General features: G+C 36.7%; 6 protein-coding genes and 2 long non-coding RNA genes across 9 annotated transcripts; 2 read left to right on the forward strand and 6 right to left on the reverse strand.

Annotated features, from left to right (window-relative positions):
- The first annotated feature begins 12,953 nt into the window (after positions 1-12,953).
- LOC131928517 (uncharacterized) lies at positions 12,954-14,709 on the forward strand. The gene is made up of 2 exons (XR_009383789.1): positions 12,954-13,030; positions 14,500-14,709. It is a non-coding gene; the product is annotated as an uncharacterized LOC131928517 (long non-coding RNA).
- A 6,342-nt stretch (positions 14,710-21,051) lies between these two features.
- On the reverse strand, positions 21,052-28,948 carry LOC131928514 (uncharacterized). Its single transcript, XM_059284580.1, has 6 exons — positions 28,685-28,948; positions 28,103-28,191; positions 27,681-27,876; positions 23,365-23,583; positions 21,878-21,949; positions 21,052-21,293 (listed from the first exon to the last, which is right to left on the reverse strand). Exons 1-6 carry the CDS (start codon positions 28,776-28,778, stop codon positions 21,052-21,054), a joined length of 912 nt encoding a protein of 303 aa, XP_059140563.1. The 5' UTR covers positions 28,779-28,948.
- On the reverse strand, positions 28,948-31,974 carry LOC131928510 (uncharacterized). The gene is made up of 4 exons (XR_009383787.1): positions 31,901-31,974; positions 30,563-30,611; positions 29,698-29,776; positions 28,948-29,035 (listed from the first exon to the last, which is right to left on the reverse strand). It is a non-coding gene; the product is annotated as an uncharacterized LOC131928510 (long non-coding RNA).
- Positions 31,975-34,024: 2,050 nt separating this feature from the next.
- Positions 34,025-38,922, reverse strand: LOC131928515 (uncharacterized). Its single transcript, XM_059284581.1, has 6 exons — positions 38,575-38,922; positions 37,473-37,589; positions 36,456-36,587; positions 35,615-35,645; positions 35,395-35,432; positions 34,025-34,551 (listed from the first exon to the last, which is right to left on the reverse strand). The coding sequence occupies exons 1-6, from the start codon at positions 38,795-38,797 to the stop codon at positions 34,025-34,027; spliced, it is 1,068 nt and encodes a 355-aa protein (XP_059140564.1). The 5' UTR covers positions 38,798-38,922.
- Positions 38,923-40,343: 1,421 nt separating this feature from the next.
- Positions 40,344-44,820, reverse strand: LOC131928516 (uncharacterized). Its single transcript, XM_059284582.1, has 3 exons — positions 44,543-44,820; positions 43,777-43,979; positions 40,344-40,583 (listed from the first exon to the last, which is right to left on the reverse strand). The coding sequence occupies exons 1-3, from the start codon at positions 44,577-44,579 to the stop codon at positions 40,344-40,346; spliced, it is 480 nt and encodes a 159-aa protein (XP_059140565.1). The 5' UTR covers positions 44,580-44,820.
- Positions 44,821-50,115: 5,295 nt separating this feature from the next.
- On the reverse strand, positions 50,116-75,272 carry LOC131928519 (uncharacterized). Its single transcript, XM_059284584.1, has 12 exons — positions 75,191-75,272; positions 73,756-73,809; positions 73,097-73,199; positions 69,809-72,302; positions 62,379-63,163; positions 61,055-61,177; positions 60,551-60,649; positions 59,683-59,943; positions 55,070-55,258; positions 53,914-54,072; positions 53,059-53,193; positions 50,116-51,735 (listed from the first exon to the last, which is right to left on the reverse strand). Exons 4-12 carry the CDS (start codon positions 72,243-72,245, stop codon positions 51,433-51,435), a joined length of 4,491 nt encoding a protein of 1,496 aa, XP_059140567.1. The 5' UTR covers positions 72,246-72,302; positions 73,097-73,199; positions 73,756-73,809; positions 75,191-75,272; the 3' UTR covers positions 50,116-51,432.
- A 13,272-nt stretch (positions 75,273-88,544) lies between these two features.
- Positions 88,545-101,678, forward strand: LOC131928523 (trichohyalin). The gene is made up of 9 exons (XM_059284589.1): positions 88,545-88,902; positions 92,669-92,832; positions 94,358-94,572; positions 98,191-98,293; positions 99,414-99,506; positions 100,015-100,074; positions 100,398-100,457; positions 100,819-100,926; positions 101,346-101,678. The coding sequence occupies exons 1-9, from the start codon at positions 88,893-88,895 to the stop codon at positions 101,646-101,648; spliced, it is 1,116 nt and encodes a 371-aa protein (XP_059140572.1). The 5' UTR covers positions 88,545-88,892; the 3' UTR covers positions 101,649-101,678.
- Positions 101,679-103,060: 1,382 nt separating this feature from the next.
- LOC131928512 (serine-rich adhesin for platelets) lies at positions 103,061-120,712 on the reverse strand. 2 transcript variants are annotated; one of them, XM_059284577.1, is made up of 10 exons: positions 120,664-120,712; positions 118,775-119,302; positions 118,367-118,463; positions 117,943-118,026; positions 117,379-117,512; positions 116,102-116,938; positions 114,995-115,600; positions 114,106-114,402; positions 113,476-113,775; positions 103,061-113,166 (listed from the first exon to the last, which is right to left on the reverse strand). In XM_059284577.1, exons 2-10 carry the CDS (start codon positions 118,940-118,942, stop codon positions 107,089-107,091), a joined length of 8,601 nt encoding a protein of 2,866 aa, XP_059140560.1. In that variant the 5' UTR covers positions 118,943-119,302; positions 120,664-120,712; the 3' UTR covers positions 103,061-107,088. The 2 variants fall into 2 exon arrangements, with proteins under 2 accessions (XP_059140560.1, XP_059140559.1); XM_059284576.1 differs by having other exon boundaries at positions 120,556-120,691.
- Between the last annotated feature and the right edge of the window lie 4,110 nt (positions 120,713-124,822).

The raw sequence follows: 124,822 nt of genomic DNA on the forward strand, positions 1-124,822 counted from the left end.
ATCCTAATATATAAAAGGCCATGTGCGCTCTTCTCTCTCTCTGTCCGCAAAATATTTTCGCCGGACATCACATCAGAATCTTCAGCGATATATCGAGAACTTGATACGGACTTTTGTTGAAAATAATATGTTAGATGTTTTAAATGTATAACCACAATTTTATTTAAAGAAGAAAAATAAAAAATAAAAGCGTATTCGAATGTAGAAAAACAATTTTATTTATGTAACCGGAAAAGTGTTTATACTTGGGACAAGAACGCATTTAACAATGACGTGGCTTATTGTTTACACTAAAAAAAGAGCACGAAACTGATGACGTCATCTTCCGAGTTTAGAATAAAAAGAAATGGAACTATTTCATTCAAATATGATTTAGAGCTATGTACGCTATGAAATGTATACAGTACGATTTTCTCGGCCTAAACTTTAAAAAATTATTTCATCTATCTGGATTCTAGATCTAGAGATTCTAGATCTAGAGATTCTAGATCATCTAGATCTAGAAATTCTAGATCTAGATGAGCTAGATCTACGGAAAAACTAGACTTACACAGATGTAGACCCTACCTAGATCTAGAATCTATTCAAATAATAAATTTCTATACTAAAGTATTTTAGGCCTTAATTACTTTATTGAAATCTTTGTTTATCTATGCAATTTGCTAATCTCTATAATATATAAAGCTAAGTTGTCGGGTGCCCGATAGGCACTTCCCGGCGCCGCAGGCGCTTCAAATTTAGCAGGATCTTGCCTTGGGGCGACAGAACACGGGGGCTGGTTGGCCGAAAAGTCTACGATGAGGGGGTCAAAACTGACCTCGACTGACCGGCGCCTTATATGGGCGAATTAATTAGGCATTCAAATTCTCAATGCTATCGAAAACCTAAGCGAAGCTGGGCAGCATGCCTAGTTATTACATAAAAGCTTGTTATTTAAACGTTTTTTTATGATATTTTTTTAGTACTTTACATGTTTTTATTTACAATAGAGTTACGTGACTAAAAACCATTGCGCGCTTATTAAAGGCGGTGACGCGCTTTTGAGTGTTGAGTAGTTGGATAGAACTGCCTACTAATTTGGTCAAAATTTTAATTAATTCATAAAAAATTAATTAGGCATCCAATAAAGTCAAAATTGATGTCAGATTGAATAGTCTTCAAGTCGCGACCCACGTGCCAACTTTAACAAATCTGTCAGTTAGGAATGACCGAAATTCCGTTCGAGCGTTTTGATCTATGACGACAGAATGTCGACAGACAGACAGACATTCGATAGACAGAGGAAGAAAAGCTTGTAATGATAATGTAAGGTGTAGGCTTTGATAAAAACAAATTACTTTACAAAACAAATTAGTACACTATTTTTTATTTGTTAATATACCTATATACCGATCTTATTTTCTGTATTGAAAAATCACCTTTATTCATGGATTTGCAACATAAATGTTATTTATATAGTTTTTATTGTCGTCTTTTTTATAAAACTATTATGTTACCATTACATTTTTTTTATAAAAAACGTTTTAATAACAAACTTTTATGTAATAATGCACTAAAAAGTAAAAAATAATTTATACCCTTCTATTAAATTACTATAAAGAAAAGCGTGGGCCACTTTAGTATCTATTGGATACCTTTACTAATATTTAGGAAGAGACCCACGCTTTTCTTTATAGTAATTTAAATAGTAGTGTATAATATATTTTCTACTTTTTAGTGTATCCTAATATATAAAAGGCCATGTGCGCTCTTCTCTCTCTCTGTCCGCAAAATATTTTCGCCGGACATCACATCAGAATCTTCAGCGATATATCGAGAACTTGATACGGACTTTTGTTGAAAATAATATGTTAGATGTTTTAAATGTATAACCACAATTTTATTTAAAGAAGAAAAATAAAAAATAAAAGCGTATTCGAATGTAGAAAAACAATTTTATTTATGTAACCGGAAAAGTGTTTATACTTGGGACAAGAACGCATTTAACAATGACGTCGCTTATTGTTTACACTAAAAAAAAGAGCACGAAACTGATGACGTCATCTTCCGAGTTTAGAATAAAAAGAAATGGAACTATTTCATTCAAATATGATTTAGAGCTATGTACGCTATGAAATGTATACAGTACGATTTTCTCGGCCTAAACTTTAAAAAATTATTTCATCTATCTGGATTCTAGATCTAGAGATTCTAGATCTAGAGATTCTAGATCATCTAGATCTAGAAATTCTAGATCTAGATGAGCTAGATCTACGGAAAAACTAGACTTACACAGATGTAGACCCTACCTAGATCTAGAATCTATTCAAATAATAAATTTCTATACTAAAGTATTTTAGGCCTTAATTACTTTATTGAAATCTTTGTTTATCTATGCAATTTGCTAATCTCTATAATATATAAAGCTAAGTTGTCGGGTGCCCGATAGGCACTTCCCGGCGCCGCAGGCGCTTCAAATTTAGCAGGATCTTGCCTTGGGGCGACAGAACACGGGGGCTGGTTGGCCGAAAAGTCTACGATGAGGGGGTCAAAACTGACCTCGACTGACCGGCGCCTTATATGGGCGAATTAATTAGGCATTCAAATTCTCAATGCTATCGAAAACCTAAGCGAAGCTGGGCAGCATGCCTAGTTATTACATAAAAGCTTGTTATTTAAACGTTTTTTTATGATATTTTTTTAGTACTTTACATGTTTTTATTTACAATAGAGTTACGTGACTAAAAACCATTGCGCGCTTATTAAAGGCGGTGACGCGCTTTTGAGTGTTGAGTAGTTGGATAGAACTGCCTACTAATTTGGTCAAAATTTTAATTAATTCATAAAAAATTAATTAGGCATCCAATAAAGTCAAAATTGATGTCAGATTGAATAGTCTTCAAGTCGCGACCCACGTGCCAACTTTAACAAATCTGTCAGTTAGGAATGACCGAAATTCCGTTCGAGCGTTTTGATCTATGACGACAGAATGTCGACAGACAGACAGACATTCGATAGACAGAGGAAGAAAAGCTTGTAATGATAATGTAAGGTGTAGGCTTTGATAAAAACAAATTACTTTACAAAACAAATTAGTACACTATTTTTTATTTGTTAATATACCTATATACCGATCTTATTTTCTGTATTGAAAAATCACCTTTATTCATGGATTTGCAACATAAATGTTATTTATATAGTTTTTATTGTCGTCTTTTTTATAAAACTATTATGTTACCATTACATTTTTTTTATAAAAAACGTTTTAATAACAAACTTTTATGTAATAATGCACTAAAAAGTAAAAAATAATTTATACCCTTCTATTAAATTACTATAAAGAAAAGCGTGGGCCACTTTAGTATCTATTGGATACCTTTACTAATATTTAGGAAGAGACCCACGCTTTTCTTTATAGTAATTTAAATAGTAGTGTATAATATATTTTCTACTTTTTAGTGTATCCTAATATATAAAAGGCCATGTGCGCTCTTCTCTCTCTCTGTCCGCAAAATATTTTCGCCGGACATCACATCAGAATCTTCAGCGATATATCGAGAACTTGATACGGACTTTTGTTGAAAATAATATGTTAGATGTTTTAAATGTATAACCACAATTTTATTTAAAGAAGAAAAATAAAAAATAAAAGCGTATTCGAATGTAGAAAAACAATTTTATTTATGTAACCGGAAAAGTGTTTATACTTGGGACAAGAACGCATTTAACAATGACGTCGCTTATTGTTTACACTAAAAAAAGAGCACGAAACTGATGACGTCATCTTCCGAGTTTAGAATAAAAAGAAATGGAACTATTTCATTCAAATATGATTTAGAGCTATGTACGCTATGAAATGTATACAGTACGATTTTCTCGGCCTAAACTTTAAAAAATTATTTCATCTATCTGGATTCTAGATCTAGAGATTCTAGATCTAGAGATTCTAGATCATCTAGATCTAGAAATTCTAGATCTAGATGAGCTAGATCTACGGAAAAACTAGACTTACACAGATGTAGACCCTACCTAGATCTAGAATCTATTCAAATAATAAATTTCTATACTAAAGTATTTTAGGCCTTAATTACTTTATTGAAATCTTTGTTTATCTATGCAATTTGCTAATCTCTATAATATATAAAGCTAAGTTGTCGGGTGCCCGATAGGCACTTCCCGGCGCCGCAGGCGCTTCAAATTTAGCAGGATCTTGCCTTGGGGCGACAGAACACGGGGGCTGGTTGGCCGAAAAGTCTACGATGAGGGGGTCAAAACTGACCTCGACTGACCGGCGCCTTATATGGGCGAATTAATTAGGCATTCAAATTCTCAATGCTATCGAAAACCTAAGCGAAGCTGGGCAGCATGCCTAGTTATTACATAAAAGCTTGTTATTTAAACGTTTTTTTATGATATTTTTTTAGTACTTTACATGTTTTTATTTACAATAGAGTTACGTGACTAAAAACCATTGCGCGCTTATTAAAGGCGGTGACGCGCTTTTGAGTGTTGAGTAGTTGGATAGAACTGCCTACTAATTTGGTCAAAATTTTAATTAATTCATAAAAAATTAATTAGGCATCCAATTAAGTCAAATTTAATGTCATAATGAATTGTCTACATGTCTTGACCCACGTTTTAACTACGAACCGTATCTGTCAGTTAGAAGTGCCAGTAATTTTGTTCGGGCGTTTCTATCTAGACAGACAGACTGACGACAGACTGACGACTGACGACAGAGGCAGTGAGTTAAATAAAAGCTTATAAAAAAAACCTATAAAAGTTCCAACAAAATAAAAAATAGTTTATTTACCTCCCACAATCGCTACAATAAATAGCTTTTAACGTCACTGAGAGCTTTCCTAAAAAAAGAAAACGAAGAGAGAAACACAACTCAAAGACAACTTAGCAAATTCATAATTTTAAATATTTGTATTATGTGTCTCACAAAGTATGGGTGCTATCGTTATTTGCTGTATTTGGTTCGTGCTGAAATTATAACTGCTTTTTTTTCAATTTAAAAAGTGAGTGTGTCAGTGTGGTCGGGTTGGTTAAATTCATGGTTGCTAAACCGAAAAGTTTCGAGTTCGAACCCCCGGGGCAGATAAGGTTCGATAGCTGGGGCAGCAATTGTTCTAGGAGAGACAACTCCAAAACTAAACAACTACTGCATTGTAGTTTGTTCTTGGATGGAAAAAGGCTATTGAGGCGAATAAATAAAAACGCAAAGTTGTTATATTCAAGTATTGTAGTAAATCAAGTCCAATAGTACTATTAAGAAAGTAGAAAAAGATATAAAAAAGTAAATATATCTTGACTCCGTCATATGAAGGGATGGTGTAAAGTAAAGTTTCTCTTTCAAACCTGACGGTCTATGGGGCAAGTGAAGTAGAGTTCACTTGTTTCTGTGACCTCGGCATATGAAGAGATAGTGTGGTCAACACTATGCCCATCCGCCTTTACTTTCCCTAACGTGAGTTAGGTACCCATCAGAGTTGGGTGGACTCAGGGACGGTCTACTGACTTGAACCCGGATTCGAACTCGAGACTAACGGGTTAGCAGTCCAGCTCTCTACCGCTAGACCACTCCACTCCTTCCCATCATCAAGGGATGGTGTAGGCAGCACTATACCTATCTGCCTTTACTTTCCCAAATATGAGTCAGGTACCCATCAGAGCTGGATTGACTCAGGGATGTCCTAGAGCGATCATTGTGGAACGAGATCGGAACTCGAGACCTTCGAAACAGTTTTTTGGTATAAGATTAATTTTCACTGAAGTACATCAATGGTTCTAAATATGTTTGCGCAAACAAACTTGTTCGTAATTAAAATGTGTACAAACTATTATGATTGCGTACACGAAAATCAATGACATCAATAACAAAAGGATAAATTTACCCCCACCCCCCACCCCGCGGGTCATCCCCCCCCCCCCCCCGCTTGGGTATTGTCCCTCCCCACCCTTTCCCCGTGTTACCAGGACATAAACTTTCACTTTTGGTTTAATTTGGAGCCAGTCCAACCCTTGATGTCTGCGTGTCACTATCTGTTTAATTACTCTTACTTCACGCCCATTTTTTTTTTAAACTTTCGGATAGGAACGCCAGTTTTATCCACACCCCTTGATATTGGCACCGCTACATAAAAATTAAAATCTGCTCACCTTTTCTTAATTTATAAACTCGGATCAACGTGATCACAATAACCACAAAAACAATAAGGATGGTAACACCAAGAACGATGGCTAACGTGTTGTCCTCTTTTGGAGCTGTTATAAAATACGAACACAATCTGATTAGACAAGCATATTAGTTTTTTTTATTGAACCGACACTTACTAGTCATGGCTGCTTAATACATTAGTAAGTCTAGATATCCTGATATATAAATTAGTCATAACTGATGTAATACAGCGTATTCTAAACAGTGTATCTTTCAGACTTTCAGACTTTTGTCTCCGCTGGAGGAGGCACTCTAAATTTTCAGGGGGGGGGGGGCAGTAGACTTTTTTCGGGGGGAGGGGGGCTGATACTGTTAAAAGTATATATTTTCTATATAAATTTCATTTCGTTCGGGGGAGGGGGGGGGGGGGCGAGAGACTTTCTTCGGGAGGGGGGGGGGGGGCTCCGCCCCCTCTAAGAGATGCCTGGAAGAAACTCTGATTCTAAATAGTACTTCACCAAACGGCTTTGGTAAAATTCTGAAATTCAAATGTTTAAACACAAAATAAATTATTAAATTATTAGTATTTATTATATCTGATGTATGTATAATGAAGAACGTACCTGTGCAGTTTGGATTTGTAATACTCTCTGGACTGTTGTTCTTAAAAACATTCACCGCGTAACAAGATACGGCTGGGGAAAAAATAAACCGGGAGTGATCTCCCCTAAACTTTCTGGAATATTTTTATATAAAATAACAGGGGATGGGAACTCGGGCTATAGACATGATTTTTAATCCATTTTAAATACTTAAAGTTTTAAAAATAGAATACAATCTCGTAGACAAAAGAATTGCACACCAAGTGAACGCTAAATAAAAAAGTGCATAATAGTGCGCAATATTATTAGTACTTTAAAAATTTACATTAGTTTTTTGAGAAATCGGAAGTAGCGTAGATTACTACTTCCGTTCAACGGAAATGACTCAAAATTTAACAGAAGGTAGAGAATTAGATCTTTTACTTACATGTGAAATTTCGTTTATCTATCTGAAATAGTACTCAAGTTATAGGCTTTTGAAAATTTCAAAGTAGGAAAAGTACCACTTCCGGTTATCGGAAATCGCTCAAAAGTTGATACGGATCTACGATTTTGATAAAATACTTATATATGAAATTTCATCAACCAAGCTGTAACGGTACTCAAGTTATCGTGTTTACACACAGACAGACAGATAGACAGACAGACAGACAGACAGACAGACACACAGACAGACACACAGAGAGACACACAGACAAACGGACAAGATTGCAAAATTATGTTTTTCAGTATCAGTGAGATGTAAAACGTCGAGATTTGTAAAAATCTCGAAACGTTCTCGATTTTTTTTTTGCACGATTACAATACTTTCTCTATACTTCGTATATACGAGAAAGTAAAAACATAAAACGCGGTACTGGTAATAAATTACTGTAAAAACTTGAAATTCAATTTTTTAAAATTCTTCTATAAAACAATAATTAAAACGTAATATTTTTTATTGACAGGAATTAAATGTATACTATTTTTAGGAATTACAATATTCTTTGTTTAAAATCAGATAATATATTTGTAAAAAATAAATACTTGATACAATAAATATGTGTAAAATGATCTCTTTTATTTATTGATTAAAATTTGTTTTAGGATATATTTTCTTAATCCTCGGACCAATGGCTTAACGAGTATGTTTTTTTTTATTTAGGCATAAATAGATAGTCTAAGAAGGGGGGGGGGGGGGAGGGGTGAAGACTAATTATAACCCTGGCCTATGGAGAGTGGAACTTATAGTTGTAGAACTCACACGTAATCTCACGACATCGAGAGAATGAGATAACGGAAGTTCTGGCATCAGGGTGAGACACGGTGAGGTTCTGGACGGACGTGGTGTCGTTGTTGATGGTCCAGTGGAGGTCGGCGGGCGCCAGGCTGGGGTCATCACGGTGACAGGTACAGGTGAGTGACCCCCCTGTCCCCTCGCTACAGCTGAGGTTGGTTTTCGGCGGACCTGCGGGAAGGACGTGGGTAAATTTTTACTGAAAGGGACGGTAACTCCAATGTTGTTTGTGCTTATTCAAGTAGTTTTGTGTTGATGACTAAAAAAACTTCTAAATTCGTGGCATTACAAGTGACTGACTGCCCTTTTACTAATAAGTGGTGATCCGTCGTTATATTGTTGTTGTTATTATGTCTTTCTAAATCAATACTAGATCTACATTGTACAATTGTTTTTTTTTTCTTTTTAAATATACCATTTAAAGCAAGAAAATTAAAATTAATTTTTAAATTTACAATTTTTATTAAGCACACACACACACACACACACACACACACACACACACACACTCTCTCTCTTTCTCTCTCTCTCTCTCTCTCTCTCTCTCTCTCAAGTAGTCTCAAACACGCCATTACGAGTACAATGAATCACTTATTTAAAAAAAAAAAACACACATACTGTACGTAATAGTGTGTACAATAGTGGAAAGGGACGCAATTTTCGCAAGACTAATTTGGTCGTCGTTAAAGTCTGGGCTCAGCTTCACGGTGATTATAGATTCGTTGGAGAAGAGCTCTCCTCGTTCGATGAACAGGTTACACGTGGTTGTGTAGTAGGTGTCTCCACTGAACACTTCTTGATTGAAGCACGTGCCAGATCGATTTGTGACGTTGTTCAATGTTGCTGACATCTAGAAATTATATATATATATATATATATATATATATATATATATATATATATATATATGTATATATATATATATATATATATATATATAACCTATACCTTACCCCCTCTTTGGTGGGGGGGGGTTACACCAAGAGGTGCCGCACCGGGTGACACCCGACCTAGCGACGCCTCTGAGAAGGATTTCTAGATACACAAACCCAACCAGAATGGCAATGTTTGACCTCTACTTAAAAACCGTAAATTAAAATTATTTACCAAGAGTGGAAAGTGGTTTTTCTATTAACTAGCGAGAGACAATTCTTGTGTAGAGGAATTTTATGTCATTTTTATTTTTAAAACGTTAACACTTGTTAGTACCTCATCACTAAAAGTCTATTATTTTGTAATCTGATAATTTTATAAAATATCATATTTAAGTTAAGCCGCCACAAAAAAATGCATGACTACACAGGTAAAGTCTTTGTAGATTAAGGAAAATACGTGAATATGATTTAATATAAATATAATGTATTACTAATACGAGAAATTTTAGAAAACTAATATAAACAAACAAAGCATATTTTGAATAAAAACTCCTACTATACCTTAGCTTTCGGATACGTCCTTGAAGAGTGTAAGGAAATATTTAATCCATAATATGACAATGTAGTACCAACGCTTATATTTTCAGGTGGCACTGAAAAATGAGCTCAGTTTGTACATTTAATATATATATATATATATATATATATATATATATATATATATATATATATATATATATATATATATATATATATATATATATATATATATATATATATATATATATATATATTTGATTAAATTTATATATAATTTACGTTCTTTGTTCTTAACTGTAATGTCGGATGGGATTTTCCGCCTACACCATTAAATGTGGCGTATCAACATGTTACGCACCAAATGGCTCACGCCGACTACAGCCTGTTTTTATTTCTGGATTTACTTCCCATTGTACATCCAAGAACAAACTACAAGGCAGCAGTTGTTTGATTTTGGAGTTGTCTCACCTAAGTAACAGGCTGTCCTCAGCTACTGAGTCTCAACTGCCCGAGAGGTTCGAACTCGGCCCGTTGTTTTTTAACCACGAGATTTACCGGCCCGAATCCTAAGAACTTCTAATTACATTCCGCATTATTTGTTGCGTATGCCAAAAGAAATAAAATTAATTCTTTGAATTAAAGTATTTTGGATTTATTTCTAAAAATATTTCAGGAAATCACCATTTGGCATCATATAAGAGTGTAGTTTAAAAGTAACATATTAGGTTATTTAAGTTAATATTTATGTGTATATCCACCCAAGCAAAGTACAGTGTTTAACACTTACATCAAACTTTCGATAAACTTAAAAACTTCAGTCACCAGAAAAAGCAGGTACAATTTAATAAAAAGAGATAAGAAAAACAACGCCAAATAGCAGTAGAAAAAAAACTCATACCATAAGTTTTCAAAGTAAAGTAGAAATATGTGGTTCGTTTCACTGCGTAGTGAGATCCAAAAGTAAATGTTCCCGCTGAATCTCTCGATATATTCATGAAATTTAGGTTAATAAATAGCTTGTTGTTTTCTACTTCACCTTGTGATTCAACCCAATTAATTTTATCGTAAGTGGTGCAATCCACGGTGCCATTGCCCTCAGGTAAATTGACTTGAATAATAAAAACCTCGTTGTGATACCATGCACATGTGTCAGCAATGGGTTTATCCAACGTGTGGTTCCAATGGAAAGGTTTGCCTTCTTCGGCAAATATAACGTTACTCGCCAGTGTTCCTAGCAAATGAAAAACATCAACTTCAGAACAATAAACAATAAGTAAAACAAAAAATAATTCGTCTTTTGGCTAAATAAATGTTAAGTACCACAAACTTAAATAATAAATAGGTCCCACCGCTAAGCATAAATGTAATGAATTTAAACAAGCGAAAAATATTTGATTGAGAAGACTTTTTTTTTAAATTTTAATTTAAAAGCTGTGTTTATTAAATTATATCTTTAAAAAATAATCACGAACCTCTAAACATTAGCAGAAGACAAGCCAGTAGGCTTGTCAACACCACCACGCTCAATGGGGTTGCATTTATTTTTGCCATCTTGACCTTTGGTGTTTCCTGAATATTCTTTCATTTGTATTGTAAAAGGCTAAAGAAAAGACCCCGGGTAAGGAGTTCAGGGCTGGTGGTTAGAGATGTGTAGCAGGCCATGAGTGCCAATAGCTGGAGCAGTGCTTATAGCTGACCAGCTAGTTTATTTTTCTAAAGTAAACAAATATAAAAAAAAAACTTTTTAAAATAAGCTTTAAAAATGCATAAAAATATGTTCTAATTAATAGGCTTTTGTGTAATAATTTAACAAAAAGAGAAAATAAATGGTTTTTTTTTAAAGATTTAACAATACACGTCTATTTAAACTACTGCAAAGAAAGCGTGAGTGGCTTCTTAAATCTTAGTCAAGTTATTACATTACAATACATATTAAAATGACCCACACTTTTCTTTACAGTTATTTAAATAGTAGTATATTATTATACATTTTAAGGAAAATCATTTATTTTCTTCTTTTTAGTGTATTATTACATAAAAGCTTGATATTGAAACGTTTTTATGCATTTTTTAAATTTAGGTGCATTTAAATAAAAACATACAATTATACTTTTTTTAAAAAATGAGATACGTCAAAAATATTGGCTTTAAAACCCGATCACTAGCTTACGACCTCTTTAAGATGGTTACCTTCCCCCTGCTTATTTTACTAGGTATAAGGTATACTCTCAAGGTAAAGTAAAAGTAAAGTTCGCCTTCCACACTTGACAGTCCAAGTGGGGCAAGTGAAGTAGAGTTTACCTGTTTCTGTGACCTCGGCATATGAAGGGGTAGCGTGGTCAGCACTATGCCCAGCCGCCTTTACTTTCCCTAACTTGAGTTAAGTACCCATCAGAGTTGGGTGGCCTCAGGGACTGTCTACTGACTTAAACCTGGATTGGAACTCGAGACTTACGGGTTAGCAGTCCAGCTCTCTACCGCTAGGCCACTACGTCCCCTGTACTCTCAATGTGCACCTGTTTAATTCCAATATAAAATCGTAGACTTGGGGGCTGCTAGAGATACCACCATTGATAAAGTACAGACCTTTATGAACAGCTTACTCAGACAAATACACAGGATCCGCTTACACGACACCATCAGCAATGTAAACATATGAACAACTGACTGCTGATGAAGAAATCAATAAAAATATGGTGTTGGATTGGGCACACACTGCGCAGACATCGATCCAGTATTACAAGACAGGCATTGAGATTTGGATCCCGCAAGGTAAGCGCAAACGAAGTCGACCAAGAAACACCTGTTGACGTGAGAAAGATGGACTACACTTGGAGTCAGGTTGAGAAGATGACGCGGGACAGAGGAGTCTGGAGATCTTAGGTAAAGGGTGTGGATGATGATGATGATATAATATAATCTAGCTAATGAGTCTATTTATCATAGTTACCACACCATTGTAAACGGGAAGGATCTCTCTGTAAAGGTGTCATAAAATTTTCAGCGATTTTAATTTTTTTTTAAACAAACGAATATAACTTACCTTTCTTACGACATATAGATTGATTAATTATTCTCTTTAATATTCTGATAAAATTATCGTTTTATGAAAAGAAACGGACGGATTTTAATGTTTGTACTACACTATTAGTTATTGACATTCTAAAGCCGCACGCCACCCCCCTTTCCCCCCATACTTGAACAACATAACAGAAAAATACAAAACTTTTATTATTAGTAACATGAAATACCGGGAATACCCTATCCTTACATCTTACATTACAGATTATTTTTAGATTGTTGTTGGAGAGCGTCGAAAAAGTATTTGCTTTAAAATTAAACGGAATATTCGGAGAGGATAGGCCTTTGCATTTTTTTTTCAGCAAGGACTTATTTTATTTTCACAAAATGTGTGTGGCAAACGAACTACCTTCCGACCATTCGGCCCGTGGCTAGACTGCAAGAATAACTGCACAGGGAGGAAAAAAAAAACTAATATTTTCTCTCTACTGCGCATGCGTACATCGGGCTTAGATCTATGTTTTACCCAGACACCCCGGTTCTGCATACGCCATTTTGAACATTGTTAACTAAGGTTATTATTTATTTAATGAAATATTCAGAATACTAGGTTGCTGTCTAAAAATTAGTGCAGATTATCTGTTTGTTTTCAAATTTCTGTTGTTGTTTTTTTTTTAAGATTCAAAAAGTTATACAGTTTTGGTGTTGTAAAAATAGAATTTATAACAAGCTAATGTTTCCTTTAATTTGGTGTAAGCCTACTTCTTAAGTTCATCAGGCTATGGGCGCTTCTAAAAAAATTGGATGTTTTATTAGTCGGTTTATTGGGTACTAGTCAAAGAAAAATTGTAGAGTATCAAAATTATAGTTAGGGTACAAGCTGGAGCAGGAGAGGAGTTTTGTCAGTCATGCTTAAGGTTTGGTTCAGAGTTAGAATTAGATTTCCATAATAGCAACACATTAATCTTAAATAAGCCCTTCTGAGGGCTTCTGACTTTTCAATATTTATATTACAATCTAGTTTTTATAATTTATATCCGTATTAATCCATATTAATCCAAGATACAATCCAAAATTATTGCTCACGGTATTATTACTTAAAGACTAAATCCATTTCGTAACCAATTAGTGGATCATGCACATTTACCCCCCCCCCCCCTCCCTACCCCAACACACAGACAAAATTCTAGTGACCTTACGCGTATATAACGTTTCCATTTTCCTCATTTCATCACCAATCGTATTATGTTACAAACTTTGTGGTGGGGCTAACATAACTGCTATTTAAAAAAAAATCTAAAATAATAATGCGATACAAAAATCTAGATCTTTTCATTTGAATTACTAAAAAATATTTGACAACTTTTTAAAGACATCATCTGATTTCATAATTTAAAAATTATAAAACGTACCTGTTCAATGCACATTACGATAGTGGTTAGTAGGAATGAAAATAAACCAGAAACGAGTTACCTACTTCGATATCGAACAGCAAGAATAGCTCAGTCCACGCAATGACAGCGGGAATTCCCATGTGAAACATCTCAAATAGGCCTATGGCTTTGCACGGCGAACGTTTATAATACCGCGTTTACACTTGCGACATGTGTACCATACATGTCTATAAAAAAAACTTCGCTATATGGCTTAAGATAATAGGGGAGCCTACTCACTTATTGCGAAGTTTTTTTTTCTAGACATGTATAGTATACATGTCGCAAGTGTAAACGCGGTATAATAAACGCAAAGTTACATTTTTAAAACACGAATATGGATTTTCTAGTTTAAATCTTTAGCTAGCAACAAGCCGACAAAAAAGCATAGTTATTATTGCATTTTCAAAGTAATCGATACCATAGGTGTTGCTTAGTTATAGCTTTAACTGTAAATGGTATTTATTACATCTGCGTTTCTATAATTACCTATTATAAATACTTTACTCTTGTTTCTTATTAATCTACCAAATGTAATAAGAACGGTTTTTGTAATATACATTTTTATAAATGAATGTATTTAATATTAAACGTAATTTTCATTTCACAGTTCGTCATTTGTCTGAAAACCGCAGAGAGAGGAGGAAACGGCGCCGATGAAATATAACGTGAAACTGGATGTCTGCTGGAAATATTGCCAATAATTTTACACAGAAAGGTTTAACGTATTTTACTCAAAATTCTATGTACGATTCATTTTCTACGAATTGATCTGAAATTGCTGTAAAATTGATAAATAAAGCACTCATTTATTTTTTAACTCAAGAAAATGTGTGTCTAATTTACCTGTTTTGTCATTTTTTATCCACCCATTCATTAGAATTCAGAAAGGTAAAATTGATTTGTCGTACACTAGGAATCTGCGTGGTCGAAAGGTAAAGTGCACGACTGCTAACCAGAAATTCTCGAGTTCGGATCCCCCTACCCCAATCCTTTATTAGTAATATTAAAGCAATCCTGTATTGATTTATATATTCCATGGCGGACCATGATCAGTTGACCTGTTTCTATAACCTCGTCATATGAAGAGATAGTGTGGTCACCACTAATCCCAGCCGCCAGGGACGTCAGTTAATCACAAGTCTAGACCGACATCCATACCTAACACCTTTGGGCTAGCAGTCGAGCGCTCTACCACGCCCCTTTACGACATTGATAATGTCCATCTTTCAGTATTGTCGATTTATATGAAAACTTTTTGCGACATCTTACTACTCTCATTCAGAAATCGTTTTGTAAAAAAAAAAACATCGTAGTATATATTTTTTTCAAAATTAAGATAGCCACGCGACCTATTGCTTGAATATAATGGAAATAACATTTTATGAACAGTAACAAATCAGAAAATATATCTAAATTTGGTTATTAAAAGCAGGAAGATGTTTATTTTCTAAAAAATGAATACTTACATTTGTTTAATGCAGTTTTGAACAAAAGCAGTTCAAATATTTGGGTATATCAATGTAATATTTTTGCCCACAGACTTATCAGTGTGAACGAATACTTAAACAAAATAGAAACTGTCCATTATCCAAGTAGGGCCTACATCACAAATAGAACAGCTCACTGACCGATATCCACATCTATATCCATAAATGAAGTTCCTCACTGTAAATTATCTATTTGAATATCCATTTTAAACATACTAACCGGTCATTACTCACACAAATATCCACTTAAACATCTACTTTTAGTGGTATACACTAATTTACAAAACACATGTATGAAAAAGAATTTCATATACTAAACAAAAAAAAAAACCAAATAAATAGATTAACACTATAATAATGTATTTCGATCACACAATTTTATTTAAAATTATTTTAAAAAAAACGACTTAAAAAGACTATGTTCAGCCTAATGCAAAAGATACCACTACAGGCAAAAGATTGTTAAAGGTAAATAAAATCCTAACTTCAAGAACAGATGCGAATTAAAATGGGTCTTGATAAATAATGTCAAAAATACAACAGGAGCATTAATACACTAAGTTAAAAATAGAAACCTTAAGGTTTATTTATAAGTCTATTTATAGACCGGCCTATCAATGTGTTGTGATGACAATTCAAAACTTTGATAACTTGTACATGTAGCTATAATTAAACGGATGGTATATTTTAATTGATTAAATATTTCAAAGTAAGCATTAAAGCTATTTTTTACATGAACTATATTTTTAAATTTATTTTATTTCATTGTACACAATGTATTAATGTCCGCATTTAAAGATAAATATTTTTTTAAAAATGCGAATTGTTTTAGAATCACTGAACTAACAAGCTGTTTGATATGGTTGCTTGTAGATGTTTTGTTTGGTGTTGTATATTATTACACATGAATGTTGTAAAACTGTGCTTATCCAGTAATGTGGTTAAAATCAATACTACTTACTGCAATGTAAGCTTAGATAACATTAAAAAAAATAATTAAAAACGGTTTACAATCGTTTACATTTAACAGTAGCTTTAAAAACATTCCACTGTCAATTTCTAATTGAGTATAAAATACACTTTCATTAATTAATTAATCCCAAAATCAAAACGATAATGTATTAGTCTATTAATCTTCTGATAAATTAAGTGTAAGAAATTAACAACACGACTACACAATTTAAAACATGAAATCGGTTAGCAATGTTTACATTGTCACGAATTTCCAACTTTTCTATGTTATTACATTACACATAGAAAATGAAATTTTATCTTAAAGCTTAAATTTGAAAAATCTCAAACTCCGTATCATCAGCAAGTTCAGTCAAGTAGAACGCAACAAGGTTGTCCTCTTCCAGGATCTGGGTGCTGCCGTGGGCACGTAACAGGACACCATAGAGTTTGTGCTCGTCCTCGCTGATCCCGAAATCTCGTAAATACTGGATTTTTATCTGAGATAAACGTGTAATTTAACATGTAGGTACAAACGTGATATGCTGATTTAGGTGAAACGGAAGGTGGCTATTCAGTACAAAACATTACATAAAACCTCTGTTACACATTTGAAAAATGCAAAATCAGAACATGTTTACTAGCAAAAACTAACATACATAGCTAATTCCAATAGTAAAGTAAAGAAAAAATCCTCTTTAGATCCATTGGGTAGATGAAATAGAGATCATATGTTTCTGGACTTCAGCATATGAAGGGATAGTGTGGTCAGCACTTTGCCCATGAGCCTTTTTTTCACTAACGTGAGTTAGGTACCCATCAGAGCTGGGAGGACTCTGGGACGTTCTATTGATTTGGACCTGGATTCGAACTCGAGACTTTCGAGTTAGCAGCTTAGCGCTGTACCGCTTATGCCACGCCGTGCCATATTTCCAATAAAACAGCTTGTTTATCATTGACTTGCATTTCACTATATAATACATTCCTATATTCTTACTCTTTCGACAACGCGGCATTCGTCAGTCAACACACCTAATTCTGTGTCGTAAAAATACACACATACATACACACACAACACAGAAACCACGTCTTATAAGTGGGTAGGTCTCATCGAGTAATGTAGGTCTCACCCACACGACATAGAGTAATGTAGGTCTCACCCACACGACATAGAGTAATGTAGGTCTCACCCACACGACATAGAGTAATGTAGGTCTCACCCACACGACATAGAGTAATGTAGGTCTCACCGACACGACATAGAGTAATGTAGGTCTCACCGACACGACATAGAGTAATGTAGGTCTCACCCACACGACATAGAGTAATGTAGGTCTCACCCACACGACATAGAGTAATGTAGGTCTCACCCACACGACATAGAGTAATGTAGGTCTCACCCACACGACATAGAGTAATGTAGGTCTCACCCACACGACATAAAGTAATATAGGTCTCACCCACACGACATAGAGTAATGTAGGTCTCACCGACACGACATAGAGTAATGTAGGTCTCACCGACACGACATAGAGTAATGTAGGTCTCACCGACACGACATAGAGTAATGTAGGTCTCACCGAAACGACATAGAGTAATGTAGGTCTCACCCACACGACATAGAGTAATGTAGGTCTCACCCACACGACATAGAGTAATGTAGGTCTCACCTCCCTGATAGTTCTCCTTACACCAACTTCAACATTTAACCTCTTCGAGCCGTTAGGTAGACGGATCAACTTGATTTCAACAGCTGAACACTCAGCCTCTGAGATATGACACAGGGTTAAAAATATGTGAATTTAACACTTAGACACACGTTTAGTACATTGTGTGTGTTTTTTTGTGTTATATCTAATTGTATCTACTTGTATATAATTGTATATAATTGTATATAATTATGTAAAGATAACTCGCTAGGCAATTTTAAAAGATGTTGCTTATTTTATTCAGTAATTTTCACAAACGCGATTAGATTTATCAAACACTTCTTTGAAAATAGTGTTAACTATCATAAAACACTGTAAAATAACTATCATACCGTCATACTAAATAAAATGATATTTTAGTAAGAAAGATCACTATTTAAACATGTTAAATTTATTGTCCATTACCGTAATTCACTTCATCGCTATCATCATCCATTGCAATCTTGTCAATCGGAAAATTTCCTTTTATGATTGCGGGAAAACCCAAAATAAAAAAGTTCCTTTCGGAATTTCCCATAACATTTAACAACAGACATTTAAATGGTGATTTCATGAAAAAAAATTCCCGTTTTTTTTTCATCTGTTTGTCTTGACTGTCTGCCTACTTGTTTCGTCTGTTTTTATGTCTGTCCGTCCGTCAGTCTGTGCAGGACAATTAAACTACAGTACTTATCCTAAAATGGCAAAACTGGGCTAAATCAACAAAAGTATAATACCAACCTTGGCAGTCATTATTTGTTCGGATATTACATTAATGCGGAATGAATTAAATATCAGGAATCCATATTCATCTGATTTTTTAGATTTTTATGGTGAGTAAATTACAAAATTCGCAAATAAAATCTATTACATTTATACATATAATTTTTACTTTACGCCAGCGATTCTTTCAAACAGCTAAAAAAATAGCAAATAAATGTGTTTTATATATGATTCAATTTTTAAAAATCAGTTCAACAAAAACCCGTTCCATATGTTACTTGGACAGTTGTCCAAATTATAAGACAAATACTCTCATTATGTGACGGGCAGAGATAAAGATATTATATATATATATATATATATATATATATATATATATATATATATATATATATATATATATATATATATATATATATATAATCTAATATATATATATATAATCTAATATATATATATAATCTAATCTAATATATATATATATATATATATATATATATATATATATATATATATAATCTAATATATATATATATATATATATATATATATATATATATATATATATATATATATATATCATAATCCAATCCATACGCTTAGAATTAACTATTGGGTCCTCAGTGCAAGTCTGGCTAAACCCAGACTGGTTACTCCTAACCTTAGTCTAACACACACAAAAAAAGATAATCAACTAAACGTAAATTTTAATGTACAAAAAAAAATAGAACCAGTAATTAAACGTACAGCACAATTGGAATACATTATTAACAAACTAAACATAAGGCATAAATAAACAAACACATTCCTCAACGAAGGGAGACCAATAAATATTTAGACTGAATAAATCTAATAACACACTAATTTTAAAGACACTAAAACTCTGGGATTGAAAACAAATCTAAGACTTAACCCAGCATCACTAAAACCAAACTAGTAAGCTAAACTAACAAAACAGAGTGGGGAAACCCACAAAAAAATTGAACAAAGCATAAAAATAATAATAATACATTTTGCAAAATGTAGGAAAAATACCCTAAAGACAGCACCACGGATTCAGAAACTTACATAAAAACTAATCACACCTCAATTTTAAATCACATATCAACACACACCACATGTGTATCTGACCTGCCGATATCTACAACCTCGTTTTGGTCGAAAGAAAATAAACGAGAAATATCGACAGTCACTTACACAACTTAAACAACGCAAAACATACCAGATGCGTCGCGAGGTGGAGGTGGGGGGTGCGGACCGCACCAGGTGACACCATTTTGGTGTAGGGGGGGGGACAACAAGACAAAAAATGCAAGATATTTAGAAAAAAATATTTTTTGCCATTTCACTGAATGATTAATTACAGTTTGTTAAGTACAAATTTATGATTCCGACAAGTGAGGAGGGCATGACACCAGAGGCGTAGCGACGGAGGGGGGGGGGCTCATTTTAGCTGCTTTTTAAAATTATAAATATAAAAAAATATATGGGGGCGCCAAATTGAAAGTTTTTCCTCGGGCGTCGGGAGGGTTCGCTACGCCTGTGCTTGACCCTTTGACACAAACAAGCAAACCATAGAGAAATCAAGGTTACACCCAGCTGTATTAACATACGACTAAACATAAACATCATGAGTATTAAATTTAAACACTTTAAGGCTTTTACCGGGAGAGGGTGTGAAAACAACTGCAAAATTTACAGTGAAAAACAGAAAACGGGGGTGACACCGGGAGGTACTGCGTGACACATGACCTAGCGACGCCACTGAAACACACAGATCCAAATAAAAGAATATACAACTACCTCCGACACAAGGAGCCAACAAGACACAGCGCAGGGTGAAAATAAAAAGTTGAGATTCCCTCGTTATCGGTTTAAATACTCGTAAACCGGAAGTCTACAACTTTAATTGAGTAAGCTAAGCATTGGTGTAAGCTCTTAAGTAATGCCCATGTCGTATATACATTCGATACAATGTACCTCGTTTATGATCTAAGTTATAGTCTTATCTACATTTTTAAGTCTTTAAGCGATTGTATTTTATTTACACCTGTATTAAACTATAGTAAAAATCAATTAAGAGATTCGTTATGTAGATATATAATATATGGCTGAGAAAACTTAAGCGTATCCTAATTAAAAAATAATATACAATAACATGTTTAAAAACCCTAATGAAAAGCAAGGGTTACTATATTATGTATACATAAAACAATATAAGATGTACAAGATTATAAAAATGTCTAAGAAAGAGTAAATAAAAATGTGAGGTTCAAGGTAGCAACGTAGCACTCCATGTGAAAAAAAAAACTAGCTAGTGTTGACTCCCCTCCGGCAGAACGATTTTGACACACATTTATATGTGGTGACTTTGTTGCAAGAGAAAACCACCACAATGACAAAGAACAAAACGACTACAGCGCATAGCGAAACACCAAAGACGGTTCTACGCCATTTGCTTGCTGCTTTGCGTTCTCTGGCCGTCAGATGTTCCGATGTGATATTATTTTCACTCATTGGCTCCAACTCTCTTATTGTGGTAGCTAATAGTACTGATAAAAAAGTAGAATTTCAATAAGAATAATGATAAAAATGGTTGTTTAATGTATGAAACACAATGGTATAAGCAAATTTTATATATATATATATATATATATATATATATATATATATATATATATATATATATATATATATATATATATATATCCTGTCCATATCAATACACACACATATGTGTGTAATATATATATATATATATATATATATATATATATATATATATATATATATATATATATATATATATTATATATATATGTGTGTGTGTGTGTGTGTGTGTGTGTTTGTGTTTGTGTGAGAGTGTGTGTTACGGGAGATTAAAAGTGCTTAATTCTTAATCTACGAACTAATAATTAAGGAACCCAATAGAGTGGCGTAGTGAAAGAGATAAACCGGTTTAGAAACAAGAAATGATATCTGACACCTAAATGCGCTATGGACCGAGCAGTCTTCAAATGTTGCTTTTATTTCTGGAATAGTCCTTGCAGCTTAACGTGAAACTTTACTTGGTCCACCCTATTAAAACCGCTTATCCTTAGTAAACTTACTGCTCTCAAATTTAAAACGTACGTACCTTTCTCGTCAAGTGTATACACCTCGACTCCACTTTTCCAACCAAAGACGTTACTAACCTGACAAGATATTTCTGGGGGGAAAAAATAAAGCATGCCTTATAATTTGGACAATTTTCACTTTCTTGTATATACGAAGTATAGAGAAAGTCTTGTAATCGTGCAAAAAAAAATCGATTTTTTCAAATCTCGACGTTTAACACCTCACTGATACGGAAAAACATAATTTTGCAATCTTGCCCATATGTCTGTGTGTCTGTCTGTCTGTCTGTCTGTCTGTCTCTGTGTGTAAACACGATAACGTGAGTACCGTTACAGCTAGGTTGATGAAATTTCATATATTAGTATTTTATCAAAATCGTAGATTGAGCGATTTCCGATAACTGGAAGTGGTACTTTTTCTACTTTGAATTTTTTTAAAGCCTATAACTTGAGTACTATTTCAGATAGATAAATGAAATTTCACATGTAAGTAAAAGATCTAATTCTCTACCATATGTCGAATTTTGAGTAATTTCCATTGACCTGAACTACTAATTTACGCTACTTTCGATTTATCAAAAAAACGCATGTAAATTTATTGAGTACTAATAATATTGCGCACTATTATGAACATCTTTATTTGCGTTCGCTTGGTGCGCAATTCTTTTTTCTATGAGATTCTATTCTATTTTAAAAAGTTTAAGTATTTAAAATGGATTAAAAATCATAACTATATCCCGAGTTCCCATTCTCTGTTGTTTTATATAAGAATATTCGAGAAAGTTTAGGGGAGATCACTCCCGGTTTATTTTAAAAAGCATGTTTTTGAATTTTGGTTCCGGTGATTAAGTCCATCGAGAGACCATGAGATAACCCAGCTCTAATGGGTACCCGATTTTTAGTCGTGTACGTCAAAGGTTTGTAAAATGATGATCATCTTAATGACATACGCCAAAGTCAACGAAAAGAACTAACTCAAAATCGTTTTACCAATTCCAAATTTAAAGGTCAATATGAGGTAAATACACAACACAGTATTGTGTTGTGCATACCACTGGTATACACGCAGTGTTTCTTCCAGACTTTTTTTCCGGGAGGCACTTAACATTTCCGGGGGCGGAGGGGGGAGGGGTCGGACACTGTTAAAAGTATATATTTTCTACATAACTTCCATTTCGTTCGGGGGGTATACTTTTTCGGGAAGGGGGGGGGGGTGTGACGGATTTAATACATGTCTAGACGTTGGGACCCATGAAGGGAAACAAAATCGTTTTTAAATTCGTTTGAAACAATCAGATTATGATATTTTTTCTTACAGTTTTCTCCAAGAAGGGGGGGGGGCTTGAAAATTTTGAGAGGGGTGCTCTTAAATTTCCAGTGGGGGTGGAAGGTGTCGGACACCTGTTTAAGTATATATTCTCTAAATATTTCTTTTCTTTTTCTTTGGTTGCGCCCTCCCCCCTCCCCGAAGAGATGCCGTAAAGAACCTCCTCTGAAGCGAGTGTACCTTGTAGGCCGAATGAAAGCGATAAGTCCAGCGTGAAGACGGAGTTATGACTTCCCTGACTTATGTCCAATCCGGGCTGGCTGTGTTGTATCAGGTTGTTGACTCGCCAGGTGAACTCGCTTGTGACGTCACTGGAGTCTGTTCTAGCGCACGTGCATACAATACGACCAGGTGTGTTGTTCGAAGTTGAGCACGCTATTTTGTTGACCTGTGGGTTCTCTAGAGAAAGTTAATATGTGTGTTCACAGTTAGGTTTAGAGTACATTGAGTAAACTACGTATAATACATGTTTTGACACATGGTTAGTAAGATGTTAATAATAGATGTAAAATTGAATTTGTATTGGTTTGGTGATGTTTGTTTCATTGTTTGTTTAAATTTAAGTGAAGATTTTAGTAAAGTATTGTGTTTTAAAATATTACTCGGAGTTTTTAATAATAATACTTTTTTAGTTAAGACAAATTATGTTTTGCGGTAGAATTGGCTTAATTAGCATTATCAGTGGCGTAGCCAGGATCGTCTCATGGGGGGGGTTCCAATTTTTTTCCAGCATTTTATATATATATATATAGACGCAATAACAGTACTAGAACACAGCAAACAGATAAAAGTACTTATAACATTACTTACCTATAATCGTAGTTCAAGTCTTCTTGGACTCTTGGCTAATTCATCAAGAACCTCATCCGCTAAAATTTCAATTTGTCGGTGAATATTTAATAATGCCAATCCATTTAGTCTATCCTCGCAAGTAGTATTTCGCAAGTACGTTTTTAGCCGTCTGAGAGTGGAAAAAGAGCGTTCGCTAACGGCAGTTGTTACAGGCAATGTTACAAATATTTGCAGTAGTTTGTGTACTGTTGGAAATATTTTTACGTCACACATTAAAAAAGCTTGATGAGCGTTTTGCGGTACATTTCCACTTGTAATAATGTGGCGCCACCACAGTTTCAGTTCTCCAATGCTTTCATCGATGACACTGCTGTTAATCAAACTTTCATATTTTTGCATAAGTATTATGGCATTCTTTTCCTGTTCTTTGGTAAAACCCGAGTCATTGGGTAAAAGACACATAAAACCTCTCAAAACAGATTTATGTTTTAGCAATCTGTCTCCTATTTGACATATAACCGAATCAAGGAAAGGAATAAATACAGCTATTCTGTAATACTCTTCAGGCGTATTTGCCATAACATTGCAGCGTTGAATTTGTTTTCCAGCTCGACGTGGAATAAGTATATCTATGTCGAAGTCCTCACAAATGTCTTTGACTTCATTAAATACGGTAGTAAATTCTGATTCAGCATCCTTCCGCATATTCACTAGTAGGCTACTTGAATCTTCTGTAAATTTTAGAGCCGCAGATAGATCAAAGTTTTCTGTTTGGAGTATTCTGCTGACAGGAAGTGTTATTGCAAAGATTTTTGAGATAACTCTAAGAGAAACTTGAAACTCAAGACTCCTAATTGCTCCTAAAAGTTGAACCGCTGTTGAAGAAGTTGTTGTATCGTGCCAGGATGACATAATTTCCAGTGCATCAACAGTTGCTTTTTGAAGCTGTATAAAAACGTTGACAGACTCATGACGCTCAATCCATCTGGTTGCGCACAATCGTTTAAGTCGAGATGCTGATGCTTTAGGTGTTAATTTCTCTATTGAATTTGCAAGCAAAGATTGTCGTTTTGGTGTGTTAAAAAAGTTGTATGTACTATTAAGAATTCCCATACAGTTTCTCACAGCTGGTAGTTCGCAGGCATCAGAAAGTGCTAGGTTTAGACTGTGAGATGCGCAATGCACGTAAATAGCCAAATCAAATTTCTCAGCAACATATTGTTGCGTCCCATGAAGTCGACCACTCATTGCAGCGGCTCCATCATATCCTTGACCTATCATAAAATTACCGTCTATGTGTAAATTTGCTAGAGTGTCCATTAAAACATTTGCAAGTCCTTTGCCTGTTAGATCAGTTACACCTACAAACTGTAGGAAATCCTCCCTTATTTTCTTTATGTCGTTATCATAGTAGCGAACACACAACGAAAATTGCTCCATACCAGCTATATCACTAGTTTCATCGGCTAAGACAGAAAACAATTTAACAGAAGTAATTTTCGCAACAATCTTTTGAACAATTAATTTATTGCACACATTTATCACTTCATTCTGAATGGTGGGACTTAAGTATCTTGCATTTTTTGAAGAATTTTCTAGATGATGTTTAAGTGTTTCGTCTCCACCCATGGCTTTGTATCTTAAAAGAGCTCGAAAATTTCCATCATTTTCGTCAGGATCCTCCAACTGAAAATTTCCGAAATCCCTGTGCCCCCTAAGTGCAAGACCTTGTCGGCCGCAAAAAATTATAGTTTCTATTATGGGCGCTAACCTTAAACGATTTTCTAGAATTTGTTGACTTACTGATGAGTTCAAGGCGATGTTAATAGGTTCTATTTTTTTCTCCATAACCGATTTACGATTTTGGGAAAGTAAAATTGCTCTTTTATGATATTCACATTGCTGGTGCTCATTAAACTTGTCTGTTGCCTTTTTCCAGTTTGAAAATGGAATTTGTGATAACTTACCTAAAGGCTGACTACCTACACCACCATAATTCAAACTAAACAAAACACAATATTTGCAAAATGCGCCATCAAGTAATTTGGAATAAGTCAACCAGTTCCACCTAAGTAGCCACGAATATTGAAACTTTAAATTTCTTTGTCCGCTTGCTGGAAATTTAAAAAGTTCTTCGGGACGCCAGATGTTTTCTAATAAACACAACCGTGTATCATCTGTAATAACTCCTTTGATAAAATTGCCGATATCATTTGCATAAGAAACAGTCAAAGGTGCTTAATTTATGGAAATTTCTTGATGTAATGTAGTTTGAGAGTCAATAGTACCATCTTCATTTTTATCATTTTCAGTTTTATTTTTCTTTGTAAAGAAATCAGTTAATAAAGTAGTTTTAAATTTCCTTTTTCCATCCGACATCATTAAAATGAATTTAAATTGCTTTAATTATCAAAAAGATACACATTAAAACACGACTATGCGAATAAGAAAATAAATAATTATTGGTCTTTCTTTTCTGACCGTCTAAAAATGACTACTGTAGGTTCCTGGCTCTACATCTATATTTAACCACCTACGCAGTTTTTATATCTACCAACACTAAGTTTTGTGTCAACAATTGTGGGTCCAGCCCACGCTTTCCTGCCAGATGTGCATCCGGTAGTAATTGAAACGTACCCATATTCAAACCCCCCTCACCCCCCCCCCCCCTGTCACACCCTTTAACTGATAACCTTGTGTCCTCTGCCATCTTTATCATTTTCAGTTTACTTATCTTTTTAAAAATTAAATAGTTTTCAGTTTCCCTGTTTCATCCGCCATTAGTGAAATGAATTTCAAATGTTTTGAAGTAGTAAAAACATACACATTATAGAACCTCAATGCGAATAATAATCAATTCCTTTTTTTTTTTTTTTTTTAAATTTCTAGGCGCTTTCCGGTTGCACTACAATCATATTAGACAACAAAGGCCTACCCACGTAGCCCACCCCTCCCCATTCGACACTCCTTAACTGATCTAACCTTGGCCAACTTTCCCTTGGCCTACTGCGTTCCAGATTATTATACTTAACTTTAGCACGATAATAAAATTCATAACTAAATTCTACAGGCAATTCTCATCACAATGATATACATTGTTGTTCTAGAGGCTGCCAGGTTAAGTGTTTAGTGTTTAAGCCCTAAATAATATCGACACAAGTCAATAGCTGTAGCTTAACGTGAAAAGGTAGTCATATTGGGGGTACATGGGGGGGGTTATAACCCCCCCTAACCCCCCCCCCCTGCCTACGCCACTGAGCATTATAGTAAAATTGGAATTACTATCAGTATATAGCGAAGTTTAGTTCGCAATGCATGCTTAATTATCAGGCCGATAAATCTTTTTTCTCCATCAAAATACTTGTCGTAAATGTTACCTTTCGGCATCACTAAGCTGAAGTTTTTAAAAAAAAACTATCAACTTAATAAAAACCCAATATTTATATCTGAGAAAATCTCTTCCAAGGCCAAATGCAGACTTTTCAAAAGTAATGTCCTTAGCGAGTGCTAGAAAGTAACAACCGTCACCAGCAGATCACCGGAAAATTGTCTAACACCGACAAAAGTGGAGTGAGCTTTCTGTGGCGGCGCTTTTTGTCGTAGGCACAAAAATTAAAAGCTGATGATTAGATATATAATTGTGAAGCTCCGTTTGAAAACTCTCTGTGTTAGAAATCTGAACCTACACTAAAAATGAACCATACCTAAAACAAAAGAATGTTCTATTTCATAACTCAGCGTGGCGCTTGAGTTCCTCAGGCGTATGAACAAGTAGATCACAAGGCTGTTGCTTCCGAAAGGTAAATCTTTTTTGGGGACCAGTAAGTGACAAAGATTACCATGACGGGTGTGATTTAGGAACAAATATTTGCTGCTAGATGGTCCAAAACACACAGACATCTGACAAAAAAAATTTGTACAAGAAATAAAATATGCCAGATAATTTATTCTTCAATTGTAAATGTATATTATATATTTATATATATATACATATATATATATATATATAGTTTTTTTTGTAAAAAATAAATACATTTGTTCTTCGTTTTCTATTAAACTCGATTAATTTAGAAACTACCAAAGTCTACGATAATTCAAACTGATTCAAAGCTAGAAAAAAAAGTACCTTTAGTGAATGTATTAATCTTGGATAAGTACAGGTAATGTTCAGTCCATCGATTGCCCAGTTCAGACTACAAGTTGGATCAACTGGCTCTATATTATATACATATATACATATATATATATATATATATATATATATATATATATATATATATATATATATATATATATATATATATATATATATGTATGTATTTAGTTATTTATTTATTTATTTATTTATTTATGTGGCAATAAGCTGTATGGGGAGGGAGGTTGATCCATTGTACAACATATATATACAAATAAAGTGGTGCTGCACACTGAATATTTGAAAGAGGCAATTTGTAATAAGCTATTCCTAAAGCGAGGGCCTATTACAATTACGATATCTGTATGCATAAAGATATATACATACATAGTGCATACATAAAATACATACAACTATTTTTTAAAATCAGACATGAGAAAACGTGTTTTTCCTAGCTCTCAAGCCATGGGGGATGGACTAGTGGGAGAGATCTACAGTTGAACTCTACTTCCCTTGCCCCACACTTTACTATCTTGCAAGCAAACTACTAACTCAATCAGATAGCTAACCTACCATTCACTTGAATCTCCTGAGAGAAGTAGACACGTTGTTTGGGATTGGCTTTGTGCGTGATCAGTCTCCAGCTACCCCTCACGGTTTCGAACATGGGTCTAGTCACGTTAATCAAAAGTAAAGTGAACCGCAGCTTCCTGTTGCTCAATTTTTCAACCCAAGCCCTGAGCCACGTCTTGTCCTCTTGGGCGTTTAAGCAGTACAGAGACTCGATGTTACAGTCAGCGAAGGTGTCTTTATAATTATAACTGTCTCTCACCCACCAAAGATTCTGTTCGCCTTCCGGGATATTATCCGTAAAGCTTAACTCGTAGTTCCAGTTGTCTCTGTTCAAAAACTTTTTGAACGTTCCTGTAACAAGTCAGAATATTACATCAAACAATAGCATTTATGTATGGTCGTCCATCAATTACGTCACACACCCATAGAAGAAAGAGGGGGGGGGGAGTAATTTTATGACAACTTAAGGTTGCATTTTTTAAAGGTTGCATTTTTCAAAGTAATGTTAGAAACTTGAAAATTTCAGCAGTTATTTCACGTTTTTTTTTTTTTTAAAAAAAAACACTGTGTTTGTAAATTGGAATTATTAAATATATTCAAAGATGACCGAGCTCAGAAAATATATTTTTAAACGAAAATGTTTTTAGAAACAACTATTACTGACATTTTGAGGGGAGTGAGGTGTATTTTACGGTCCAGAGGCGTAGCGTGGAGAGGGGCGGGGTACATAAATCCCCGGGCGCCGACCCCAAGGGGCGCAAAGTGGGTTGGAAAAAAATTAAAAGCTCATTTTAGCTGCAGTTTTGCATTATAAATATAAAAAATATATGGGGGGGGGGGCGCAAATTGAATGTTTGTCTCCGGGGGGGGGGGAGCCAAATTGAAAATTTGTACCGTGAAGGGTCGCTACGCCTCTGATTTTACCTATCGTGAGTGAGGCACAAAACAGACCAGGGACGTTCTGTTGACATGAACATATGTGTTTAAAATAGGTATTCAAAATAAGGTCCAACCTTTGCATTGTGCCAGCGATGTCATCCATATGAAAAGATATGATGCATATATGTATGATACACATATGTATGTGGAACCCTGTTAATAAGAAAAAATAATAATTCATTTAGCACGTACTGTACATATTCTCTGGCGCAGTACAATCTAGATATTGTCAGATTTGCACAACTTAACAATATAAACATGAGGAAAAAAATCAAAATGTCTTTTTGTATGGATCTTATTCAAAAAACTGTATAGGTTTTAAGAGTATCCTAAACCTTTATTATACTTAAATGTAACGATAGAATCTAACTCGTAAGAATATTTGTTTTAGTGATCTCTGAGTCTTGGAAGACAGTCTGCAGCATAATGCTTTGTTAGCGTCCCCACCACCGTAGGCATTTTATCTGCCTTGTCTCTATTTCTTTAACAATGTGTTTTGAGATCAAGGAATATCTCGATATTCTTGCAGTGGGCTTTTTGAACATATCACATTACAGCGGCGTAGTCAGGGGGGGGGGGGGGGGGGGGGGGTGTTAGGGGGGTTATAACCCCTCCCATGGACCCCTACCCCTATATATATATATATATATATATATATATATATATATATATATATATATATATATATATATCCTATATATATATCCTCTCTCTCTCTATATATATATATATATAATTATATATATATATATATATATATATATATATATATATATATATATATATATATATATATATATATATATATATATATATATGATTTTATACATAAGGAAAAATGTTTGAACCCCTCCCATGACCACTTCCTGGCTACGCCACTGTCACCCTAATTACAGGAACATCTAACCAATACTAATTAATAAGCCAGTGTATACTTACCATAGTCAACTGCTTCCGAAATAGACATATCAAATTGAGGGTTTGGCTTCTGTATCAAACAATAGCGAAAAAAGTAGCCAAGTATTAGACCAAAAAAAAAAAGAAGTGTTTATTCTCTAAAATCTAAAACAAAAGATAAGAGAGTTAACTTTGTCTAGACTGGTTTTCGTATAAGCTGGTAAAATGTGATCATATTGGGCTACTGTTTATTTAATTATTTTTTTTAATTTGCCTTTTGGGGATTTTTTTAAAAGTAATGATTTGGGTATTTGGCACCTATCATTTTTACCCCCCCCCCCCTCCTCCCGAAGAAAGTCTACAGTATAACTAATACTTTTGCCAGTGTCCGCTCCCCACCCCCTGGAAAAAAAGGCTCAAAGAAACATTGATAGTGAAATAAGACCACTTCGCCAACATTTTTACAACTACAAAACCTAAATTAAATCACGACAGTCGAGAAATTAAAAAAAAACGTCTATTGTAGTTTTCGAGCCTTGCGATTTATAACGATTACGATTGAACACTATTTTTCAGAGGCGCAACGACTCTTCCAGACGCCCGCGGACAAACCTTCAATTTGGCGACCCCCATCGGGAGCAAATTTTCAATTTGCACCCCCCCCCCCCTCAAACTTTCGATTTGCACCCCCCCCTCAAACTTTTGATGTGCACCCCCCCCCCCCTCAAACTGTTTATAATGCAGCTAAAATGACATTTTAATTTGTTTTTACAACCTATTTTGGCGCACCCCTAAGGTCGGCGCCCGGGGACATATGTACCCCCCTGCCCTCCCCCCCCCCCCCCACTCCCCCATCGCTACGCCTCTGCTATTTTTAAAACAGAATTCTATGATATGATACTTTTCGATTACGTGTCACTCTTGTGCTATTTTTAGACCAACTTAGACCAGTTGGGCAATCAACACATAAACACAGCAAAATACTTAAAATACCTAGATCTATCATAAATAAAGTGAAGCATACGTATAATCAAACAATTTCTTTACAATTAGGCCTACTTTGTTCAGCTAAATTATCTTCCTTCAGTACTATTGTTTCCTTGATAGACTTGCAAGCACATTTAAAAGATTTATTTTGTTTCATCGATTCAAATTAAAGTCTAATTATTGTCATATTTTAATGCTTCTCGTAATTAAATGTTTTCATATAAAAAACGAAAGGTTTATTGATGGAATTACAACATTCCAAACAAACGTTTCTTTTAGAATTATGCCTAATTATTTTAATTTAAAGTCTATTCCTGTGTTATTTGTTATACAGGGTAAAAATCATTTGTTACATATTGTAACTCACCAAATGAACACGGTGAAAATACTTACTCATAATGAAATTTCAACTTAGGCAAAAGTAGATGTTTTTATTACTAGGAACACACAAAAACGGTAGATCTCCATTACAGCCGTGGTAGTGAGTAACGGGAATTCCCGATTGCTTACGTCATTTGCGGATTTATACGTAAGGCGTCGATAGATTTTTGAATATTTGTGTGTATGTTATTTGAACGTAAACGTGAGAATATAAATCTAAGTTAGAATACAAACCATAAGTGAACAGTGTTTATTTCAGGTTAATTTTCTCTGGAGTGGTGAGTGTGTGGGGGGGGGGGGGGGGGGGGCGGGGGGGGGGGGGGCGGGAGGCTTGTCACTTTCGGAAAAGGGGAAGAAGGGGGGGGTGACTAAATTTTCCTAGAAGACACTGGTAAAACTATATATTTTTATATAAAAACGAGCCGGCCCGCGGCATAACATACGCCGCTATTTAGTTGTTTCTAATTTTCAATAATTCATAATTTGTGAATTCGACATGTACCAACGCTGACACTGAAAAATATTTCTTTAAAACACTATAAGTAGCTCGTTAAGGACCATAACCCCCCCCCCTTCCTTCCCCCCCCCCTCCCCCCCCCCCCCCCCCCTACGTTTAAAATCGTTGGCTCTGCTTGTAAACATTTAGAGTGAACACAGCTCACTAAAACCATGTAGGGGTGGGGAGGTAGGGAGAGCGTTTGCAGCTTGTTTTCTAACTGCTCGAAGAGGAGAATTATATATATAGATCATGTTTTCGTTGGGGGTGGTGGCGGTAATCCTGCTGTTTTCGTTGACTCCTCCCCACGGTGACCTTTTAGCCTCAAATATATGCAATGAGTGAGATCGATGTTTGTAGCCAGTCTTTGGAGGTCTTATACGTGGGGGTGCAGTCAATACTTACTTAAGTGAGGGGGGTCGTCCATAACTGACGTCACACTCGTACAGTAGCGTAGCCAGGATCGTCTCATGGCGGGGGTGGGGGGGGGGGGGGGTCAAATTTTTACCCGGGGACAAACTTTCGATTTACACCCCACCCCCCCCCCTCATACTTTATATATATACCGAGGGGTCTATGGGGGAGGGGTCCGTAATTTTGTGACGGTGTGTGATGAAGGGGAGGGGGGAGGGAGGGTTAGATGGTGTGATGTCACACTTTTGCATTATAAAAATGCAATCTTAGAAAACGAATTTTAGCCGTTATTACGCGTTTTAGAAAACGGTTTTAATAAATTCTAATAGGAATTGATCAAAATACTCTATATTGACAGAGTTCTGACAAAATGTTTGGAAAAATATTGGTGTTTTAAGAAAAATTCACAAGCAATTTTGAGGGGGGGTGGGGGTTGGAGGCTGAGGTGTGACGTCATTTGGGGGGAGGTGGCTTTTTGTGACGACGTGTGACGAGGGGCTTTCCACTTGCGCATTTTTTTCTGGGAACCTTTTTACTTTCTCGTATAAACGAAGTATAGAGAAAGTCTTGTAATCGTACAAAAACAATCGAGATTTTTGCAAATCTCGACGTTTTACACCTCACTGAGTCGGAAAAAACATAGTTTTGCAATCTTGTCCGCATGTCTGTGTGTCTGTGTGTGTGTGTCTGTAAACACGATAATTTGAGAACCGTTACAGCTAGGTTAATGAAATTTCAAATATAAGTATTATATCAAAATCGTAGCTGCGTAACAACTTTGTAGCGATTTCCAATAACCGGAAGTGGAACTTTTTCTACTTTCAATTTTTCAAAAGCCTATAACTTGAGTACTATTTCAGATAGATAAATTAAATTTCACAAGTAAATACTAATACTCTGCCTTCTATCAAATTTTGAGTAATTTCTGTTGACCGAAAGTAGTAATTTTCGATATTTCCGATTTCTCAAAAACGCTTATGAATATATAAAGTACTACTAATATTCCTGACTATTATACTCATTCTGTTTGCCATTCACTTGGTGCGCAATTCTTTCTTCTACGAGATTCTATTCTATTTCTATTTTTAAAAGTTTAAGTAATTAAAAATCATGTCTATATCCCGAGTTGCCATCCCCCGCCCGTAGTGTTATATAAGAATATTCGAGAAAGATTAGTGGAAATCACTTCCACTTTATTTTAATACGTTAATGAGAGAAAAAAAGGTCTAGTCTATGAAAAGCGGGACTGTGACGTCAATAGGTGTGATGTAACCGTTCTCTGAGTCAACACTTTCTCCTGTGTCACCTTGACCTTTTGACCTCTGCACCTCTCCTGTGTGCACGATGACTTTACTATAGTGCTGGATCGAGGCGTCCTCCGCCATATTGGTGGAGCTTAGTGGATCGTGCTCATCCACAATCGAATGTGGATTGTATACATCGGTGATGGCAGCGCTGGGTGGATCTGATTGGAGATCGATAGGTATAAGATATTCATCGATCTGAAGCTCCAGAGGCGTGTGTCTGGGTGGGGCCTGTGCCCCGCATGGCCAGGGCGCCGGGGGGTAACCCCCGCTTCGCCTCGTCGATAGATAGGTCAGACTTTCTCTCGCTGTTTCAGATAATTCTCGAAAGTTCTCTTCCACGCTGAGGTCTGGGGGTTGGTTCTGGTACCCGAAGTCGTCTGGGATGACGTCATAGATGTTGACTTCGTCGTCAGGTGGGTTCAACGGTCTTAATGGTAAACATTTGTCTAGGGAAAAAATGTGAAATGTGATCTAGAGCTTAACCTTATATATTTTTAAGAACAAAAGTAATGAAAAAAATTGTTATTTGCCGTTAAAAAATGCTTAAAGAGAGTTGTGGAAAGAAACTTTGTGACGTATTTTTAGAGAGAGTTTGCCTATTGTGGCGAATATTGGTAGCTTTTAAAAAGTTGTCTTTCGTAGCGCGACGTTAAAATTTAGTGATCTACTTTATGGCAACAATATTCTATGGGCGAAAATAGCCTCTCAACAATTAAATCGTTCGCCGAAAAGTATTAGAAAGTTGGTTTAGAGTGAAGAAAGGATTCAGGGGAGATCAACAACAAGCTATCCTAGCATTAGGATTAGGTGTATATCTACTGATCCCTTGCAAATGACGTCACTGAACAGTCACTATGTAAACAACCGCCATTGCGGTGAACACGGTATACGTTCAAAATGGTGGTCTGCTTTGAAATGCTGTTCTACTTGAAGAGAAAGTTCTAGAGCAACTTCTTTATTTCGATTGCGAAAAGTTGTAATAAACCAAGGTGAAAGAGCCCGACAGTTAGGAACGTATGGCCTAGCGATAGAGTACTAGACTGCTAATCCGAAAGTCTCAAGTTCGAATCCGGGCTCAAGCCAGTAGAACTTCCCTGAGTCCACCCAACTCTGATGGGTACCTAACTAACTTTAAGAAAAGTAAAAACGACTGGGCATAGTGCTGACCACACTATTCCTTCATATGCCGAGGTCACGGAAACAGGTGAACTCTCCTTCACTTACCCAATAGACTGTCAGATTCGAAAAGGGACCGTTACTAACCTCTGTGAACAGTGAATTAAACTTACCACCAAACTCCGAGATTTTAGCCGTATTGCTGACGTTACTGAAAAACAAAACAGTAGCTGTATACTCTACTTGTATTTAAAAGACACACACTATAGTACTACTTAATGTTTTATTTATTTTTTATTTTTATTGACCTTAATGTCTTCCCTCGTCCCTTCAACCAACCTTAAATTAAATATAATTTTAATTAGAAAATAAAAACATTTTATTCTGACCTACCGTCTGTCGTAGACACCAAGTCTCAGTCTAACTGGTAGAGAAAAAAAAACACGGAGAGATAGAAGAGGAAAAATAAATATTAATAAAGTCAGCAGTTAGAAAATGTTTTGCATCCATTTAAAAAAAGAGATGACTAACACCTAGCATGATCCTGTATAGATAACCTACAGCTAAGCGATTGTTAGGAGAAATGTAGAATTAAAATATCCAAGTTTAAATACATATGTAATAATGCAAGTCAACCCCCCCCCCCCCCCACCCCCCTAACCCCTTACATAATCTATTCTTTATTTATTCCATTATTACTATCATTGATTGATACAGGTTGTTTTTCCCAAACAAAAATTCGGAAATTTCCGATTCTCTAAAAAAAATCTAAAAAAATAAAATGCGTCTATTTCTAAACAACATTCAGTGATGGCATTTCAGCTTAATGATCTTGAATTGCTTTTACTAGAGTAAATTTTAAAAAAAAAAATAAACCTCAGATAAAAACTCCATAATTGCTTTTCACCATAGTTTAAATAAAATACTTTAAAAGAAGATAACATTCAAATATAGTTTATTATTTTAATACTAGGGGAAATAAACCTTTTTTTTCTAAATTATTTATAACATCCTCTTTATTTAACCAGTAGTGAAATTAACTCGATATTTTATTTTTGAAAAGTGAAAAATTCCGTGTACATTTTTTAGACATCAATTTTTACTAAATAAATATTTACTTTACACTATTAATAGACGGAAAAGATGTTGAGCGTTACGTAAAGTTTAGTCATTTGTTTAACTATTACAAAAGTAGTCATTTGTTTAACTGTTACAAAAGTAGTCATTGTTTTACCTCGACAGCAGTAAGCCACGGTTGTGATGAGAAACAGAAGGACAAAAGTTGCTGTAGTTACTGACAGACCAACGATGAAGTTGTTTTTCTGGTCGTCTATCCACATGTCTGTTACGTAACGTGTTGTATTCACTGTGTTAATATTGGATCGTTTTTTTTATTACATAGGTTAAAAGTAGTAGGGCTGGTAAGTAGGTCACCAACTACTTCTACGGCTCAATAAAACCTGCATGAGCCATAGAACTGGTTGGTGACCTACTTACTAGCCCTATTAAAAATGTCTAACTATTTACATTTGAAGTATGTAAAATAATATGACTTTTTTTTTTCCAAACAATACACATGTGTATTCTTAAACGGTTCACTCGAAAGCCTTTAGTTGTAGAGCTACACTTAACCTTACCCTAACTCTAACTCTGAACATTATCTTAACCTAAGTTAGTCCCTATGATAGCTAGACTGCTAGCCCGAGAGTCTCGAGTTCAAATCCGGGTTGAAATCAGTTTAACTTCTCTGAGTCCACCCAGCTCTTATGGATACCTTACGTTAGTGAAACAAAGGCGGCTGGGCATAGTGCTGACCGCACAATCCCTTCATATGCCAAGGTCTCTGAGGCAGATAAACTCTATTTCATGTACCCCATGTGTCTTGCGCCCGAAGGACAAATGCCGATGATAATGAAGTTAGTCCCTAGTGCTATCCCGTACCCTGGACCTTGATCCTCATTCGAATTCGGACGTGTCCCTATCACTAAGCTTTACTCTAATAATCCCACAACCATAACTGTATTTAAGTACATACATACAAATATAGAAATTTGGGTATGCAGTCATGTGTTTGTAAGTGTAACAGCGTGTGTTATTAAGTGTCAGCGTGTATGTAAGCGGGTGCGTGTGTGTAAGTGTGTGCATGCGTGTGTACATGTGTGTGTCTGTGTGTGTATGAGTGTGTTTGTGTGTATGTGTATGTGTGTGTGTGTCTGTATGTGTGTGTAATAATAATAATATCCGTTTTGACCTGCTATCTCCGTCGTGTTGAGCACACTACTGCGGTCAGCTGAGATGAGATCTACATAGTCAGTGACCCGTGTCCATGTGACCTGGGCGGTGGCTGAGGTTAACTCAGACCCGTCTTCTGAAAACATGGACTGGGTTAGTATTTCGTGTGAGTAAATATCTAAGCTATTATTTTCATGTGAGTAAATATCTAAGCTATTTAGTCATACACTCTACGTTATGTATGACGAGGTAGTCGGATGGTAGAGCACACGAACTGCTAACCAGGCTTGAAGACGTCCCTGAGTACATCCAGCTCTAATGGGTACCTGACTCACGTTAGGGAGAGTAAAGAAGGTAGGGTAGACAACTGGAGAGGGAATACAGTGGTATGCGACATATTGGGTAGACAACTGGAGAGACAATACAGGGGTATGTGACATATAGGGTAGACAATCATTATATCCTTTCAAATGCCTATTTCACAGAAATACGTGAATTCTACTTCACCTGCCTCAAGTACTTTAAGGACAAAATTTGTTACTTTTTTATTACTCTATTACTTTAAGTCTTGTATTATTAGGAAGTAAAGTACAGTTTCTTTAATTTGACTGCAACAGAAGTAGAGTACACCTGTTTATATAACACATGAAAGGTGATAAAATTTAGAGTTCAGTACAATTGCTCTCCAAATTTACGAACTGTTATTTTTAAAGACAACGTTTTTTATAAGAGTTCGAGCTCGTTTTTTATTCAGTTTTAAATAATTTTGTCTTGATATTTGTGTAACGTGTCGGACGGAATGACCAAGGCGGTAGAGCACTATGCTGCTAACCCGAAAGTCTTAAGTTTGAATCCGGGTCCAAATCAGTTAAACGTCCCTGAGTCCACCCAGCTCTGATGGGTATCTAACTCATGTTTGGGAAAATAAAGGCGGCTGGGCAAAGTGCTAACCACACCTTATACCGAGGTCAAGAAACATGAACTCTAGTTCTTATGCCCAACGGATCGCTAGGTCCTTAGAGGATTCTTTACTTTTTTTCTTTTTTTTTTGTGTAATGTAAAATTATGATTTTCAAAAAGTGTTTTTTTAAAGAAAAAAAAAACACATAATTTTATCAAACCTTTTTGTTGTAATGCTATGACGTAAGTGTTTGATCTCACTTCAGACCCGCAAACATCAAACCGTAAAGTGAGGTTCACCGTGTTTCGAACCCCGGCCTCCGTCAGGTTGTACACAACACACGAGTCGCCCTTCACTAGCGTCTCGGCCACCTCCAAAGCGGCCGTGCAAGGGGAGGGTAACTCCGAACAACAAAATTTAATTTCTTCCTTGTTGTCTCCCATGTGAACTACGCTTGAATTAGACGCCAGTGCGAATACGCTTTCTTGAAAAATAACACTAGTTATATCTGAAAAGTACTCATCCAGTTAATGATTAGCGCACTTAGTTTATTTATAAATCATTAGCGGTTTTCATATAAAAAGATTTTATAGATTTTTCCATAATTGAGTATATTTTAGGCTTATATTTATCAGAGTTTCTTCCAGGCATTCCCCCCCCCCCGAAGAAAGTCTACCGCCCCCCCCCCCCCGCTCCCCGACCGAAATGGAATTTATATAGAAAAATATACTTTTACCAGTGTCCCCCCCCCCCCCCCCCCCGGAGAATGTTGACCGCCCCCACCGAAAATATCAAGTGCCCCTACCCCCGGAGAAAAAAGTCTAGAAGAAACACTGATATTTATAACTCATTACTATGTTATTAAAACACTATGTCTAAATAGTGTATTTAAGAAACAAGTTAATTAAAAAAGTCTAGTGACATTTATGCGCAATTTCCTTATGTTATCTAAAAATAGCTCTGACGTATAATGCTGGGATGCGTTCAAGCTAGAAGAACAATCGGTTTGTAGGTGTTTTTGTAATTTTAAAATTTGTGACCAAACGAGAGGATATTTTTGAAAACTTTCTTCGGCAATATTGCTCTAAATTATGGCAGGAATCGATTGGTACATGTTTCAAGTCGCTAAGTGGTCTGGTTGACGAGATATGGGCCAAAAACTGCTTTTTTTCGAGGTTTTTTGGCTTTTCCGGGAAATACATGAAAGAAACCCGGAATTTTTATGGCCTATGCTCATTCTTGTAACTTGCTTAACATAATTGCTTTTGGAACTAGTCATCGATATTGCTTCGTTGAGGAGGAGATACGACTTAAAGCCCGGACACACATTCATCCATACATTCATCCATCCATCCATCCATCCAGAAATGACGCGTTAATAAACGCAATTCTCCAGAATGGAAATTGCGCTAAAAACTGTATACCGAGTTTACTTTTTCCATAAAACGGTCTTTTTGTCAGTACAACGGAGAGTTGTCTTAGCTATTACCCGAATCGTGTATTAAGAGTGATCTCCCCTTAAAGCAATCCATCTTAGTGATCTCCCCTTAAAGCAATCCATCTTAGTGATCTCCCCTTAAAGCAATCCATCTTATTGATCTCCCCTTAAAGCAATCAATCTTAGTGATCTCCCCTTAAAGCAATCCATCTTAGTGATCTCCCCTTAAAGCAATCCATCTTAGTGATCTCCCTTTTAAGCAATCTATCTGGCGTCCATGTTGAAAAAAAATACACAAAAAAAAAACGGAGTGGGACGGAGTGGTATAGAGCTAGACTGCTAACCCGTAAGTCTCGAGTTCGAATCCGGGTTCAAGTCAGTAGACCGTCCCTGAGTCCACCCAACTCTGATGGGTACCTAACTCACGTTAGGGAAAGTAAAGGCGGCTGGGCATAGTGCTGACCACACTATCTCTTCATAAGCCGAGGTCACAGAAACAAGTGAACGCTTCTTCACTTGCCCCATAGACCGACAGGTTTGAAAGGGAAACTTTACGTACACAAAAAATGGTATTTCCAATTACCGGAAACTTTGGGAAAATGCTGAATCCCGCTGTACATCCTAGACAGGTTGGAGTGTACGAGGTAAGCTTGCAAGCCCGAGTGGCTGTAGGATGAGAGCGCCGTGATGTTGACGATGATGTGGTGGATGCCGTCGTCGTCTGTGGTGTTGCAGTAGCAGATGATGCGGTGTGTTCGGTTGCAGCCTTTGGTCAGGTTGACTGCACATAACTGGAGAGGGGATACAGTGGTATGTGATATTCAGGGTAGACAAATTGAGAGGTAATACAGGGGTATGTGGCATATAGGGTAGACTAATGGAGAGGGAATACAGGGGTATGTGACATATAGGGTAGACAACTGGAGAGGGAATACAGGGGTATGTGACATATAGGGTAGACAAACGGAGAGGGAATACAGGGGTATGTGACATATAGGGTAGACAACTGGAGAGGGAATACAGGGGTATGTGACATATAGGGTAGACAACTGGAGAGGGAATACAGGGGTATGTGACATATAGGGTAGACAACTGGAGAGGGAATACAGGGGTATGTGACATATAGGGTAGACAACTGGAGAGGGAATACAGGGGTATGTGACATATAGGGTAGACAAACGGAGAGGGAATACAGGGGTATGTGACATATAGGGTAGACAACTGGAGAGGGAATACAGGGGTATGTGACATATAGGGTAGACAACTGGAGAGGCAAAACAGGGGTATGTGACATAAAGGGTAGACAACTGGAGAGACAATACAGGGGTATGTGACATATAGGGTAGACAACTGGAGAGGCAAAACAGGGGTATGTGACATATAGGGTAGACAACTGGAGAGGCAAAACAGGGGTATGTGACATAAAGGGTAGACAACTGGAGAGACAATACAGGGGTATGTGACATATAGGGTAGACAACTGGAGAGGCAAAACAGGGGTATGTGACATAAAGGGTAGACAACTGGAGAGGGAATACAGGGGTATGTGACATAAAGGGTAGACAACTGGAGAGGGAATACAGGGGTATGTGGCATATAGGGTAGACTAATGGAGAGGGAACACAGTGGTATGGCACATACAGGGTAGACAACTAGAGAGGGAACACAGTGGTATGGCACATACAGGGTACACATATTTGAAGGGAATACAGTGGTATGTCACATACAAGCTACACATATTTACAGGCAACACAGTTGTATGTCACATACCAGACAGCTGGAGAGGGAGTATGGGGTATGTGACATACAGGGTACACATATTTACAGGCAACACAGTTGTATGTAACATACGGGGCAACATATTTGTATGAGACATACGAAGCACAGAAATTTACAGGCAATACAGTTGTATGTGACATACAATAAACACGAATGGAGAGGCGGCATAATTGTATGTGACATACAAGGTATACGAGTGATGAGGTAATACAGCTGTATGTGACATACATAGCACATACATTTAGAAGCAAAACAGTTTTATGTGACATAAGAAAACACGAATGGAAAGGTAATACAATTCGACATAAAATGTAGACCAATACTTGTAATACAGCTGTATGTGACATACAAAGCACACGCATTTAGAGGCAACCGTTTTATGTGACATACAAGGCACACAAAATTAGAGGCGATATATTTTACATTACATATAGAGTACATATATTTAGAGTAAAAATAATTCTTAGTCGCATTCACAACACAAGTAACACATTTTAAATTAAAGTGAATCTATTAAAACATGGGTTGAAAACATCGGGCAATCAGAGAAGAATAGATACAAGTTTGAATCACGTTATTTTTTTTTTAAAAAGTAGCCATAGTTTAAAAAATTCACGCAGTAGGCTATTGATAAAGGGGGGGGGGGGGGGGGGTGTAGTGTGAACAACAGCTAGCAAAAGTGAGTAGTCATTCAGACGTGACATTAACTCACTAAAACTAGCAGACATCTAGTTTCAAATATTATTTCAAGCTTTTCTCAAATACTTTCGCTAAATGACTTTTGGCGACGAAACTTCTATCACAACCAACACAACTCTCTCACTCCAACTCAGCCACTTTAAAAAGTCTGTCTAATCGTACAAATTATTCACAAACTTTAATTACCATAGTTATCGTAATTTAAAATCTTTTTCAAAACATCCGGCTCTTTCTTCAAGGTCACTGGAGTGGTTTTTTCTCGAGTGCTTTAACTCATGAATTAAACCCACCCTCAAAACACTTGTTGTCTATTTTACATCGGCCTCTATATCGGTCTCTGCAGCGCCCTCTATACCATGATACACTCGAGTGATACAACGTTAAATTTATGAAAAGTTCAATTCGAAGTGGGAATCTAGAGTATGTGGTGTCTCGAAAGTACGGAGTCTCGTTTTCTCATTGTTATTATTTTTGTTTTTTTTGTTGTTGTTTTTTGTGGCCCCTGTGAAGCATAGGGCTGCATCCACACCTCTCAACCAGACTCGGTTTTAGGGCAGCTCTTTTTATTTGTCCCTACGTAAGCCCTACACCCTTGCCTCTTCTTCTACGGCCTTTCTCCAGGATTTCCTTGGCCGTCCTACTTTCCTCTTCCCCTGGAGATTTCAGTCTAACGCTTCCTTTCTCGATATCATCCTCTTTCCTTTTCAGTGTATGCCCTATCCATCTCCATTCACGGGCTTTGATGTCACTGTCTATCGGCTGTTGCTTTGGGATTTGCCACAGGTTTTCCTTTAAAATCTCATATCATCTTATCTTAAGGATCTGCCGTGAACATCTAGTCGTGAACATCTAGCCGTGACCATCTCGCCGTGACCATCTAGCCGTGACCGTCTAGTCGTGACCGTCTAGTCGTGACCGTCTAGTCGTGACCGTCTAGCCGTGACCGTCTAGCCGTGACCGTCTAGCCGTGACCGTCTAGCCGTGACCGTCTAGCCGTGACCGTCTAGCCGTGACCATCTAGCCGTGACCGTCTAGTCGTGACCATCTCGCCGTGACCGTCTAGCCGTGACCGTCTAGCCGTGACCGTCTAGCCGTGACCATCTCGTCGTGAACAACTGTAGCCTGGCCCGTGGTGGGGATAAAAATACTTTTTACCATTGTGTTATTTGTTGATCTCCTTAGAAATACCAGCCGTTAATATTGCCGATTGAACATCATAATGTATCTTACTATACAGTTGCTTATTTGGCATTGTCCATTTATGACGTTACATAACTAACCAATTTTGCCCCCATATCGACAAACATTTTCAGAATGAGCCAGATACCCTCCCACCCTATTTCTTCTATCGAGCAGTAGGGGTGTTCCGAATCTCCCCCCCCCCCCCCGATATATTAAATATTTGCCTGAAAGAAACACTGTTATGGACTAAAAAAATTCTCACACACAATTTTAACCATGCGTTGAACTCGCAGTAAAAAAATTTAAAATAAACCAATGTATTTACGTAAGTAAAATTTTGGTCGCGGTCGTCGGTCGAGTGAAATCGGACGGTCCGACTCCAATCGTCCGACAGGTGAGTGAAGTTCACCAGCGCCGTGAACACCATTTTGTCCTCGCCGTGACGTAATCCATCCCTGCACGCTGATTGGCTGTAGGCCCGGTCGTATGGTAGTAACACGACATTCTGTCCAATCACATCGGCTGTGACTAAAAGTAAATTTGAAAAAGATTTTAAATGGTAGGAAAATGAGAAAAAAAAACGCATTTGCTTTATTTAATAAAAGCATTAAGCATTGGTCATTCGATAAATCCCCTATACATTTTGGTAACCAATGCCTTTTTGGTGCATTTAAAAGCTTATTGTTAGAAATGATTTTTTAAAAATATTAACCACTTTTTAGTAGTACGTGAAAAAAAAAGCAGTTTGCCTTCGATGGCAAACTGAAGGAGTGAATCTTGTTGTCTCCACTTTTATTATTGAATTTAGTAATTTTTAATTAAATTTCAATAACCAGTCTAATATCTAATTAAATTTTTAAAAATAGATATTCTTGCATTGTTATCGAAGACGAATGTACCTGGAAAGTTTAAAATGTACATTAAAAGTGGGTCAAAATTAAGTAACAGGATTTGCCACAAACCCACAAATTTCAAACAAACAAACAAACAAACAGATTATGTGAACTAAATAAAAGCTTATAACTTTAAAATGCATCATCTTTTTGTAAATTAATTATTTTAAACTGCTTAAAATTTAAAAACAAACTTACCGAATAAAGATGAACAGATAATAACAATCATCGTCATTTTCCTTGGTTTGTTTTTAATTTAATTAAAATTTGAAGTTTTATTAAAAATATTTTTAAAATATTTACATACAGTTGATTTTATTGCACCGATAGACTAACATATTAATATCATGTATGTCTCTTGATCTCCTCAATCATGTGAGCTTTAATACTTCTTTTCCTTGAAATATCCGTGATTGATTTTTAAGTAAATCTTTTCAAATCCCCGAATTTCCGCATATTCAAATAATATGCTACTGGTGCCGGAAATGTAGTCTTTGCTCAGAAGAAGTGTAAATATATCTAACTGTTATTTAAACGAAAACACTGAATAGCATTGAGATTTTTCCGCCACGTGAAACGATTTATCATGCCTTCATTTTTTAAGAAAATTGATGATTTTTTTTTTTTTTAGAAAAGCATTAAGCACACGTTTTCCTCACCCCAACGCTTTTGAAGTATCCGGGTTTTTTTTTTTTTACCAGATGTTGAGATATATTTGAAATAAGGTGAAAGAAAAAAAAAACCAAGCTAATTTTAAAACCAATTGACGTTTACACTATGGCTAAGCTAAAATGTGTTTGGTTCAAAGGTCAACTCCGTGTTGAAGAGTCTACATAATGGTGTTGATTAATTGAAAAATTGTGGGGGAATTTTTTATTCCAGTATTCGATAATAAGGTGTTAAAAATGGGTGTTAGGTTACTGGTTTGTTAAATAAAATACACACATGGATTGTTAATGTCAATCTCAACTCTATCCCTAACGCCAAACCCTATAGTTCTACCATAAGCTTAACCCTAATTTCTAACCATAAAACTAGTCGAGTTTAAAATACTATTAACAACCTAGCACTCTTATTTTTGGAAGAGTCTATTGTCTGACATCGGTATCATTAATCATCCAAAAAGTGTTCAATGAAATGAGTGACTGTCTTCCTCTTTAAAAAAAGATAGCAATATTTTATTAATAATATTAATTGAACTAGGTCAAGGTTAAGTAGTGTAATCAGTTTTACTTTCAATTTGCAACAAAATTTGAATACAAAAGCACAATAACCGCTACAATTCAGTTTAAAACATTATTTTTAAAAATATTTTAAAATGTGACGTCACACTTTAAAATCACCCCCTCATCCTCCCTCCCCACTTCCCGTCGTCTACCTCATCACATAGAACAGGGGTCTCCAAACTTTTCAGTCCGAGGGCCGCATTAACTATCACATATCAGTTCGGGGGCCAGTTTCTTCCAGGCATGTCTTTGATTTTTCTGGGCAAAGTTCATCAGCCATCACCAACAAACGTTTTTTCCGTGGACAAAAAGATCTTCGCGGGCCGCATGAGAGGACCTCGCAGGCCGTAGTTTGGAGACCCCTGACATAGAAGACTGAACACCCAGGACGGTGACGTCATTTTACAACACACGTTAGAAAACTACTTACTTTTTAAAAAGCAAGTAACTTGACATACGTTAAAACTCCTACGAAACAACAATTTTTTCAACCAATTAACCAAAGCTCTGTATGTCAGTATGTCCGTAAAGTTTGTAGCTAATCCACCTGATCCACCACGTAGATGTCAACTCTAGCTCTTCTGCCTCGCCTCTCCTCTTTACAAGTTTCTTAAGATCACACAACAAACATGAGATACAAACTTCACTATAAACGAAAAATCCTGTTATAAGAATACACATGTACAATTTCGCTGTTTTAAAATCAAACACAAAGCACAACTGTCCATTGTTTTTATTCATTTAACTAAAAACACTTTACGAGAAATAAAATTCAAACATTTTTCACGATGTAAAAGGGAAAAAAAAACACTAATCGCGAAGTTTAATTGATTATAGATTTCGCACGAGTTACAAAAAAAATAAACCGGGAGTGATCTCCCCTAAACTTTCTCGAATATTCTTATATAAAACAACAGGGGATGGGAACTCGGGCTATAGACATGATTTTTAATTAATTTTAAAGACTTAAAGTTTTAAAAATAGAATAAAATCTCGTAGACAAAATAATTGCACACCAAGTGAACGCCAAGTAAAAAAGTGCATAATAGTGCGCAATATTATTAGTACTTTAAAAATTTACATTAGGTTTTTGAGAAATCGGAAGTAGCGTAAATTACTACTTCCGTTCAACGGAAATTACTCAAAATTTGAGAGAAGGTAGAGAATTAGATCTTTTACTTACGTGTGAAATTTCATTTATCTAACTGAAATAGTACTCAAGTTATAGGCTTTTGAAAAATTCAAAGTAGAAAAAGTACCACTTCCGGTTATCGGAAATCGCTCAAAAGTTGATACGGATCTAAGATTTTGATAAAATACTTATATATGAAATTTCATCAACCTAGCTGTAACGGTACTCAAGTTATCGTGTTTACACACGGACACACACACACACAGACACACAGACATACGGACAGAATTGCAAAGCCCAGTTTTTCAGACTGGATTACGCATAAAACCTCTTAATTTTGATAAATCTGGATTGATAATTTTTGCCCGATTAAAATAAGTCCTCTATACTTCGGATGTGATGAAGGACTGAGGTGTAATACGGTGAAAAGTGTTAAAATTTCAAGTGATTTTTGTGCACGATTACAATACTTTCTCTATACTTCGTATATACGAGAAAGTAAAAACAGCACTTGACAAGGATGAGACAATCCATCCAGAACTCGGTACATTTTAAATTTTAAATGATTCTATAATGAACTCATTCAACAGACTAGACCAAGGTACTGTCAGTATCTAGCTGAGGAAAAAATGCTACTTCTTTTAACACAGTGATGTTCTGCTTGTAATTAAGAATACAATCTAATCTATTTTCGGTGAAATGTAAACGGACATTACCGCTTTTTACTTTCTCCTGAGTCGGAAAAACATAAGTTTGCAATCTTGTCCGTATGTCTGTGTGCATGTGTGTGTGTGTCTGTGTGTCTGTGTGTCTGTAAACACGATAACTTGAGTACAGTTACAGCTAGATCGATGAAATTTCATATATAAGTATTATATTAAAATCGTAGATCCGTATCAACTTTTGAGCGATTTCCGATAACCAGAAGTGGAACTTTTTCTACTTTCAATTTTTCAAAAGCCTATAACTTAAACACTATTTCAGATAGATAAATGAAATTTCACAAGTAAGTAAAAGATCTAATTCTCTACCTTCATTCAAATTTTGAGTAACTTCCGTTGATCGGAAGTAGTAATTTATGTTATTTCCGATTTCTCAAAAAAACGCATATGAATTTATAAAGTACTAATAATATTCCGCACTATTCTGCACATTTTATTAAGCGTTCACTTGGTGTGCAATTATTTTTTCTACGAGATTTCATTCTATTAAAAAGTTTAAGTATTTAAAATAGATTAAAAATTATGTCTATATCCCGAGTTGCCATCCCCTATTGTTTCATATAAGAATATTCGAGAAAGTTTAGGGGAGATCACTCCCGGTTTATTTTAAGCATGTTTTCACTATAAGTTTGTGACGAGTCGTGTGTGTGTGGGGGGGGGGGGGGGTACACTTGAAATTTTCCGGGAAGGGGGGGATGTTATTTTTGGGCCTCTCGGCTTGTGACGACTGATACAGATTTACAATAGTAATACTTCTTACTTACATGTAGCCTACTTTCATTCATTTAAGATGGTTTTCTTATAGATAGATCGAATACAAAACGTCTAATTAGATTTTTTTTTTAAACCTGTAAATGCAAATGTGTAATTAAATGATGATTCAAGGGATTTTTTTCCATCGGCGTGGTGGGCTGAGGGGGTTTGGGATTTTAAGTAAAGCTGAAATAAATTTGGGATTTTTTAAAAAAATTATACATATTTTAAGCAACCGGAATGTTATGTAGATTACAATGAGGTACATCAAATCAAGCATTCTTCCCTTTTAAACATCAGTTTCTAGATCTATATCAAGCCTCAAACATTTTTTAAAATTTTATTTCAAACAATAAAATAATATTTAACGAGTCCTGCCAGGCTTATGCAGTATGGCTCATTGCTGATCACACAATACTAACACGAAAATAGCTTAATTCAGTTCACGTCTCTAAAAATTAATGGGGCCTATGTTATGCAATCAAAGATATTTTTAATTAAATTAAAACAAAATAATACTTTTAAATTCTTAGAAATGTAAACAAACATTTAAGAATAATTTTAGTATTTACATAAGGTAAATATTTAACCCTTATTGTCTTCTTTACTACTGTATTTATCATTATGTGAATGAATTTTTGAAAACTAAACTTATTTCCCTTGGTTTTTTTTTTGTTTTTATATAGGGGAAGTAACTAGCACAACTAAATATTTCCATGACTAATTTTTTTTTGAAACAACTCATTGTGTATGAACTTATTAGACATTAGTGTGACTAAATATTACTTGCATTACTTGCGAGCGAAAGCAAATGAAAATTAGTAAAACTTATTGTCAAAAGGATGTTTTGTCCATTTAAAATAACTTAATAAAATGGGGTACAAGTGACCTTAAACAAAAACTGACTTTTTTTAAGAGGGGGAGGGGGGGGGGGGAGTGACACACTACAGTTACTGCATCAAGAAAAACTTGACCTAGAGACACCACTGAGCAGGTTGCTGGTACAAAACACTGCCTTGTATTTTCTTTAGTCTAACTTTTTTTCATAGTTCAGTTTATCCAATGAATCTCTGATTATGCACACACTAATAAAAACCAACTGACACTCATACAAATAAAGCACCAATAAACACAGTGATTAAAATAAAATATGAGTTTATTGATATGTATATTAACCAACAACTTGGCAATGCTGTAAAACAGTATGTATATATATATATATATCACAGTTCTGTTTAGAGTCCAATACAAAAAAATGTAATTTTATCTGAAAAATTATGTGAACAAAAATAAAAATTGCATTTGGAATATTTCTTTTATAGGTGAAAGGTGAAAATAAAATGTAAAACATCTTGTGTTTGCTTCTAGCAGTTTACAATACATCCAGTAATTTTGTGGATATCATGAACAACCAATCACAAAAGGCCTTTTTAATTATTAACAAATCAGAACACAACCATGCAAAAAAACAACCAATCACAACGTAGAGGTGTAAATGATCAACCAATCGCAAGCATGGTCATGTAAATGACTGACCAACCACAGACAATGCGTGTGAGAAACCAACCAATTAAAATGTATAACACAAATGATGTTTGGTCAAATGTATAAAACAAATGATGATTGGTCGTTTAAAAAAATGTCGTAACAGAAGTTTAAAAAGATGTATACGTCATATAAAAAGTTAAAACATACACCATACATACTTTCATATGTAATACATCTGACACTTTTTAATGTAATTGTATATATATATATATAATTGTATATATATATATATAATTGTATATATATATATATATATATATATATATATATATATATATATATATATATATATATATATATATATATATATATATATATATATATATATATATATATATATATATATATATATATATATATATATATACATATGAGAGAAATCTTCCCAGTGTAATTTATAAGAATATGGTAACATTTGAATGTAAAGAACAATTGTAATTTACCCTTGTAAAATTTACACCAAGTCTTAGAAAGTCATTTAGTCACATAGATGAGAATTATCATTTAAACATTTCCCAAAATGCAAATAAAATATTTTTCTTTAATAAAAAGTAATAAAATTTGTTTAGAAAGAAGATTTCTGAGAAATGACAAGGTTTTTAAATTTGTAAATTTTTTTATTCAAAGTTTATTGTAATTTTTTACACAATAATTATGTTTCGTTTTAGTGGTCTACCTTATATTATAAAAAAGGTCGTTTTTTTTTTTGGCTAATAAATGAAGTTTAATAGACCAGATTTCAAAATAAGAATTATTTTTTTTATGGTAAAAGCATGTTACGTAATGCATGTATATATTCAATGGATTCTCTTTTCTACATTACAATTATTATCTTTTGTATTTTAGTCAGATGGAATGGAATGTTTTTATTTATATGTTCTGGGATGGCGTGGTTCAGAGGTAGAGTAAACCGAATGATTTGAGTTCTATTTCTGGACTCAAAACTGAAATAGTAATTGATAACAAATATTTATAGTCAGAATACAGAAATGGTAGGTATATACAGGCACCCATTCTACAGTAATTCACTACAGAGAAACACATCACACAGATAGCCAGGTACCCACAACAGAAACCCACTTCATGTACCCACTACACATACCCACTCTACAGGTACCCACAAAAAAACCAATTTAAGTTCCCACAGGAAAGTAAGCCACTCAATATCAAGATTAAATTATTTTAAAATTATTACTCCTGGTGTATATAGCTCTATGTATATGATATGTCATTTATATACGTATAACAAAACAGGCAAACAGCATTCAAGAAAACATCCACAGCCAGTCATAATAAAAACATAAATGACTAAAAATGTAAAATAGCTTGTATATACAGAACATGCATACATATTTGTAAAAATGAAATGTTTTTCTAAAAATGTTTCTAAAATATTTCTAAACAGAATTTTTAAAAATTGATTTCTAATAAAAATAAACTATTACAAAAAAAATTATTAATAATTTGATTTTAAAAAGCTGATTGTGCAATTTGTCTAAATTAAAAAAAAAAAAAAAAACTAAAAATGTTTTTTTAAAAACTAAAACATGAATCAAGAAAAATTATTTTGTGAAACAAACCTAGAGTAAAGCAAAGTAACACAAAAATAAGGCAGAGCAACTTTGTCAAACTTTTGACATTCTAGTTACTGTCCTTGAGCTATTTTTAAAGCAATCCATGACCCACTACTCCACGACCTAGCTTAACTCAATAGTATTTCTCTCCCTTTGGCAAACTGGCTGTGGTGTTTCTCCTTATCAAAGCCTCATTTTGCTTGTCCTCCTCGTAACGCTGGCGCAGTTTCTCAATGTCCAGCACGTCCATTTCTTTCTGCTTTGTGGGCTGGCGTGGGCTGGGGGTGGTGTTTTTGAGCCCGGGGGTCATGTTCTCGTCCACCTTCCTGTGGTGTTTAGCTATGGGTGATCTCTCGGACGCCAGCTCGTAGTTGTTGTATTCACTAGGCTGGGGCTTCACCGTGGGTTTAGGCACAGACTTCGCATACTCCACAGCCTAAGGGGTGGGGGGGGGTGGGGGGGGTGGAGGGGGGGGGGGAATATTTTGTTTTAATAATGATACTGTAGCAAAAGAACATAATCGTACAATTTTTCTTAACTTAAAATTAAATATTTAAAGAGTTTAAGACATGTTTAAAAAATTTAAATAACCATTATAATAAAAAATCTTCCTGAAAAAAAATTAGTGTTTTAGTTAGCATTAAAACAACATATAATGTAATGATGTGGTTACAAAATTCATCATCATGATCTTTTATGCCTAAGACACATGGGGGTAAATGACCTCAAGAGATAGTGTGGTCAGCACTATAACAAGTAAACTTTGTTTTCCTGTGAGTCAGGTACTCAACAGTGCCCTTAACCATAAAATACATGTGTCCTGTTTCATGAAAATAGTCAGATTTTTTTTTCTATTATTGCATCATGAAACAGGACATACAGGGATTGTATGGTCCAAGCTTCCATCTTTTCTCCAACCAAACTCAGGTACCCATTAGAGCTGGATGGGCTCAGTGAAATTTGTAGGCTCTAAGTTAAAATATTTAAACAATATTTGATCATGCAACATTGTGAATAACAAAAATATGAGTATACTTAAAAATGTATACTTTCGACCCATTATTTCTTTTAAATTTCCAAACTATCATTCATTGATTCTGTGGGTAGGGAAAGTATAGATGTTTTATTATATATATATCACTGAAATGTGTATATATGTGGGTTAGGGGATCGACCCTTCTTGTGTGAAATCCGTACCAAAGTCTCCAGCGGGAAATATATATATAAGTAACACAACTGACACAGTTCAAATCAAATTTTAATGTCTATTAACCCTGAAAGCGCGCCAAGGCACAATAATGGCTTTGCTGCTACATAACTTAAAACGCGTACTTAAAACACGTACTTAAAACGCGTACGGCCACATGGCGCCCACTTTAAGGGTTAATTAAAATCTACACAGTCCATCTCTTCCTAATCCTACCTGCCTAACTCAGCTTTCCTGTCTTTAACTCCTACTATCTCAACTATACCCTAACTGATCTCCAAGTCCAACTCAACTATCTCCTAGTCCTAACAATATCTGTATTCAACTGTTTTCTAACACTCTACTTTCTCCTAAATGGTTGACCAATCAACTGCATTATATTTGACCGTCTAACTCTTACCATCTCCTAACTCTTAGTCATCTGACCAGCAAACGTGACCATTTCTCATTGGTACTCATCTTATTTTAGCAAACTAATCTGTGTGACCTCTGACCTATTTCTAATCTTGCCTAACATGCGTCGTCACAGTCATCAACTGTGTACAAACATACCAGCTTCCTCCTATTGAGAATATCATTATCCTCCTTAGGCCGAGGAAAGGCTGGAGGTTTCTTGTGAGAGAATTCTGATCTGTTTTTCTCCATCACCTGCTTGGCGTATTCATTTTGTCTCTGGAATTTCTCTCTCTGGGGAATAGATGAAGTGGTGACAATACACTAATATCTATAGTTCACAAATGAGTATGGATATTTTTTATAAAGTTTAGTTTCTTTGACTTTTGTGAAAAGTAGAGAGTGATGTCTATAAATATAAACATTATATGAATGATGATTTTTATTTTAACAAATGAATGTTGTTTTCTGTAGAGCGCTTTAGAAGTGTAACTTAAAAATAAGGTTGCATGATTTATTTGATAATAGAGATAAATAAGCAAACTAGTCGGATATAAAGATAAAACAAACAATAATTTTTTTTAAAATGATGACATTTTAAGTCAAATATCTATAAGCATAACTGCATTACTGCTCAACACAGATGAAGACAAATCGTCTAAGCATAATATGACTTTTAGTTCTTGTACCTCACAGTAAAAACATTGTTATCATTACTAACAGAATGTAATCATTATAGAAAGAAGGTTAGCAATGATTGTTATCATTACAGACAGAATGTTAGCAATGATTGTTATCATTACAGACAGAATGCAATCATTACAGAAAGAATGTTAGCAATGATTGTTATCATTACAGATAGAATGTTAGCAATGATCGTTATAATTACAGACAGAATGTAATCATTACAGACAAAATGTTAGCAATGATTGTTATCATTACAGACAGAATGTTAGCAATGATTATTATCATTACAGACAGCATGTGAGCAATGTTGCTGCAACTTGTACTCACCCTCTCCTTGAGTGCATCACTCTCTAGATCTGGCCCTAGGGTGCCCAGGCGAACTTCCTTCTGCATTTTGCGATAATCCTTCAAGCCGTAGACTTTATACCACGGCTTTTCGTTGTCTTTTTCTTTTTGTTTTCTGTACATGTCTATGTAACTCCCTGCCTAGAGAGGTTGAAAATAGAAGTGATGGAATGGTTAATACATGTAGGATTGTTAAATATAAAGTTTGGGTTAAGTTCAGGGTAGTGATACTATTTTAAGATTAGGATGCAGGTTAGGACTAAGGTTTAGGTTGAAGTTAGAGTTGATGGAGATTTAGACCTGGGTTGCGGTTAGAGTTAGAAGGAATGCTTAGGATTGGGGGTAGTGAAATTATTATTAGATTTAGGATAAAGGCTATGGCTACGTTACAGGGGTGGTGTTAAGATTAAAGTAAGGGTCAGAGTAATGATATTATGTTAGGGTTTGGTTGTGGTTAGGGCTAGGCTGGTATTGTGGTCAGGGTCAGCGCAAGGATAAGGGAAGTGAAACGAGAAAAAAAATGTTTTGACAGTTTAGCTGTTAAGTGCCAGTATTTCATGTAAAACTCAAAAAAATTCCAAACTGATTAGCAACTTTAAAAGAAAATAAATATTGAACTTCAAAAAAATAAAGCTTAGTTACTTACAAGCTTAGGGGTGATCCATGAATGAGGTCACGCTTTTTTTGGACGATTTTTACCTCCCCCCTCCCCTCTGTCACACGTCGTCACAAAAAGCCAGACCCCCCCCTAAAATGACGTCACACCTCAACCTACAACCCCCCTCAAAATTGCAGTTGAATTTTTTTTAAACATCAATATTTTTCCAAAATCTTGTCTAAACTATTATAATTTATTAAAACAGTTATCTAAAACGCGAAATAACATCTAAAATTCGTTTTCTAACATTGCTTTTATATAATGCAAAAATTTGTGACGTCTAACATCTGAACGCCCCCCCCCCCTCCCCCTCAAAACATATCGTCACAAAATTACGGACCCCCCTCCCCCCTATGAGTGTGACGTCATTTATGGATGACCCCTTAGTTACAAGTTTAATTACTTTAAGTCTTGTTGCTTAATGGTTAGTTACTTAAAGTCTAGTTTCTTGAACTAAAAATATAAATATTTTTCCCATACCTGGTCAGGTAAAGGGGCGGATGATGGGTGAATGCCCTCAGAGCTCTTCACTATGGGAGGAATCTTCCCATACGGGTTGATGTCTGTACGTGATTCACTCATCATCCGTAAGGCTTCATCCGCAGAGTAACGTTCTCTTGGGGACACGTACTTCAGGTCCTCGGCATTGTAGTCTGGGTGGTGATACTCCTGTAGATTAGAGGTTAAAGGTTAAACAAGGTGCTAATACCAGTGTAGGTTAAAGGTTATAAGGGTGGTGATACTCCTGTAGGTTAGAGGTTAAAGGTTAAACAAGGTGCTATTTACAGTGTAGGTTAAAGGTTATAATAAGGGTGGTAATACCCGTAAAGGTTAAAATTAGAGTGGTTAGAAATTAAAATAAAGGTGGTGATACTCCTGTAGGTTAGAGGTTAAAGGTTAAACAAGGTGCTAATGCCTCTGTAGGTTAAGGGTTAAAATGAGGGTGTTGGTTAAAGGTAAAAATAAGATGTTGGTCATAGGTTAAAATCAGGGTGGTGATACTCCTGTAGTTTAGAAGTTAAAGGCTAAACAAGGTGCTAATACCCCTTTAGGTTTAAAGGTTAGGTTAAACAAGGTGCTGATACCAGTTTAGGTTAAAGGTTATATAATAAGAGTGGTGATATTCCTGTAGGTTAGGGGTTAAAGCTTAAACAGGGTGATGATATTCCTGTAAGTTAAGTTAGATATCACATGCAGGAATGTTTATCACGTGGAGAAGCCGTTCATACATTTTGGAACAAGGTTAAATGTTATAATAAGGGGGGATAATACACATATAGGTTAAAGGTTAAAATAAGAGTGGTGATATTCCCGTAAGTTAGATATTAAATGCTGACTTGTAGCTGATAAACAATATCAGCAATGTTTAACACTTAAAGAAGCAGATCATACATTTTATAATATTAAGGTGTATTAAAAGCTCAGTCGTAGTTGAATAAAAATGTGCATTAAAAGATCAGAGACAAAGCCAGATCTACAACCAAAGCTAAAATTTCTCAAAGCTTGGCTTAGTATCTAGATCAATAACAAAACTTCAAAATACATTGTGAACATTTGTGAGGCTAAAATTACAATTTAGGTCAATCGTCAGTTAGGTCAAGGTTGAATCCTTGATCAACACTAATGTTGTCTGCTTAAACTCAAAATGAGGTCAATCACATTAGAGCTGAATTAACTACTGTTGTTTTTTTAACAAGCCTTAATTATTAGATTTTTTTAACAAGCCATAATATTTTTTTACGTACCCTTAATATTTGGTGTTTTTTTTTTACCAAGCCTTAATTAATGCTTTCTTAACCAAACCTTAATATATTTTTTTAATTAAGCCTTAATATTATTTTTTTTTTTTACCAAACCTTAATATTTGTTGGTTTTTTTTTTAACAGAGCCTTAATTTAAAGCTGACAGAGTTCAAATCCTGTTTATTTAAAAAAATATTATGTTCATGATATTTCTATTTTATATGAGTGTTAGATATCTAATCACTATCCATACACGTAGGGTAACTGTATGGTGATCATTCTAAAATCTTCTACTCCATGGTTATATTTTCTTTTCTAAAAGATGTTGAGAATGGGTTCCTATGAATTAAACTTTTTAAATCACTCCATGAAGTCTAAATTATACACTTTGTTGTATCATCAGAGGCGTAGCGACCCTTCCCAGCGCCCGGGGACAAACTTTTCGATTTGCACCCCCCCTCAAGATTTCGATTTGCACCCCTCCCTCAAGATTTCAATTTGCACCCCCCACTCAAACTTTCAATTTGCACCCCCCCTCAACCTTTCAATTTATTTTCCCAACCCATTTTGGCGCCCCCTAAGGTCAGCGCCCAAGGACATATGTACCCCCCGCTATGCTACTGTGTAGCATAGTTCTCAAATCTATTGCATCTGAGTTAAAAATTCCTCTACTTGTTTAACCCATTCAGTGCTTCAATCTCTACCCAGTTAACATTGTTTACATCTTGAAGGAAGTAAATAATGAACAGTCTATGAAGTGGATAATGTACCATAATAATTTGGCAATCAACACTGAGTTAGAGTTTCAAAATCTAAAAAGGTTAGTAGGACATTTGATTGACCTATGATAAAATTCTGGCAAAGTTTCAGGAAATCATAACAACGATTCAATGTGGTTATAAATGCCTTCAAGTTAAGTCTAATCAAAGGTGCCATTTACACAAAAATATTTATGATTTACATAAAAATAATGACGTTTTGCAAGAAATATTTATGATTTAGGCAAAAACGTTTGTTATTTACACAAAACAACAGCAATCAGATATTTATTAATAAAACATTGCTAAAGTATTTTATTTTTATTCTACTTTTAATTTTGTAGGGCGTACATACTTCTTATTTAAATTTTTTTTGTAAAGGTCATCATAAATAAGTAATATGTATTTCAATTTGTACTTTAAAATAAACTTTTTTAAAATTTCTTTTACAGAATTCAAGTTACAAATGTTGAAAGCCTCAGGTAATGAAATGTGACACACCTCCTTGACCCCAGAAGGTTTAAGGCCCACCCAGGCTATTGGAGTCAGCTAGGCAGGAACACAAAGCCTGCCTTGCCTTCTGGAATCCAATCAATAACCTGTTCAATACATTCTTTGAGCCTCACCCCCACCACCCCTACCTGTGTTAACAAGTGTGCAAATTTTCCCCGCTGGTAAAACAAATATTTATACTCGCGCTGTGTTTATAAAAAAATGTCACACATTTTATTTCTTTGTCTTTCATTTCTCTCATAAATCAATTAGTTGATTTATTTTAAGGGAAAATTTTTTAACTGTCTGAATAAATTTTTAACTATTAGTTTTTATGTAAATTATTCATTGTTAAGGCTTTTTGATACTATCAATAAATCAATAGCAATGCCAATATATTTAAATGAATTTCATCCCAGCATTACTGTTTATTGATGTATAACAACTCAAGTTCAAAGAAAATATTCACTTAAGTTTGCATGACAGGTGAGGCAGATATTCAAAGATTAAAGAGCCATGGAAACAAAACCCAAAACAGGCATCAAAGAAATTTTTCCTATGTGCTACAACTGTCACAGCAAGCGGTTAAGTGATTGATTTACAGTGATCAATAAATCAATAACATACGTGTTTCATTGATAAGGCCAGTAAAACAATAAGGAAATGTTAGGTTCCATAATTCTAAGCACATAATTGCCTCTATGTAAATAATGTACATAGGGTTTAAAGGGGAGTTAATGTCTGTAGAGTAGTTGCCCTTTTTTCCAGTTCCTTTTCATAAGGTTTCATTCAGAGATTCTAAAGTAGTTTTTTAACTACAAACTATTGAATTGAAAACTGGCCATTCAATTTAAATACTGTACAAAATAAAATCGAAAGCTGTATAACATTTATTTAAATACAGGTGCATTTAAAAATTGTAGAACATTTAGTTAAAAACTATAACATTTGATTATAAAAAAAAATTGTATAAAATTTAATTTCTCACTATAACAGTATGCTATTTGTTATTTCAAACATTTGTGAAAATTTTATAATTCTACATTTTTTCTCGCGTCTTCTTTTATTGAGTTATGATTTCAGCTTTAATACCACCTAACAATACAGCTATTCTGTTACATTTAAATTTTTATAAGGCTAAACTAGGCTGTGTACAAGGCTTCAAACTAATCTTTTACAAGGCTTTGAATGGAATCAATAACCAAAAAAAATTCTTTTTTTTACTACATGTGATTATGTTAAATGATATTAAAATGTAAAATAAAACATCATTTATATATATTAAAACCCTCAATACAATAACATTCCAACAGTTAGAAAATGTAACATAACAACATCCGAACTACATGAAAACACTTAGAAATATTGCAACAGTTTAACAACTACAGCATTATCATTTAACAAGCAACTACAACTTTGAACATATTTAACAACTACAACATTTCAACAACTACATTCCAAAAACATTCCAGTTGCAGCTTTTGAGCAGTTGCAACTATAACACAAACACTACAGCTATCCAAAAACAAGATTCCAACAACTAAACTTGCCAAATTTGTTACCCTGCCTCCCTGAACTTACCAACTAACTACCAAGAACTAAAACTTACCAACTAACTACCAAGAACTAAAATTTACCAACTAACTACCAAGAACTAAAACTTACCAACTATCAAGAACTAAAACTTACCAACTAACTACCAAGAACTAAAACTTACCAACTACCAAGAACTAAAACTTACCAACTACCAAGGACTAAAACTTACCAACTAACTACCAAGAACTAAAACTTACCAACTACCAAGAACTAAAACTTACCAACTACCAAGGACTAAAACTTACCAACTAACTGCCAAGAACTAAAACATACTAACTACCAATAACTAAAACTTACCAACTAACTACCAAGAACTAAAATTTACCAACTAACTACCAAGAACTAAAACTTACCAACTATCAAGAACTAAAACTTACCAACTACCAACAACTAAAACTTAACAACTAACTACCAAGAACTAAAACTTACCAACTACCAAGAACTAAAACTTACCGACTACCAAGAACTAAAACTTACCAACTAACTACCAACAACTAAAACTTACCAGAGCCCTAACATTGTTGCCTGAGATGTCCTCGTCGTAGTGCTTGACTGCCGGGTACTGTCGACCTTGACCCCCACCATAGTGTGGTGGGTAGCCATGGGGGGCAGGCTCCTGGTAGCCGTGGGGCTGGTACTGGTGGGTGGGGGAGATAAGCTTCAAGTTCACATCCACACTAATCCGCTGTCCATCTTCTAGTACCACATGAGAGGACACTGGGAGAATCTGGATATCCGTATGTCGCGGCGATACAGGGACTGATACCTAAATAATTAACAAGTGCGTTATTTAACTAACCATTTAATTTTATTTTAGAAACTCAATAATGTAATCATTCTAATCAATATGAACATGTATTATTACTCTGAAGTTTTACTAAATAAAGAACTATGCATTACTTATGTAATATGTAAAAATAGTTTTTTTGGATTTATCTATTCAATAAATAAAAGTAAGAAAATCAATAAATGAAGAATTTAACCAACATAGTTTTTTTAAAGACTATAATAATTACTCAAAAAATTCATTTATTAAAATAATGGTGCGTTAACCAAATGTAAAAAGATGTTACTAGTGGTTATAATATTGTATAAAATAATTAAGTATAAATTTATGACCCTAAGAAAAATAATGGCAAATATTTTGGGAAATATTAGAAAAAAGGCAAATAATTATCATGTATTAAATTTTTTAGTAGTAATGCACTTGCATCAAATATAAATGTTAGTATAGGATGCATGTAATGATTAGTAGAAAAATAAAAAATTAAAATTAAATTATTTTGAATATTAATGTTTGAAATGAATAGTATTTATAGTTGTCCTTACTTAGATTTTTTTGTGAACTTTCTTAAAGTCTGATTAGAACTGACCTGGGTGTGAAATGGGCTCTGATTGCTTGGAGGTGTAGGCATCTCAGTGAGGAAAGCTCTTCTGTCAGGAGGTAATGTTTGTTGTGAACTGGATCTTGGCTAACAGAGAAAGTCAGCAGAAAATGAAATCAACAATTCTAACACAAATAAATTACTGTGTTTCAAAAGTGCATTACTTAATGATAAAAATAAAAAAATTTGAAGATTTACTTTTGGGATTTATAATTTAATTATGTTTAAAATTATATACATTTTACTTAAAGTTGAGTCATTTTAAAAAGCATTTTTCAATTATTAAAATCCATTTTAAAAACAAATACTCTGAATATAGGCTTAAACCAAAAGTTATAAAAAAATTTATGAGCTGCTCATTGACAATACAGCAGTTAAAATAGTAACATTTTATCACTAGTTGGTATTTATTGCCTTCAAACAACAAGGTCTTTAAAAAACACAGACTGGCAACCTTGAACAGAACAATACAACTATAAAGATAAGGTCTACCTGATATAAAGAGGAATCACTGCTATATTTCTGTAGCTTGCTAGAGCCACCTCTACCCCTGCCTCTACCTCTGTTTTTACCATCAAATTTTTTGGCTAGAGTTGCTGATCTTTGTGCCCAAACCTGATGACAATTTTATCTCTTTACAAAAGGTGTTCAAATAATCTAGGAATCATAGATCTACATTGATTTGTTAGGATAATTTCACAGCATAATTTTATCAGTCTTTTCATTTATATAAGAATAAGCAATAGCAATGATCTTAAGGAAAGTTGATTGCAAGAGGACATGGAATCAAGTAGAAATACTGTCCCTGCTACTTAACCCTTTTGTTTCCACCAAGATATAGAAACAAGTAGATCTACCATCCCTGCTGCGAGATACTTTAACCCCTTTGTTACCACCAAGATATAGAATTAAATAGATCTACCATCCTTGCTGCTACATACTTTAACCCTTTTGTTACCACCAGGATATAGAAACAAGTAGATCTACCATGCTTGGTGCTAGCTATTTAAACCCTTTTGTTTCTGCCAGGATATAGAATCAAGTAGATCTACCATCCCTGCTTCTAGATACTTTAATCCTTTTGTTACCACCAGGATATAGAATCAAGTAGATCTACCATCCCTGTGACTAGATACTTTAATCCTTTTGTTACCACCAGGATATAGAATCAAGTAGATCTACCATCCCTGCTTCTAGATACTTTAATCCTTTTGTTACCACCAGGATATAGAATCAAGTAGATCTACCATCCCTGTGACTAGATACTTTAACACTTTTGTTACCACAAGAATATAGAATCAAGTAGATCTAACATTTTTGCTGCTAGGTATTTTAACCATTTTGTTACCACCAGGATATAGAATCAAGTAGATCTAACATTTTTGCTGCTAGGTATTTTAACCCTTTTGTTTCCATAAGGATATAGAATCAAATAGATCTAACATTCTTGTGACTAGATACTTTAACACTTTTGTTACCACCAGGATATAGAATCAAATAGATCAAACATTCTTGTCACTAGATACTTAACCCTCTTTGTTTCTGTCAGGGTTTTCCAAACTCCCCATCATGCATTAGAAAATCTTGTTTGAAAGGTCCAGAGGTGATCTATGGTTATAACATGTTCAATTAATTTTGTCTATACCTCATCATCTTCATCCCTGTAGACCCTTTCTGTAGCATATAGACACAACCACACCTCTCTATCTATTAAGTTTTGAACTGCTCCTTCAAGTTGGGCCAACAACATTCTACCTGCTTTGTCTATACTTATATGAATACAAAAGTATAAGAATAATAAAGTTAAAAGGTTTACCTGTTCTGCAGTGCTTAGCTTCTCATCATTCTCATCATCATACTGCTCAACCTCATTCGGCTGGGGACCTCTGTGGCTATCCTGGCCTTTCTTCTTGAGAATCCCTGCCTTCGGCTTAGGCTTGGGGTGGATAAAAATCTCATTTAGCTTCTCCTTCTCTTCTTTGGTCACTTCGTGAATGTGCTTGTAGCTCTTTGGTGGAGGCTTGCCTAGATCTTCCTTGTTGTTGTTCACATAGTCGTACTTGGGTGGGGTAGGATGAACAGCCTCCATGGGGGGTTGGGGAGGTTTACTCCTCACCGGCTGTTTCTGTGGTGGCAAGCTGCTCATGTCACTACGGCTGGTGCTGTCCTCCATTTCGACATAACGTCCACTATTAACCGTACTAGCGCCCGGTTGGTTGTCGTACTGCGGGTTATAAAACCGCTGCTGGACTTTCGGATTGAGATGATGGTTCCTGACGTCTTCATACTCCGTGTAGTCTTCACTGTCGAAGTTTACGTTACTCAAATGTCCGTTATTAAACTGCTGTCTGTATCCGGATAAGTCTTTGGGTAGTGGCGGCGGGTTCCGGAACTGTTCCTGGGGCTGGTGTCTGTCTGTAGTGTCCATTGGTTCTGGCTGGAAGGCCTCAACAAAAGCCCTGGCTGTTTCGTCAACGGATCCATAGTCTAACGAGTCTTGGACGTAATCCTGCGAGTCGTACTGACCTTGGTGTAGTGGAAGTTTGGGTACCTCCACTTTCTCCACCTTCTTAATGCCGTCATCGATACGCATGCGTAACCCTGGGGAAAGTGATACCACATTTTTACTTTTAAATAGCCAGATAATTTGTTTTAACTTTTAAATAGCCAGATAACTTGTTTTAACTTTTAAATAGCCAGATAACTTGTTTTAACTTTTAAATAGCCAGATAATTCGTTTTATTTTCAAATAGCCAAATGTTAGGCCAAATATAATTTTTTTAAATATATATTAAAAGTTTGAAAAACTATTCTTATTTTAATAAAAACTGATTTTTAAACTTTTGTGCAAGGCAAAAACTAAAAACAAACTAATGGTGGTTAAATATACATAGAAAAATATAAAAGTTTTTTTTTAAAGAGACAGCAATTCTAAAAACCACATTAATTGATATACAAGCTAAACAAAAAATTAAATCTTATTTACAGGCTTATATAAAAACCATCTTCTTTTACAGATCTCAAACTTTACAAAATTTACAAAATCTGTTGTAATTGGTGATGTTACTGTTTTAATCTAGGTATGCGAGGAGTCAGTTTATAACACATTCATGAAAATTATAGTACAGCTTGAAGTATTATGCCTTAAAGGTGAAAGCCAGTAGAAATGACAGGATGTAGCTGCTGTATAGAAAATAGTAGAGGAATAGCAAGCAGAGTTTCTTCCAGGCATCTCTTCAAGGGAAAGCCCCCCTCCCCCCCCCCCCCGCCAAAAAATTTTTATTCCCCCCCCCCCCCCGAACGAAATGAAATTTATATAATTTATATAGATTTTATATATACTTTTAACAGTGTACGCCCCCCAAAGAAAGTCTACCGCCCCCCGAAAATTTCAAGTGCCCCCCCCTGAGAAAAAAATCTGGAAGAAACACTGATAGCAAGTGTTTATTCTGAATGCTGTATCTGAAACCTTTGGTTTTTTTTGTAATGTCGATGGCTTTTTGTGACACCCATGGGTATTTGTAACACCCATTGCATTTTGTAACATCCATGTCATTTGGAGTCACCTATGGCTTTTTATGATATGCATGGCTTTTTTGTGACACCCATGGCATTTTGTAACATCCATGTCATTTGGAGTCATCTATGGCTTTTTATGATATGCATGGCTTTTTGTGACACCCATGGCTTTCTGTAACAATTTGTGACAATAGGGAGTGGTGTGGAGTGTCGGGGGGGGGGGGGGGTAGGGGCTTATAGGGGGAAACTGCATAATTGAGCTGTTTAACTAGAGTATGACTATACATTATACTTATATTTCATTATATTATTCATTTTATAAAATGTGTTCAAGTTCATCTTTTTGGTCAATATTTTAAAGTCAAATAAATTTGACATTAACTTCTGGAACGACTCATATCAATGCAGAAAATTTATTTTTCAAAAATGTAAAAAACTTACCAGGCATGAAATATTAACTATCACACCTCACATTAGTGCGATATGTGGATATGCAGTGATTGAAAATGAAATTGATTTTAGCTACCACAAAAAGAAATGGTTTTGCTTGTAACTAAGAAATAACACGGTTTATAAGATTACACCAACGGTTTAGCTAGACTGATAAGGGAGGATTTATTAACAATCAACCTGTGGGGAATGCACCAATGAAAGAATGACAATAGATACAGAACACAATTGTGTGCCAATCTATATGGGACATAACCCAATTTAGTGTCTGATTGCAAGGGAAGTAATTCAACTACAAAGATCAAATTTCGTAGCAAACACATTTTAGCATTTCTTTCATTAATTCCCCAAAGCTGAAAATATGCAAAATAGTATGAATAATCTTTCTCATCAGGGAAACACATTGAAATAGCTTTTGGGATATCCCAATTTCGGTTATTAATTGTGATAACAAAAATCTTATAGTTTATCTTTCACCACTTTTTCTAACATTCAGTTTGGAATATTACTAAAACTTAAAATCTTAATTTTAATAGAGTTGCTGGGTTTGCCTACTGAAATTATATCATAAGCCTATTTATTTTATCTATGCTTTTAATTGTTACACTTCGACTCTTTTGATGTCTGGATGCTTCTCCCCAGCTCCATAACTATTATATTATTTTATTTTCATAACTCATAAAATAGTATACTGTAAAAAACAACTTTAAACAAGATTAAAACACTAAGAATTGATGGAGTAGAGCGTATACAGACAGCTGACAGCTGTTGGGCACAAGGCAAAGCTCAACAACTGTGATGTGGCCAGCCCCGTGGCAGTAGTTCCATGCTTTCTACTACCGAAGTGCACATTTAAAATTTTTTTTTCGAATATTTTCAATAGTAAAGGTTATTTTATTCAGAAGGCATTTTTGTATGTGTCAATGTGCATTAATTTTTACTTGAGTGAGATAGTTTTTTATTTATTAGCTTGTAATTGGGTAGGAATAGTGCTAAACTTATGTAATTTGATACATGTGAATGTTTTTATATGAATAAATATTATTTCATACTCAAACCTATTTATTTTAAAATTATTTAACAAATCCTAATAAACTATCATAATTTTAAAGAAATATTGTTATTGGCTCTTTAAAAACTGGGTAATTTTGTAAAATATTGTAACTTTTGGCTCTTCCTTCTAAAAAGGTTGCCGACCCCTGTCCTAGATGGATCACTGTCCCTAGCGGAGCCTCATCTGCAGGGAGATCCAAATGCAGGAAATTTTGAGCTCACAAACATGTGCTCTCCTGCCCTACTAAGCCAGCCCTGCGTGTAGGATAATAGTGTAGTTTTTCTGTGTAGGGTGGTGGTAGCAGTTTTTGTGTGTACATATTTTAGATTATATAATATATAGTAGTTTTTCTGTAGAAGCATGTAGTAGTTTTTCTGATTTCTGTGTAAGCAGGTAGGGAACTGTTCTACTGTAATACAATATGGTGTACTCACATAGTACAATATGATGTCCCCATATAGTACAATTTAATATACTAATGTTGTACAATATGGTGTACTAATTTAGTACAATATGGTGTACCCACATAGTACAATAGGGTGTACTCACATAGTAGAATATGGTGTACTCACATAGTACAATATGATGTCCTCATGTAGTACAATATGCTGCACTCATGTAGTACAGTATGGTGCTACATTTAACTTTCACCTTATATGTTTTTTTTAAATTAAAGTATTTTTGTTTTGCCAGTATTTATAATTTGAATTGAAGAATTAAAAAAATTCTTTTAAAATTATTACGCCTTAATTTTAACATAATTGTAATTTAAAGTTAATCAGTAAAGAAAATTAACCAATACATGTTGTTGTTTTTTGTGTGACCAATACTAGAATTGTAACCTCATAAAAATTGAACAGAGCCTATTCAGGTGATATGAGGTGACAGAAATTGCCCTGGGTTATATCAGGTAACTCAATTAGGCGCAACAGATAATGGAAACATGCAAACAACATGCACCAGAAACTTGCCAGATAAGCTTTCTCAACAGATTTATATATCAGAGTAATATGTGCTCAATGTTGTTCAGTTCAGTGCTAGCATAGTAGTGAATCTAATGGTAGTCCAATAGTAATTCAACAACATAGTTTTATTTTTTTGTACATCTCAGTGAAACAAGTTTATTACTAAATCTGTTTAGCCATCGGTCAAATTATGGTGAGCAATTTTTGTCTAGACTAAAAGAGGAAGACTAAATTTTATACCAGGATTTTTAAATGTAAGCAGCCAATTGTCAAATTATGGTGAGCATTTTTTGTTTAGACTGAATCACTGAAAGAGGAAGACTAAATTTCTCACCAGGATTTTTAAATGTGTTCAGTCGTCCATCAAATTATGGTGAGCACATATTATGTAACACATTTTTATATTCTTAAATTTGAGTTTGTTTTTATTTAAATTGCTAACATTTGTATTGAAAAGAATTGACTTTGTTAGAAAGCAACTTTATAAAACAGGTATTTTGAAATAGTACTGCCGCCATTGAGAAAAGGTAAGTTGTTTAAAAATTTTTGGTAAAATTATTTGATACTGCATTTAAAAAAATATAATAACACAAGTTTGGCAACAAGCTTAAGAGGATATTATTCAAATGTTTTACTGAAGATGTTTTTAGTTATTATGTCAGAGGTGGGCATAGTGCTGATCACACCATCCCTCCCAGTAGCGTAGCGAGGGGGGGTGGGGAGGGACATATGTCCCCGGGCGCCGACATTAGGGGGCGCCAAAATGGGTTGGAAAAATAAATTGAAAGGTTGAGGGGGGATGGAAATCGAAAGTTTGAGGGGGGGGTGCAAATCGAAATCTTGAGGGGGGGTGCAAATCAAAAAGTTTGTCCCCAGGTGCCGGGAAGGGTCGCTACGCCTCTGATCCCTCCATATCACAAGGTCAAGAAACATATTGACTCTACTAAATCTGCCTTATGGATAGTTAGATTTGAAACAGGAACTTTGCTTATGTTTTTGAATCTGTTTATTGTCTCTTCAATAATGTTTAGGCATATATCAAATAAGGATTAGCCCAGTTAATGTTTTTTGGGTTTGAGTTTCATTTGCATTTACTGAACCCTTCATATAGTTCTATTGTCGTATGTGTCTTGACCTTTACCGAACCCCTGAGACTGACACCAAACCCCTGGGGTTTGATCAAACCCAAGTTATATAACCACTGGAAAAGCCATTGCTCAAATAATGATTAGCCATTATTTAAGCCAGAAGGAATTAGATAGTCTTCGTTGAAAAATTAGTTCAAAGAAACATAGCAGATGGAAGGAATGAAATATTGATCCACACAAACAATAAAAAAAAAACTTCCTAGAAAAATAGATTTCTAGAAAAATGGTTAATATTTTTATGGAGTTAAATTAAAATCTTTTAGGCACATGGTATTTCATTAACTACCACTAAAGGGGCTGGTGACTTAATATAAACATTAAAGAAAAAGAGTTCAGAAAAATTGTAGTTAAATCTGGAGAAAAAGTCACCAGTGATGAGGCCACATATGCAATTACATATCAATATTATACAAATGCAATCATTAGATGCACAATGGGAATCGTAACATTTGTATTTACAGTAATTTGAACCATGCATCTAGGTAATCTTAAAAAACTGCAATGTTCAGGGCAGAGGCATAGCGAGGGGGGGGGGTGCGGACCGCACCGGGTGACACCATTTAGGGGGGTGACACCAAGGCAAAAAATAGTAAAATATATAGAGAAAAATTTGAGGGGGGTGCAAATCGAAAGTTTGAGGGAGGGGGTTGCAAATCGAAAATTGAAAGTTTGTCCCCGGGAAAAGTCACTACGCCTCTGGGGGAAGGGGGGGTGACACCATTAAGTACCGTACCAAGTGACACCCGACCTCGCTACGCCACTGGTTCAGGGGATATTAGCTGTTAAGAGGGTGAGGAATTTTTAACCAGCAAGCAATTATTTTTTTTTAAATGAATAGATGTTTACTTGTTCAAGGCATTATCTTTTTATAATTAGCATTTAATAATTGGCATATAACATAAGATCAATATCGAAGTTATGTGAATAGCTCTTTGAGGCAGATTTAAGATGAAACACCTAGCCAGATAAACAGGTTTACTTTGAGATAATTTTGTTGCTAGGAGACTTTGATACAATTTACTGTGTAGCTTTTATATGAAAATATGGAACAGCATGGTCAAAAGGTAGAGAGTTTGACTGCTAATCTTAAAGCTTCGATGCTAGGATCAAGTCTGTAGCACGTCCCTGAGTTCACCCAGCTCTGATGAATACCTGACTCACATTGGAGAAAGTAAAAGAACACTATTCCTTCATATTCCGAGGCCAATGAAACAGGTGAACTCTACCTCACCTGCATTGTGTGCCATAAGTTTAAAAAGATTGAGTTATTAGTTTACTTGTATTATAATCAGATGTTATTTTTAGAGAATGTGGGAGTTGATGTCTATACTGAATGGTAAAGTTTGTTATGATGTGTTTGAAATCATGTGCATTCATTACTCTTAAGCTATTAGACAGGAGATGTAGAGAACGAACTATAAACAGGAAACAAACACTACCATCTATTCCAACTATCATAACTCTAAATTGACCTCTATAGTGTTCTTAAATCTCGCTAACAAAAAATATTCACACACAAACAGTACCATCTATTCCAACTATCATAACTCTAAACTGATCTCTATAGTGTACTTAAATCTGGCTAACAATAAAACAAGTTAATAAAAAGTCTAGTGACAATTTAAGTACAATTTCCTTAATTAATTTTTTGTGACCGAACGAAAGGATATTTTTGAAAACTTTCTTCAGCAATATTGTTCTAAATTATGCCAGGAATCGATTGGTAAATGTTTCAAGTCGCTAAGTGATCTGGTTGCCGAGAAATGGGCCAAAAACTGCATTTTTTCAAAGTTTTTTTGGCTTTTCCGGGAAATCCAGGAATGAATTCCGGGAATTTTTTTGGCCCACAATCATCCTCGGAACTTGCTTAACATATTTGCTTTTGGAACTAGTCCTTGATATTGCTTCATTGAGGAGGAGATATGACTTAAAGCTGCGACACACATCGGACACACATCCATCCAGAACAAGTTAATAATCGCAATTGTCCATATAGAAATTGCGCTAAAAATATTCACACACAAACAGTACCATCTATTCCAACTATAATAACGCTACACTGATCTCTATAGTGTATTTAAATCTGGCTAAAAATTTTAAAAATATTTACCGTGCTGGTAGGACTTCTCTCTCAGCAGGTCCTCTTCATCCGCTGGGTCATACGATGGTCCTGTAGGCAGAGATATCCCCCTGACCCGGGTGACCCCTTGTGGTGGCTGCAGTTGATTCTGTGACGGTACGGGTTGCTGTGGGTGGTTTACGGATGACGGGTTTCGCTGGGGTCCGGAATCTTGTAAGTGATGAGGGTTGTTTATGATAATCCTTCCCTGGTGAGGTGTGTTGTGAGTGCTGGGTTGTTGGTGGATCGGAGAGTCGCCCCCGTATGTGTTCAGAGATGGGGGAGACCCGGGCATTCTCAATGAGTCTCTCCTGTCTTCAACTTCAGCCATTTTTAATCCGTACGGGTTAGACGGAATGTTATTTGACGGCCCCCATTCGTTGTCCTCACTCCTCCCGTAACCAACCGTATCCTCTCTACTCTCGTACCTTCCGACCCCGCCGTACGTCACATTTTTCGGACCGCCAATCAGGGCGTGGTTTTCTTGCCTCTTGATGGCAGCCATGTCCAGCTCTCTGTAGGTGTCTAGCTTCTCCCCCTCCACCCCCTCCAAACGGCTATTCACAAGCCGGAACTCTTCTTCAGAAAAAGTTGGGGATGTCGCGTAGACTCTGTGAGAGGAAGAAGCTTTTCTAATGGGAATACCTGGCATGGACGCCGTAGCTGATGGGTTTTCTGGACCTGGTGGTTGAGACTCTGAAGATCGGCCGGTGCCAAGAACAGACGACTGCCTGGAATTACCGGTTTTGAGAACAAAAATGGCTTTTTGAGCCGGTTGCTCTGTTAACTTGGGTGGGTTGGACGGAGAAGATGGGTTGACCGGAGAAGATGGGTTGACCAAAGCACTTTTAGCTGAGAGCCCAGAGGTTGGTTGGTACAAGTGGCTGTTGCTGTTCTGGTTCTGGAAGACAGGCAAGGCTTGATCAAAGGCTGGACCAAACAAATAGTTCTCTTGCTTGCTCACAGACAAATCACTGAGGTGATCGGAGTTCTCTCCCTGCAAAGGAAACTCAGGACTATGATGGTTTCCCCTTGAATGGGGTGAAAATCCAATAAAATTGTTTCTTTGATTTGAGGTTACATCAGCTTCGTTAACCTTGACCTTGGAATCAGAATCTCCATGCTCTTCAAGTGAGTCGGCTGGTGTTTTGGAATCATCAAGAATATTTTCCTGAAGATTCCAATCAGTCCTTGATTCTTCTACCCCTTTTTCTCTGTTGTTCCCTTCATTCAAGTCTGTCTCTGGTTTAATTTCAAGACTGTCTCTTTCAAATTCAAGACTGTCAGTCTGGAAATCAACAGATTCATCAGCACGCTTAGCAGCGGTGCCGATAGATTTGAGTCTGTGTGATGAATACGGGTAGGAACTACTTTGTTGAGGCAGAGGATCAGGGTGGTGGAGGAGGGCGTGTGTTAAAGATGTTGATAAGTTGGTTGTGGGTGTAAGCTTGACTGCAGGAGCTGATGTTCTGGGAGATGTTCCCCTTGGGGACTGACTGTGAATTGGGTTTGTTTTATTTTTCAGAAGATTGGCGTCTACAGCTACTGGGGAGGGTGGGGAAGGAGCTTTAACAGGGGAATCTTGAGAGCTTCCTGCTTGGTGAGCCTCATAGAAATCTTTATCAGAATTTTGTCCTGAATTACCTACTTTTGATTTGGGTGATTCAGAATTTTGTGGATTAGAATAAGGATTAGTAACAGGTGGAGATGGATGTGCTACAGGCTCATCCACTACAGTATCCGTGTCAGAGGAGTCGCCATCTGGTGTCGGGTACCTGACAGGTGATGTTGCGACTGGGCTACTCTCAAACCCTGCGTTTAACGACCCCCGGGACGGACTGCGTAACAAAGCGAGTTCTGAGCTTGCCGAGCCTAGAGTTTCTCGATCAGACTCGTTGATATCAGACAAATAATATTGGTCTGGTTCTTCATCAGCTTTAACAATTTGTTTCTTCTCTGAGAGAGAATTTAAATTTTTGTTTCTTAAATTTTTATCCTTGTAACCTTCTGTGTTATTGTTTTCAAAGGATTCTGGCTTAGAAGTTTTTTCTGTGTTATTCTCCTGTTTATCTTTTTTATTAACTTGAGCGGGTGCCTGCTTTCTACTATAATTTTCTTTTTTGTTATTCCTTACAGATTTAATATTTGTATCTCCACCATCAGAGAGCCCCACAAAATTAGCAGAATTGATCTGATTGGATGCTTTGTTTACTTTTTTCTCAAGTGTTTCATCACCTCCTGATTTTAAGAGCTCACTGCCTTCAACCTTCTTTGACTTTTCTTTCGAAGAGCCAAGTTTGCGTGGAGTAACCTTATTTTGATGTGAGTTTAATTTATTGTCAGTGATGAGCTTTAGAAGCTCAGGATTGTCTGCATGTATCTTGCCTTGATGACTTGTTTGGGACGTCTGCTGTGTATTGTGGCTCATGGTAAATGAAACCTGGCCATGTCAATATGCCACTGCTTTAAGGCAGCAACAATAGAGCTGCAGAAAAAATGTTTGGTGTTTATTTGGTGATATCTATACTTCTAAAATAGTCATTAAAAAATTTTTTAAATTTCTTTTAAATATAACTAGTAAGTTTTCCTACTTATGATAGCTATTTGTTAACAAAAGGTTTTTTCATAGTGAACTCTTGTTGTCTAACATTTTATCAAGCCAGTGCATCATAAGCTTGTACACATTTCCAGAGTTTCTTCCAGCTGCTTCCCCCCCCCCCCCCCCCCCCGTCGAACACAATGGAATTTATATAAAAATATATACTTTTAACAGTGTCCGCCCCCGTGCCCCCCCCCCCCCCCGTAGTCCTGAAAATTTCAAGTGCCCCCCCCCCCCCCCTGACCCTGAGAAATAAGTCTGGAAGAAACACTGCACAATTCTACACAACAAATAACTTTCTAAACTTAAAAACAAACTTAATTGGTGGGTTTTCTATTGTTTAACTTTCAAGATAATTAAAACTAATATATTTAATCATTACACATCTTTGGCAAGAAGAAATAATCAAGAACTACATCATAAATAAGGAATCTTCAAGTGTTTAACAAAATTAGTTGCAAGAATTCTAACTAGGCAAAGACAACAAAAAATAAGGCATGCAACTGTTTACAATTCAGAAAGTAAAATACTTAACCCTCTAACAACTAAATCTACTCTAAAGAAGATGTTTTTTAAACAAAACAACAAAACTAGAGATAAGAGGGTTACATAGGTTATTGAGCACTTAGGAAAAGTAGAAACTGTCAGTTAATTAACTTTCATAGGTTTGTCTAACTTACTTTTTACTCCTATGGTTGTTCTGTGTCATCTTGGCTATGTACTGATGGTTTTTTTTTTAATTACAAAATAACATGGATTGGATTTCAAAGAGCTCTACTCAAACTGAAACAAAATGATTGGACATTTTTAAAATTTCTACTTCTTATTAAAATAGCTCACCTGTATTCTATTTCAAGCTATTAAAGCTACAAATTACAATAAATAACTTTAATAGAATTAGAAGACATGCAATAAATTTGTAGAACTAGCAGAAAATTCAAAGCCTTTCAACGTTTTTGTAAACATTTTTTTAAAATTGACATATTCACAAAATATTTATGCAAAAATGATGTGATGTGTATACATTTCTGATATGACCTTAAAAAATTCAAACTTTTTTAAAATGTTAATTTGTTTTCATAAATTTGCTATTCACTACTTATCCATTATAAAATATGGTAAGTCAATATTATACCTGAATATAAGCTACTGTGGGGCTTATTCTAAATCAAAGTTAAGATGAAGTAATTAGCTTTAGAATTTTCCAAAATAATAATTTTATTATAATATGCAGAGTTATTTAAGCATGCAGTAATATGTTATCTAGAACTAGAGTACTTTGTGAAACTACATTTACAACATTTAGAGGAGTTTTTAAAGTAAATAACTAAATACTTACCAGATTTACAATAATTCCAATTTCATACTATTGTATAATCTATATTATTTATATCTGTAGATGCAAAACAAGTATTTGAATGAAAAGGTACATAATGGAAAAAGTATATTTTAAGCTACGACTTGAAATTCATACAACAGTAGAAAATCATGTAATAATTATTTTTTAATAGGACAAACATGTGCTATGTTATTGACAAGTAGTTAAAAATGATAAAATACTATATTCAACAATATCAATTCAGTGTATAGGACAGTAATAATTAATATTACGATATATAAAAGGTTTTTTAAGTCATAAATTAATAAATAAATGCATTTTAGACATTAATTAAATAAACTTTTTAGTACAGTAAAATGGAACATGGTCATAATTGGTAAAATTCATAATTATGATATTTAGACCTATTCTTCATCATATATATATTTATTTACTAAGCTAATTAAAACATTTTTGGTTCTTTCATTATTTTAAAATGCATGTTTAACAATGCCATGGATCTTAAATTAATTGGTTAATTTTTTTTAAATGTTAACACTTTTACTTTAGACTTCTGAGTTTAACTTTAAACCACTAAAAACTTGAAAGAAATTATTTCAAAAGATATGAATTTTAAAAATTACCAGAAAAGTACATGTAGACCTGAAGTATTAAACACATGTTATTGACTACTGTGGTCTTGATCAAACAATAAATAGTAAAAGGTAACCAAGGTTTGTATTTTAATGGATAGGCCTATATGACAAAAAAAAAAACACTATTTTTAATGCTACACAGTGTAGTACATGCACTTAGATGTTCAAATGTAAACCATCTAAACTTCTAAACAGAAATCTTGCCTCAAATATTTTTTTTGACTTTAAGTATTTTTAAAAAGCTCAAATAAAAAAATAACATGTCAAAATAAAATATGTTTTTTGTCCATGACATTAATTTAATTTAAAAATTGTTAATTGTAATTGCTGATGTTTAGCAGATAACAATGCATTTGTCAAATATCAATTTCAAATTAATAGATTCTAGGCCTAACAACTAAGTGAAGTAATTTATTAGTAAGTCATGCTAACTAGTAACTAACTGTTACTAACAAACTTAGTAACTACTAATCTAGTTATCTAGTAGGCTACTGAGTACTGTAGTACTCTGACTCTGTCTATCTATTGAACTGCCTAGTAATAGTATTTATGGTATCTCTAGTTAACTCTAATAATATTATAACTAGGTGTTCAATTATAACTCTAGTAAGTCTAGATTCTAAAATTTAAGTTCTTTAAACTTTAAACTTTAAGTTCTTTTTACTCGAGTAGATCAGATCTAGATTAGATCTAGAATTTGAAAAAGTATTTGTAAGCTACAATATTAGAAATATTAATCGTGAACAAATTTACATCCACTATACTGTTTTATATCATCCACTGATTTAATAAAAACTTACAAGGTTCTAATGGGTAATTAGTTTGGCCAAGTCATATATTATTATTTTGCTTTCCACCATTCGTACCATAATAACTATGGACGCCGGAAGTTTACACCATAATACATCATTCTTTAACTTATTGTTGCTATAGCACTATGAATGGGACACTACTCTATTATTTCTCACATTTATTTATTTGAAAGTTGTTTTGATAGTTTCCCCTGTTATAGCAAAGTTCTATAGATAAGATATAATAAGAAATTTACAAATTTACCGCGAGACATTCACGAAAATAAAGTTCCTTCGAGTCCTGGTTTAATTTACATACATTGTTTCTTTCAGACATTCTTCTCCGGGAGGGGGGGGGGGGGGGTCACTTGTGTTTTTATGTGAGCGGGTGACGGCCTTGACACAAAATCAAGTTGACTGGTGCACATTTACAGTTTCATTGGGCTGTTTAGCTTTTCGCTCAGATGTACAGTATTATCTATAATATAATCTATAATATAAGCGGGCTGTGTCTGTCCTTCCTTCCTTCCTTCCGTCCGTCATCGCTATAGATTTTGGGACTATAAAAGTAAACATTCGCACTATGCTGTGCTTTTCAGTGCACCGCAGTGTCTTATTATAAGTAATAGAGTACGGTTTGTTTATATAGCGGCATAGAGCTATTTTATAATTGCCACGGTTTTTACTCTTTCGCATAACGTCAAGAAAATATTAAATACACGCAAACTGCTAAAACGTATTAAAAAGATTAATGTCAAATATCATTTTCGTTTAGGTTCCCAGAAAAAGTGGATACATTTTAATAAGATAATAACAGTACGGTAGAAAAATCAAATTAATTTAACTCTTTTCTAATTTTGACAAAGGAGGTAATTTAAAAATACATTTAAACTCACGCTAATAAAAAATGTAAATGCAAATATACGTTCGTCATAGAAGGAATTAGTGTTGCAATAATATAATTAGCAAAATGTGAATGCAAATTATTCGGATGTGTAAGAGGAAATTATTGTTAGAAAATTATAATTAGCATGGATTGATAAAAGGCAATCTTTTATTTATTTTATTCACTGAATGTAGGCCCTACCGTTTATTACTTATAATTTTTAATCAACTATTCAGCACTATTATAGACGCGTCATCACGTTCATTAGGTGCGCAATGGTTTTAGTTATGAAACTCTATTGTAAATTTTTAAAATTTAAAGTACTGGAAAAAAATGCATGAATGGATAAAGTGAAATATTGTAGGTAAAACACGGATATTTTAAATACTGCCTATTATTTATGCTGATTTCTAATTATTATTCTATCTTTCGGGTTTTATAGGAGAGGCGTAGCGAGGGGGGCATATGTCCCCGGGTGCCGACCTTAGGGGGCGCCAAAGTGGGTTAAAAAATTTGCGAGGGGGGGGGGGGGGTGGTGGAAATCGAAAGTTTTAGGGCGGGGGGGGGGGGGGGGGAAGGGGTGCAAATCGAAAGTTTGAGGGGGGGTGCAAATCACCGGAAAGGGCGCGATTTGGCGCTACGGGCTAGACTGTGAGCAATATGCCTGTATGATTGCATTTAAATTATGTTATGAGTGTTGTGTTTGTTTTTTCTTTTTTTTTTTTTTTTTTTTTTACGTTCGTTTGTGTTGTGTTTAGTTTTGTTCTGTTCCCAAGTTGGTACATTTAAAAAAGATTTACCGTGGCGGAGCACGGGATGCAGCTAGTATTATTATAATTAAACTTGATTTTTACCACTATCAACGTTTTACTGTAAAGTATTGTATATTAGATTTTTTTTCCAGTATCTAGGCCCCTACGTTTTACTGTAAAGTATTAAACTTGGTTTTATCACTACAGGCGTAGCGATGGGGGGGGGGGGGGGGGGGGCAGGGGGGGGGGCAGGGGGGGGACGTATGTCCCCGGGCGCCGACCTTATGGGGGCGCCAAAATGGGTTGTAAAAATCAATAAAATGTCAATTTAGCTGCATTTTTGCAGTTTGAGAGGGGGGGGGGGTGCACATCGAAAAGTTAAGGGGGCGCCAAATTGAAAGTTTGTCCCCGGGCGCAGGGAAGGTTCGCTACGCCTCTGTACCACTATAAACGTTTTACTTTAAAATATTGTATATCTTATTTTTGCCACTATATACGTTTTACACTAGTCTAAAGTATTAAACTTTATTTTTATCACTATAAACGTTTTACTGTAAAATATTATATTTGATTTTTCTATTATGTACGTTTTACTGTTGTTCGTTGACCCTTAGTCGAAAGCTATATTTTACTATTCTATAATATATATGGCATTTTATTTTTATACATGTATTAATAACCTTGTCATTGATCTTTTATACCACAGTAACCCCCCCCCCCCCTTTTTTTTTGCCTCAGTTTGCCTTGCATGTTCGCTTTAGCATTACGGTTTTCATCATCGGCTTGTGAGGACTGATACAGATTTATGCAGTAGTAAAACTCATTTCTTACTTGTAGCCTACTTTCATTCATTTAATATGGTTTACTTATGCATAGATCTAATACTAAACGTCTAATTACAATTTTTTATTTAAACCTGAAAAGGCAAATGTGTAATTTAAAGGTAATTCAATTATTTTTTTTACGGCGTGGTGGGTTGGGGGTTGGGTTATATGTAGATTTGGGATTTAAGAAAAATAATATAAATACTATTGGAGGCCTGAATTAAATGTTGAGTACAGTGAGACACATCAAATCAAACATTGTTCCTTTTCAAACATCTATATCTACAGAAGCCCCCCAACAATTGTTTTCCAAACATTTTTTTTTTAACTTTTATTTTTCAAATATAAATAAGTACATCAACATGTACAAGTGTGTGTGTGTATGCGTTAGTCTGTAACATAATTCAAAACAATTACAAAAATTATCATTACATGAACAAATGGTTTGTCGATCAACAATTCAAATGAAGGTAATTAGAAAAACAGAAATATAAAGATCGTATTTAATCACAATAGTCTTAAATGTTTGTACAGATTTGTTAGGATTTTGTTACAATATAAAACAGAGTGAGAAATTAATTGGATTTTTTTTTTCACTTCCGACATGTAATTTACAGCGTCTGTTTGCCTTGCATGTTTGCTTTAATATTACCGTTTTCACCATCGGCTTGTGATGACTGATACAGATTTACATTAGTAATACTTCTTTCCTTACATTACATGTAGCCTACTTTAATTTATTTAAGATGGTTTACTTAAATATAGATGTAATACAAAATTAGAAATATTAACAATGTGTATTAAAATGTATTTTGAAACAATCGAATTCATGTGTTCGTTATATTTGATGACCATACTGACATTATTCTATATTTAAAGTGTTTTGCTTTTAATTAGAATTTTTAAAACATTAATATGTGTATACAACAAAAATCAAATTTTGTCACATTTATAAAAATTATTTTAATTACCTATCAAAAAGTAATTTAAAAATACAATAATCTATATTATTTATTTTGTTATACCCTTTTTTTACATTTCTGTTGAATTCAGCTATTTTGTTTTGAATTGTCTCTCTTGGAAAACGTATTTGTTTTTACAAGTTTTTCATTATTTGCTTTCTCTGTCGTGCATCTGTCTGTCGCCCGTCATACATCGAAACTTGGGATCTAAATTTCGACGAATTCTACCTGATTGATTTATTTTAAACTTAGTACGTGGGTCAAAACTCGATGACAATACAAAGTGACAGCTAATTTGAATTAATTGGATGCTTGATCAATTTTTTAGAAGAATTTATTAGTCTCTTATATCACGGGTCCGCAGACGCATGCGGCCTCTTTTGATGTCAATGTGCGGGTCTCCATTTCCATGCGCAAATATCAATAATTATATTATTTCCTTTTCAAAACTCATAAAATTATTATACTGTAAAGAAAAAATAAATATTTAGCAAAAACAGGATAAAAACACTCATCGGAGAACAGAGGAATTCGGTGAGGCAGAAAGTATACGGACAGCTGTCAGCCGCTTGGGCACCAGACCCAGCCCCACAGTCGTTCAATGGACAGCCCCGTGACAACAATTCAATGCTTGCCACAGTCCGTGCCGCCTTTTTCGAATATCGTTAAACTGGGAATGTTATTTTATTCAGAATGCATTCCTCTACATGTCCGTATGCATTAATTTGACCTGAATGACGTAGTATCTTAGTTATTAGTTTTCTACCGTTGGGCCGGTGGGGTACGAGTTTACCATGCGTTCAGTGGGGTGGAAGATAAACCTGGTGAGAACCATAGGACAGAAGCTACCTATACACTGTTATCAAACCGATATTTAAACCAGTTAGTCGAAGTTTGTCGTGTTAAGGGCTGCCGGACTATGGGAGACACCTCCTGAGCCAGTGGTGACCGTAAAAAACAAGTTATTGGCTTCTAAAGTGGTTTAGGATATTACTATAGTTATATATTATTTGATTACTAACTTTATCATAGCAGAGCTAGCTAAAGCAGTTGTTGTGGGAAACATTTGTATGTTTTTATACGAATCAATATTAGTTCATATTTAATGCTATTTATTTTAAATCATAAATCAAAGTTACCTAATTCTTATCAAATATCAAAATATTGAAAAAAAAGTTAGTGGCTCTTTAAAAACTGGGAGATATTGTAAATTGTAACTTTTGGCTGTTCCGTCTCAAAAGGTTGCCGACCCCTGTCCTATATACATTACTAATTTTATAGCCTATTAAAAACACACATTAATTGCGTTCATTTATTGCGCAATTCTTTTTACTATTGCAATTATCTATATATATATAATTCTCTTCTGGGAGACGCTAGAAAACAAACTGTAAACGCGCTCCCTACCATCCCCACCCCTACATGGTCTTAGTGAGCTGTGGTTCACGCTATATTTACCTTCGTGGAGTCGGGTTTAGTGACGGGGCAGATAATTTAGTTTGAAACGATTTTAAACGTTGGGGGGGGGGGGGAGGGGAGGAAAGGGGGGGGGGTATGGTCTTTTAACGAGCTACTTATAGTGTTTTAAAGAAATATTTTCAGTGTCAGCATTGGTACTGTCGAATTCACAAATCATGAATTACTGAAAAGTAGAAAAAACAACAACTAAATAGCGGCGTATGTTATGCCGCGGGCCGGCTCGTGTTGTTTAAAACTTTAGGTATTGTAAAACTTTTTTTTTTTAAACTATATACCGCTGAGTCAGAGTTGGGTAAAAATTGAGCTACAATATTTGCCACAAACCCATTTAGAGAGACAGACATTGCGAACTATGCAAAAGTTTAAAAGCTAGAAACAAAAGATGTAAAAATAAATAAATAAATAAAGTAGAGATAATTGTCAATTCTTTTACTCCAGATAGGAAATAACACAGTTACGTCCCTTACCAGCTATACAAGAGAAATATAAAGAAGGGGTAATAACTCTGATGTGATTGTGATATAGACACCCACACACCAAATTTGGCATGCTAAAATCACAGCATGGGTGGGTGTTGCTGTTTGTGTGTGTGTGTGTGTGTGTGTGGTGGGGAGGGGGGGGGGTCTCACGTTCCACTAATTATCGGTGTGTATTTACTTTCCATCGATTTATAAGAGGGGGTAAGTATAGGTCGATATATGCCAATCACTGCTTCAATTCGTTTGATGAAATAGTTTACAATTACGCTTTGAGACGCTCTAGATCTTGCTGTTTGTTTTTATTTTATTTGCGTTAAGCATCTTGTACCGTCTAGCGGTAAAGAGCTAAACTGCTAACCCGAAAGTCTCGAGTTCGAATCCGGGTTTAAGTCAGTAAAACGTCCCTGAGTCCATCCAGCTCTGATGGGTGCATAACTCACGTTAGGGAAAATAAACGCGAGCTGGGGCATAGTGTTTACCACATTATCCCTTCATACGCCGAGGTCACTGAAACATATAAACTCTACTTCATCTGCCCCATGTGTCTTGGGAACGAACGGGAATAAGATGATGATCCTGTATGGTTTTTTTTGTTACAATGCTTAGAGTCTATACTTAAGATTCGTGTTTGGATTGAGAAAGGGCGTTAAGTGTTAAGATTATGCTAAGTATAAAATAGCTTCAGTGAGTATATTTTGGCGTAAGTAAATGCACCATAAATAAGTACCGGTGACTATAACGAGAAGCGGGGGGGGGGGGGGGGGGGGGGGGGTTGGCGGACTGCATCGGGTGACACCATTGGGGGGGGGGGGGTGACACCAAGAAAAAAAATGCAGGATATAGAGTAAATAGTTTTTTTGCCAGTTCAACGAATGATTAATCAGAGTTAAAAATTAATCTAAATACATATTGATGATTCCGACAAGGGGGGGGGGGGGGAGGTGACACTGTGAGGTAAACATGCAAACTATAGAGAAACCCAATGTTACACCCAGCTGTATTAACAACCGACTATAGATAAACATCACTAGTATTAAATGTGAACAATTTAAAGCTTTTACGGGGGGAGGGGGATGAAAACAACGGCACAATTTACAGGGGGAAAAAAGAGGGTGAAACCATTAGGAACTGCACCGAGTGACGCCCGACCTAGCGACGACACTGACTAAAACCCATACACAAATCAATCTTTATATTGGTTTGTTAATCATCTCCAACCTAGAACTGTTATGATCTGGACTGGTCTTTATGTTCGTGGTATCGTTCTCAACGATCACCAAAAATGTATAACTCTTTTATCAACAGTGTAATCGAATACCTGGGTTTAGCTAAACCTGACGCTAGTTGAGGGTTAGCTGGGTTTTTAATGACACGTCTGCCGCGACACCCAACAATGTCGTATTCATTGTCCGCCCAACACCTGCGTGCATCAGTTATCTGCCCTTAGCCCGCGAATTTACCAGACGACACAATGACTTCTTTTGGCCAGGCTTTGACGGATTTAATCCCCTAACTATTATAACTCGCAATCTTGGCGTTTTTGGCTCAATGCTTCTAAACCGACGATTAAACGACAGGGGATACAGTTAAGGGGTTGTAAACCTACCCATGGTGCGAAAAAATGTGCGTCTGTGTGCAGCTATCAAACATACCTTACAATATGGCTGCATACAGAACCAGTGGCGTAGCCAGGATCGTCTCAAGGGGGGGGGGGTTTCCAATTTTTACCCGGGAACAAACTTTCGATTTGCACCCCCCCCCCCCACCTCAAACTATCGATTTACACCCCCCCCCCCACCTCAAACTTTCGATTTGCACCCCCCCTCAACTTTCGATTTGCACCCCCCCTCATACTTTAATATATATATATATACCGAGGGGTTTATGGGGTGGGGGGTTTTGACCCCCTAACCCCCCCCCCCCCCCCGCCTACGCCACTGTACAGAACCTTCCAAACCAAAGTTTGTTTTATGTAGAATAGCTTTTATTCGCCTTTGTCCAAAATCAGTTAACCGCGAAGAACTGATTTTGTTTGACAAAAAAAAAACGTGGAACTGAATCTAGATGTTAGCAAAAGGTATTTCGACTGGCAGGCTTTGATTTACCCATTTATTTTGTCGTAAATTTCAGGGAGGTAAACATTGCATGCTGGTTTTTTTTACGCTACAGCAATAGGTCCCATGCGTCAAGATATGTGTTTAAATGTTTAATTTCATTCTTCACTGCATCAATAGACATCCAGAAAAAAAAAAACTGGATTTATTTGCTGGGGGTAAAATATGCAACTGACCGTAATTAAATTTTGATTCGATCTTTATGCCACCTATGAACATTTCTATCCGATTCTTGTCTATACATATTTTGCCAAACTAGTTTCATTACCACGAGCCGACCTGCGGCGTATCATACGCCGCTATTTAGTTGTTTTATTTTCTACTTTTCAGTAATTCATAACTTGTGAATTCGACAGTACCACTGCTGTCACTAAAAATATTTGCTTTAAAACACTATCAGTAAGTCGTTAAGGACGATAACCCCCTCCCCCCTCCTTTCCCCCAACCCCTAACCCCACCCCCCCCCCCCCCCCCCCCGTGAAAGCAGCCTCCTCTTAGCTACCTCCCCTAAGTTTAAAATCGTTTCAAACTAAATTATCTGCCCCTAATAGCCGTCACTAAACCGGGATCTACGATTATAAATATTTAGCGTGAACCACAGCTCACCAGACTTCCTAGAGAGGGGACTGCATGGGCGCGCTTACAGCTTGTTTTCTAACGTCTCCAAGAAGAGAATTATATATATACGAGCCGACCCCGCGGCATATCATATGCCGCTATTTGTTTTAGTTGTTTTATTTTCTACTTTTCAGTAATTCATAATTTGTGAATTCGAGCAGTACCAATGCTGGCCACTGAAAATATTTGCTTTTAAAACACTATCTAAACACTATCAGTAGGTCGTTAAGAACGATACTGCCCCCACCCTCCTTTCCCACAAACCCCTACCCCCACCCCCCCTTTCCACAACCCCTACCCAACCCCTACCCTACCCCCCCCCCCCCCCCCATGAAAGCAGCCTCCTCTTAGTTACCTCCCCTAAGTCAAAATCGTTTCAAACTAAATTATCTGCCCCTAATAGCCGTCACTAAACCCTCCCCCCCACCCCCCCCCCCCTCCCCCATGAAAGCAGCCTCCTCTTAGTTACCTCCCCTAAGTTCAAAATCGTTTCAAACTAAATTATCTGCCCCTAATAGCCTAATCTACGAATGTAAACATTTAGCGTGAACACAGCTCACCAGATCATGTAGGGGTGGGGGTGGGTAGGGAGCGCGCTTGCAGCTTGTTTTCTAACGACTCCCAGAAGAGAATTATAAATAAATATATATAGATAAACGCCCAGTGTCTAAACCCGGAGGTCCCCAGTTTGAACCCTCAGGCAGATGAGGCTAGTTAGCAGGGGAGAGCAACCCCATCGAGGAGAGACAACTCCGAAAAACAAACAGGAGTAGAGCCCATTAGGCGATAGGATTACCAACTATATTTCCTTACGGCAGCTCCTGCGGCACTACTGGTTTTAATTTGTAAAGGTAACGTCCTGTCCCTTGGGTCAATCAGTTGTGTGGAGAGAAGTGGGGGGGGGGGGGGGTTGATACATGGCCAACATCTGTTCTACTCATCTTAACGCCTAGGCTCTGTGCTTGAATTCTAATGCGTAATCTTGTTATAATGGCCATATAAGGCTATGGGGCTTTAGCGCGTATGGATTATGGTTTGAAGCGATATTTGTGGGATAATGGGATGGTAATTGCATGAGGGTGGTGATAAGTTGGGTGGTGATTGGATAAGGTGGTGATTGGTTGAGGTGGTGATTGGATAAGGTGGTGATTGGTTGGATGGTGATTGGATGAGGTGGTGATTTATTGAGGTGGTGATTGGTTGAGGTGGTGATTGGTTGAGGTGGTGATTGGTTGAGGTGGTGATTGGTTGAGGTGGTGATTGGTTGAGGTGGTGATTGGTTGAGGTGGTGATTGGATGAGGTGGTGATTGGTTAAGGTGGTGATTGGTTGGGTGGTGATTGGTTGAGGAGGTGATAGGTTGAGGTGGTGATTGGTTGAGGTGGTGGTTGGTTGGGTGGTGATTGGATGAGGTGGTGATTCGTTGGATGGTGATTGGATGAGGTGGTGATTTAATTGAGGTGGTGATTGGTTGAGGTGGTGATTGGTTGAGGTGGTGATTGGTTGAGGTGGTGATTGGTTGAGGTGGTGATTGGTTGAGGTGGTGATTGGTTGAGGTGGTGATTGGATGAGGTGGTGATTGGTTAAGGTGGTGATTGGTTGGGTGGTGATTGGTTGAGGAGGTGATAGGTTGAGGTGGTGATTGGTTGAGGTGGTGATTGGTTGGGTGGTGATTGGTTGGGTGGTGATTGGTTAGAGGTGGTGATTGGATGACGTGGTGATTGGATGACGTGGTGATTGGTTGGGTGGTGATGGTTGAAGGTGGTGATTGGTTGAGGTGGTGATTGGTTGGGTGGTGATTGGTTGAGGAGGTGATAGGTTGAGGTGGTGATTGGTTGAGGTGGTGATTGGGTTGAGGTGGTGATTGGTTGAGGTGGTGATAAGTTGGGTGGTGATTGGATGAGGTAATGATTGGATGAGGTGGTGATTGGTTGAGGTGGTGATTGGATGAGGTGGTGATTGGATGATGTAGGTGATAAGTTGGGTAGGGTGATTGGATGATGTGGTGATTGGATGAGGTGGTGATTGGTTGAGGTGGTGATTGGTTGGATGGTGATTGGATGAGGAGGTGATTTGGTTGAGGTGGGTGATTGGTGCAGGTGGTGACCCGATTGAAGAGGTGACTAGTGACTGGTGTCTTGCTCAGGTAGTGAATTGTGACTATTGGAAGTAGTGAATGGTGACTGTAAAGGAATTGAGTGGAACAGGTGATAAATGGTGACGGGAGGAGGTGGTGAATGGTGACCTGAAAGTAATGACTGGTGACTTGGGAGTACTGAATTGTGATTGGTTGACGGTACTGAATGGTGCCTGGTGGAAGTACTTAATGGTGACTTGTAAGTACTGAATGGTGACTATGGGAGTACTGAATGGTGTCTGGTGGAAGTACTTAATGGTGACTTGGAGGTACTGACATGGTGACTTGGGAGTACTGAAATGGTGTCTGGTGGAAGTACATAATGGAGACTTGGAGGTACTGAATGGTGACTTGGGAGTACTGAATGGTGTCTGGTGGAAGTACTTAATAGTGGCTTGGGAGTACTGAATGGTGACTTGAAAGTAATGAATGGTGACTTGGGAGTACTGAATGGTGACTTGGGAGTACTGAATGGTTGATTTGGGATCACTGAAGGGTGACTAATTTGCGGTAGTGAATTTAAACCTATGCTTACGTCATATGTTTGCAAACTTCACATAGTTACCGGACCGGCCTGCACAATAAAACCTCACTCGCAACTTGCGCACTCAACTAATGTCACTACACCCGACACCGCCAAATGAAAGAGGAGGCAACCATTTTATTTTCGCCACCATCCAGACGTCCATAATCTGCCATTGGTTCGCGAGGCTAAATTAATTGCGATTTTTAATCCCTGGAACCATAACTGGGCGAATCTGCTTGATCGATTATCGATTCCCGGTCAATTCCCATTCATCGATCAAGCTCGGAGCGTTAATAAGGGGATTAGAGATTGATAGATACACTTGTTTGAAGAAGCAACGGGACTTAATCCTGGAATAGAATTTAGTTGTATAGAGGTAGCAGCCAGCTTTAAAAATCGCGGATACTGTTTAAATTGTGGGGTTTTGTTTATTCCCGTTTATTTCAAGCCCCCATAGTCAAGTGATTTGCATTGGAGGGAATATTTTAAGCTGTGTTATTCAAAGACATGTCAGGCTAGCCACCGTATTTTACACGTCTGGTCACGTGGTGTCTGAGTTCATTGAATACAGGAGTCACGTCTGCTGACTCGCGTCACGACTCTGTTGGCTGACTCTGACTTAAAAGAGCTGCATAACCTCTATCTTCTGGTTCGAGTCATGCTCTGACGCATGCCTACTTTAATTAAAACTTTACTCTTATATTGTTACGTCCACCGCCCCCCCCCCCCTCCCAAAGCACGTATACCGCCCCCCGAACAAATAGAATTTATATAGAAAATATATACTTTTTCTAGTGTCTGCCCCTCCGGAAATTTTAGCCCCCCCCCCCCCCCCCCCCAGAAAAGAAGTCTGAAAGAAAAGCTGGTTAGGTAATAATTTTTTTTATTTGAGTCTCATAACAGTACTAGCTCAACTATATATATATATATATATATATATATATATATATATATATATATATATATTTCATCAACGTCATACTCTAAATTAAAAACTTGAAATAAACTAACAAAAACAAATTATTTCCAAATTTTGCCATTCCAAGTTTTCTATTTTCTTCATTTTAAAACAACGCCTGTTTTTTTAATTTTAAACTAATATCAATGGCTCAAAGTGATTATTTTAAAATATAGTAACATAATATCCTTGTGCATCAAATAGAAAGGCCCAAGTTCCATTCCTGAATTTCAGACAGTAGGACGTTGAGTCTACCCAGCTCTAAACAGTACCTGGCTCTAGTCGGAAAGCACAGAAAGCTGAGCAAAGATTTACCCGTATAAGCCTTTCATTTCCGCATGTAATCAAAACACATGGACTCTGCTTCATCTGCAAAAGAACAGTTATAAACATTGAACATTGGTTTTGGAAGTTTACATTACTCTTGTCTTTTTCAGCTTCGTGTAGGCCAGTAGACCAATGTTTGGGCAACCAGTCTTTAATCAATAGAATGCCTAAATTGATAACCTTGTCTTAATTAAAGGTCAGCCTCAATCAAATTCTGAACCTAGTAGCAGCACACCATTGTTCTCAAATCCAATTAAAATAGCATGTCTGCAAATAGGAATTATACTGGCACACAAAAATTAAAACAATTATACAGTGGGTAACTATTGTTTGTATACATTTAATTTGTCTAGCTCCAATCGTTAGTGTCGCAAAAAAGGGAAGGGTAGGGGGGGATCTTACATAAACGACTTTTGTGGAAGGGACGCAGGGTCGGCGCTACCTATAAGGCGAAACTAGGCGGTCGCCTAGGGCGCTGTCCGTAGGGGGGCGCCAAAATGGGTTGGAAAATCAAATTGAAAGTTTGAGGGGGGTGCAAATCGAAAGTTTGAAGGGGGCGCCGGGAAAGGTTGCTACGCCTCTGATAATACGGGGGCACGAAAAAAATTGCGGGGGGGGGGGGCGCTTTTAGTAAGTTTTGCCCAGTGCGATAAATAACCTGGCGCCGGCACTGAAGGGTCGGTTCAAATTTTCGTGACGGGTGGAGGGGGGGGGGGCGCCTTTAAAAAGTGTAAAGAAGCATTAATCTGTATTTATTAAATTAAAAAATAAAATTATTTGTTATTATAATAACGACTGTATTGTAATGTGAGGGGGGGGGCAGCTTTTGTGACGACATGTGACGTTAAAGGGTAAAACACTCAACTAAAAAAGCCTGACGTCATTAATAATTGACACCCCCCCCCCCCCCCTCGCCATCTCAAAAAATGATTAATAAAATGCTATTATCCAATAGCATACGACTACCCTTGCCAAATACACTGCCGTATCTACTCTATTGTGACCCCCACCCCTCTCCTTTTTTTTTTATTTAAAAAAAAAATTGTATATCAAATTAATCCAAGGCATGCGCATTATTGAAAAAATTCTAGAAAAAAAAATACTTTAATAAGAATACCAGACAGACAACTATGTTTTCAATTATTAGCATATGTTAAAAAAGTTTTTTGTTTTAAAACTGCTTGACAACAAGAGCAATAACTCGCGTGTGTTCCCCCGCTATGCCTGCGTTATAGTTACACAATCCACGTAAAAAAGAAACCCCAAATTCGTATGTTGTGTCTATTCGCCCGTCAACGTCACGCCAACCGGTGTCATTTCTATTGGTCCGAGTTTATAAGCACGGGCTATGGAACATACGATCAGCCCCGCGTAAGAAAAACTGTGATTGTCTTCTTGTCAACCAGAACAATTTTCAAACTGCATGTCAAATAATTTTTGAGTTGGTCGTAAATTTCACAGGAGGATACCTTATGTTTACTTAAACTTCCGTCGGTTTTAATTCGAGTTGAATATTCAATAGTTGAATCTGACTTCGTGTGTGTTCTGAGCTACGGGCTAATCTATTCATTTTTTGTTCCTCTTTATTTGCTTAGAGAGTGAGAGAAAAGTTGTTCTGAGGAATTCTGGGACTCTTTTTGTGTTTATAAAATGGGTGAAGGTGAGTAATAGAATGATTAGAAATAGAAATAGAAGCAAAGCTACTCCCGTCTTCAGCAAGATCGTTGAAGTATTTTAGGTGGATAGAGTATAGAGCTGCTTTAAGACAATACAATACATTCATTTTTTGTTAGCATGTTTTTTTTTACTATGTTTGTTTCTTTTTCGGTAAATTAATTTTAGCGACACATATGCTAATATTTAACAATTAGTTTATTTTTAACTTACAGTATTTTAATTTGCGTAAGGTTGTTTTTCTTTTTGCAATTTTTTTTTAATTGCAAATTTACGTGTGTTTTTTTTTTTTTTAAGTAGAATGTGATACATAATTAATATAACTTTTATGTAACTAAAATTTACGTACCAACATTCCGTTTTTAAACTGCTACGTAAAAAAATTGGTGAGTTTTACAGTGTTATAATTCGAAATGAATTTTTTTTAAAAATAGGGCCGCGTGCATATAGATCATACATCTAGTGCTAACAATCGATATAGAAGAATAATAAAAATCATTTTTAAATACCATGTATACAGTGGCGTAGCGAGGTCGGGTGTCACCCGGTGCGGCACTTAATGGTGTCACCCCTCAGAGGCGTAGCGACCCTTCCCGGGGACAACTTTCAATTTTCGATTTGCACCCCCAACCCTCAACTTTCGATTTGCACCTCTTAAAAGACTCGACTTAGTCACTTAATTAAGTGGAATTATAATTTTTCTCTATATATTTGCTATTTTTTTGCCTTAGTGTCACCCCCCCTAAATGGTGTCACCGGTGCGGTCCGCACCCCCCCCCCCCTTCGCTACGCCACTGCATGTGTGTGTCAATTTTTATTTCGACTATGTATAAAATCTGTAATGCAGTGTGGCTGCCCTCATCCCCCCCCCCCCCAAACCACTCACCCCGCCCCCCCCCCCCTCAACTATGCCTCTGCACGAGATTCGTTGAGGCTTTAATCCCATCCATTTGTCACATCGTCTACACAGGGGAAATATATTTTTACGTGCACTTCGTAACCCGTTACCCATTGGTTAAACGAATTACTTCAGTCTGAAGCAAAACAAATTTTAAACTGCTACTGAAGCAAAACAAAATTTTAAACTGCTACATCTACTCGAAGGTTATGGTTCGCATTGATTACCCCCCTTGGTCTGAAACCGCAATATGGACACACTGCGTCACACATGAGCTGCGATTGTGTGCTCCACAATGGCTAATCACTCAACTGACGAGATTAATTAATTAACACGTTGCTGATGATTGTCAGCTAGTGTTCGTGTGACAAAGTCTGTGTCTGTAATATGAACACTTGGGTTATAATGTTATGAATGGGTTTCAGGTTGCGACCGTTAAATGTTGATATAGCTTGTGCAAATGTTGTTAATCATTAATAATAATTAAATCTCAACAATATATTTTGGTACTTAGGAAATTTATTGTCTATATACATTGTATTTTGTTCGGGAGGGGTTGGGCTGTAGACGTTATTCTGTGACCTCGGCATATAAAGGATTAGTATGGTCAGCACCATGCCCAGCCGCCTTTATTTTCGCTTAAGTGAGTTGGATACCCATTAAGGTTGGATGGATCTAAAACTTTTGGGTTAGTAGTCAAACGCTCTACCTCTGGGTCACGCCTTCCTTCAAATAATTACCAAGTTTATAGAATATTTAGTCTTTAATATAATGATTTAATTATCACGATATTAGGGATGTTTTAATCGTTTATAATGTTGGGACCCAATTGTAGGTTTGTTGGACGCTTTGTTATCAATTTTGTAGGTTGCCATTATTTTACATGATGAGTTACTTTCTATATATGTGCTTGCTGATTCTTTTCTAAATAAAGCTAGACTCTAATGCACGTTTAAACGTGAGGGCTACGTTTTAAATCTATTTAAAACTATTCATCTTTTTGTTGGTGCCCAAGAAGTGTTTCTTCCAGACATCTCTTTGTGGGGGGGGGGGGGGGGGGTTGGAGGGGGTGGAGAGACCTCGGCATATGAAGGGATAGTTTGGTCAGCAAAATGCTCATCTGCCAACATGAGTAGGGTACCCGTCAAGGCTCTACCGCTAGGCCACACCGTTCCCCGAATAAAAACCAAATTGATACATTTGTTAACTTGGCCTATTGATCGTTGGTGCGATACCTCAGTCTCAAACCTGCAACGAATCTTAAATCTTAACTCATTGCCTTTAGTATCGTTATTTGCGATACTACCTCTACAAAGTATCTATTTATGTAGTATGTAGGTGCGCTCTTCGATAAGATCCGAATCAATGCTACATTTATGGTTAAATTCCGGGATTAAAAGCAACTATAACCTACCCATTGTTGTTTTCCAAATAAATATTGATACTATTGATATCAGCTAATGCCATGAGCTGGATAAGTCAAGGCACCAGTGTAGAAGTAGTGTGAAGATCTAGAGTAGAATGTGCTTTGTACGGTAACAATAGAAAGTTTCTTTGTAATCTTTACGAGATCGCCTTATCATTAAAAACAGATTGGTAGTGTAGTCAAACATGTTTTATCTACTAGAAAAGACTTACGGAATATTAAATGGGGCTATTGAAAGCAGGAGACGATCAACTGTTTTATTTGAGATCGGGATTTTCTTATCTTTTTACCGTTGGGGTCATAGGTGCACAGGGGCTGGGATATTAAAAGATTAAGAAACCGACGACACAGAAGAGTAGCGAACTATTAATGTTGCGTCCTTTCCTCCCAATTTATATATAGTTTATCAAGTTGGCAAAAAGCCCCTCCTCCCCTCCCTTCCGCCCCACCCCACCCCCCCCCCCCCCCAACTTAAGTTTGAAAAAGTTTGAATGCGAATTTTACCAATCTGCTATTATAGTGATTGGTAAAATGCGCACCCAACCTTTCCAACTGCTATTATGGTGGGTATTTTTATTTTTATTTTGGTGTCAAACAATTAATGCAGAAAACAGATAAAACCGTCTGTAAAGCCAAGTATTCTATTTTTCTAAATTTAGACTGTATAATTCAGTGACGCAGCTCAGATTGAGCTTTTTTATTTTTTTTACCCCGTTTGTGGCCCCCGCCCGGGTCGGCCTCCCCACCCGCCCTCCCCTAGCTACACCTCTGGCAGGACAATGTCTTGGGGTAGTCCCCTTTTCCCAATCCACATCCACTCGTAGGCTATATAATATGTATATAATCCATTTTAAAAGATTTTTCATCTTCCTTTCTCTCTTCAAATTCATAAAGAAAAGCAGGCTGAAATCGGAGTCAAGCACCTTTAGGCGCAGAACGAGTTGACACGTAATACTTAACATCCTCCAACACTAAAATTCAGAACGAAGAAGAAGATTATAGGGGGGGGGGGGGGTTATCCATAAATGACTTCACGCTTTTTTTGCCTCAAAATTGCAGTTGAATTTTTTTTAATACGATATTTTTCCAAAATCTTGTCTGAACTCTGTCAACGGAGTAGTTTAATCAATTCCTATTACAATTTATTAAAACAGTTTACTAAAACGCGAAATAACGTCTAAAATTCGTTTTCTAACATTGCTTTTTTAAATTATGCAAATATGTGACGTCACACTATCTGAACCCCCCCCCCCCCCTCCCCTCATCACACACCGTCACAAAAAAAACCTTCCCACCTACGAGTGTGACGTCATTTATGGACGACCCCTAGTTAAAAAAAATCCATATTATCTTTGTTTTAAGTGCATACATGAAAGCTTGTTTATTACCAATGTTTTTTAATGTATTTAATTATCCATTCTCTTCCAGTCTCGCACATAGAACTCCTGGCACTACCCAGGCGCCAGAAAATTTTCGCCAAGACGTTTCTCCCTGCCGGGGACACGCTGCCAGTGTGGGCCAGGGTATCGCTGGACACCAAGCTTCCCGTGCCTCCCAGCCCCAGGGGTAGCTTCACGTTGTACACCAATAAAGTAAGTGTCACGTCATTCTTTGTTATGGGTGCGGGTACATTCGGGTAAATTTTTTTGTCAGTTGTATGCGGCTATAAAAGACGTCACACCTAGGCGTCACACATAGGCAGTTCTTCTTTCTTCTTCTTCGTTCTTAATTGAGAATATGGTGCAGGATTTAGACAACAAGTCCAACTTCGTGAACGAACCTAGGCAGTGTTTCTTTCCGACTTTTTTCTCCGAGGGGGGGCACTTGAAATTTTCGGGGGCGGGGGGGGGGGGGCGGTAGACTTTCTTCGGGAAGGGGGGGGGGGGGCGGACACTGTTAAAAGTATATATTTTCTATATAAATTATATACATTTCATTTTGTTCGGGGGGGGGGGGGCGGTAGAATTTTTTGGAGGGGGGGGGGGGCGAAGAGATGCCTGGAAGAAACTCTGGACTTGTGACTGCCGTGGTTGTACCTCCCGTGATTTCTTACTTAATATTTTAACCCCTTCAAACTTACTATGGGACTGAGTGGCCTAGCGGTAGAGAGCTGAACGGCTAACCCATAAGTCTCGAGTTCGAATCCGCTCTGATGGGTACCTAACTCACGTTAGGGAAAGTAGAGGCTGGTGTGCACAGAAACAGGGTTGAAAAAGAAAGTGGTCGTAAAATAAGGATTCACATGTATAACGTAACTTAATGGGAGTCAGCGTCCTAAATGTATGATTTGCGATGGCAAGTTGATAAATTCTAGTCTAGCACCAGCAAAACTTTTTTTTTTCAACACAATTTTTCTATTTTCTATTTACCATCAGATCGGTGAACCCAAGTACCAAGTATAAATCCTTTTTTACTTTCTCGTATATACGAAGTATAGAGAAAGTCTAGTACACGTGCAAAAAACAATCGAGATTTTTACAAATCTCGACGTTTTACACCTCCCTAATACGGAAAAACATAATTTTGCAATCTTGTCCGTATGTCTGTGTGTCTGTGTGTGTGTGTGTGTGTGTGTGTGTGTGTGTGTGTGTGTGTGTAAACACGATAACTTGAGTACCGTTACAGCTAGGTTGATGAAATTTTATATATAAGTATTTTATCAAAATCGTAGATCCGTATCAACTTTTGAGCGATTTCCGATAACCGGAAGTGGTACTTTTTCTACTTTGAATTTTTCAAAAGCCTATAACTTGAGTACTATTTCAGATAGATAAATGAAATTTCACACGTAAGTAAAAGATCTAATTCTCTACCTTCTATCAAATTTTGAGTAATTTCCGGGGACCGGAAGTACTAATTTACGCTATTTTTGATTTCTCAAAAAAACGCATGTAAATTTATAAAGTAGGCCTACTAATAATATTGCACACTATTATGCACATTTTGTTTTGGCGTTCGCTTGGTGCGCAATTCTTTTTTCTATGAGATCCTATTCTATTTTTAGAAGTTTAAGTAATTAAAAAGCATGTCTATATTTCAAGTTATATAAGAATATTCGAGAAAGTTTAGGGGAGATCACTCCCGGTTTATTTAACACAATTTTCTTTTTGCCATCAGATCGGTGAACCCAAGTACAAATCCTTCCAGCACTACGACTTCGACTTAAGCAACCCCCAGGGTCGGGAAGCGCCCGGGGGCTACGACTCACTGACAGACCCGTCCCTCAAGTTCTACTTCAACTCCCCCAAGACGAGGCGACACCTGGTGGACAACGGTCTAGTGACCGACAATGGGGAAATCAAATGCAGCGTTAAGGAATTCAATGAATACAGGTAGGCCGGCTTGTTGTTTGAGGGGAGGAAGTGGTTCATATTTAAAAACCTTCATGGGTCGTAATTTTACCAAATAGTTCATGCATTGTTGCTTTACGATTATTTCCCTTTTTAAAAAAAAAATCTTACCATTGTGCAATCGAACAAGAATTTGTTATCTAGGCAAGTCCGAATTAAATTGATGATAATAAAGAAAATGCCTATGGTCAGAAACGTAGCGAGGGGGGGGGGCGGGGGTGCTGACCGCACCGGGTGACACCATTTAGGGGGATGACACCAAGGCAAAAAATAGTAAAATATATAGAGAAAAACTTGAGGGGGGGGTGCAAATCGAAAGTTTGAGGGGGGGGGGGGGGGGGGTGCAAATGGAAAATTTGAAAGTTTGTCCCCGGGAAGGGTCGCTACGCTCTGGGAGTGACACCATTACGTGCCGCGCCGGGTGACACCCGACCTCGCTACGCCACTGCCTATGGCCACTATTCAGTGATGTAGGCAGGGGTGTTAGGGGGTTATAGAGCTCTCTCCTTCTAGTGTTTCTTTTAGACATTTTTCTCCGGGGGAGGGAGGGGGAGCACTTGCAACTTTCCGAGGGATTGGACGGGAGGAGGGCGGACACTGGTTGAAGTCAAAACTTGAAGTATCTATTTTGTATATAAGTTCAATTTTGTTCGAGGGGGAGCGTGCATCGAGAGGAGTCTCGGTGCCCCCAGAGGCGTAGCGACCCTTCCCGGCGCCCGGGGACAAACTTTTCGATTTGCACCACCCCCCCCCCCCCCTCAAACTTTCGATTTGCACCCCTCTCAACCTTTCAATTTATTTTTCCAACCCATTTCGGCGCCCCCTAAGGTCGGCCCCCGGGGACATATGCCACCCCCGCCCACCCCCCCCCCCCCCCCCCCCCCTCGCTACGCTACTGGTGCCCCCCCCCCCCCCTCAGGCCGGCGCTACCTAGAAGGCGAACTAGGCTGTCGCCTAGGGCGCCATCCCTAGGGGGCGCAAAAAGGTTTAATAGCTATTATCAAAAAGTACCTAATAATCAATAACTTTGATTATCTTTTATAAACTACAGATGGTAATATACAAAGGAGAAGCGATCTATTTCGTCGCCCAGGACGAACTATCAATTTTGCACCCTCCCCCACCCCAAAATTCTATATAGGCCTATATTTATTCGCGATGTCACTTCCCTTATTTAGAAAGGTCGGGGCGCTTTTTACCAGTCACTTTGCCTTTTTATGTTGGTGTCACATAATTGATGTAGAAAACGATATGTTCGTAATTTAAATTTCGAACATTCCAAACGGTTATCTAATTTTAATGTTGATTTAGAGATCGCTCCAGCGCATGACGGGACGTTCCAAAACACGTGCAATTTTGGTTTTTAATAGGGCTTGTAAGTCTCGTTTTCTCTTACTTTGAATTAGAAATCTGTCCTGGTGTATAGGGATGTTCAAAATATTGTACTTGTTTGGTAAGTTTTGATGAATCGTTTAGATATGGGAGTAACGGCGGAAAGCTGTTGCTGATAAGGTTTCGTAGGTATAAAGTATCGAAGTGTTAAAGTGTCGTATTTTTTATACGAACACACTACAAAGAGATCTTTAGTTTTTTTTTAGGAATCTAAATTACCACTCTTAAAGTTTTAATATATAATATTATATAGGCTATAATTTATAACTAACCGTAAACTTTGTTGTTTTTTTTTTAATTATAATTTTTTTTAGATTTTATCGATAATTACAGCAATGTCTTAAACAGTTAACCGTATTTGAATTTTAGTTTGGAAATTCAATTTTTTTTTAAATTTAATTTAATTTATTTGTTTTCATTTATCTGATCTATTAAAAATATTTTGTAAGAAAAAGTAGTATTTTACTATGTTTTCACAGAGCCGAGAAAATGCAGTTCAATGTATGTCATCAAAATTGAAATAGAAGTATGTTATAATAAAGCTAGCGTATTTAGACTTTCAAACAAAACCTACAGTTAAGTAGTCAATCAGTAAAATATATTCTTTTGACAGTGTTACATAACTAATATAAAAGATTTATTATAATTATTATGTAATGAAATTTAGATCGTTTTCTTGTATTTTTCAAGAATGTCTTAGTTACACTAGGTTAATTTAGCTACTCTTGTGAAAGTTATTTCCCCTAAATAGAATTTTAGTATTTGAATTTCCAAATGGGAGAGAATTCGTTCCTTAACTTTACATTCATTTCAAATTCCTGCACCTTATGTCTAAAGCTTACTTATAAATACAACTTTAAGTTAGCATTTGCTATTGCAAAAATTATATATAGCAGAAGTTTTAAACAAAATAGTTTGGTAGGTTTTTTTAAGCATTATCATGTAGAAAAACAATCACATTAGCAGCCGTTGTAGATTGCAATACTTAATGTTAGTAGATATACATTATGAGATAGTGCAATAAATGCGTATAAAATCGTCTTAGTCGCAAATTAATCATCTAATTAATTATGTGCTTTTTTCATATTTTTCGCCCTCTCCTAAAGGATTCATATGTAACAATTGTATGCTGGAATCTATAACATTTACAAACTTTTATTTTTCAAAAACAAAAAAATCGTTACATAATCACATAATGCAGACATTTTACAATTATAACTAAAGACAGTCAAGCTTAAAACAGGTAAGTTTCTGGAACTCATCAAGGGAGGTCTGCAAAGAGCCCAACACTAGAAAAACTATGCTTTTTTTTTCAGACTTTTTTCCCCCCGGGAGAGGGGGGTGGGGATTTTCTAAAAAAAAAGGGGGGGGGGGTCATTGTCGTAAAGTACAAAGTAGTCTCGTGGACTTTGCAACAATTTCAATAGAATATGATTATGCTTGCAAACTGGAATCGAATGAATTAGTATAAACTTTTACGACGAAAGAGGCAAGTAAAATTTGAGTTTCATGTCTACTTATAATAAATTAGTATATCACTTTTAATTAATTATTTTCTTTTACATATGTTTTAGTAATTAATTTGTGTGAAAGGGGGCGTTTTGAAAAGTTTTGCCTAGGGCGCTAAATAACCTGGCACCGGCACTGCCCATCCTCCCCCCCCCCCCCTCCTACCACAAAAGATGCCTGAAAAAAATGCATTTATACTAGTAAGGGCTGAGGCGTAGCTCGGGAGGGGGGAACGGGTTGGGCGGCCACAATGGGTGGGGTGGCCGCAATGCATGGGGATACCGCCGAAGGCGCCATATGGAGTAGAAAAAAAATAAGAAAAAGCACATCCTGATCTGCATTAGTTAATGATACACAGTCGAAGTTAAGAAAATAGACTACTGCTTCGCTCTGCTGAACGGGTTTAGCTGTTTTCTACATCACTTTTTTTACATTACGTTAAAATATTTTTTAAGGACAGTTACAGGTAAAAGGCGCCAACAACCTTTCCAAATGGAAGGGGGGGTGCTTTTTCTTCACCGTGAAAATTTATAAATAAATGCGAAAGGGGGGCGCAAAATCGACAGTTAGCCCAGGGCGCCGGAAAGGATTGCTACGCCTCTGAATAAGGGTGGGTTAGTGTGATAGGGTTTAATAATGGTGTGTTAGAGTTGGGACCTGAGATTTATGCTATTTCATTTGCCTGGTTTTTATCCTCAGGGAGTACATCCGGTATCGCAGTGTGACGGAGTTCTCGCTGCTGAAGAAACAAGAAAAGAGGATTGAGGAGGAAAACACCAACAGATTTTTCTTGGAATGGCCGGTGAGTAGTCACGTGAGAGTGCGATTATATTTATGGGTGTACGTCAATGAGCTGGTCACCAAAAATATAGGCCTACTATTCCTGAATAGTTCGTTTATCCAATCTTGCCCAGATACATCCCGCTAAAATGTTATCCCCCGTCACCCAGAAAAAGATTAGGGGGTCATCCCCCCTTCCCCTCATTACAAACTGTCACAAAATGAGTTAATTACGGACCCCCCCCCCCCTACAAGTGTGACGTCATTTATGAACGACCCCTTAGTTAAAAATATAAAAATGAATAAAAAGGATATGGAAATTGCGTTACTGGTACTTTCAGTCGCGTAGCGAGGTCGGGTTACACTCGGTGCGGCACTTTGACTTAATGGTGTCACCCCTCAGAGGCGTAGTGACCCTTCCGGGGACAAACTTTCAAATTTTCGATTTGCACCCCCCCCCCCCCCAAACTTTTCATTTGCACCCCCTCCCCCCTCAAACTTTCGATTTGCACCCCCTCTCAAGTTTTTCTCTATATATTTTGCTATTTTTTGCCTTGGTGTCACCCCCCTAAATGGTGTCACCCGGTCTGCACCCCCCCCCCCCCTCGTTATGTCTCTGGGTACTTTTAGTCAGTGTTTAACCCAAATCCTAACCCAACCTTAACCAATGTAACCATAAGCAGATAATAAGTTGTTTTTGCGGCGTGCGTTTAAATATTCAAGTCTAGACATCAGAAATAGGTCAAGGTTGTGTTTGAATGCTGGCAAATCGTGGCGGAGTTTAACTTTTCACCAGTGAACAGTAGCGTAGCGAGTTGGGGGGCGGGGGGACATATGTCCCCGGGCGCCAACCTTAGGGGGTGCCAAAATGGGTTGGAAAAATAAATTGATAGGTTGAGGGGGGTGCAAATTGAAAGTTTGAGGGGGGTTGCAAAACAAGTTTGAGGGGGGTGCAAATCGAAATTTTGAGGGGGGGGTGCAAATCGAAAAGTTTGTCCCCGGGCGCCGGGAAGGGTCGCTACGCCTCTTTGCATATCTGGCCAATATTCGAAACCCTCTGTCTATCACAACAATAATTTTAGGCCTGTTTCTGCTTTTATTTTATTTTTTTTATTTTTTTAATAAATGTTTTTTTTTCCCAGAGCATCCACAAGAAAAAAAGAATGGAAAAAAAGGAAAGAATTCGGCAGTCGATGAGTGAGCCACCAAGAAAAGAAAGTGAAGACAGACTAGATGTAAGGTTTTTGTTCTCTTTGTTTAGGCCCATTTTGCCATTTTAATTTAAAGTAATATGATAGTTAAGAATGTATATTGTTAAATATTATTCATTTTCTCTCTGTTCTTGAACACATACAGAAGTCAAATAATTGTTTAGTTCTAGCCTATATAAATTGTTAATGTTATTAAAATACCAAAACTTAAACTCAAATGTGCAAAGACGTTTTCAGAAGAGACTAAACTCTTTAAAAAAATATTTTAACCTAATGAATTCATGTATAAAAACCAAGCTTTAATAATGGTTACCAATACTGGTACTAACCAAATATCACACCTTTAACAACAATGTAATTGTTGGTGATTGAGTTATCAGCTATCTGCTAAAAATAATTTTAAGGCAACATTTTTATGATATTTTTATCATTATAAAAAAAAAAGTGGTAGACAAATTAAAAAAACTTAAGAGTAAAAACTAAGCTGATTCAGTGATTGGTTGAGTTTTATAGTGTATTGATTTTTTTTCAGATGTACAGGTCAAACGATGAACTAAAAAACACAAAGAAAAAAGAGAAAAATAACCGAAAAGTAAGTGAAATAGTCTTTGTGTTTCCAGTGAGATTTTTTACCAAACTTAAAATGTTGCAAAAAGCAGACACTACCAAACAAATTTGGAAACAAAAGAAAACAAGTTGGATAAAAATAACCATTAATATCTAAATCAAATTATACTTGAAAAATCTTGTTTCCATAATTTGACTAGTTTGTATTAAAATAAATCATTCAACTAGTTACTTCATCCAATCAATATTGTATGTCTTATGTATCCAGTAAGCCAATGCAGATAGTTAATATGCAGCAAAAAAAATTCTGATCATAATTGTATCTTTTGATGACTTCACTCCACACAGAATGACCAGGATCAGAACACACAAGAGACCAACTCAGAGAAAGAATCTCAAAATGGCGCTGTAAGTTTGTTAATTATTGTAGCAGTTCTTTATTCTTTTTTTTTTTAACTGCTCATTTCTTATGAGTTACCTGTTATTTGTTTTTGTTGTTGTTTTATTTTCTCTGAATTTTCAAAATTGATTTTTTATTTACACCAAGAAATGAATTATTATGTTAGTCATTCATTTGATATTTTTGCAATAAAACAAATATTTTAAGAAAAACATAAGTGATTATTTATAATGTAGACATATTCAACTAATTCAAAACTAACATGTGCCAAAGATTTATTAAGTGAATATACAGATAAGAGATTCGTAGGCCATGTGAAAATATTTAAAGCTGTTTATTTTAATTTATTCATGTTTAAACTCACTGCAGGCGAATCAAAATTCTCCTTTGGTAGAAAAGATCAGACAGCGAGAATTGGAGCTGAACAGAAGATTGGAAGAACAAAGAAGAAAACGAATTGAAGAGCATGATAAAAAGGTATTAACTTCAACATTTATGTGTTGTTTTTATTCAATTTAAAAAAAAAAAATATTTATGGGCAACCTGTTTGTTTTTGTTTCGCCTTATTTATTGTATTTTGTCTTTATTGTGGATACATTATTTTTAAAAATGTATTTGACAGATAAAAATTCCCAAACTATGCCAAATTAACTGTGCTTTGGACATCTTCCCAAAATAAATACTTTTTTCATTTTTGTCATTGGGAAAAAACAAAATAAACCCTTTTTTTTGTTACATTTCTTGACTTCCTCTCCTCATGTAGCTTAACACAGGAAACAGTACCCCCTACCCCCAACAAGTGTGGAAATTCTATTATGTATGACCCTTAACATATTGGGTTAATTACTTATAAAACTTCAAACTTTCAGTAAGCTGTTTAACAAAAATTTTTGCAGGTGGAGGAGAGTTGGAAAGAAAGGCAACAACGACAACAGATGCTGCTCGATCACGAAGCTGAAATAGAGTCCAAGATGAAAGAGAAAAGGTCCAACCAGATCATGGACAGGGAGAAAACTCTGCAGCACCAGAGGAAAAAACAAGACGATAAGTTGCAGAAGATCAAGCAGGATCTAGATTCAAATAAGACAGGTCATAAAGGTCATAAGAATAATTCTCATTCTAAAGGTCAAGAAAAAGAAAAAAATAATAATCAGGAAGAAAAAGATCAAAGGCTGCATGTACCTGAGGAAGAGGCTTAACAGAGTAATTTATAGTCTATTTATTAATTAAAAAAATTCATTTTTTTGTTTTGTTCATTTATACCACTAACAGCTTTTTTAGATCTGTGTACACTTTTAAAAGTTGAAAAACATACATTAAATGTCATGCAGAGTAAAATATGAATAATGTACTGCCTACATTACTTAAGAAATATTTGTAAATTAAAATGTTTTGTAAATTTTTGTACATCATATTTTAAAATATAATGATTAGCTCAAGTTAACTGCTTTTTCAACATAAGTTGAAATTACTAGTACAGTAATTTTAAAAATTGACATTAGTGTAAATTCTCTATCTGAAAGAATATGATTTGCAATATAGATCTATACATCAATATAGATATATGCATTAATATTGACCTAGAGCTACACATAATTCACCTTTTTGGTTTAAATTTTGATATTTTCTTTTGCTGTGAATTTTACTTTACCTTTTTTGAAAACATAAATATTGATTGTGTAAGAGCTTCCAAGTGATTTATTTAATGTAAAGCTAAAACTAGTAGCCTACTAAACACTATAATAGTAATTAATGCAAGTAAAGTCTTCTGAAAATGTGCATTAATTTCAGCATATTATTTTATTCTTTTGTATAAAGTAGGTTTTGTAAAATGAAGCTTTTGTCATAACCTTTTTTACTGTAAATAAATTGCATTGATTGCAGCTTTAGTTATAGTATTAAATTTTCCAACAGTTATACAATTAATTGTCAGAATTTAATGACAATCATTACATCATGTTTGTTAATATTTACCCATCAATATGGAGATTCAAAACAAGCATTATATCTTTGTTAATTTTACATTCCATTTCCTGTGATATTGCCTGGTCATGTGTATTTTTTATTCAGTTTTATGTTAACAAATCCACTCATAATTATCTGTGATTTTTTTTAAACATTCTTATAGATCCATTTTTATCAGAGAATAAATCTATTTTATGAAAATAATTTTGATTGTTATAATTTTTTGTTTACTGTTTGAGGCTCAGAATGTAATTTAAGCACTCATTCAAAGGAATTTCTTGGTGAAAGGTTGTAGATTGTGAGTTGTAAGACAAGAATTGTAACTAAATAGTTAATTTTTAAAAATGGATTTGTGGTTTTAATGGCAGCTGAATGAACTAGAGGACATCAAGAAAAATAATAAATTCAAGATTTTTAAGTTTGTAATCATACATTAACTTTTTGAAAGGTTTGCGTAGACCTAATCTCTTGTTATCAAGTTTCTAATAAACATCAGAATGTGAAAGTTAAATTTTTTCAAGAAAAAACTAATTAAAAAACTATTTTTAAAAAAAAATAGAAAAAATGATAATTAGAAAACTCAAAAAAAAAGAATTAAAAAAAAACCATAATAACTATTAAAAGAAAAAGAATCACCAAAACAATGAACTGTTAGTTAACATTTTCTTTTTATTGTTACAAGTTGTATGAGCCACTGAGCACGTTTTAATCAGCCTACATGAAAAAAAAAACTTGACAAGACACCAACAGTAAGCATGGATTACATTACTAATTCTATCGTTAAAAAAATAAATAGTTTTGTTCACAAGCAAAAAAAATAAAAGTCAGAATAAAAATTAAAAATTGAACAACCAATGTCGTATGTACAATTAACAGGGTGTGGTTTATTGTTTTAAATATAACAACCCAAAAAAAATGATGGACAAGATATACAAAAGACATATCTTGAAACATTGTGTGAATCATATCAGAGCCCAAATAATGTATAAACAATGGAGAGAACTTTCTATAACGTTTACACACTGCTTGATTTCATGTATTTCCTGAATGTGATTTTTAGCATAAAATACTTCACAATTACTATGCAAATAGAAACTTATATTAATTCTGACACTGAAATAATGTTAGCATTATTAAATGTATATATTCATTTTTAACATAAGATTCAAAAAATTTCTACAAAAGTATTGTAAATAAATTCAAACTTTTTGTTTAAATAACAGTATATAAGTTTGTTTTTAATTAGCAATACAAGTATAAAATTTAGTATAAATTAACTTTTAGTAAAAACATTGCTTTTTCATTAACTCTTCTCTTTCATTATCTCTCAATAACAAAAAATGTTATGCCTCTTTTCAAAATTAATAGGTCAAAGAAAACAAAAAGAGAAAAACCTCTGCAATTCTGTAAATGGTTCTCGTTTCAACAAATTAAGTTAAAATACAGTAAAACTTAAAACAAGTTTAATTAAAACAGTGTTAACAGCAGCAAGCTTCTGCCATTGTCTTGTTTACAATTCTTCAGCATGGCCAAAAAACTTAATTTAATTATCACACATAAAATCTTTTTAAAAAAAAATTGTGAGTTAATTATGTATGTTAATCCTGCACACACAAGTTATGTCTGAATCAAGATTATTAGAACTAAAAAGCTAATGAACAAATATTATGCTCTGTTAAAGGGTAGTATAAAACAGACATGTAGATGAAACATATGTACACATATATACATAAAACATATGTAAATGACAACAAAGGCATGAGGGGGTCTACAATTTCCTACTAGACTGGCTGCTAGGAACACAACTTGAGCAGATAAGATTTTACTGCAATGACATTAGCAGGGAATCAAAGAGGACAACAAGATAGGTGGTTACAGCAGGAGCCTGCTGCTACAACATGATATCTATGTTAAACATGGGCAGAGATATTGTAGGGGCTGGCTTGCTAATTCAAATTCACTGGATTATAATATTTAATATGTATGAACTATGAAACATGTTATCTTATATATTATGACAAGTTAAAATGTATCATTTTATGAAGGGGGGAAAAAATATTGAGATCTTTTTATTCATGTTTACATAGCAAATTTTAAAACTTTAATGAGATTAAAGCATTAGTACAAAGTGTTAAGTCACACATGTTAAAGTATTTAATAATAATAAAACACTGTTTTAAAAAAAGTTCATTGTTCTCAAGGTAAATTTTTTTTCTTTTATTTTATAGTCACATTAAAAAATTTTAAAGTAGTCACTAATAGTTCCCAGCCCATTCTCGTTCAGTAGTAAATAAAAATCGTGCAACTTTATATTTCCTCTATACCATATCAAACAGCATAAACCAAAAAGCACTAACTTCCAAATATTCCCTGTTAGCTTTCTCTCCTGACAAAGATTTAAACCATGAAAATAAACCAGAAAATAATTTTGAAAACCTTTTGACAGTTCTATCTCCAAGTCTCAAAGATCTAGTAACAGAGTCCATACGTTGCACGTCTACTCTCCATTTTAAAAAAAATATTTATAAGTACGACCCTGTAAAGTGGGAAGTTTAAGCAAGAAGATATGAAAATAAACAAAAAAGTAATAAGTCTGTACCTCCTTCAGTTTCATACAATAGCTAAACAATAATATTGCAGATTTCAAGATTCCAAATTAAGATACAATATTTTTACTGCAATTCCAATGTACAATTCAAGAGTTTAAATAAATAATTAATGAAACATTTAATACAGAGATGTAACCAATCAACTAAAAAAAAACTTTTTTTTCCTAGAGAACTTTCATGTATTTTCATGTTTCTAACAAGAAAATCAGAAATATTTTCAAGTTTTTCCAAATGGTAATTTTAAGTCAAAATAAATACTTTTGTGAATATAAAAAGAGATGCCTGTGGTTTTTTTTTTTTAAATTGTAGTCATGGGGGTGAGGAGGGGGGAGGGGGAGAGAAAGAAAGTTACATCTCCGAATTAATGATAAGATCTCTTCAAATCTACTTAGCTGTATTTACAATTCTATGCCTGCATATGTATAAACAAGCTATAACAACAAACTTACACTGTATCAGATTAGCCTCCAACAGTCAGAGTATTGAGTGTAACTATAATGTCAGAGAAATAGACATTGTGCAATTCCTTTATAACAACCAGTAGTTAACTTCCCTTTTTTTATAATGGTAACTGACTCTAGCTACTCGTCCATGTAAACACACAACAATTTAGCAATTTTTATTTTTTGTTACAAGTAAATTAGCAAGAAAAACATTTCCAAGATAATTTAACATTTCATGAAAACCAATTAATAAGGCCCTTTTTCAGTTACCTAAATTATTCGCTAATTCATCTTAGTGTTAAAAATTATTTTTAAAAAATGTGCCTAGCCGACTGAATAACAAATAAAAAAAGTTATTTACACAACAATGTAATAATATATTTTCTGTATAAGTAAAATACTAACCAATAACTGTGGTTTATCAGAGAACATGGATAAAAATGTAACCAATAGGAGACATGAACACATAAGCTCACACAGTAAGCCAGTATAAACAAAACAGATGATTGGACAGGCATTCTTACAAAGCACACAACAGTGCAGAGCTATGTACACAATGGCCTTACACAAGATGGCTCTAATAAATAGTTGTGGTATTTTAACACGTCTGTAATTTATTGGGGTTATTTACATCAAATATTTTATAACTACTCCAGAAAATGTAGGTTATAAACTATATATATATACTTATGTGTGTATATATATATATATATGTTTCTGTATAATTACAATAGTCTAAAAGTGCTATATACATAATTATTATGTAAAATTAAAATGTCATGAAACTTCTTGGAACCTTTAAGAAAAGATACCAAAACTCACAAAAACTGGCAATATCTCTGATAATCCAAATACTGAAAAGTGATTATTTTGTTTTAAATGACATAACATGCCATCATTTAAGGCCTTTCAAACCAACAAAACAGCATGTAAGAAGCAGCAACTTCACTGTTCAAGAGCATTGGGGAACTGAGATACTAAGTTTTTCAAACCACACAACACAAAAGTAGATTAGAATTTAAAAAAAAAAAAACCAACATATTCTTCAAGAAAACAGTATATATAAATATATATTTAAAAAACAACACTTCAGCATTATATTCATATGTGATACATACATTATTTTGGATGGCATCAGTGCCCTAGGTACTAATTAAAACCTGTGTACAATTGGTTAAAAATAAAAATCACATTGATTTACACTTATACACATAACAAATATTTACTCAACACAAAAAATTATATGTCCATTATGAATATGATACACACAAATATCAACATTATGTACAAGGTTTATAATGTCAACAATGAATAAAAGGGAAAAAATGCAAAACAGGTTGAAAAATGAACAGGAAAAAAAATAATTACAATTGAGAAAAAAAGACAACATGGCACTTAAAGCAAGAGAAGTCAAGCAGATCTTCTCAACAACAGAACATTTTCCTTTGATGCCATAACTGTACATCCAGCAGTGGCTTCCAATCCAACTTTTTTTTTGTTTACAGGTCAATTTATGTAACAATATCAGACCAGTCATCAGGTATCCAACTGAACACAACTGTACAATTTGTGAACTACATGGGTGGTTGGTTGTCTGACCAGGAGAAGGTCGTGGTTAATTATTAGTGGGAGTCATGCATAGAAAAGTTGATGGGAGGCAACCCTGGGGTGTGAAAAGCAGGAGGGCCCATAGAGCCATTAAACGCCTGGCCCATATGGCCCCGAGAGTCAAATCCGTGGTGGTAGAAGGCGGCCATCATGTGAGACTGGGCAGAATGCGGCCGGCTGTGGTAGAGCGATGCGGCCGTCTGCTGGGCCCCATGCTGAAGCGAGTGGTCCATAGTCTGATGGGGTGCGCCAGGGAGAATGGCGTTGGTGTGGAGAAACTTGTTTGAGCCTATGTTATCCGTTGGGCCAGTAGCCTCGTTGCCGAACAATCCAAACGGGGACATGTGCGGGGGGACCCCCATGGAGTGAGGGGAGATCCCAGCAGTCGCGTTGCTGTGGTTACCTGTCATGGAGTTCATGCCGAAGCTACCGGGCTGGAAGAAAGAGTTCTGGGCCCTGGTGTGGAACAATGGGAAATGGGATGCAGCCATGTCTGCTGTCTTGGTGCCAGAGTTGGATATGGGCCTCGATGGTGTGTTGAACATGCCGCCCAAGAACGGGGTGTCTGCCTGGTGTGGGCGTGCGGCTGGCGGGGACATGCTTTGTGCCAGGGTGGGGAAGTTTAGGTAGGAGAAAGAGGATTCAAACATATTCTGAGACATGCTGGCATCCATTGTGTCTGCCGTGAAGCCCGAGTGCTGGGATGCTGTGTTTTTCTTCTTCGAGGAGGACGAAGATGAGGAGGTGCTTTTTCTTTTCTGGGAACTGCCACTGCTGCGGTTGTGTGAAGAGGAAGAAGAGTTGGTGGAAGCGCTGGTTTGCTGGTGGGTGGAGTGGTGCTGGGAAGGTTGGGTTCGGCTGGAGGTGGATGTCGCGGGGCTGTGGCCCTGGGTCATGGTGGAGGCACCACTTCCACTGCCGCTGTTTGCGCTGCGGTGGCTTGAGCTGTTGCTGCTGGATGCATTGCTTGTGGTGGAGCTGCTGCTGTTGTTGGCACCAACAGACGAGCTGGAAGACTTCTTGGGCGCCGACTGCTTCCGGGGAGACTGCTGTGATTGTTGCTGTTGCTGCTGTTGTTGCTGCTGCTGTTGTTGTTGGGCTTGCTGCTGAGCTTGTTGCTGTGCCTGCTGCTGTTGCTGGTGATGTGTGGGCTCAAGCCTGGCGCAGTCTCTAGAAAAAGATGAATGGGTCCCATAACCAGTTGGGATCTGGGAGTGCGGATGGGGGAACCCCATCGCAGGATGGTGAGACACAGCCGAGTAGTCGTAAGGGGACCTAGATGGCATGTCTCTTGTATCTGGTAGGTGTCGCAGTGGCATGGAGGCTGATGAGGATGCTGAAAACCCCATGGGGAAGAAGCTGTTGTTATGGGCTGAAGACGACAAGTGTGCCATAGGGTCCATGTGGGTCATCCCCGCTGGGGGATGCTGGATGGTGTTGGGCCTCTTCTGCTGCTGTTGGTAAATAGACTCTGGCGTTGATTTGGAGCCTGGGTATCTATTACTGTTTGAGGAATCCATGTTTGGTTTAGTTGTGTTACCGTAGCTACTGCTGCTACCTCCACTAGATCCGCTGTTGGAACTTTTAGAACTGTTGTTACTGCCAGAAGTTGGTGTTGTACTTGTGTTGTAAGTTGGGGACTTGGCTATGGGAGGGATGTCAAGCTTGGGCTGGTTGCCAAATGTCATTAAACTTGAAGGTCCAATTCCATAAGTTGGAGCAGAGGAACCTCCGCTAGACGGCCGGGAAGCAGTGTGTTGGATCTCCATGTTTCCAAGAGGGTGCATCGCCAGGTTGTGGTGGGAGGTTGATGATGCAGATGAAGAAGATGGGAGGTTCATTGGGGCAGGAGGCGGGAAAAAAGAATGAAGGTATGAGGAGTTGTGGGAGGAGTGGCCAGCTGAAGGCAGAGCAGGTTGCATAGATGGGCCTGTACCTCTGTTGCCATTGTTGCTGTTTGTGTTGTTGACATTGCCACTGCACGAGGAAGGTTGCGAGGAGGATGGAGAGAGGGAAAATGAGAACCCGCTGGAGCTTGGGGAAGTCAAGGGCATTGATCCAGAGCTTAGGATCGGAGAGGCTGTTGTGACGTTTGAGCCAATGTTTGTAAAGTTAAAGCTGTCATTTGTGAGACGGGAAGAGCCTGGGGTATTGGAACTGTTAGGGTGCTCGATAATTTTATCCACTGAATACTGATTCTTCTGCTGTTGGTTACCTTGGTTAAAGCTATTCCCTTTCTGAGAATGAATAAAACTTGAGTTCTGCTGGTCTTGGACGCTTGACGGGCTCATGTGCTTGAGCTTCATGTTGGAACCACTGGGGGGCGAGGCAAAGTTTGCATTGCGGGGTGAGCTGTCAGGGGGTGCAAACAGCTGCGACAGGTTAGGTGGCTGCTGGGGAGGGTGTGAGAGGGGCGGCACGGACACCCTGTCAAGCATGGAGCTGGCTCCCATCTGTGAGTTCTGCTGCTGTTTCTGACAAGAATGGTTGTGCTGTTGCTGCTGCTGGGCGGCGGGTGACATGCTGTGCACGGAGCTGGCTGACCCTGGGGATGCGTGGAGCTTGGGTGAGGGGAGGGGCGTGGTTGAAGCAGAAGGTGGTCTTAGGTTGTGCGGGCTACTCTGAGGTGGTAGATGAGGTGGGTTCTGCCGCTGCTGAGCTTTCTGCTGAAGATCTGAAAGAGAGCCTTGCTGAAGCCCAAGACCCATTTCATTACTTAAAGGCACATGACTTAACGGCTGGGTCTGGACAGGCGTCGGCCGCCTGGACTGTTGAGCGCAGCTCTCGTTCTCCTCTGATTCCAATTCAGACGTGATTGGCTTGAGCGGAATTATTTCAGATAAGGCATCAAGAGAGGACGAACTCAAGGAGGGCATCGGGGACTCCGGCCCTGCTGTTGCAGTAGCGTCGAGGTGATGCAGGCTATTGGAGGAGTTCATGCAGCTACTTTGTTTGCTGTTGTTGCTGTTCTGCGTCGGGAGTGGGGAAGAGGATGCAGTGGGTATGGAGAGGGAGGGGCCAGGGGGTGCGGATGAAGAGATGCTACTGCTGTGTGCATTTGCAGGAGATTTAGGGTCAAGTGGCGGGGGCGTGTGCATGCGGGACTGGGGTTGTTTGCTGGCTGGGGACGAGGACCTGTGCTCTTTCATGCTTTGTTGATTCTCCATCATCATAACACTCTCATTGTGGTTATGGTTGTGGTTTATGGGTGGGGCAGGGGTGCGGAGAGCAGGTAAATCCACATCCGACGGTGATAAAACTCCATTAGGCAGTGTTGGGGGGCTGGATGTCAGCATCATCTTTCCTGGGCTGTGCTGGTTGAAGAAATCTGCCAACGTTTCTGCTGGCAGTCCCATAGAGTTTTCATGGTCATCATGAGCTTCTGAAAGCTTAGGAGAACTATGGAAGTCAACTTCAGGAAACTCCATAGAGAAGGAAGATTCTTCCAAGCTGGCATGTACATTGTTATCAGATGACTGTCCATCTTTTTTGGACAAACAGAACGTGTTGTTGTTGGCTAGTGTGTTTGTGGTTTTGGCCGCCGGCATGGTTGACCCAGGGGTGCTGGCTGCGATAGAGTTCTGCATGGGTGCTGGAGATTTCAGGGGCAGGGAAAACGATGGTGGGGACTTCGGCATGGCCGGTGAAGGCATGGACGATATCGATGCTGATACTGTGTTGGCTGATGATGAGGAGACAGTAGTAACCGAGGCAGTATTCATTTTTGAAGCAGGCGCAGACTGCTGTGGGGTCTGTCTGTTACTATTGTTTTTACTGTTATTGCTGTTTTTCGATTCACTGCGTGTCGTTATTCCCCCTACATTTGCAGTACTGGCGTTTGTTTTTGTTTCCTGGTTAGGATTAGCCTCCCCTGCTGAATTTTTCCCACCTTTGGTTTTTCTACTGCTTTTCTTTGTTGGGGACTTGGCTGCAGGGGTAGAAGGTGGTTGGAAGAACTCAATAGCGTTGTCCTCGTCAACAAAGTCGTAGATATCAGAGTTACCTGCAGCCATACCAAACAAGACAGCGTCATTGTTGCTGATTGTCTTGGATGGACCCGACTCAGGCTTGGCCGCTGGTTTCTTTGACCTCTTATTGTCAGTTTTTTGGTTTTGGACAGGTGCAGTGACAACTGCAGCACTGACGTCCTGCTTCCTTTTTCTGGCCGATTCTCTTTTTACAGTTTTAGGATCAACTTTCTCAGTACCTGTAATAGTGCAGTCGTCTTTAGACATGGCGCTGCCCACAGAGTCAGGTTGCTTGTTGCTGTCAACCAGCTGGTTGCCCAACGGAAAAATGTCTTCACCATCAGCGCCCGCGGAGTTGAAAATTTCTATTTTATCAACCATGTCCATGAGGCTGATCTGACTTCCGTCTGTATTGAGAAGTTTGGATTCCGTGACTGAATGAAGAATCTGTTCTTTGATGGCGTCATTCTCATTCAGCACAGGCAGCAAACTGTCGTCGTCTCCTATGCAGGTCTCAGCCAACAGTTTCTCCTTCTCCAGCTTCTTCTTCTCTTCCTCCTCACTCTCAAGCTTTTTTCTCAGCGCCTCCTCCTCTTCTCTAGCTTGTTTCTCTTTCTCCTGACGCAGCTCTGCTTTTGTTTTTCTCTTCTTGGATGGGGCTTTCTTCTTAGCATCAGTCTGTGACATCTGCTGAGTTTCATTGACAGGTGGGTCAACTACTACCTGAACTGTCACGGCGGGCGTAGCAGGTGTAGATTTTCTGTTCCGGTTTTTTCCTTTCGGGGCAGGCTTTTCCGCAGCCCCAGCTGAGTGATTCATAGCCTCCACAAAGGTCAAAGGTTGTGAGTCGTGAGCAAAGTTCATAGCAGTTGAGTTTTTAGCAGGGGCTGGTGCAATGGGGACATAGTTTTTCAGCACGGGGGATGTTGTTGTGGCCATAGACATGTGTAAAGGTGTGGACGCGTCAAAGCTTGAGCTGGCTATGCTAGAAACAGATGTGGTAAAAGGGTTCGACTTACTGCCAGATTCCGGGCTGCTCAGCTTAATTTTGTTCTCAGCACCGAACCCGCCCAGGCGAGCAATGACATCTTCAGGTCGAAAAGGGCCTGCCACTACCTGCATGTCTGATGTTGTTGCAGTGTTCATTCCTAAAGCCGGGGTTGAGTTAGCAAAAATGTTCATAGAGAGGGGGCTGAGAAGCTGAGCCGAGGACAACCCAGGCATGGGACTGCTCGTTACCAGTTTCTGTTGCTTTGAGTTCAAGCTGCTAGACGTTATGTTGGGGGAAACCAGCGGTGTGGTCAGGTCGCCGCTCGTCGCCTGCAAGTGCAAGGACTGGTGCTGGGAACTGGTGACCAGGCCTAGGTCATGATTGAAAACAGATGACGACGTGTTCACGGACAGGGCCGACCCCAAGCTCATGTTGGGACTGAACGAGGAATGCGCAGGGGATGACGAGTTTATCCCATTGGTGCAGTTCTCATCAATGATGAGCTGGACATTGTCGTCTTCCTCGTCCCTGGGAGACTGTTTCAGGTTGATCTGAAGCTCTGTTGAAGAACCCGACAGGTTCATGTTAGACCCTGTCGAAATGTTTAAAGTATTCTCATTAGCCGTGGTGTTGTGGGAGTAGTCCCCGGCTCCGGTGTCCCCCTCCATGAGTATCCCGGCTGTAGCCGTGGCCTGGGCGAGCAGGTCTGTTTTTATCACGATGTTGTTGGTTTTGTCTTCCTGGCTCTGAGATTGCTGTCTCTTGGACGACTTGCTCTTGGAGGATGATTTATCACTGGCTGACAGAGCCTTAGCCGTCTGGATGGGGGCCACCAGCGCGGAGGTTGTGGTGGATGAAAGCTGCTGCTGCTGCACAAAGTGGGAGGATATCTCACCAGCCACGATGGGGGAGGCTCTCGACGCAGACGGTGATCTTTTCCTGTTCTGTGAGGATTTGGTCAGACCAGTGGACGTGTTCAGTTTGGTTGTCACAATCTTCTGGCCGTTGATGATAAACTGCTGCGGCAGAGATAATCCAGAGGGTAAAATTGTCTGGTAGCCACTGTTGATGGACACTGTGGAACCGATTGTTGGACTTGTCTGCGAGAGTGCTGGCGCCAGTGGTGGAAGACCCTTAAACAAAACAAAAAAAAATGCACAACACATCAGCATATTATTTTATTTTTTAGAACAATGGATACAAATTTTAGTAAAAAAATTTTTTACAAAGAATTATGTATGCTGGAAAATTGTAATAATTGAATAATGAATAGTGGTATTACTTAAGATACAAAGTGTGTTCACAAGGCTGGATGTACTAAGTAATTTTTTCATAATAAATCAGAATTTACATTAAACTAATAACACACTATAGCTCTACTTGAAGCTGATTATACTAATAGTCACTAATAAATGTAATTAATTAATTAATAATATACACACCTTTGTGCCTTTAGAAGCCGCGGAAACTGATGGTGAGCTAATACAGGCCGTGACAGAGTTGGTGGTCACTGTACTGGCCACCATGTTGGATGCCACCACCAGGCCACCATTGTTCCCCAACTGGAAAGGTGTCGAGGAACCCAGCGGGCCACCAGAGGCCATTTGCAGGAGACCATGTGGGGCCCCTGACAAAGCAGGAGAGTGGAGGGGCCCTTGGCCCAGAATTTGGGGAGCCATCTGGAAGGTTGTAACTGGGCCACTGATGAGAATTGGTGGGGCATTTGGGTTGTTGGGGTCAAACTGAAATTGTTATCAAATACAGGGTTAAAATCAACTTCTATAAGTTGTGTTGTTTCACTAAATGTAATTGTAAAACTTATGAGCTATTTTTCTAGAGACTGTGATGAAAGATATTATCAATACAAAAAAATAAAATTATTTATATAATGTCTAATTGTTCCCTATAAAAAAAATAATGTACTTCTATCCATAATTTTTAATAACAAGTTAAGTTTTTATTAATAAAAGATAAATTATAGAACTTATCTAAAAATAAAATTTTACTCCTTAAAAACAACATTGTTATTAATGACAGTTTTAGAATATTAAAAGTAAGTAAAACAACTTCACCTGCAATATGGAATTGCCCCCAAGAGAAAGTTGCTGCTGCTTCTGTGCCATGGTGTTGATAGGTGCAGAGCTTGGCACGATGGTCTGGGGGTTGGTAGATATAGGGATCAATGACCCATCCACCATCACATGGGTTGGACCTTGGGCAGAGGAGTTGTCACCAGGCTGGACAATTTTCAGCTCATTGCCCACCAGCTTGACCGTCGCCCCATTGAGCGCAGTGCCCATGTTGTTAACCAACATGCCGGAGAACGGGTTGACCATTTGTAGACCACCAAGGCCGGCCAGATTCAGGACCTTAAACATTTTTTTAAATTAATAAATGTGTTTCCAACAACTGAAACCATATAATAAAATTAGATCTAATTTACTGTGCAATAAATGCAGATCTAAGCTTTTAATATTCTTTTTTAAATTGATACTACTTATTACTTTTGTTCAAAATATTTTATCATTAAAATATTATCCTGAAAAGTAATAAAGATGCTGAAAATGCTTACACTATAGAAAAATGAGTCGTGTAGTAACTATTAAAAAGAATAAAACTGACACAATATATTATGTGAAATAAAAAATATTAATGCAAAGCACTAATAAAAGGCTCTCTTACACTACACTAACAATCAGCAATTCTAAAACTACTTTCAATTTCATGATCCCATTACCTATTTAACTATTAAAATAATTCTGTCTTTCTATTTAAAAATCTTAATTGTTTAAATACTATGACTTAGTAATAAACTTAAAAATAAGTAAATTATTTAATGTTTTGTATATAAAACTTTATAAAGACCTTTATTATTAAAATGCTAAAACTTAATAAATTAAAATATCAAAATAGAAGAAATTAATCAGAAGTTTTAAACCAAAAAATGTAAATGCTAATTACCGGCTGTTGCTGCGACATCTGATGCGTCATGAATAACGAGCTGGCTGGCAACAGCTGACCGGGCAGAGAATTCAAGTGGTTGTTTGGCAGCACAGTAAACGATGGGTTAGAACCCTGGTTCCCTGCCAGGGAAACCATTGGGGGCTGCGTCAAAAAGTTGGCCTGCTGTTGGTGGTGCATGGATGATGGTATCAGCCCACCACCCGCGGTTGTGTTCTGGAAACCTGTAATGATTCCACCTCCAGCACCGGTCACTGAAACAAAATCCAGACCAGTGCCTGTGTTCTGCATTTGGTTGATCGACGAATGCAGGGGTACAAGCTGACCCTGGTCGTTGAACGTGTAGATCAGGGGCTGGTTTTGGTTGGCTGGTCCGAGAGAGCCGCCCCCCATGGCTGAAGGGTGGTTGAAATTCCCTTGGCCAAGTATCCCAGAATTCAGAGCATTGTGCTGGTGCTGTTGAAATGTTGGAAGACCCTGCTGCTGGCAGATGTTACTGGCCTGCAAATTGTTCTGGCAATCAGCATCAGAGTGTTGCTGGTTACTGATCAAGTTTTGATCTGTCAGCGTGATGACTTGTCCGTTTATGATGACTTGCTTACAACCCTGGAGAAAGTGGCGATATAATTAGCAAGGATATTTTGAACATATTACACAACGCCTAAAATGTGTTTAATATTAAACTTTTTTAAAAGTTTGAGTTTTGTATTTTAAGCCATGAATAATTTTCAGAAAAACCTATATTATTTTCAGTTTTGTTTTTAATTTTTATGACTAATTTAACTTATTGACTAATCTTTGAAATGTCTATTAGACCTGCATACTACATAGGAAACCATAGGACTTTTAAAACATGATCTAGAATTAATTTAACAACTACTTTGAGATACTTCACCTTTAAGATTATAAAAGTGTATTACCTAAGTGTAGTAAAAGGTAAAATACAAAAAGCTAAAAATTTAGAAAGTATAAAAACCAAGCTTTTAAAATCAACTAAACTGAAACAAAAATTGTTAAAAGCCTTGTATATAAACTTGTATTAACTAATTCTTACAACATACACAACCATAAAACCGGTGAGAAAATTGTATTTACTTTTGCCCATACCTGTGACAATGCTGACCCAGAGTCTGGGTGGGACAAGGTCATTATAGGCGCCTGCTGCTGTTGATGCAGGTGTCCAACAGACACAGAAGACAAACTGCCATTTATCCCCATAGACAGACCCATCATGGATCCCGAGGGTCCCATCTGTTGGCTGTTGGCCATGGACACTCCAGACAGCCCTCCCATATGGGAACTTGTAGCCACAGATGCTAGAGTTTGTAAGGCGGACGTAGAACACGTTCCGTCCTGGTGGAGATTCATCATTGGTGAGATTCCTTGTTGTTGGTGATGTAACACAGATAGATCTGTATTCTGTAGATTGTTCACATTGCTGCTGTTGGCGCTGTTCCCTGTCCCAGCTGTTTGATGCTGTTGCAGCCCCATCAGATCTGAGGCACTGATCATACCTCCAGAAGCAGAAGAGAGTATTGAAGAGGAGGATGAGGATATTGACGCCGTTGAATAAACCAAATTGCTCTGGGTGCCGTCTGATCTGGCACTGGAGTTGTTATAATCATTGCCAACTATATCCAAATACGAGACAAGCGAGGACGTAGAGGGGTTGACTCGGCTACTAGACGTACTCCCTGCGACTGACGCTGTGCTGATTGACCGGTTTGTCTGCTGGTTCCTCGTCTGTCCGAGAGACGGACTTTTCACAGATAGGATCGTGGGGGCGACAGTCATGATAGAGATGCTGGACGACTGTACTGGAAGAACTATGGAGGATGGTGGAAGTGTGCTGTTGGTGCCTCCCCCTGTGTTGGTGTGGTTACCAAAGTTTGAACCCAACAAGGGCATTGAGCCATCCAGTGAGTGGAAGTCAGCATGAGTCGTCTGTGGAAAGAAAACAATTTTTTAATTTGATTCTCACAAATATTTTAAATAACTATTTAGCCATCAAACATGCTATATATAATATGTTATTTAGGCAACAACTTTTACTTAACAACTAACTATTCAATGAAACAATACCTATCACTAAGTAAATCAATAAATGTATTTTAATGTGTTTTAGTTCTTGCAAAAATGCTTGCATTATTGAGTTGTACCGAAACTTTTTTTCTGCCAGTATACAAGGGACAAATTTAGGATTTTGATTATTGTGAGATTTGGTAACAGATATACAAACAAACAGCACAAAATAAACTTTATTAAATTACTAATGTACTTTAGACATTAAAAGGTTTAGAAAATTAAATTGAATGGGATAAATGGATAAAGCTTCTGGAAACCTCAGGTTAAGAAGTGGTAATGATAAAACCACAAAATTATACCTGTAGCTGCTCATTCTTCTCCTTCTCCAGCAGTTTGTTGATAGTTTTTGGCCTCCCAGGCCGCCCTTCTTTATCTGAGCTTGTTGTTGACCCATTGTCGTCATTGGACTTGGATTTTACAACTTTGTCTAAAGCTAGAAGTATCAAATGTAATCAAAGAATTTAAATCCACTCAGATCCAATTATTAAAACTCAGTGAGATAGCAGTATATCTGGTAATATCTTTTAAAATATAATTCAAGTTGAAACAACATAAACTTAACAATTCAATGTGTAAATTAAGATTCCTCTTTAGACCTAGCAATCCATTTGGCAAATGATGTTGAGTTCATGTTTCTTGCTCTCTGCATATGAAGGGACAGTGTAATCAGTATGCCCAGCCGCCTTTACTTTCCCGAACATAAGGGACGTTCTACAGTCACAAGTCGGAACTCAAGACATTCAGGCTAGCAGCCAAATGCTCTACTATTAGACCAGTTTTAAACTAAATAAACTATTCAATGCTTTTACTATTTTTCAAGCTGCTAATGTAAATAACAACAAGATTAAACATTTTATATCTACCATATGCTTTCACTGTCTCTTCAAGCTGTCTGATTCTCTCAAGCTGAGCTTCATGTATCTCACGCAGTCGTTTCAGTTCTTCTTCTGAAAAATATATTATTAAGCCAAATGAATATTTATTATAAAATCTTAAAAACAAGATAAAAATAATAACATGCTTTGCTTAAAAATGTATAAATGACAGGAAATTTAAAAAAAACATTGCCGGGTATTGACTAGAGTGCTAAAATATATAACATCAGCCCTTAAATTTATGACAAGCTGTTTTTTTTTTAAATTGTATGTAGTTTGAGAATATCTTAAAAAATTTTTTTTTTTAAACTAGTAGGCCTACATCAAGTAATCAATTAAGTTTTGGATAAGATATTGCAATAGCTGTTGTTTTTTTAAACTTGTAAATTATCTCAGTCTGGCTTTTACTTACGATGTTGGTCTGTGACATTATTCTTTTCATATGCCTGATTTTGTTCTTTCAATTTCTTTATGAAATCTTTAGCTTGTGAGACAATCGATAAAGTACTCTGGAAATTAGAAAGTGCAAAGAATATTATATTTTTATATGTACTTTTACATAAACAATAACATATTTCTATTTTGTAGTGTATTAATAAAGGAATTGTAGACAATCGATAAAGTACTCTGGAAATTAGAAAGTGCAAAGAATATTATATTTTTATATGTACTTTTACATAAACAATAACAAATTTCTATTTTGTAGTGTATTAATAAAGGAAATGTAGATTTTGAATCCTTTACTGACAAAAAACAATGTATCACTTTCAAAAAAATCATTGATATAATCATTTTTATGAAAGCTTCAAAATGTAATTACCGGTTTACGATCAATGTGATCTGCACTTGGTGGCAATTCCTTAGCAATTTCACCAATGCACGTTTTGATCTTTTCTTTCCTCTGTTTCTCCTGATCATTCTGAATTATTCTTTTTGCCTCACTTGTTGGCTTTTTTGGCACATCTGCAGTGTCCTTGGCAGTACTCATGACTTAAGTTCAGACACTGCTTTAACTTTGAATGGTGGCATGGATGCTGAGTCAAGATTTGTGTACATACACAAACTACTTCATTCAAGCTTTTTAAATTAGTAACTTCATATAAAATGTTCATATGGTTGTAATCACATTAAAATACAATAGTAAAGTTGTAAATATTAGAATTCATTTTACAATAGAGCCTATAGGTAATTATTTCAATAATTTCATTTGTTCTGAATAGCCCACCACTTTCACATCTTCCTGTACAAGTTAATCAAACTAACTACATGTCAAAGTCAACTTTTGTCGAGCCAATTAATTATGATTGTTGTTACTTGGGCAAAAGTCTTCATCAAAAATATGTCCAATCTGAAAATAAAAATATGATATGAACATCAACTTTTATTGTAAAAGAAAAATACCTTTTTAAATGTAGCTGTAGTAGATGCATTCTGATTTTTACCACCTAACATAAACAATTGACCTTAGTCAATGTTTTGGACAGCTCCTTGAAAGATTTATTTTAGAAAATCACAAGTTTATTGAAAGTTTCTTTTAACTTAGCTTCAGTGAACAGCAACCACTGTGAGTTAATTTGAACCAACAGCTAGTCAGATTTATTTTCAATAATTAAGCTATTATTCATACAATCAATTACTAAACTTTTGTAAAAATGTAGAAAATGTCATCCATATTTAAAATAATTTTGTACCAACTGGTTTTGTTAAATTCCTTTAATTGATTCAAATAGGCATTTAGCTGGTAAAAACGACCCTGTTGGCCCACCTAATATTAGGCCTTAATTATATATAGGCCTACCAAGTAGAAGTTCAAGTAGGCAACAATTCAACAAACAAATCTAGTAGCTCAGAAGTAGGAAACAAAAACGTAAAACTAGCAATTAGAAATGTTAGAAAAACAACACTACTGTCAGTTAAGCTTATTAAATAGATCTACAAAATATAGCTCATTCTAAAGTAAAACCATAAGCCTATCTTTTATCTTTCAATAGCTCTATTAAATATTTATCAATGTCATAGATCTAGGCCTAACGATTTTAATAAAGTTTGTAACTCTTCAGTCTTCTCCTCTTAAACCTCTTTGGCTGGTTCTAGATTCAAGAATTTATTTTAATCTTTGTCAGGCTAACAAAAAAGAAAAGCTTTCTATTCTCCATGATTATTTACTTGATCAAGTTCATTATTCCTAAAAAAATACAGGCGTAGAAATTATTAATTAGGGCCTCGATCTCCATGAAACCTGTCAAAAGCTGAGTGACAGCAGTCGTTATCGATAATAGGCAATACTACAAAGATTTTGTTAACTAGGTCTTTCCTTCTTTGGAGTCGGGTATCATATTACAAAATTACCTGATTTAACAACAATACTCGGTTAAACTTGAATTAACTAGCTCAAAATTATAATATTTTTAGGTTAATAAGCAACCATGTCAACACATAAGGATGAAGATGTGTTAAAAAAACGACTGCTGAAGTTAATGTCTTTAAAATAAATTTTTGACGAATACGAAAATAGGTTCGAAAAGAAAGATTGTGTACCGATTTGTTTTTGCACTAATTGACTTAAAATGTGTTCACAAATAAGACGCTGATAACAAGTACCTTTGTTTTATGGATATCTATTTCCTAATAATAAACCGCTAAATGAAAATAATCCCTTTGTATTTGCGTAGTTCGAGATAAAAATTAAGAAAAATAATGCCACTCTACATTTTTGTTGTTGTTCAGACTTGACATCCGTTCGCCATTTTGATTCATATTCATTACGGCCTCGTTTTGGCGCGTGGAGGGTATTCCTTCTTTTTCTATGAGTCGGCTAGGGAATCCCAGTCAAGCGTGATAGTCACAATTGAATCGTTCATTGCCAAAGACATGTAATGTAAATTATTTTATGAAGGACCAAAATTAATGTTGTCGTGTAGTTAGGCTTAGATTGTAGAAAAAAATAATGCGATTTTAGACTATGTAGGCCTATCGATCTCTTATTTTATGAACATGATCATAAATGTAAATTTGAAATCCACAGTTTACGATCATATTGACTATTGATTGCCTGGGTATGGTATTATTATCTAAGTGATCAAAGTAGCCGAATAAAAATTAGTGTAATTTTAGAAGGGAGATTAAATCAGCTTAGTTATTTTGTAACAATAAATATTATAGTTACTGTTTACATAGATTGCAACCAACGGATTGCCAGGGCAAGGCAGGGTTTTTTTTTAAAAGCTCACCCCTCCTAATTTGGGTCACAAGACGCATTGTATAAAAACAGCGGTAGAATTTTTTCGGGGGGGGGGGGGGAGGTGTTGAGCGCCCCCCCCCCCCCCACCCACCAAAAAACGTCTACCGCCCTTTCCTCCTCCCCCCCCCCCCCCCCACCTATAAAAATAGAATTAATATAGAAAATATATACTTTTACCACTTTCCTGATCTGCTTTCATAGTAAACTATAAGTTTGAACTCGGGACTTTTTGGTTGAGCAGCCATGAGCTTTATCAACCCGACCAGGCCGATTCCCCAGAATTTGGCATACCTGCAACTCAGTAGGCCTAAATCTGTTATACATTTTCACTGTATTTGGACTTTTTTTTTCTTCTTTCTTCTTCTGAAAGCAGTGTTTACCTCAGACCTTTTTTCTCGAGGGGGTGGGGGGGGAGACAAATTGTATTTTTCAGGGGGAGGGGAGCACTGGTAAAAGCAGGGGCGTAGCGAGGGGGGGGTGCGGACCGCACCGGGTGACACCATTTAAGGGGGTGACACCAAGGCAAAAAATAGCAAAATATATAGAGAAAAACTTGAGGGGGGTGCACATCGAAAGTTTGAGGGGGGGGGGGTGCAAATCGAAAACTTGAGGGGGGGGGGGCGTAAATTGAAAGTTTGAGGGGGGGGGGTGCAAATCGAAAACTTGAAAGTTTGTCCCCGGGAAGGGTCGCAAACGCCTCTGGGGGGGGGGGGTGACACCATTAAGTGCCGCACCGGGTGACACCCGACCTCGCTACGCCACTGGGTAAAAGTGTATATTTTCTATATAAATTCTGTTTCGTTGGGGGGGGGGGGGGAGAGAGAAACTCACAAATACACAGACACAGAAAAAAATGCAAATACTAAGCTTTCCGACTCGGGAAGGCGTAAGACGTCGAGCTTTAATAAAATCTCGATTTTCATGTTTTGCATTAACTCTATCCTTTGTAACCTATACTTTTTCGCGTCAGCTGCCCCGCGTAACTTAACCATAGATTAAAATCTAAATCATAATCATAAAACAAGTTAATTAAAAAAATCTAGTGACATGTAAGCGCAATTTCCTTATGTTATCTAAAAATAGCCCTGTCGTAGCGTAAATCAAGAGCAGGGTTAGTAAAACCATTGGTTAGTTATTAAAACGTTTTTTATTAAAAAAAAAATTCAGTATTTTACATGTTTTATTTACAATAGAGTTACATGACTAAAAACCATTGCGCGCCTAGCTACCGAATGTGACGTCGCAGCCATTGAACGTGATGGCGCAGCTATTGAACGTGATGACGCGTGTAGTGTGGTTGGATAAATGCCTACTAATTCGGTCCAAATTTTAATTGATTCAAAAAATTTTTTGTGACCGAACGAAAGAATATTTTTGAAAACTTTCTTCGGCAATATTGTTCTAAATTATGGCAGGAATCGATTGGTACATGTTTCAAGTCGCTAAGTGGTCTGGTTACCGAGATATGAGCCAAAAACTGCATTTGTTCGAGGATTTTTGGCTTTTCCGGAAATCCATGAAAGAAACCCTGAATTTTTTTGGCCTACGTTCATCCTCGTAACTTGCTTAACATAATTGCTTTTGGAACTAGTCCTCGATATTGCTTCGTTGAGGAGGAGATACGACTTAAGTTAAAGCTGTGGACACACATCCATCCATCCATTCATTCATTCATTCATTCATTCATTCATTCATTCATTCATTCATTCATACATCCAGAAATGCACCTTAAATTCAACATAACCGCAAATGTAATAACTAAATATACCCTTAACCATACAAATACCCTTGAACAGCAAATCTTCTTTTCTTCTTCGTTCTTAATTATTAGTGTTGAAGGGGATCGAGATTTATCTGCCAGTAGGTTTGAACTCGAAACTTTGTTCGAATTTATCAACCATGAGCTTTTTGCCGACTCGACCAACACAATTAAGCGTTACGTGTCAACTGGTTATGCGCCATTAACTCCGATTTCAACCTGCTTTTCTTTTTGGATTTGCTTCCAAGGCAGCAGTTGTTTAATTTTGGAGTTGTCTCTCCTAGAAGAGTGGCTGTCCCCAGCTTACGAGCCTCCTCTGTCCGAGGGTTCGAACTCGAGACTTTTCGGTTTAGCAACCATGAGCTTTACCGACTCGACCACGCCGACCCCAACAGCAAATCGATAGAAGCCCTTTTTCCTACCCACGTGTGTCCAAAATCTCCCCAACCGCCCCCCTTCTTTTCTTCGCGCTTCAGCCCTAATTAAAATACCCGATGATGTCACTGAGCTATAGACGTCGCCGCCGAGCGCGTGTTTAGTTGTGCGCCATTTGTACTTGTGCGCATGTTCAAATCTGACCCCTACACAATGACAACTAAACCGTTCAACGACCGCGTGTCCTTTTTTTTTTTCTCGCTTAGACAAGCATCGTTAAGGCCTCATCACATAAATCACTGAAAAAGCAATCGCATTGTAATATAAAGCATTAGACTTTTGAAAGCTTTTTTTTTTTTCAGAATGAACAGCTAATGTGTTATTTAAAGTAGGTCTAAATATATAATTAAGTTAACCTGTTTTAACACTATTTATCTTTCAATTGCAATAATCACCCCCCCCCCCCTCACACAGCCACACAGATGTGCACTTATTATATAACACAAAATAGGTCATTTTGACCCAGTCCCTGCCTATGTAGTGTATCAGCGAACCCATCCCGCGCTATGCTGCTGAAGCAATATAATAATAAAAGGATTTCGCCAATGCATCACTAATCCCAATCGTGTATTTTTAGACGCGTGACCTAATTTTCTAAAACTAAATTATTTAAGTGTAAAAAGAGCCTGTGCTGTATTGGATCTAAGATGTTGGGGCGTGGGTGTGTTCACACTCCCGCCCAGACGCCCGTGGGCGCGCTGTTTGACATGCTTCAATGTACATGAATCCGTAGTAGTCAGGTAGAAAACATCAGGGCGTTCTTAGGAGCCACCGGTTACACTACCGCAGGGGCACCGGGCGCATCCCCTGATTCGGTTTAGTCATCGAATTTAGTGGCCCACCGTGTCTCTATTGTAGGTTGGTCTTTAAAACGAATGTAGGCGCATAGTGCTCACATGGAACCTGGTGTGCTCCTTGTCACCCGACAGCCAGGGCGCCAGCTAACGCACCTGGTTCGAATTAGCCAACGATTATAGTAGTCCTCCGAGCTTTATTTTTTCCCCGCAGAAACCTTCACTGGAGCATTCTCTACAGCTTCCCAGAGTTTATTGCCGTCGGATGATCTAGCTACGCATAAAGAACAAACAAACATACAGATATACTTTCATTTTTATATATGTAGATAGGGTCAGTGGCGTAGCGAGGTCGGGTGTCACCTAGTTCGGCATTTAATGGTGTCAATCCCCCCCCCCCCGAGAGGCGTAGCGACTCTTCCCGCGGACAAACTTTCAATTTTCGATTTGCACCCCCCTCAAACTTTCTATTTGCACCCCCCCCCCCCAAACTTTCGATTTGCATCCCCCACCCCCCTCAAACTTTCGATTTGCACCCCCCCCCCTCTATATATTTTACTATTTTTTGCCTTGGTGTCACCCCCCTAAATGGTGTCACCCGGTGCGATCCGCACCCCCCCCCCCCCCTGCTACGCCTCT

The sequence above is a fragment of the Physella acuta genome, unplaced genomic scaffold (genome assembly GCF_028476545.2).
Source record: "Physella acuta isolate Inbredline_101_S28 unplaced genomic scaffold, ASM2847654v3 ptg001513l, whole genome shotgun sequence".
Lineage (NCBI taxonomy): Eukaryota > Metazoa > Mollusca > Gastropoda > Physidae > Physella > Physella acuta.

What these genes read in the sequence shown, in the direction of transcription:
- LOC131928512 (XM_059284577.1), bottom strand. Translation starts at nt 118,942, where the DNA reads ATGAGTACTGCCAAGGACACTGCAGATGTGCCAAAAAAGCCAACAAGT. An exon ending in ATCACATTGATCGTAAACCG is followed by an intron (nt 118,464 to 118,774) that starts GTAATTACATTT and finishes TCTAATTTCCAG; the next exon opens with AGTACTTTATCGATTGTCTC. An exon ending in GGGGCAATTCCATATTGCAG is followed by an intron (nt 113,776 to 114,105) that starts GTGAAGTTGTTT and finishes TAACAATTTCAG; the next exon opens with TTTGACCCCAACAACCCAAA.
- LOC131928519 (XM_059284584.1), bottom strand. Translation starts at nt 72,245, where the DNA reads ATGAGCCACAATACACAGCAGACGTCCCAAACAAGTCATCAAGGCAAG. An exon ending in AGAGAAGTCCTACCAGCACG is followed by an intron (nt 63,164 to 69,808) that starts GTAAATATTTTT and finishes CACTTTCCCCAG; the next exon opens with GGTTACGCATGCGTATCGAT. An exon ending in AGCTAAGCACTGCAGAACAG is followed by an intron (nt 61,178 to 62,378) that starts GTAAACCTTTTA and finishes AATTGTCATCAG; the next exon opens with GTTTGGGCACAAAGATCAGC.
- LOC131928514 (XM_059284580.1), bottom strand. Translation starts at nt 28,778, where the DNA reads ATGTTCGAAACCGTGAGGGGTAGCTGGAGACTGATCACGCACAAAGCC. An exon ending in GATTAATACATTCACTAAAG is followed by an intron (nt 27,877 to 28,102) that starts GTACTTTTTTTT and finishes TTTTTTTGTCAG; the next exon opens with ATGTCTGTGTGTTTTGGACC. An exon ending in GTATACACTTGACGAGAAAG is followed by an intron (nt 21,294 to 21,877) that starts GTACGTACGTTT and finishes CTTTTTTATCAG; the next exon opens with TACTATTAGCTACCACAATA.
- LOC131928523 (XM_059284589.1), top strand. An exon ending in TCACGTTGTACACCAATAAA is followed by an intron (nt 92,833 to 94,357) that starts GTAAGTGTCACG and finishes TTTTGCCATCAG; the next exon opens with ATCGGTGAACCCAAGTACAA. An exon ending in AAGGAATTCAATGAATACAG is followed by an intron (nt 94,573 to 98,190) that starts GTAGGCCGGCTT and finishes TTTTATCCTCAG; the next exon opens with GGAGTACATCCGGTATCGCA.
- LOC131928515 (XM_059284581.1), bottom strand. Translation starts at nt 38,797, where the DNA reads ATGGGAGACAACAAGGAAGAAATTAAATTTTGTTGTTCGGAGTTACCC. An exon ending in CATAGCATTACAACAAAAAG is followed by an intron (nt 37,590 to 38,574) that starts GTTTGATAAAAT and finishes CCATGTTTTCAG; the next exon opens with AAGACGGGTCTGAGTTAACC. An exon ending in CAACACGACGGAGATAGCAG is followed by an intron (nt 36,588 to 37,472) that starts GTCAAAACGGAT and finishes ATATTAACACAG; the next exon opens with TGAATACAACACGTTACGTA.
- LOC131928516 (XM_059284582.1), bottom strand. Translation starts at nt 44,579, where the DNA reads ATGACGATGATTGTTATTATCTGTTCATCTTTATTCG. An exon ending in TATCTGTTCATCTTTATTCG is followed by an intron (nt 43,980 to 44,542) that starts GTAAGTTTGTTT and finishes ATTTACTTTTAG; the next exon opens with TCACAGCCGATGTGATTGGA. An exon ending in GCGACCAAAATTTTACTTAC is followed by an intron (nt 40,584 to 43,776) that starts GTAAATACATTG and finishes TCCCCTCTCCAG; the next exon opens with TTATGTGCAGTCAACCTGAC.